The following is a 144179-nucleotide window of genomic DNA, read 5'->3' as shown; positions in this document are numbered from 1 at the left end:
ATATCACATTCCTTTAAGCCTCCCATAGACCCTCCCTGTTTGTAAATATAAACCATTATCATGCCAAATGTCAGCCCTGTTTGCTTCCAACTATGCAACAGATTTGTTGATTTAGAATATGATCAATTATTTATTATCTATTAATGAAGGCTCTCCTTCTCTCTCTCTCTCTCTCTCTTTCTCTCCCCCCCCCTCTCTCTCTCTCCCCCCCTCTCGCTCTCTCCCCATCCTTTTTTATTTTTGCTTATTTTTCTGTCTCAGTGGATGCAGTCTTGCCCATTTTTCATCACTTTATACTAACAAACGTGCAAGTGTATTATGTGTGTATGATTGTATGTGTGTATGCGTGTGATGTGCACATACTCTATTTTTTTTTTCTTTACTCTTTTGTAATATATGATCATGTGGAATGCCTTGTTCTTTATGTCCTGTCGTTTGAAGTGAACAGAACTAAGGAAAAAATGATAATCAAGCAATTGAGGTCAAAATTATATAAACTATATATATATATATATAAATATATATATACATACATATATATAATATAAATAAATAAAGCCATTAGGATTTGAAATATATTGAGAGTGATTTGTTTCTTTAATTTTTGCTTGTATTGTAATTATAATTGAAATTATAGATTTATATAAAAATATATAATATACTTGTTGGCTATTCCCTTTTCTCTGAAATCATGTGGATTGTCGACACATCTTTTAGGCCCAAGGGGCAGGTAGGTGTGGGGGGGAGGGGGTTGATTCTCACCTCTCTCAAAGATAATAGCTTTAATTACCTTTGTTTGGGAGGTGAGAATTAAAGGTGCACTGTTCAGTTTTTAGGGACTCGTCAGTGTGTTATTGACGTTCACCTTTCTAGCTGCCAGAAGTCACACATTCTGAATACTTATGGTGCATTGGTCATTGCCACTTCCAGCAGCCAATCAGGTAAACCCCAACAATCCAACAATAAACACAGCCCCTAACAGCCACTTGTGCTGATACCACTGTTCAAATAACTATCTTAATCAGTTTCTTCATATTATACATATAACCTGTACTAGTTAGAACACAAAATAAAATTGCCTAACACACCTTTAATGTAATCTACCAGATGTTAATATGTGGAAACAAAATGTGCATTGTGTAATCATTATGGCACATTTTGTGTTTTTTGTGATATATTACATTCAAGAAAAAAAATACAATAAAACAATATTTTCACTCAAAATCCAATAAATATGGTTATACACACGTATGAATGCGAGTTGTTGATATTTCTGTTCAATATTCTGTGTTCTCACCTTATTTTCTAACACTGATAAATTAATAACATAATACATAATGCCCTTTTTGGGTGGAAATTGAATAAAGGAATAGTTGGTCTTTGACTTTTGCGCTATAATGCACTTTTTAATTTCTTTAATTTGGTCGCTTTTGTTTTGAAGTGTCGAGTCGATTTGTGAACTCGATTCCTGCACTGCTGATCTACGGATTTGAGAATCGATTCTAGGTGAACTGATTCTTCGTAATCGACTCTCCCTTCTACGTCTCAGCGCCACACCACGTCAATGGAAGTAGGCGGCTAACCGCGCAGAGACGCTACACAGAGGCCTCTCTGAGGGACCGATTTAAGATCGAAAACAATGTAATCCTTCAGTGTTTCCAAGGTGAGATACATTTTATTAATATTTTTTCGGCAGTGGTAACGTCCTTACAAATTTACAGTTAAATCGTCTCAGCTGTAGCATGATTGTGCTATCGTTATTTGAAGCTACAACTAAGCTTTTTCCCGCATTTTTTCGTTCCACCTTAAATGGTGCAATTCGAACGAGCTGCTGACGAATTACAAGCCTCGTGCGCCAGGATGGACGCGCTGGAACGTTTTAAGGTGGAGCCGACATTTCGGTAGAATCCTAGCACTACGTAATGTGGAAGTTAAAATTCAAATAAGCACCAGAGCCCTTTAATAATTTATCTGTAGGGAGTTTTGTGGTCTCCTGATTTATCCGTTCCATCTTAAATTACGTGGTAGTTCACAATCATTTAAGCGAGGTGCTTGTGAGCCCTAATTGAGCTGCTGGAACGTTTAGAGTAAGTAATTCTCTGGAGCGCGCAGCATTTAAGGTGGAACTTAAAATTAAAAGAACCTGAGGTGGACTATCAGGAACTATTAGCATAGCTAAGGAAAACACCCACAGCTAATCCGCAAATATGTAAAACATCTACAAGCGTTAACGTGGAGAGTATAAGACCTTATATTCCATTGGAATATGTAGCTGTGGTAAACTTAACCAGATTAGAGTCTACGACTCAGAATGTAGCTGCCCAGCGGTGCTAACTAGCCAGTCAAGACTTGAGCAGCCAGCGCTAACTCACTATTTAGGGGCTCAGCTTCACCTCAGCTGCTGGTATGTAATGTATTCTCAGTAATTTGGTGATACTTGTGCAACGGCGTGCTCGCTATCTACGTTTTTATATTTGAGGATGAAATGTTGCTGTTGTCCAGTAAATCTTTCAGAATTATTTCAATATAAAAATAACGTTTCAGGGATGTCAAACCCTTAATTAGCTTTATTTAGTATTTTATTATCTATTAAAAGAACATGTCTATTAGCTTGAACATTCCATAAGAAATATAACGTACGGCACAGCGATGATGTAGGGAGCCAACTTTAATCTCTTGCGAACTCTTTACTGGGTTATAAACCTTACAGACTCATATCTAATAAAGAAAGAATGAGTTATATATACTAGGTCCCACTGTAGATATAAACAAAGTACCTATAAAGGCGTGAGATGTGTGTGTGTGTGTGTGTGTGTTTTACGTAGGTGCCTCCTAAAGCTCTTAAATGAGAAGTAGGTCAGTGGGCTGCCTCACTGAGTGCTGATGACATTAGAATGTGGGTGTTTGGCATGACAGCAAGCTGAGATAGCGCTTAATTCCTTCTGATTCCTTTTCATGGGCTCGAGGGGCTGGTTTCCTTAGTAACGTTAGTGGGAGCGTTGCTCAAAATGTTAATCTGCACAGCACTGAATGTTAGTGACTGGAAGGAGAGCAGCTATGTCCCCTCACTTTGACCCAAATCGAAGGTCACAAAGTTGACTTGCTAGACATACCCAAAAAGTTAGAGCTTTAAAGGTATAACATTCTATTTTTTTCTTTTCTAGTTAGTCAGATATGACCTCCCTGTCTTCATCCTTGCACCAGGGGTCAAACTCAACATGCAGAGCCCTGCCTGGAGAGGGGAGTCAGGTTTGTGAATTGATGCTTTTAATTTGTTTTTTTTTTTTCCCCTTTCTCCTCTCAGATAAAAACTAAAAATCTTAAACGTTATATTTCTAATGCAGGTCCAGCCCAAGGCTCCCCTCCTGCAGATTCTTCGTGTAGCGGGAGCACAGGAGGAGGTTTTCACTCTGAAGGAGGTTAGTACACTCAACTGCTGCCAAAGTCTTCACACTAGAATCAAATTAGAGTTGAAGAATTCATTTTTAACAATTGATAAAATAGAGTGGGCTCAATGACATACCTTCAATTTGTTTTAGTTTTTTTTATCTTTTTTCTTGGTGTCCTCCCACCTACTGACACTTTCCTAATAATTATTCATTCATTCATTCATTGTCTGTAACCCTTATTCAGTTCAGGGTCGCGGTGGGTCCAGAGCCTACCCGGAATCATTGGGCGCAAGGCGGGAATACACCCTGGAGGGGGCACCAGTCCTTCACAGGGCAACACACGCTCACACATTCACTCACACCTACAGACACTTTTGAGTCGCCAATCCACCTACCAACATGTGTTTTTGGACTGTGGGAGGAAACCGGAGCACCAGGAGGAAACCCACCCAGACACGGGGAGAACACACCAACTCCTCACAGACAGTCACCCGGAGCGGGAATCGAACCCACAACCTCCAGGTCCCTGGAGCTGTGTGACTGCGACACTACCTGCTGCACCACCGTGCCGCCCTAATATTTATTCTTTCCTTAAAATTAATTGTATTACTGCGCCTTTAAGCCTGATGTATGCAAACAAGCGTCTATTCTGATTGGGTGTCCTGAATTGCACTATTCAGAAGCTGTCCAAACTTAAACAGCTATCACTTTGTCATGAACGGACTGTGCTCGGCTGCTGTGCACTGGTGGATGTTTGAGAATGAGTTGCTTTTACTGTTTTATATGTAATGCAAAGCAGTCTGTTTTACTTCTAAAAAAAAAAAAAAAAAGTGAGAAAGGTCATGTGATACGTGCTCTTAATGATTGGAAGGTTTTAATGTGACTGTACTTAATAGTATTTCATCAGGTGTCCCGTTGGTTTCCACAGGTCATGCACTACCTCGGCCAGTACATCATGGTGAAGGAATTATACGATAAACAAAGACAGCATATAGTCCATTGTCAGGATGACCCTCTTGGAGAGCTGCTGGAGGTGGAGAGCTTTTCTGTTAAAAATCCAAGGTAAGTATTATCCGTTATAAGTTATTTGAAAATAATATTCATTAATATAATTCAAGAGTTTATCAGTAATATGATGTCTTCTGAACTGTCATCTCACCTTAACTACTGTCTGTTTCACAGCCCGGTCTATGAGATGCTGAAGAGGAATTTGTTTATTTTAAATTGCTCAGGTAAGTGGATGGCACCTGCATGAGAATGATTCTATGTGTCTGAGTATTGATTTGCATACACAGTTTGTGATTTTCTTGTACATCCTTCAGTTTGAACTCTGAGTCTGTATTGTGCCCAGCCCTCTGAGTCAAAACATTCTTGTTTTTTGTTCTTTGTGCTGATTTTCTCTCCAATAGGGACTAGCATTCCTGTTTGAGAGGTTTTTTTTTGTGTGTGTGTGTTTGGGGTATATGTTCTGCGCTTCACCATACGTTTTTGTTGTCGGCGATTATGATAAATTATATTTTGGATCATTTAAAAAAATAAAAAACAATGTTTATAAATTTTATACTTTTTTTTTTTTCCTCTCACCCCAAGGCTGGGTGTCATCAGACTTGTCATTTTGGCTGCGGTGTCAATATGTAATAATCGAGTTACTTTCAAAGTTCAGCAGATACATTATGCACTTATATTGTTAACCTGTAGATGGCTGGTGAAAAGTTTGCACCCTAAAATTAGCAAGAAAGTGAATTTCAGACAATTTGAAGTAGGAAGGTGAGTTCTAATGTTTGCGTACTTTCAGTGCTAAATAAAATCACAAATATAGAACTTTGTGTTTGAATGTCACATTCTGTCATCACCTGATCTATATACAGTGGAACCTCTACTTACGAACTTGATCCGTTCCGTGACCCGGTTCGTAAGTGGAAAAGTTCGTTTCTCGAGTCAATTTTCCCCATTTAAAATAATGGAAACACACTACAACACTCACATTAGTAAAAAAAAAATACATGTAGCGTCACTAAAAATAAAAGAGAAATACAGTGGAAACAGTAATAAAAAATGAAATAATAAAGTTGTAAGTGGTTACACATCGCTACCTTGAAGACGTGACGGCTGGCTGGAGGAGTAACACAGGCACTGGCTGTATGACGGGAGGTGGCGGAGGGGGGATAACGGAGAGTAGGCGGTGAATGTGGGGAGACAAAGCGTAGATACGGCTTAACTTAGCACAAATTTCGATGTCTGCTATTTACACTAATGCTAAATTGCTAAAGCTACAATGTGCTAATCTTAAAAGCTCACTCCAGTCTGGGCGCTGGGAGACTCGCCTATTGGGGTCAGTGGCCATTTCCAGCCGACGGCTCGGAGGAGGCTCGGGTTCGTTTCTAGAGTCATGGTTCGTTGGTGGAGGCAAAAAATATTCAAATGCCCGGTTCGTATCTTGGAAAGTTCGTTAGTAGAGGTTCCACTGTATGTTCATTAAAATCTATTAAGTTATTTAAGTATATACATATTTAAATGTTTATAAAAACCAAACTTGTTTCCAGAAATAATTTGTATTTGGGTTCTTTGCTTAAAGTGTAATCTGATTAGACACAGCATCAGTTATTATCCAAGTAGGATCTTCAGTCTTATTGCTCCTTAACCCTTGAGTGCATTGGTGATGTTCTTTTTCAAACTAAATGTTCCATCGTTTCCACATGCAGTGTAAAAAACTAAATCATCAAAAACGAACATAAAGCTACGGTGTGTGTCTCATCTAAGCTGATAACACTTGATTTGACAGGTGAAATACTGTCATTTTACAGTATCCACTCTTCTGCCATTTCAATGTTTTTTACTTTTTACTACCCCACAGATTTGGCTAATGGCATGAAGTTAATCTCAAATCTATGAATGAATGGTGTGTGCTTGGTTAATAAAGGACAGGTTTTTTGTTTTTCCTTTTTGTTTGTTATTATGTCTCATTTGAAATGCAGATGCAGCAAAGAATCTTTCAGTCAGCAAGGATTGTAATGAGTCTCCATGTGAAGATCCTGGTCAGGTAAAGCGACAGCATGGTGCACAGGAGAAATGCTGCTCAACGGCCCCTTTCATGGCAAAGAACGGTCTTAACAAACACTGCAGAAATGATGATTAATAATAATAATACCTTGGTTGTCTATTGAACTCCTAGGCTGACAGAAGTGTCAATAGATTCAGAGACAAACGTTGAGAGGTGTATTTGGAAGGAGATGGGAAGGGACAATTTAACTTGTAGCAGAAATTAATTGAAAGTATTTTAATCTGAAGCTCTACTTACAATGATGTTGACACTTGTATCAGTCTAATTATTATTATTTTTTTAAAATAATTATTAATAAGCTGATCATTTTCCAAATGTTTTCCTGATTAAATAAACACTAAAAATGATCCTCATCATTTGCCCAGTAAAGGCTTTATCCAAATGAAAGATCATTTTGCTGAAAAGCATTTTTAAAAGTTCTAAATCCTTTCAGTTTTAGACTATTTCATGTTCTGCTGTTTTTGGTGTATTTTAGTTTGGTAGCTAGTCAGGCTATGTGAAGTTTGCCATGAGAGGGGGTGGGAGAACAGCTGCCTCCATCAGACGTGTTTGTACAGAGTGGCACCGTCTCTGTACATCCCCATAGCCATTTTGCCTGGTGGTCTTTGGGAGATTAAGAGCCACCAGCGTGAGTTCGGCTAATGGGGAAACAGAGTACCTGTCTCTGTTTGTCACTCAGAGTTTCCTTCTCTGCCCGGTCGCTTGTACTGGCAGGACAGCAGCTCTATTTCCACTAATTGGCCGACTTTACCCCCCCCCCCCCCATCCCACACCCCTCCATCCATTCTCACTCCTTAGCAATATTCCATGCCCAGGGGTATGCTCAGGAATGCTGTGGTGTAGTTAAGAATCTGGTTTGGGTGATGAAAGAAAGTCCAGTGTCAAGAGTCTGGGGTTTTTGTTTTGTTTGTTTTTTTTTTCCCCCATTGATGCTTGTAGTGGCTACACCTTTTGGGAGTGTATGGATAGTGCAGGCTGTTTGAATGTTAGAACACTTAGGGGAAAAACAGCTGACATTTGCATGGTATGCACTTCATTTGAAAGGTGTGGCCACTTTTTGAATTGCATATAGTGCAATTTAATGCAGTGCATTGATTGTAATATTAACAATTTTAACATCTTTTGAGTGCTGCTAGGTAATCAGGTTCATGTGTGTGTGCTTTAAATTACTGCCTCCTGACAGTAGCTGCAGTATTCTACAGCTGTAGGGTATTTTTAATCTTCTGAGGGTTGTTTGGGCATTTTTAAAACCCAGAGCATAAATCCCTTTCTCCCTTTTCCCTTTCCCTTATTGTGTGTGGCTTTCTGCAGCCACAAAAAGAGCCTCTGTAGTGGAGGAGCTGCTGTTGTGCCTGTTACCACAATAATGCTGTAGGTATTGATTCAGCCTCTCCTTCGCTGTGTAGGTGTCTAGCAGGATGTTTAGCTCTGGCCAAGACTTCGGTGCTGCCAGTGCCAGTGCCTGCACCTCTCAGAACTCTTCACAGCGCAGACCACGCGATGTGGATGATGGTATGTACACCCACACACCGGCATATTTGTCCTTGGTTGGTAACCCTAATCATGTCCTCTTGTGGTGTTTTTGGCGGGAGCAGGCGGGTGCGGGACAAACTGCAGTAGGGGTGGGATTATAAACCTCTACCTGCAGGACACCACTGCCTTAAATCAGGGTACACACTGTCCACCTCATGAGGAGCTTACAAGTTAGTTCATGAGCTGACTGGCAGCTTAACTTTAACTTGTGTTAACTTGTGTGCACAGTTAAAATCTAAATAGTTAAAAGCTGAAGCTGAAGCAGGATGGCATCCCCTTTTCTCACTAGTTGCCCCCCTCCTCTACCACTCGATCCAAAGCCTTTTCATCCATAACCACACCAGGAATGAAAGCCAAGTGGGCACTGAGAGTTGGGATTTGAAGTGACTAGGTGGTACTTGAGACAAGTATTCAGCCAATAAAAAAAATTAAAAACATTTTCTGATAACATGGTGCACATTAAATGTATTTGTTTGATTTGTCAATGTTTAAAAATATTCTTATGTAAATTAATCACAAAGTGTGTTGAATGTGTGTACAGACTCTTTAGACGGCCTGCCAAGATCAGCCTGCAAACGGCCAAAGCTAGATGTGAGCCTTGACGAGTGGGACCTGTCCGGCCTACCCTGGTGGTTTCTGGGTAATCTGCGCAGCAACTACACACGCAGGAGCAATGGCTCAACAGACATTCACACGAATCAAGTAAGAGAACATATTCAAGTAAGGTTTGTAGTAGCTATTCTGCAAATAATATTTCTGTTTAATTATTTCTCATTGTGGTACGAACCGTTTGTAATAAGTTAAGACTTGTTAAGACGTATTTGTAGTAGAACTGTGAAAGCACAGTGACTTGTTCCACACAACTAGACTGAGGAAGCAGTTATCTCCTGGGCAGGAGGAAGACACCGCCATCGTTTCGGACACCACCGATGATCTGTGGTTTCTGAACGAGGCAGAGAGCGAACAGGTGAGCGTAGAGATGAAGGAGGAGGCGCTGGAGCAAGGTAGTGACACAGAGTCCCCTCAGGAAGAAGAGGAGCAAGGAAAAGACAGCAAGGAGGACAAGGAGGTGTGAAGCCTGTCATTTCAACTTTTTTTTGGCCACTATTTTAAAATAAAATAAATTTATTCGTCTGTGGAATGACATAGGGGTAGGTGATATTCACAAAATATAATCTGAATTTCATTTTTTGTGCTACAAGGAAAAGAAAGTTAAATTCAGACTGAATTCAAGGAAAACCAGTTCTTAATGATATAAGGATTTCAAATAAAATACAAGTAAAATAAATTGCAACTGAAATCATTGGGTTAAAGCGCACATTTTGTTCATATTTAATGAATGTCACACTGTTTTCAAAGGGTTGGCAAAAACCTGATTACCTTTAGCTGTGGTAAATAAATGAATAAGCAAATACACAAATATTCAATATTTATTCAATTTTTGGGAAACCTTGCTTTTAAAGGTGAAATGCCATGTCGTTTTGCCCCTTAAAGATACAGCAAACAGCAGAATTCCTGTCACATGGTGTGCGTAATGCTTCAAATAACATTTGACCTAGTATTTATGATATGGTCAAGTTAACATACTGTTGATTCATTCAAAAATACTCCACTAGGATGACTTGCATATTTTTAATATTTGCAGTGTTCTCAGATGCAGGAGGAGATAGATGATGACTCTCAGTGTTTAAGTGATGATACAGACAGTGAGATCTCTACACAGGTAAGCATGGAGATATTTGGATGCATTTAATGTTAAAAATACACATACATTGTGCTTTTTATAAATGTTTTCTTTCCATTGTGTTCTTTCTCTCTCTCTCTCTCTCTCTCTCTCAAGCAGCACTCAGCTTACGATAAAACATTTAATGTTGGACTGTATTGATTTTGGACATGAGAGGCAACAGATCCTAACCGCAAAGTCCATAGCACAATTATTCAACAATATGAAAGCATCTACACTCCTAAAATTCCTGTCAGTAACAAAACCTAAGCAACACGTGACAAACTTAAATAGATGGCCACATCAACATATCTAAAATAAAACTTAGTAAAACAATTACGTCTTACTACCTGTGTGAATGTGGCCCTATGGGCAGATATGGTGTTAATTACATATTAACTAATTAACTCTCTCTCTCTCTCTCTCTCTCTCCCTCTCTCTTCTCTCTTTCTCACACACCGAGTGATGTTTACATAAATCTCAAATGACTCTCGGGGCTTCAGGGAATGTGTGCAATTGAATAAAATGATGTTGAATACATGATACAACCCATATATCACTCATAATACACACGTGACCATGTTATTACAACCATGAAGTGTAACTTTGATGGTACGCTAGCCGTTATAACCACAGCCACCGACAGAAGACCACTTATTACCAGAATTGATGTCCAACGCTAAGAAGTGAGCTAATCCGGCTAAAGTTAGCAGATGCTCTCAAAACCCTGATTCTAACATGGTCCTCAAAAAAGTTTGGGTTCCGCCGACACAAAATGTAACGTTTCATCCGCACAGCATCCAGAGAAAAACATTTATTACCAGAATCAATGTCTAACGCAGGAAAAGAGTGAGCTAATCTGGCTAAAGTTAGCAGCAGCTGCAAACCCAGTGACACTCAAAAACTGATTATAACATTTGTCGACATAACTTATCTTTAACTAACATCTGTCTCTCAGTCTCTCTCTCTCTCTGTCTGTCTGTGTCTCAGTCTGTCTCTCTCTCTCTCTCTGTCTCTCAGTCTCTCTCTCAAAAAAAAAATTAAATGATCTAGTAGGTGGAATGTATCTCTTGAATTGGTCTCAGTGAAGGAAGGACAGTACTGATTAAGATTTAATGTCTCAGTGTAATTTGATATTCAAATTTGTTAAGGTTTATTTGCAAAACATTTAAATAAATAGATAATAAACCGACGCTTGCAAGTCACTGGCTCCTCGCTGCCTTCTACAGATTAGATTTAAGACAGGACATGGATATTAGCTGAGGATATCTGACACTGATTGGAAGCTATTTGACACAAAACAAATCCTAATATTTTTATTTTATAAATATTTTTAAATTATTTATTTATTATTAAAAAAATTGAAAATCTGAACCCCTAAAACTTGTTGAGCTGTGCCTACCGTAGCTCATCTTAGTGTATGTTTATGACGTCCTCGTAGCTCTTTAGGTTTTGGCTGAAAATGCATTGCTGTGCCTTCACACTGGAAGTGACATGAACAACAACATTCCCTGAATCATTTATGTTGTATGACAGGGTGATTTATGCTAGACTGAACATCATAGCTGTTTACTCTAATAAGCATTTAAGGTCAATGGAGTATAAACTGGAAGAACAAATGCTGAGAAGTTCTTGAGTATTCTTGTTCTTTTTAACTTGGTGTTCTTATTTAAACACCAATACTTTCTTTTAGTGTAACATTAGTGATGAAATATAAAGAACCCTGACTGAGCGTTTCTTCTGTTGGTGTTTATTTCTTTAAAAATATAGTTTGCATGACTATTGCAGTACTTTCAGACTTGATGCTCTACTGCTCTTGAGTGAAAACATGCACCAGCAACAACCCTCCAAAAACAGAGGGTGCTCTTTTACAGCTTGTTTGCATGCACCTTTAGATTTTGTGTAACCACCCTTTACAAAAGACACCAAACTATTTAGAGATGACTTTATACTACCACCTGGCTGACTGTCACACTATGACTTTGTTGTGCTTTGTAGTAAAATGTGTTTTCTGTCACTAGCACAGGCCCATTTCTGCAACACAGTTGCACACTGATCATTCTTGTGTTAATAAACTAGTCTTCTATTCTCTGTTTAGGACGCATGGCAGTGCAGCGAGTGCCGCAAATTCAATTCTCCTCTGCAGCGCTACTGCATGCGCTGCTGGGCTCTGCGCAGGGATTGGTACAAAGACTGTCCCCGCCTGGTCCATTCCATCTCTGTCCCAGACATCCCCGCCTGCAGCTCCCACTCCCAGGGCCTCGAAGACGAAGACGACGATGACGGCATCGATGTTCCCGACTGCATGAGGACCGTGTCCGACCCAGTCATTCTTCCCTCGCACCAGACCATGCGCAATGTTCCCGCCGCCTCTTCCTCCAAGGGGAAGACCCCTTGTCGGCTGATGGAGAACTCCCAGGAGAGCTCGGAAGGGGAGAGCCAGGACATGTTGGACACCGAAACAAACAGTCACCAAGAGGCCATGCTGGAGCCGTGCAAGCTCTGCCGCGTCCGGCCCCGCAACGGCAACATAATCCACGGCCGCACTGCCCACCTCATCACCTGCTTCCCCTGCGCACGCAAGCTGCACAAGTTCCATGCGCCCTGCCCAGGATGTGGCCAGATCATCCAGAAAGTCATCAAGACTTTCATAGTGTGATGGAAGCATTGAGCTGAGTGTAGTTTGAAGAAAAACAAACACGTGCTCTTGCTAAAGGTGTCTAAAGCTCTTTTACTGTAAATATCAAAGGAGGTATGAAAACCTGAGCCAAAAAAGCATGGGTAATGCAGTGTATTGAAATATGTAAAGATTAATTATACTTAAAGTATACATACAGTTGTATGCAAAGGTTGGTCCCTGTACAGAGAACGCATTGCAGCACGTTTTGAGGCACAGTTTATTTGTTTGCTGAACATGGCGCATTGGGAGAAATTGAAGTATTGTGGCCTGTGCTAATGTTATGGAGTGTTTTATTCATGTATTTTTATTACCTGTTAAAGAGTATGTAAACAAACAAAAGTGTGCACTACAATTATCAGGAAAACAATATTTCAGTTGATCACTTTATTGAAGATATTCTCATTTTTCAAAACATTAGAAAAGGGGGTTTCAAAACCTTTGCATACAACTATAACAACTGTAAACTTTCAGCTTTTGTGTTGTGTGAAATGTAGCCTCTCGCTGATATTGTTGCTCTTATCTTTACAAGCACAGCATGCTTAATGAAGAGATGCACATTTCCAAGCTGCTTCAGTCAAGTGAAGGTGATGGAAAGCCACAAATGACTTGGTACTAGGCATTATTTCGTACTGAATTTGTCTAAAAACACCACAAAACGAACAAAAGAGGTTAACTAATTTATAACATTAGCTTCGGTGGTCGTATTGGAACGGCCTGAACCACTTCAACACTCTGGTTATTTGTTTATGTTGACATTTGATTTTTTTATTTAGTGTTTGGAAACTCTTTTCTTGATTTTATTGGCCGTATTTATCATTAACTTACTCAATACCATACTGAACATAATCATTTTTCTGCTAGTTATTTCACTCCAGGACGTTAAAACCTCGTTAACTGGTTTAAACCAAATGAAAGATTTACTAACTTCCTTATCCCTGTCTATCATTTTAAGCAGGAATCCAGCCTCTTTACAGTCCATCTCTTGGTATCTTTGGTACAGCCGCAAGTGCTGTAAAAATGTGCAAGTCATTTTTACAAAGAGAAACTGCCGATTATTTTTTTATTTATTCACTACAAACAGATAATAATAGAATACAAAAAAGTAAATCTCACAGGGGATATTGGGAACCTGTACTCATTTAGACCAGCTCTTAGATCATGATCATGCTTCTGTTGCCACGTTTTACTTTTACTTTATCAACCTTAGCAATGAGGAGTTATTATTTTTAGTTTCGAAACAACACAAGTTCACTAGCAAAGACGGCTTACATCAGTGGGGTTTAATAATTCACTTGGTGTCGATGTTAGACTGGTATTTGTTTTATTTATTTATTTATTAACATAGTTCAGGGGTGTTCTTTTGTTCGAGGGCTAGAGTGACTAGTTCGGCTCGTCGGTTGAGAGACTGAAACATTCACGGTGGGATACTGATAATTATATGGAGTGCCCTCCATGGTCCTCGTTTGTTTAGTGAATGACTGGTGTCTTCTGAGTTCCAGAAGGTACCCCTTTGTACAGTTTAATCTCCTATAGTCTTTGAATGTCTGTGGTCTTTAAAAAGCCGGTGGATTTATAAACGTCATCGTCTGCAGAATGTGCTGAAATGTGCTGTGAGGCGTGTGCTGCAGACCTTGTGATGTTTCTGCACTTTCAGATGGAACAGGCTAAAAGCTTTTGAGCTGTGGGTGACGTCTCCTCGCTGCTCTAGAGCTTGGTTCCTGAACAGTTTTCTTTCTTTTTTCTTCATCGCCCTCCTCTTAAGTTTCAGTCCTGACTGGGCCTGAGCACCACTGAGGCGTGAACCTAGAGCACAGGATCCATCAGACCCTATTTGGGACAGCCCTGCCTTTTTCCTTTACTCTAGTTTTGTGCCTTTTTCCTTACGATCTGCACAACTCTGTGGACTCTCCAGTGATTGGGAGGATTCTACATGCTTTGAAAATATAGCTTTTTCTAGTACCACTTTACAATAAGACTATCTTTATAAACTGTTCGTAAATACCTCGACGTGTGCGTAATAAGTCTTAACTTTAACTGACAAGTCTTATTTATAAATACAAATGTATAAATTAAAAGGGCAACACTCTGATTAAGAATTGGGTGAAACTGACATTAACACTGACTGTAGTCTGAGTTTTAATGGTACAGACGAAAGTGGGCTGAGTATTTGGTCAACTATGGTTCACTGTTGCACTCTTTTATATATTAACAGCTTATTAATGTTATAAAACTGTTTATGACCACATTTATAACATAACAATTCCTCATAGATTTAAAGATAGTCTTATTCCAAAGTGGTGCTCTTTCCCCCAACAGTTTTTACCACTTGATGCCCGTAATATAATGTTTTTTTGTGTGTTTTGTTTTTTGAAAAAGAAAAAAAATGATGATAATTTGAAGGTGTGTCCAGTGCTGCTGTTTTGTGGAAGAACAAAATGATAACCATTTTTGCGCCTGCAGTTTGTTTATTCAAGATTAACCCAGTGACCCAATACAAACCTTTCTGTTCTTGTGTTATTTATCTCTGATCCTGGTGAGACGTGTGCAGCTAACTGTTTTGTTTCCAACTACAGCACTCTGTTATATTTACCTTCTTCATTTTCAGCTTATGGAAAACTGCCTAATGTGTGTGTTCTGCCTCTTGACAACTTCATTTGTTTGCTCAGGGCCAGTGCCATCGATGTCAGAAGCATAGTAATGTATTGTAGAAGCACTAACTGCAAGCATGTTCCTTGCCACCAGGGGGAGTCCGACGATTATCCTTTTCTACATACTGCATAGAGACTGTTCTACTGCTCTTCACCTCACTGTTGACGTGGAAATGTTTGGAGAACTGTTATTCCAAGTAAAGGATATGTGTAGTGTGTGTGTGTGTGTATTGGGGATGAGAAGCTATATTAGCTGTGGTGTGTATCCATCCCCAGAGTTCTGTTTGAGTTGTGGAATAGCGCGAAGCCTTGTAAAGGTGCGCACTGTATTTTACCTTTATTACGCCTCATGGGATACAACCTGAGAGATGTGCTAAAGTCACTGCCATAATTATTGAAGTTTGTGTTTGTATTTTGTTTGTTTTCCTCAGACATGGACTCTGCTTCAGATCATGTTTCCTGCTTTTGAGGAGCATTTGTTTTTAGTTAAATAAATAATGCAAAATAATATAAAAAAATTCAGCCTTTGTTTTGGTTCACGGTGCAGTCTTTAAAGGGTCCGTTGTTTTGTCACAAAAAGAGCCATAGTTCAATAGAAACATAAACCATAATCGTTTTACAACGTCTTTATTGATCACGTGAACCACATGCTGGAAAACTAAAGAGTGAAAAGATATTAACGAAGTCCAAAACAGTGATTTTGACGATTGAGTTCAGAGTTGGAATGGAGTCAATGAACTAAACTAAACACAAATGATTTTAATTAAATGTTCAGAAAAGGCACCCCCCCCCCCCCAACTAGAGCTGGACAATAATTCATTATCGATATCTATCACAATATAAAATATTTCATGATTTACCGCTCCTCTCACTGACGGTCGTTACAGGCCACTGCCCTCAATTTTAAAGATGATTAAAAATATCCATCTTGATTAAAGCCAAGAGGTTTATGTTTGATGTTGGTTCCTGGCAGATTTTCTGTGGCTTTTAAGTTGTTTATATTGATATCGGAATATTCTCGTATCGACTGAAATTTAGAAATATATCGTGATCACCGTTTCTCATCAAGCTTTTTGAGGACAATTCAGAAGTTTAAGGTAAATGCACTACTCCCAATCAAACCAGCGCTGTGCCATTTTTCCTCTAAATAAAATGTATTCGGTTCTCCCTGTGTCCACATGGGTGTCCTCCAAGTGCTCCAGTTTCCTCCCACGGTCCAAAAACACACGTTGGTACTTGGATTGTCAGGTCGAAGTGTCCGTAAGTGTGTGTGTGTCTCGCTGTGAAGAACTGGCACCCCTCCTGCCGTACACCGAGTGATTCCAGGTAAGCTCTGGACCCACCACCACCCTGAACTGTATAAATGCTTACAGACAATCAATCAATGAATGATACTATTTTTCAGCTGCTGCTTTTGTCTCTCAGTTCCCAAAGTCCTGTAGTAAGACAGAAATATGACCGTTACTAGGGCAACAGCCAATTAGAGAGAAGAAAGGTGGAGTAAATGATTAATGTGTGGAGGACAGTGGAGATGGACGGGCCACTTTCAGAACACACACTGGTACGCTCTCAGAGAAAGGGTAGCATAGATGTGCGTGTTAGTCATTAAAGGTACAAACAGTGGCTTTAAATTCCAGTTGGATGCATGAGTATAAACGCTCGAACAAGTCATGATCAAATTAGCTATCGTTGCATCAAATGAGAATCAAAATCTGTTTCCAAACCTTTTCCATGGCCTACCCTCTTCAAATAAAGGACCTCTGTGCTCATGAGCCCAGGCTGAGGTATTAACCTCCCGGTCCATCTCTCCATGAAACGTAGTTCCACTGCTGGGGTCTTTATACCCCTCTGGTCCGAGCCTGGCTCAGTCCTGCTCTAAAGACTCCACCTTAAAGAAACAGAAGGTAAACTTTTAAACAATGTGTTTGATTTAATTGCTTAATTAATTCATTCTTTTTTTTTCTTATTCATAGGGAGACCTCCACCGGAGACAAGGGTTGAACCTACAACCCCACAGCTCTGAAGTCCACCTCTGATGCTTTGTCTCAGCTCTTATCATCTGCACAGTGTAACTCACCTGTTATCCAGAAGAGGGCAGTAATGGTCTGTGATGTTGCAGGAGACAGGTCCTGCTTCAGATCAGAATGCAGTCTAGAGCCTAGAGGCATGGATCTCTATTATTTATTTGTTCATCAAGATTTTCTTTCCTTGAGTCTTAAAATTTGAGGAAAGGGAAGGAATCAACACCAAACGTGTGTTTATCAAATGAGACGTGCTTCACAGGTTTAAAGGACGTGATAAACACTCGTGTCTAGAGCTTCAAAGTCCCCAACAATCTCAGTACGTCTCAGTGTCTTTCCATTGACTGAAATCACCACAGATTAGAGAGGCAGTCTGTGTGAGGTCATACTGAGGGTGATATTTGACATTGTCGTCTTACCAAACCTCCAGGAATGCAAGGTTATGGTGTGTTGTAATAAATGAGGATGCCAAATTGCTTGAGCGACTGGGTGAGTGTGTGATGCCCTGTGATTGTCCAGAGCTCTGTCCACAGCGTGTTCCAACAGTGCACTCAGGTAAGAGCAAATAAGTGAGTAAATATAATCACTACAGCCCACCTCTGGTGTTAAACGGTAATGTTAGTCTTGTGCGTGTGTTCCCTCAGTTGAACAGTGGCCTCGTTTATTAAACCAACTGTTACACAGAGAGACGGACTGAATTATGCACTTTGTGGCATCCAATTTAATTTAGGCGTAAGTAGTACTTGGTATTACACTTGGTGATGTAATTGTTTCAGAACGTTGGTCATGTTAAAGGAAAGATGGAGCGATACCCAGTGAAATTGGATTCATAGGGCGGTATCTCCCTGTGCCCTCTCAGAAGGGTAATTGCACTTCTTCAATTTGCTTATCTCCCATTTAAGGTCATTGCTTTAATCACATTCCTTTGATCAAGTTAATGGCCTGGCCTTAACATTACACCAGCTAAAACTGACAAGAAATAATCAGTGGGGGTCGCATATTCATCATGCCACGCTCACACACACACACACACGTGCTAACCTGACCTTGGCTTGAAAGCAGTGGGAGTGGCCTGCCTTGGATTTCTACTCTCATGCTCTCATTGAGTAAAGTGTGAATGAGCAACTCTCTGACTTGCGTTCTTTATGAATCCAAAGCTAATATGACAAGCCCGTTCCCTGTATGGCCTAAAGGTTCTGGGCACCTGCTCATGCTTCTGAAATTCTGAAAGCGTTTGTTAGCGCCAGTCAATCTGGTCCTGAAGTCGAATGGTTTCTGGATCACACCAATCCAAGTTCTCTCAGGAGTTGACCACATCCCCGAGACATCACAGGTTCGGATCCAACAGATGCCTCAGTGGCCCAAGGTCAGGAATCTGAAAAATCACGATTGACTTTGCATTCTGGGTGGCTAAGATGGCCCCCTATTGCCCGTTTCCCATAGGGCTAGCTAGCACAGCTGACGTGGTTGATCTGGACCGTTTGCATTCTCCTTTCGATGAGCTAAAATGTTCAGTGATGTTTCATCTGCAGCACTTGAAAAGAAAAAAAAAATCTTTGGGCTGTGCTTATGAAGATCTGATGTATTGTTGTTTCTTTGCCAGGTTGTGATACAGTTGTTTTGAAATGGTGCAGAATACAACTACTATTAGTAATAAAAACAACTAACAATATCATTGCCTCTTAAACATTATTAGAAAATAACTTGCCTCTAAAATATGACAACAATTAATAACTAATAATAACATGATGTTACACTACTACAAAATAATATTAAGTTTAATTGTAACATTCATTCATTGACTGTAAGCCATTATCCAGTTCAGTGTCGCGGTGGGCCCGGAACTTACCTGGAATCACTTGGCCCAAGGCGGGAACACACTCGCACATTCACTTACACTCACACCTATGGACACTTTTTAATAGCCAGTCCACCTACCAATGTGCGTTTTTGGAGGAAACCCACGCAAACACAGGGAGAACACTGTAATAACAAAAACTACTACTACTACTGAAAAAATATAATAATAATAAATAAGGATAAGGAGAGCACACAATTGGGGAAATGCACTGTAGAGGTGCCATAGGGATTGTTGGTGAAGTAGCATGTAAACTTCACATGGAACTGATGGCACTGAGCATGCATTAACGGTGCCAGTGGGGCTAGGTACAGCCTTAATCAACAGGGAGGACAGTGCAGCCACAACAACCTTAGTGTTGAGGTGTAGGATTCGACAGGAGTTCTGGTGGCTGCAGGTAGGAAGAGTGTGTGGGCCCTATGTGAAGCTCTAATGGATTGGCAAAGGATATTTTACACCTTGTGTATGGTTGTAATTAAGTGTGTAGTGATGATAAAATAATTATTTTCATTCTCTGGTCAGGGGGAAACACGTCTTGGGTTTCAGATCCTCCCGAAACACAACTGAGGACTAGTCGCAGCTCTGGACTCTGAATGCTTGTCGTGTTGTTTGTGTGCTGCTCTGCCACAGCAGTTTCATTGGACTGGATTCCGCCTCAGGCCTTCACTGTGTGTGTATTTGAGCTTTATTTCTCCTCTCTGTCTGTGCCCTTTGTTTATTCGTCCCGTTCTTCTTTGCATGCTCAGGCGCCTGGCAGTTTTATTCCACTCCTGTATTTATGCCGGCGCTGGGCTGAAGTGTTTGAGTTTCCTTCTCTGTCTCTGGTGCTGTGTATGATCTTGCAGCTGGAGAAATGACTGGGGTGGCTCCATTAAGGCGCTGACATTTTCGCTGCTATTTGATCAGGTGTGTTCTCTGGGCTAAAGAGTACATTCTACAGGATCCTGTTTATTTATGGACTCGGTGACATTGTACCTGAGCTAAACGACATTGTGCTGTGCTCGGTCACAATGATGACTACACAGCGGAGATAAGGCCTAGACGCTTAGACTGATTTACTGACTCCTGACTCTACTCCGCGCTTCAGATCTTATGACTCACAACTCAGCTCTGTTTAAATCGTAGGGCTTCAGCATTTTTGGGTTCTGGGTTTAATCCTTGTCCCGTGTCTTGGTGTGTTCTCCATGTGTCTGCATAGGTTTCCTCTGGGTGCTCAAGTTGTTCGGTCTGGTTCCCTCCTTTCTCAGAGTTTTTTGACACTGTACAAACTACAGGTGATATTTTCAAACCGTACACAAAGACGTTTTGTTTTTTAAGGAGGGTGTGTGTAAATTGACCATTCTTCTAACTTTATTGAGAATGGTGCGAGCAAAAGTGCCTCAGGTGCAAATTTACAGATTTTTGTTATGACACTTCAAAATGGACTGATTTTAAACCTAATTTACGTCTTTAAAACGTATGCGTTTATGAGATGTTTATATTAGTGATGTCAAAATTAACAGGGGGTTCAGGGAGTATAGTATTTTTTATGCAGAAATACGTTATAAATATCATAACTTTCTCTCTCTCTCTCTCTCATTGTCTCTCTCTCCTCCTCCGCTCTCTTTGTCTCCTCTCTTTCTCTCTTTGTCTGTCTCCTCTCATTCTCTCTCTCTCACACACACACACACACACACACACACGTTTGAGCCAAGAACTGCTATGTAGCATTAATTTTCTGTTAAAACATTTGTGTCCAATGCTAAAGCTTCTCCCTTAAATTTTTTTCTCAGCAGAAATCATCCTAAATTCACTGAGATATTAATAATAACGTGAAAATTATCAGTTTCCTCTCCCCAGATTGTCACGAGTATCACACTAAACATTTATCTCACTCCCAAAAATACAAGTGCTAGCATTAGCAACTAGCAACTTTAATTTTGTGATTATTATTTTGTTAATCGATAGACGCCACTGATATAAATATAACTCCACTGCGGTGGCCTCACACTGATTTCTTTATTTTAATTTTAAATATCCATTATTAAAAGCTTCACTCTTAATTGCAGCCAATTGCACAATGTTTTGTCTTTAATCAGCAGTAGTTTACAGCAGATGTGCAGCAGCTGTGAAAAACTAAAGGTCTAAAGGCCTCCGTGTCCTTTTTGATGAAATCCTGGTAGCAATCTTTAAATAGCACCATGCATTGGGTGATAATGGCACGTGGCTGAGCAGAGCCATTAATCTTACTCTGGGACCCGTGTGTGTTCGGCGTGGAGCAACAGGAGATCATGCGCATGCAGCTGGACTGGAGCACTGGCGGCTTCTCTCAGCTGCGCTGTTTTTGTGGCCAAACAAATTGAAATAATTAAAATGCTCAGTGATGTCTGACTAAGAACCCCGCTGGGCCAATTGGGGCTTCTTTCCGAGACCTTCCCCTCCTCCCCTCGTGTGCTTTTACCGTTGTGGCTGCTGTCATGCTTCAAGCGCCCTCGTTTCCGTCATTAGCATGAGTTCCATCCCCTGTTCCATCTCTCCCACCCCTGGCAACATCCACCTCTGGTAATAAGGAGGGGGGGGCAGCGTTAGCCAAGGCTTGCTGAAGGCGGGGTGTGGTCCAGTTCAGCCGCAGGGCTTTGTGTTCGTGAGCCTCTACTTGGCCGAGCTCAGTGTGCGCTGCCTCTCCTTGGCCTTCTGTGACTTTCTGTTGTTGTGCTGTGTTAAGCAATTTCTGACTTTGTGGGGTTTTTTTTGTTTGTTTCCTTCAACTTCACCAGAGGCTACACTCTTGAAAGCTGAGATATCAAAAATAGATTGTATTTGATATTATAAACCATTCAGCCATAAGATTAAAAGCAGTGTCAGATGAGGGGAATAGTGCAATTAAACGCTGTTACAGCAGCACTTCAGGGGTGAGATATATATTAAGCAGAAAGAGAACAGTCAGTTCTTGAAGTCCATGTGTTAGAAGCAGAAAAACAGGGAAGTGTGAGGGTCTGTGCGACTTTGACAAGGACAGAATTGTGATGCTCATCATGTTTTGGCCAGAGGACTTCCAGAACTGCAGGCCTTGTGGGTTGTTCCCCTCAGAAAAGCTGCCACTGTGGTGGTGTGTAGTCAGGCTGTTAGTCAGGGAACAGTTGCATAGATTTGATCTTCACGACTCATATTTTGGTTTTTTATTTTACACAGTTCTCTAATGAAAATGTAAAAGTATTCAGTGTAAACTACCTCTAGGAAACAGAGCTGGACTTAAAACCACTGTCGTATATTTAAAGGTATGTCTTTAGTGATCAATAACGTAACTAAACAGTACATATTTTCGTGGTTGTTTCCTACAAAAGGTGATCCAGGGACAGCAGGGGAACACGGGCACCCAACACTCATCGATACATGAGGGTGTATCTAGTTTGTTCAGATGATGTAAAACCATGAAAAACAGTTGGAGTTCCAAAGTTTAGTTGACAGTAACAATGTGCGTTGGTTCTAACTGGTGGATCTGGCGTGGTTTGTGGTGCCTGTACTGGTTGGTGTAGTGTAGTTATCGTTACACTTATATAGCGCCTTTCTAGACACCCAAGGACGCTTTACAATCTACACTGCTCAGAACGCTCAATTCACACACACACTGGCGAGAAGCGGCAGCCAAACACGCACAGCGTACTCTCAACCAGAAACGACCGTCCACCTGGAGGACTGCATCGGGCACTAGGGTTTAACCCAGGACAGAGCGCCAATCCATATCTGGGCTCACACATACAGACACACACCAGGACAGTTATTACAGAAGCCAATTCACCTACCCTCCATGTTTTTGGACTGTGGGAGGAAACCGGAGCCCCCGGAGGAAACCCACGCAGACACGGGGAGAACATGGAAACTCCACCCAGATGGGACTTGAACCCAAGATCCCAGCGCTGGGAGGCGAACGTGCTAATCACCAAGCCACCGTGCCGCCCAGATGGTAGTGTGTACCATCACAGTCCTCCACTGCAGACATGAGTTCAGGAACTTAGAGTTAGGGGTAGAGTTAGAGTTGGAGTTAGGGCTACTTGGGCAAGACTCATAAAACTACACTACCCCCTGGATAAAAAGACAAAGCCGAGAACAGTAGGCTCTGTCAATGAGTGCAGAAAAGACGAGAAGCTGTTATCGTCATGTGTTATTATTTATTTATTATTTATAGCTAATTAATAATAACACACAAAAGTCTTGGTCTTGACCTGATTTCTGTTTTAAAGCAGGTGCTGCGGTTGATTGAATACTGACAGGTTTGTTTAAGGTTGGGGAGCGGCGGGGGATGAAAAATGGGATGTTTCCTTGTTTTCTAGCATCGTAACTCCTGCTTGAATCTCAAGGCTAACCTGCGGTAGGTTGAATAGCCGTTTACAGTAAGGATGTGCAGCAATCATGAATTAGCCTTTGCCCTGAAGCACCTAGAATGTTTGGAAAATGCAAGCCATTTCTTTCTTTTATTTCTTTTTATTACTTGCTTAAATGTAATGAAGTGTTCCTGCAATGAATGTATGACCTTCACTAATGGTATTTATTTATTTCTCCCTCTGTATTCTGCGTTGTTGACTGTGACAGCTGTAAGCCTCCTCAGCGTGGAGTGTATCACACATCAGAGGAGAGGTGTACTGCCTTTCTTCGGTTCTTTACTGGATGGGTTCCTGTTCTACTTTCTGCTGTAAGATTCCTCGCAGGAGTTCTGTAGGGTAAAGATCCTGTTCTTTTAAAAGCTCTACTGTGTACTCTCTAGTCGTGTGTTTAAGGACATTATTGTGTTGGAACGGCCAACAGACTTGAGACTGGGAGCAAACATTTGGCTCAGGGTTTTGTTGAACAGGCCGCCATTATGACACCATCTCTGAAAAACGACCCCCTCTTATCCACTAGCTCTACAATCTCTCATGAACTCATGGTTTTCTTCGGTGAACGTCTGTAACCCTGGGGCAGTTGATTTCTGATCCCTTTCCACTCATGAGAACAGTTCCCTTGGTGATTGATAAAATCGTCTGTGGTTGGCTTTGGTCAAAATACCACAAGGATCAAACCACACAACACCGTTCTGTCCTTGTCTAAACAGCCCCGCTCAGAATGACTTAGCCTGGTTTTAGCCTGGTTCTCTTCCGTCTTTTCTCTAGCACTTTTCAAAGCACATTTATTCTCATGCTTCAGATGTTCTTAGGAATCAGCAAGAATTTTGTGATGGAAGTGGAAGGAAAACTGAGAAACGATACAGCGCATGACCCAAAAGCACAGAGCTTTTAATCTATTAATACAGACACCACTCTTGTTGTTTCTCATCATGAATCAGTGTTTAAATACATCAGAATATTAGGAAATAACAGTTTTTCCACCACATGGCACATTAAATATCTGTTATTTGTATCTGTTCCTGGTGGTTTTCAGTGGGGTATTGTTTTTAAACAGTGTGACTATGAGGAAAGACAGAGGATCTATCCAGAGTTCAGGGAAAGGAAAGCAAGGACAGGGAAGTGTGCACAGCTTGATCAAGGGGTCACGGTGTACACGCAGAGCCCCATCCAGCCCTACAACACACACATACACACTCTATTTCACCTTACCTAGAGCAGCCCAGTTCTACTCCATTAACCAATGTCACTTCCCATTTCTGTGCTCTCTTTAGTCCGTTCCATATTCCATTATCTTATACACCCGGCCAACCTTCCTTCTCCTCACAGGGAAATCAATAGCCGCACTAAATAGATTTCACAATCAATTTTTCTATCATCACCCCTACAGCTGCTTCCCAGGTTTAAGAATCCGAAAGGTTTAAAAAGGGAAGGAAAGCGGGGATGTTGAGGTTACCAAAATCTTTATCCATGAAGGCAGATTTAAATGTGTATCCTCGGATCTTATTGGTCGTGCAGGTGTTTGTTATGATCTGAAAGGTATCTATCGATCCAGTCGTAGGAGCCTTTATTTTGGAGGAAACCAGAGGATGGAAAATAAACATGCATTTGTTGATGAGTGGGTTGTACACTAAGGGTTTTTAAAGTAGAATAAAGTACCAACGTGTGAGCCCTCGAGTGGCTGAACTCTCTAAGAATGGAGAGCCACTCAAAGCCTAGTTAATTCAGGCGCCAAAGAGCATTAGCGCTTTGTAATCAGTCACCTTTTACAAATATTGTTTGCTAGTTTTTGGCAGTGAGTGGTGCAGTTGTCTGAGCCTTGGGCCTGTCGTAAGGGGAACTATGAACTCGATCCTTTGGCACACGATACCAAGAGCTGACATAAAAGAACAGTTAGCGTGTTGAACTGTCCAGCAGCGCTGTGTTCACTTCAGTTCGAAAAAGAATTCACATCTTGGAGAAAGCATGCTTCACAACTCCTTTAACCAACTGCTGATTTCTCCTTTTTTCAGTCAAGCTGCATCTGTTTTCCACTCCCCCCAGCTGGCTGTTTTAATGCAGGACCTAATGCTAGAGATTCTTTCATGAACTCAGTGTAGCGTATAATGGTAAATTACGACTGGGGCGGCTCTAAAGAGGAAGGGGCTGTTACTAGGCTCGAGGTCATGAAATTCAGCTTGAGCTGCTGTCTCTCATTGATCAGGAAACTGTGGCTCGTTTATTAAATCATTAATTTGTCAGTGTTTACAGCGTCATGTTATAGTGCCTTGATGTGGCTGGCTGCAAAAAATAAAAAGGGGAAAAATGCTTATAATATTCCAGCTTTGATCTTGAACTGTGAAAATAGATTTCCCCCATTAACTGGAGAGGTTACAGTTCAGTGGTGCACTGAGCTTTATACTCTGGCATTTCCACACTTAATAGGTTAGACGGGGCTTATCTGAGTGCGAGACGGCGTTACAAATGAACTAACTGGAGGACAACACATCACTTTATAGAGTAATGTTTGAGATTTTTCTTTAATCAATGACTTTGATTAAATATTCACATCTTCTCAGGATTTAGCTCCTTTGAAGTAGATGTTCTTCCATTTTTTGTTTTTCATTTCTGCAGATTTCTTCTGTTTCTATTTCCATTAAACGAAAACCTTGAGCATTACCCAGCATTTCCTAAAACAGTTATGATTTAAACATTAAAATAACCTCCTTGTTTCTGCACTCATTTCCATTTTATCAGCTCCACTGACCATAGAGTAGCACTTTGTACTTCAACAGTCAAAGACTGTCATCCATCTGTTGCTCTGCATTCGTGTTAACCCCCTTTCATCTTGTTCTTCAATCATCAGGACCTCTACGGGACAGAGCATGCCGTGTTTATGCACTGTGTCCACTCATTGGCCGCTGTATTAGACACACTGACCTTGGTCAGTTGAAGTGGGTCCACCTTGTAGATGTAGAGTCAGAGACAGTAGCTCATCTGTCGCTGCACAGTGTGTGTCGCTCGTCCTCTAGTCCTTCATCAGTGACACAGGACGCTGTCGGCTGGATGTTTTTGGCCGGTGGACTGTTCTCAGTCCAGACACTGAGGGGTTTAAAATCTCCAGCAGCACTGCTGTGTCTGATCCACTCTACACCAGCACAACACACACTAACACACCACCACCACGTCAGTGTCACTGCAGCGCTGAGAATGATCCACCACCACATCACATCTGCTCTGTGGGGGTCCTGATCATGGAAAAACACTGAAAGGAGGCTAACTGTACTGTGAAATCCACCTTCACTCTTAAAAAAGAGGGTTCTTCTAGGGCTCTTCTTAAATAGTAAGAACCATGTGTTGTATATAGAACTACATCCATTCTATAAAGGTTAAAGGTTATAGAAATGGTTAAGATTGATGAAAAAAGGGTTAAGACGGTGCTGTGTAGCGCTAAAACTGCTTCTACTGTTATGAAGTCTGGCTTGTTACCACAGAAGAACCCTTTATAGTTCTGTATAGAACCATATACACCACATTCTCCATGTGTCTGAGCAACCATTTCACCATGCAGTTAGTTCTATACTGAACTCATGGTTCTAATTAGAACCATTGACTTCACTATAAACCCTCGAAGAACATTTTTTTAAGTGTATATATATCTTCAAACTTGTAGTTTACTATGTCATGTGATCTCAGCCCCTGTCCTTCACACTGTGTGAAAATGTCATGATGAACGGACCAATAGAAATGCTCAAAAATGACTTTTTTTCATTCTCCTGTAAAGTAACTATTTTGTGAGATGTGTGTTTTTAACAGAGACTTGGGTACGGACAGACAGGGTAGAAGCGAGGTCATTTTAATGTTTTGCTTGATCGCTATGTACACTATTTTTAACTGAGGGAGAGTTAAATATATTCACTGAGGCAGAATTTCTTGACGTGACAAAGATATTTCAGAAGCTGGAAATCAGGTTTTCTACTCAGATTCCATTTGGCTCAGAGGTCGCTCAGATGCCTATAGCCTCAGTTTGAACTGCTTTGGAAATGCCTTCCGTACACGACAAAGCACAGGCACAAGCATCGGGTCAGACTGGCTGTTACTGAACTGAAAATAGAGACAAAAGTGATTGGTGGAGTGAGTTAATGTCATTTTCCAACAAAATCCAGCAGAGTCTGAAAGTACTTCTGTTGGAAGCTGCTCTTGTTTGATACTGTACCTTTGATTTTATCTTTTTCATTACACTGCAGTGGACTGTACTTATGTAATTCATTGTCTTTTTACTTGAATATATTTGAATATGAAATGGTAACCAATGTTGTTGACAAATGAGGTCTAAAAGTAAGCAGCTGAAAGTAGCACACTTCAGTCTCTCAAATGAGGACAGATTTATACAGTGGACTGATGTAAATTATAGACAAATTACACAACATAGCTTTCAAAAGATGTTTGTGGTCTGTTCATATGATTCAAAATACATCTTACTCCTTCTCTTTAACAAGGAGCAGTTTTTTTTTTTCATTCCCTCCCTGCAGTAGCTTGGCTTTTTCCATTGAAGTGTGAAAAACTTTCCACGGATAAAAGAATGTAGGACTTCATTTGGATACTTGTCCTATCTAGCACACCTATAATCACTAAGTGGATCCCGCGGGACCGTATCGGAACGATATTTTGCCCCAGTTTGGAATTGGCACATCAGCAATGTGGAATTTAAAGCTCTGCTAGCTTTTGTTATAACCTGACCTTGTTTCCATAATGATACTGAGGTACATCTGTGTGACAACAGCGACACTCAGCCCCTGATGCTCTGGATTTCTGTGTTCATGCTTCAAAACTTGGTCAGAGTTATAACGCTAACCGTCAAAGAATGGTTTTCATGTCATTTGAACTAATGAAAGTCACTGATGGACATAAGTCAGACACTTGAGCTGCGGATATAGGCCTCAGATGCTACTAAAAAGGTCACTTAAACGGGTCACTGAGGAGTTCTGAAGACCTTGGCTTCTGTGGTCGATGGTCAGTCAATCAGTAACATTAGCATCGCTGCCGCCACTCTCCCTGCTCCCTGATCATCCTACTGCAGTGGCAGGAAATATCAGAATAGCTACAGACGCTGAGCACGTAACATGAGACTACATTAAACTAAATATCAAATCATTTCAAATTAAAAAGTTTGTCATTTTGAAAAATATTAACATTTTTATGGAAGGGATTAGTATTTTTTAGTGCTGTCAACAACAGATTAACACACGCAATTAATCTGGAAACTTTATTGACTTTTAAAATTCAAATTAATCATTTTATTGTATTTGGCCACAACTTCCTCCCAGAGTTCACTCATTTTATTTCGGAAGGTTTTTTTTTATGTTGAAATATTACATATTTTTGCTAAAATGTGTCTGCATTAAATCTCACTCTCTGAACCCTCCCTTCTCTTCTTGTTCTTTCTTATTGTTTCTTCCTTCTCTAGGTTTTTTTTCTCCTCCCTCTCTTAATCCACTCATTTATCTCTTATATATTTGTTGAAGCTGGAATATGGAGGTTTTTTTTTTTTCCTGAGACAAGTTTAATTCCAATATATTCAACACCAATAAACCTATTGAGCAAAAATCCCAGTTACATTAGTCCTCATATCTTAGCTTTGGGATGAGATAGGCTGAAAATAATCACACCCCTGTGTAAGTCAGGACCTGCTCAATCAACATCGTGAGTTTGGAAGAAATCTGAGACGGTCAAATATTTAGTCTAAAAAAACACAAATGTGAAAAATGTGACCTCCTCAGATCTTCTTCAAACCCACACTGTGTGTCTTGGAGGTCCTGATATAGACAGTGGTGTGGTAATTATTGCCCTACCACATCCCAAAGCTGAGATAAAGGGACATGTTGTGCTGCATAAAATGTATAACTGTAAATTTCATGATGGGATTCCTACTTCCAGTGAAGCTAGGTAAACACATGAGTAGACGGGTGAGATCAGAATTTTATCTCTTTCCCAAAACTACAAAGGAGTACTATCATTTCATTCATTCATTCATTCATTCATTGTCTGTGACCTTTATCCAGTTCAGGGTCACGGTGGGCCCAGAGTCTACCCGGAATCACTGGGTGCAAGGCAGGGACACACCCTGGAGGGGGCGCCAGTCCTTTACAGGGCGACACCCACATTCACTTACACACTCACACCTACGGACACTTTTGAGTCGCCAATCCATCTACCAACGTGTTTTTGAACCGTAGGAGGAAATGGGAGCACCTGGAGGAAACCCACACAAAACACAGAACACACCAAACTCCTCCCAGATTCCTGGAGCTGTGTGACTGACTGCATAGATTCAATTAGTTAAAGAATTTTGGATTTGTGCAGTGTTCTGTAAAGCTTCTTCAACCAAAATGTGGCAGACATCTCTTTTAATAAGTGATTTCAGCTGCTTTAAAGGAACACTAAAGTTAAGTCATTTTGCTTCTGGGCTCTCCCTATCATTAACAGGATGTAATTTAATTTTACAGCAGTGTCCTGAAATGAAGGGGAGGGGGAGCAAGTCAGTCATTTCCTACCATCTTCCAGAAGTTACATAGTGTAGTTTCTGCAGTGCTGCGCCTACAGTAGCAATAACTCGGTTTCCTTTCAAAACGTTCCAAATGATATGCGAAGTGAAGGAATATCAGTAGAAATAAATGTGAAATGTGATCAGGGGGTGGTGCCAACATGAGGGAGGTGGAGAGGTCTGAGTGGGTTTTTTTACTTTGATCAGAACATTTCTATAGCTGTTAATATCAAAAACACACTTTATACCAAAATGCTTGATTTTATATTTATTTGTCTGGGCTTCTGTGTCTTTTCTGTCATATAGAACTTGTTCTTAATGTTCTGACAGGAATGAAGAATGCTGTGTGTTCTCTGTCTTTTGCAGTGTGCTGTATATGTCTACAATATTCTACACATGCGCGAAAATACGCAGCTTGAATGGTGCTTGTATGAAAACAGAGTGGCCCTTCAGTGTGGAGAGGAGTGTTGGGGGTGCGGTCCATGGCTCTGGTGCTGTGCTGCATGCACAGTAGGTATGAACCAGCTGAAACACTGATTATTTGAAAAACCTATTCCATCACTCCATTTTTTTTTCTTTGCATTTGCACAGAACTTTTCCTCCTCCTCCAAGTGTAAAATGTTTTTGTGATATTTGGGTGGGTTTTTTATGTGCATTTTCATAATGCTAATGCTAACGACAGAGGCCCTGTTCTCCCTATTACAGGTTAGTAAACCTTGTGAAACTGCAATTTTAAGGTAAAACACACTGTTTGAGGCATCTTCAAATAGAAGCATTACCTATAGAACGGGATGCTCCAGAGTTGTTGGCTACAGGAGTTTAAAACTCCACAGGCTTTGGAGCTCTATTCTCTAGATCAGGGGTGTCAAACTAGATCCACGGAGGGCCGTGTGGGTGCCACACCTCATTCCACCTGTTTTTAATCATTGGATCTAATCAGTAGATCTTGACTTTCAGTAGTGTGGGGCTTTTGCGTGGTTGGAAAGAAAACCTGCACCCACGGGGCCCTCCGTGGATCTAGTTTGACACCCCTGCTGTAGATTGTTGGAACACCACCATTGGCTTTCATGAAAATCATCTAACATCATTACCCAGCCTCACTGAAATTCTTATGGATGGATGCCATCAAATCCTCACAGCAATGCTCCAGAGTCGAGCATAAAACCTTTCTGGAAGATTAGAAGTGGTTTCTGCAGACAAAGGGAGAAGAAAGGTTGAATAAGTGAGTGTTCATAGCTTTCGTCCATAGTGGAGATTTGTAGGCGGGGCATGGAGGGGTCAATTGACCTTCAAGGAGTGGGAATAATTCCAGAGTCTGCAGACACTCTCACTCTCTTCTTCTCCTCCCACCCACTCTCCTCCCCCTCTCTTTCCCATTAATCACTCTTCTGAAGTTACTGTTTTTAGGAAATGGATCCTTCGCTTCAATCAGGGGTATACTTGAGGGAACTGGAGGCGAAGAGCACTCTGGGATACTGGAGAGACAGATCATCTGCTGCCGAGAAGAGGAGCACCACCTGCCTCCGGCTCTTTTCTCTGCAAATTCGCTCTTTCTTTTTCTTTTTTTCTTTTTTTTTAGGAAGCTGAGAGCTATTTTGCAAATCTCCAGAAACTGGAGTAACTCCTTCCTGTGCTGAGTCCGTTTCAGCGAGGCAAAATGAATATTTATGCTCATTATAATTGGAAGTTGAATTGCTCCAGGTACATCTGTGTTAGCTCTGTGAAATTATGCCCCTTGTGGACCGAAGGCGTATGGAGCTCATGAAACATAATGGCAGTAGAAATTGTAGCCTAAGACCCTGACTTTGAATGAGCTTAAGTGCTTAAGCTTGATTTAAAGGTTGCACTTGTTCCGAGCTGCGATATAATCCACCCCCACCCTCGCTCCCCACCCCCATATCATACCCCCACTTTGCAATTAACCAAGCCATTTATCAGTCCAAAATGGTTTAATAATACCTCAAAATAGAATTTAACACACAGTCATCTAAATTATTTCTGAAAGGGAGGTGGAACATTGAATAGGAAATTCAGGATTCGATTTACTGTATGTACAGCTTTTGAGGTGATAGAAAAGAAAACAGTAGCCAACAAATGATGTTGAACGGAAAAAATAAAGAGGCCTGCATTTAGTTCAAGCGAGAATTACTGAAACAAAGGGGCACATCAACCACAAACCGACAGAAACTCAAACAAAGCAGGATTACCATAAATGACATACTGTAGAAAAAGGGGACCCCCTTACTTGAGAATTGATAGGAGCAGAGCTCATAATCCCTATAACGTTGCTAACAAAGTCCTTTGTTCCCAAATGTTTTGTTAACCCTTCTCCAGCGTACGTATGGGATTCATTGACACGGGGTCCCCTAGTCGGCTGAGCGCTCAGTGCTGTGCACTGAATAAAGTCACCTGACAAGCTATTACGGAGAAGAGATTGTTTTGCATTCAATCTTCTCCTTTAGCACAAAAAGGAGTTGGCACTATCTTTCCTTCAAGTGCATCCCCATTAGCAGAGTGACAGGTCTGTCCATTCTTTCCATCGCTTTTCAGAGAGAAAGGTAACTGATGTGTTTTTTTTCCCCGTTCCTTTCTTTATTTCCAACAATGAAGCTGATATGATAGAGGATGTCTTCATTCAGCGTTCACGACACGTTGGCCTGTGTAGCTTGGATCCTGAAGCTTGCCTTTTGCTCCCTGTCCACTCTCTCTCTCTTTCTTGTTGAAGAAGATGTTGTTTTACACACACACGGGGTCAGGGCTGAAAGTCCATTGCGAATTGATCTTTTGTCTGAGCCTTGGGCCGATTTTTGGAAAGGGGGACGCAGCAAACAAAGAGATCGACACTTGAGCGTCCTCTCCCAGACTTAAAAGTCATGTCCGTCTTTAAGAAGTGTTCACTCTGACCTGCACACATTTCAGACATGAATATATATCTTGAGAGGGCTTCTTTTACTGTGCTCAATTTAGCCCGTATTAGCAAAGAAATATGCTAAATGGATGGTTATGCAACATATTAAAAATACCCTTCCTCCTTTTACGCAACCTTCCAGTGCCTGTTCTTCGACATTGCCTCCTTTTTCAAATAACATACGTTAAAAAATAGAAAAGTGACATGGAACTCGTCAATTACTCACTCATGCCAGGAGATCGTTCAAGTTTGACTGCAGTTCCCTCCCCCTTTCAGCGCCAATTTGAGAGCCTTGGAATGTCTTTCGCTTAACCACTTTTCCCACCTGTCAAATCAGTCTCTTCAGAAGTATGAAAAATATATGAGCACATCATTTCATGTTGCAACCCTAGGGTCTGTTGTGATTGCAGACTTGTAAAGTTCAGAAGTTGTTTACAAACAGAATTAATAATCGAGAGCTCTCCCACAGCTCACACTGACCTCAGCTTTTCTCTGCATGTTTCTGCATGGGAATACATGAACGAATGCTTTCAATATTGTACATATGTGTTGAATCTGTATCCATAATAAAATAAATAAAAATTAATTCTCTTTTATTACATCACTGTACTTGTAATTGGGAAACACTCTCTTTGTAATGCAGATCTGGCAAGTGAAGTTCTGTTTTATATATCAGGAGACTGTTAGTTTTACTGTCTGAAAGCTGTACTGTGAGTAGCTTTACAAAGCTTTTACAGATACTGTGGCACATCCTTTTTGCGCTCTCGAACTCAACATGCCTCTTTTGTCGGCCCCTGAGCGTTGTGCCCCGGCTGAGCCTCTCTGTTTTTTTTTCCGCTGTCTTCTGGTGAGAGTTTATCTCTGTACTGCTGAAGTGGTTCTTTCAGAGACACTGCTGGAGCCATGAAAGCCTTTGCCTCCTGGATCAAAATAGTGGTATGGGGTTTCTCCAGATCTGGTCTCTGTTCTTTCCAGTTGAGCATTGCTCCACCTTGGCAAGCTCTGGCTGCCAGCAGGAGCAGAAGAGCCGACACAGCCAGCAGAACCGCCGGGGTAAGGTCAGGAGAAGGAGCTACCAAAGGCACCTCTTTAGTCCTGAGATGTACGCAAGAGGTGTCGTTTGGCCCCATGTGCAGACAAACCTTGTAGTGGGTTCCCGAGTGGAGACGAGTTAGGTTGAAGCCTCTAGTGCCAGCCAGTATTCGAGTACTATGCCTATGGTGATCTTCTAAGCTGCCGTTTGCTATCCAAGAGAGTCGGGCAGAAGGGACGTTATGGCCAGCCTGCCAGGTCAGCAAGGCGTAATGTTCCTTGACGTCTCGTACCTCAAGGCTATCTTCACCCGTTTCTGCATTTGTCACGTGAGCACTGATTGCTCCTTCCACATTTAGTGTCAAGCTCCTTGTGTCGGCCCCAACCAAGTTCTGTGCCACGCAAGTGTAGAAACCAGCCTCCTCAGGGGTAACTCCGAAGATCTCCAAAGTGCCCTCTGTCAGAACCTGGTAACGTCCAAAACTGGTGGAAGGGGTCAACCTCAGACCTTTTGGAATGACCCAGTAGATGTTCGGCTCTGGTTCCGCTAGGGCTCGGCAGTGCAGCGCTATGTTGTCCCCATGTTTGACTTGGATGTAGGACGGAAATGTGCTCGGGGCTATTAAAGGCAGGCAGCTGTCCGCCATTTCCCTGAAGGAAACTTCTTTCACTCTTCTGGCTTTTAACTCAGGGGGTTCTGAGCAGAAAGTGGACTGAGGCTCAATGAAACGAACCGGTTTGTCATCCTCTGCCCCCACCCAGCGAATTAGACAGTCACAGCGAATGGGATTGGTGTGCAGACTGATCTCTTGTAGGCTCGGCAGAGATCGCACTGTCTGACGGTGCAGGGCACTCAAGGCGTTACTGTTCAGCATGAGACTCTCCATACTTGGCAGCTTCTGAAAAGCCTGGGGGTGGATGTATGACAGTCGTGGATTGTTTGTAATTTCCAGCTTGGTGAGCTCAGGCAGATTTTCCATTGCTGAGTGCTCAATGGAGACCAGCTCCTCCATGTTGTTCAAGCCAAGCTCCTTCAGGTGAAGCATGTCCCTGAAGTCACCTCTTTGCACCAGCTGAATCGGGTTTTTGTTCAGGTCCAGAAATTTCAGACCTGGCAGTTTCTGCAGTGCCTCTTTGGGGACTTTTGTCAGATGGTTGTCATAGAAGCTGATGCTCTCCAAATTTTGAAGTCCTTCTAGGGCTCGCTCTGAGATCTCCTGTAAGCCCATACCGGCAAGGACAAGGCTGCGCAAAGATCCAAGAGGTTTAAAGTTGAGATCTTGGATTATATCCACTGGATTTCCCCCAATCATGAGAACCTCCAGTTGAGGCAAGGCATGGAACCAGCGCCTGTCGATTATCACAAGATGATTCGAGTTCAGATGAAGCCTCAGAAGATTATCTAAACCCTTGAAAGCCCCAGGAGAGATGCTTCGGAGCCGGTTATGATTGAGATATAGCTCTTGAAGGCTAGGCAGCCCAGAGAAAGCTGCTTCTGGCAGGTGCCTCAGCTGGTTCTCCTCCATGTGTAGGCTGAGAAGCACTGCCAAGTCGGTGATCCTCAGATTTCTGGTGCTGATGAAACTGTTGTGAGAAAGGTCAAGCTCGGTCAGATTGGCGAGACCTTGGAGTTCGCTCTGATCCACAGAACTGATGAGATTGCTCTGCAGCCTGAGTGTCTGTGTCTCTGGAGGGAGGGATGTGGGCAGCTGCGTGAGGAGAAGATCATTGCAGTCAACAGTAGGAGCCTCTCGGTATACAGACTGAGGCGAGTACCAGGGCTTGATCTGGCAGACACACTGGTGAGGACATGGTACCCTCCAGGGCATGGAATGAATAACCAAAGAAGTAGCAACTCCAAGCAGGAGATGAATGTGCAGAAAAACCTTCGTAATCACTCTCATTTTTATCCCTGGTGTAAATTGGTTGTGTTGTCACTGTGATGGGCCTTTTTTGGCCCCTGTTATTTTAAATATCAATCTTTCACTTATCAGTCCATGTGACCGAAGAGCACAGGGTTCACTGGAGTCTTGCAAATAAGTCGCCTGCAGAATGAAGTTTTCTCTGTTTCATCTTTTTTGGTTCGCATAGACTTGTCAAAATACTTGAAAGGAACTTGTCCGTGCTTTGACGTCCTTGGAGTATGGCACAGTAAGATGGTTTGGCTTCTCTATTCAGTCCATTGATCTTACATTGTCGAATGATAGAGGGGATTCAGGAGCACTTCAGAGGCATACCTGGAAGAGACAAAAATAGGACACTTAGACAAGGGCAGTGCTTCGATTAAATCCCTTCTGTCAAGATTCATTACGTCACATGTGGGAGCAGTACTTCATTTGTTAGCCCTGCATCATCAGTTCTGGCTCACACTTAGTGGGCTTGCATTGAAAAATCCCAAGACGTATTTTCACTGAGCTAAACATAATTTGTCATCCTTGTTTAATTCACAGGCAAGCACTATACTGGCTAAAATTAGATGATATCTCTGTGTGTATCGTAACACCTTGCATAATTTGCAGCTTGTATATTTCTCTCCCTAAAAGAGGAGCTCCAAATTAGTTCTGGGACATTACAGCCGGATCTGGCTGCATTTCTCATCACTGGAATATGACTGCTGCAGAAATGTGAGAGAAATGGAGGCTGAAATTTAGTGAGGCTAATGCATGGCTTTAAGATTCCACTCTGCAAATAACTAAGGCCTTGGTATTACTCATCCGCAAGCAGCCTCGCTAGATAGGGGATGGGCGTGGGATGACAGGTTCTGGACTAGATTCATGAAGAAGCAGGAGAAAATGAAGCACAAAATAAGTTGTTTTAAACTTTGACGTCCACGTTGAGTAGATTGTCTTCACAGCAGCTTTGCATTACAACATTCTTTTAATATATACATATGTTTTATCAAACACTGGACACCCATTTTTATACATAGTCCTCAGTTGAGCTGTGACTGTACACAATTTAAAATAAAGGAGCCAACCTTGTTCTTTTAAGCAACAAAATTTACAAAATGCCATATGTATGATACTTGCTTTATGACATGCTAAGTGCTGTAGCTAAGTGGCAAATCCTGCTCTGATTATCGCCTCCATCCCCCTCCTTTCCCTCTTTAACTTCTGCCTGCCTTGTGAATCCATCCTTCTTCCGAATCCCCAATTAGTCCTAATGTTCTCCCTGTCTCCTCTCTCAAGACCGCAGGGAAATACCTGACAGCTCTGAGGCTGTTGGTTCTTCTTCTGCACACACAGTCTAGTCTAAACGCACTTGTTAGGACTTCCATTGACCTCTGTAGTAGTGTAGTGACAGACACCAAAACCTAATTCTAAATCTAAGCAGTCAAGAAACATGTTCAAGTGTGTATTTTTGAATAAACATTTAGTCTTAATGTGTAGCAAGACAAGTACACACACACACACACAATCTGGTTTAATTGTACTCCTAAGGACTTACATTAACTTAGGTAATACTGCAGATGCAAAGGTTAGTAGCGGCATTTAATACTTAGTGAAATTCAACTACTTTAAAGTAAAGCCATGCATGTAGTTTGTTGTTTTCATTAATTCATTCATGTTTTGTAACCATTTCATTCTGTTCAGGGTCTCAGTGGGTCAGGAGACCACCCAAAATCACTGGCCACAATACGATACCTTGGAAAGGCCACCAGTCCATCACAGGGCATCACACACTCACCATGTCACTCAAAAATTTTAACAATTTCACACAGGCAATTCCCCTACTATCAACTGTTTTCGTATTGTGAAAGGATACAGAGCACCTGGAGGAAACCCGCACAGACACAGGGAGAACACAAACTTCTCACAGAAAGTGACCAGTGCCATAAAGCCCTCCTGCCATGAACATCGTTTGGGATGAGTTGGAGTGATGCCACACTCTGGTTTCTATACGTGTGAGCACTCCTCTTAACTAATGCTCGGCTGGAGTTAAGGAACATGACACTAACAACACTAACGTTAATCAAACGGGGTATTTTTAACTGGGGTTACAAGACAATCACACCACACACACACATACGCACACACATCCGTGCATGTGTGTTCTCACAGCTCTGGATTTTTTCCCCATCCACCCATCAGTGTGCGTGCTCTGCCGCAGAGCTCGTTTACAAAGTGTCAGCTTCTCAGTGGCGTCTCTGGCAGAAATGCGGCTCCCATGATGCACCCCATCGCTCCGGCCCGAGACATGTTGCGATCCGCCAAGTCCCTGCTCGCGTCCTAACGAGTCGTGAAGGGGCCGCAAGCTCATTTTTTAATGCGATGCCAATGGAGATGTTTGTGGGTATGCGTGGAATTGCCCACCCCTCCTCACTATCCTCTTCCCTACCCCCTCATACAACCCCTTTTTGCTACTCTGCGGCCTGAATTATGCATTCGCTGCCTTCGCTCGCTAATCTCCACTCCCGCTGCTCTCACTCTCATTTTGGCCGGAGCAAAACGGACAAGAAAATGCTCTCTGACAAATTGAAGTGTATGTGTCGGTGGGGAGCGTGTGAGTCTGGAGGTGGGGGTGTTTGTGGGAGGATGAGGAAGGTTCAGCAAGCAATGGCTCTGTTTGCTCTGAAGGAAACAGCTGTTGCTAGCCATGGCGCTGTGTGGTTGCGTCCTCACAGCGAGTCCTACAGCGGCGCGACCCTTCCTGCTGCTATCTGTCATCGCTGGATAAATGGCTTCTCACCTCTCACCAGCCGTAATGGCATTATAATGACTCTGCAGTGCTGACGCTCCTATCTAGGCCAACCTGTGTCTTTTGCTGCTCTACATAGTTTTGTGTTATTCCGGCAACTGTCTGAAGAAACAGCCTTGAGAGGCCTCAAGGTGACGGTGCGCCCCTCGCTGTGGGTTTACGTCCTTGCAGAGTTCTTCCCCTGATATTCTCTCCCTCTTTTCTTTGTTTTTCTGTCTTGTTTTTAACTTCCTGCTTCTCTCCCCCCCCCCCCCCCCTCTCCCTTGTTCAGTCTGTTTCTGTGTTTATCTCTTTGCCTCTCTCTCTTTCACTTACTCTGTTTCTTTCTCCCTCTCGCCTAACCCTCCAGGGTTCGGTCCTGTCCTCAGGTCTACATGAAACTGTTGGTGTGAATGACAGGGTGAGTGTGAGATGCCCTCGCTCTTTGTGGCTGAGTGCAATCAAATTATAATGGAAATGTCCCAACATCTAACATAAAGCCTGGCTAGAAGAGTAGCTTTGTTTACTGCATCAAACAGGAGAATAAACTTGGGACGGGGAGACGGAGGTGAGATGGAGCCAGTGCAAATTGGCAGTTGTTTTGGGACTCACTGCCCAGGTCTGAGTTGGGTGTTTGGCAGAGAATGGACAAAAGTAGGGAGGAGGCCTCAGTAGGGTGGAGATACGGGCGAGTGAGTATGAGCTGGGTATGGATCAGGCCCGATTTCCCCCAGAAAAGAGCGAGACTGGGAAGATTCTCATTCCAGATTATCACTGACGTCCACTGAGGCTCCAGAGCAGCATAATAGCCCTGAAAGCCTTCTGTTCATAATAAGCTTCTTTTGTCAACAATAGCGCATGTCAAACTCTTACATTCTCCCCGTGCAGACAGCGGCGTATAATGGAGAGACGGATGATTATAGGCCTTGCACTATGTGCCAGCCGGAGCTCAAATGTGACGTGTGAAAGTTTGCAGGGAGCGCTGCGTAATGGCTGGCTGTTGACAACATCATCCTACACATTGTGCTCTGATAAACATAATGCAGGAAACACCGTCGAAGGCGAAGTTTTAACACTCCTGCTTGAATAACATGTTAATGACTGTCAAAGTGAAACTAAGTTAACACACCCTCGCTATGTCAGAGCCTCTGCCATGTTTTTTTCAGAACTTGGGCCCACCCCATTCCCTCAGCTTGTCCATATCGTCACTGTCCAATGAAAAACATGCATCTCCCAAAACAGTAACTTCAAAAGAGAAGAAAAAAAAAAATCTTAACTTTTCATATTTATGGCTACAGCTCCGGGTGACTGTCTGTGAGGAGTGTGGTGTGTTCTCTCTGTGTCTGCGTGGGTTTCCTCCAGGTGACTGTCTGTGAGGAGTGTGGTGTGTTCTCTCTGTGTCTGTGTGGGTTTCCTCCAGGTGACTGTCTGTGAGGAGTGTGGTGTGTTCTCTCTGTGTCTGCGTGGGTTTCCTCCAGGTGACTGTCTGTGAGGAGTGTGGTGTGTTCTCCCTGTGTCTGTGTGGGTTTCCTCCAGGTGACTGTCTGTGAGGAGTGTGGTGTGTTCTCCGTGTCTGTGTGGGTTTCCTCCAGGTGACTGTCTGTGAGGAGTGTGGTGTGTTCTCTCTGTGTCTGTGTGGGTTTCCTCCGGGTGACTGTCTGTGAGGAGTGTGGTGTGTTCTCTCTGTGTCTGTGTGGGTTTCCTCCGGGTGACTGTCTGTGAGGAGTGTGGTGTGTTCTCTCTGTGTCTGTGTGGGTTTCCTCCGGGTGACTGTCTGTGAGGAGTGTGGTGTGTTCTCTCTGTGTCTGTGTGGGTTTCCTCCAGGTGACTGTCTGTGAGGAGTGTGGTGTGTTCTCTCTGTGTCTGTGTGGGTTTCCTCCAGGTGACTGTCTGTGAGGAGTGTGGTGTGTTCTCTCTGTGTCTGCGTGGGTTTCCTCCAGGTGACTGTCTGTGAGGAGTGTGGTGTGTTCTCCCTGTGTCTGTGTGGGTTTCCTCCAGGTGACTGTCTGTGAGGAGTGTGGTGTGTTCTCCGTGTCTGTGTGGGTTTCCTCCAGGTGACTGTCTGTGAGGAGTGTGGTGTGTTCTCTCTGTGTCTGTGTGGGTTTCCTCCGGGTGACTGTCTGTGAGGAGTGTGGTGTGTTCTCTCTGTGTCTGTGTGGGTTTCCTCCGGGTGACTGTCTGTGAGGAGTGTGGTGTGTTCTCTCTGTGTCTGTGTGGGTTTCCTCCGGGTGACTGTCTGTGAGGAGTGTGGTGTGTTCTCTCTGTGTCTGTGTATAAAATAAAAGCACTCTGCCCCCACGACCCCATAATTACTTTGTGTCCCACAGATACCCTAACTCTCATGGCTCAGCAATTATTAAATAGAGATGGTAGTTTAAAAAAATTGTCAAAGTATGAAAATAAAATGTTTTAGGAGGAAGTCGGTTGTTTAAATCTGCAGCAGTGAAGAATGACAACTGCCCAGATGTGTCACATAACCTGCCAGACACCTGTGCTATAAGCAGAGCGATGGGGAGAAAGACACTGCCTTGGATGGCTGAGACAGTGCAGTTTGCAGTGAATGGATTTTTATTCACTTAATGAAAGCTGGTGGAGGTTATTCGGGCTGTGAAATTTATCACAGGAGGTGGTAAAGTCATAAAGTTGTCATTCTTTACACTGCCATTAGCTCCTCTTCATTTTCTTCTTGGGAGCCCACCCACTTAATTATTGATTTCCCTCAACGAGGAAGAAATGTGCATCTCAGCAGCACTTTGTTCCTATTAAACACAGTTTATGTTCATGCTTTGCTTTTGCAGATCAGAGGGATTAGCTCACTTTGCCTCTGTCAGTTCACTAACTGCCCACTGTTTGAGCCATGGGCCCTGATCAGAGCAAGAGAAAGTGAGAGTGAGCCACTTCTAACCAGAGCCCAGAGCTGTTCTCTCTCCCGTTCACACTCAGCGGTTTGTGGACACCTGCTTCTCCAATGGTTCTTCTGTAATGAAACCTTTTTAAGAAAAGCACCTTAAAGTAACAACAGGTAAGACATATGTGAGATATATATATATATATTGCTCCTGGGTTAGTGTAGTTAATTTGTACAACAATGTACTGAAATCAATGGGGATGGGTAAAGGAGTAGTAGTTTCCCTCCCTCCTCCTAAAGTTACATAGTGCTGTTTCTGCAGTGCTGAGCCCAGTGTAGCAAAGACAGAGGGTCTGTTCTCCCTGTTACAGGAAGTGGATGTGAAACATCACAATGATTCTGAAGGTTTAATTTTAAGGTAAAATAGTTTTCCTTTAAAGCATTATTTCTAATAGGTTTAATTTCTAAATAGAAAAAAAGAAATGTTTCTAAAAAGCTTTGCACACATCATTTTGGGAGTGAATCCATCCATTTAAAGAACCAACAAACCTCCAAGTGCCTGAGAATAATACTGTGTTCCTTCAGCACCACACACACATTTAGAAGTCGCTCTCTGGTTATCGTAGGATGTTTGTGTCTCATTTCCTCATTTGTGAGCGCTGAAAGATGACCTCACATTACCTCGTTTTCTCATTTTATTATTAAGTAAGTCATGCTTCCTTCATCACGGAATAAGACCGTAGCTCCTTCTCTGGATTTTCATGAAAGCCTGCTTCAACAAGCCACTTTTCCGCTGGAAAAAAAGTGTACCGTGATTAATGTTTTATTGGGCCACTGAATTGACTGCTATTCATATTTCATGAAGTGTGACTCCAGGTTATTAAATAAAAGGGAATATCTGAATCCAAGTGGAATCCATAAATTGTTTTGGTAGGCGAGTGAGAGGTTGTTAGCAGACCTTCTTCACTGCTGCTGCTTCCTGGGATGATCCTGCGATGCTTTATATCAGAGGCGTTCGTTCTTTGCTCTCTGGAGGCCCCCCACTGCCAGTTTTTTGAGAACTTGTGTCCCCTAAATCACTATGTAAATGACCTCATCATATGTATAATACACATGTAAAATCAACCTTTGTCCAGGACCATTACTATGTTTTATTTCCCTAAAATGTTTTTTTTTTAATTAAAAATGAATAAAATAAACCCCAGCACGTGATAAGGGTTTCTCCCCGCTCTGTGCTCATGTGAATATAACAAATGCTGGGGGGTCTTCTCTATTCATCCTGGCATTCCCTAAGTACCCTCAGCTCTCTGATGCAACTATATATTTTAAAAATAAATTAAAGCAGCATTCCTAAATTAGAGTTAATGCTATATATAGTTTTAAATGTTTAATACCATTTAAATATTTATAAATACATTAATTTCAATCTTGCCAGCGCCCCTCTACTATTCCTTCACACCCTACAGTTTGACTATTTCTGCCTTAAGTGGACAGAGAGATGGTGGAGATGAATCATCCATCCATTATCTGTAACCGCTTATCCAATTTAGGGTCGCGGGGGGTCCAGAGCCTACCTGGAATCATCGGGCGCAAGGCGGGAATACACCCTGGAGGGGACGCCAGTCCTTCACAGGGTAACACAGACACACACACATTCACTAACACACCTACGGACACTTTCGAGTCGCCAATCCACCTGCAACGTGTGTTTTTGGACTGTGGGAGGAAACCGGAGCACCCGGAGGAAACCCACGCGGACACGGGGAGAACACACCAACTCCTCACAGACAGTCACCCGGAGCTGGAATCGAACCCACAACCTCCAGGCCCCTGGAGCTGTGTGACTGCGACACTACCTGCTGCGCCACCGTGCCGCCCGGAGATGAATCATATGTTCGTTTAAATTAGTTGTGATTAAATACTTTAATTTACAGCCTGATGATTTTTTTTTTTACATTCAAAAATCTGTGTATTACAAACGAAGGGTTGCATTATGGATGCGTTAGTGAGGCCAGGTCTAGTGTCATTGAATGGATCTTTATACCTCTTGTGAACACACACTCACTGCTTTACAGCCCAAAATCAGTTTTATTTTTAACCCCTCGAGTGGTCACTTGGCACTGAGCATACTGCTCCTTTGAGAGTTGTCCTCCTCCTCTTTCCTTTGTGCAGATATGTTTGAAAAATGAACCGATCGGATTTACCTGTGTCAGACGGTTGCACAGGAATACACCTGGTTGCATCAACACAATTCCAGCCCAAATAGGAAACTGAAAGGCTTCAGTTGAAACATGTTTTATTCATGAGGATTCATGTCAATTCAAAACAGCGTCTTTTTTTCAGTGCGACGCGAGTTACGCTGCGACTACAGCAATATCACAACCTGGTTTTAGAATCTGCTTAGTCACAGTTAAATGATTTTAAATGAGTAATTAATAAAGACTTAGTAAACAGAATCACGTTATTTGTAAACGAGTATAAAATGTGGTACTGATTACAGCTCTGTAAAGTTGTCATTAACTGCTGAATGTGGAGTCTAAGGTTAATTAAGTGAAGTCCTGAACCTGTTTCCGCAGGCCCCCTAGTGGCCACACCAGTGGATGTAAGGACATCATGTTTTTAATCTGGCGATACAGGAGTCACTGCACGTGCATGTTCACACTGGGCATCAGAGTGGAATTCACTGTTGTTGTGTTTCCTGAGTGAGCACGAGATATTAATCAGAGCAAAGTTTCGAGCAGCTACGTCTTTATGGCATTATTAAAGGAACACAAGCTATAATATTAATGTAAGAATTCTAGCATAAGTGTCATGGGGATGCTCCACTGACCTGTAAAAGGGAGAATAATGTCTCTGTTGTTGCTACTCCAGGCTCAGCACTGAAGAAACTGCACTATGTAACATTTGGAGGAGGATAGGAAACCATCTCCTCTCACTTCCCCCTCCCTCTTGATTTCAGGACTGCTGTGAAATGAATTAAACCCTGCAACTGTAAAAGGATCCCAAGACCAACAAAACAAATCTTACCTAGTGTTCCTTTAAATAATTCTCTAGTTGTATAGAGTGGTCACAACAACCGACAACATCATCACATTCATGTTCAGAGTGACGGTATATTGATGTCAGTTCTGGACCAAATGAAAGGAACACACCGGATGCAGATGCATAGTCTCTGAGACCCGAGGATGAAAGTGAGAGGAAAAAAAGAAACAAATTTGATTTAGGAAATGGAAAATTTCTCCCGTTTTCCTTTTCGCATATTGACTCGGACAAGTGCGACTAATCAGCAGAAAATCTTCAGAGATGGCAGATGAGGTTCGGCTCTGCTTTGTCATAGCAGCTCTACATCAAAGCTATAGCTCGGCTCCATCCATTAGGCCTTTCGCACTGTATCCGGGGAGGCCTCCTGGAGCAGTGTACAGCTCCACGTTTCATGTTGCCCTGCTTTGATAGCTGTAGAATATTCAATTAACGTGAAGCTGTAAGAGCTTCAGGTGCTGTTACCTTGTCCTTATTCCACCACTTTCTTCTTTGTCTCAGGGGTTAGTGAAGTATTGCTACGAAATCCACTTGCATTCGCATACATTCATGTGGGCATGTGTGTGTATGAAAAAGAGGGAACAAAGTAAAGATTCATGGGTAAATACATAACAATAGCATAGTATTTCTGGTACATACTTGCCATGTATATTCATGTAAGTCATCGTCTCACAGTATAGAGCGTAAAAAAGTAGATTCACACAGATGAAGCAGCCCCTAAACCCCTGCTGTGTTTTTTTAAAGGAACAATAGGGTGTATTTTACCTTAACATTTTAGCTTCAAAATCATTGTGATGCTTCACTGAGGTTTAATAAGGAGAATACAGCGTCTGGTTTAGCCGCACTGGGCTCAGCACTGCAGAAACTGCACTATGTAACTTTTGGAGGAGGGTAGGAAACGGATTGTGGGTGTTAAATGACATACGTTTGCTGTGGAGATTATACCATTTGCTTCATAAGAAGCCTGTAATTATCTTATGTACTGTGCAATGCAATGTTATTTATTTATTGTTTTATTAACTAGCTAATCCCCGATCAATACTTTGTAAAGTAAAATAAGCACCTAGTTCTTGTTGCTGTAGCAGCAGGGGTTACCTGCCCATTTACAACAGGAGGAAAAAAGAGACCTCCACAAATAGCAGGGAGCAAAACACAGTATATTCAGCTGTAAGTGGTTGGCCTGGCCAATAAAGTCCATCAGCAGGACTCCCTGTGTAAAGTTAAAGCAAGCGTATCCACTTCCAGCACACTGCAATCACACAGGAGCCTGGAAAACATAACAGAGAAAAAAGAGAGGGAAGAGCCGCCGCTCTGTGGCACCAGGCCGAGCCTCGCCTGTCTGAGGCTACTGCAGAGGTCAGCACAAAATCAATCAGGAGGGCCATGGCTAAGCGAGAGCAGTAGTGAGCAAGACTGGTCTGATAAAGATCCATTCAGTTCTCCTTGGTAGGAGACATACAAGTGTCAAACATACACCAACTTTATTAAACTCTTATTAATATCCATCCATCATTTTCTCCAGTGACTGCTATTTATGTGATGAAAGCATCTTTATACTGACCCCTCTTGGCCTGGAGGTATAAGGCATACGACACTTGTCAAACATGGCTGCCCTCGTGGATGACCCACTGTGTGGAGCATAAACAAATGACAAAAATTACAAAGCTTTTTGAAATCCTCCTCCTATTTGAGTTGTACTTCTTGGGAAAATAAATATAAAAAATAATAAATAATCACATTCATAATATTGTTAATTATTTATCGGTGATAATGACTGAGTGCTCCTTTAACTCCCTGCCACTTTCCTCTTGTGGAGCCCCTCTTCTCAGTATTCTGTTTACATCAGTACTCTGTTTGCTGTTTACGTTCGTTGGGCCGAGTTTCAGATGGAGGTTGAGTGGGGAAGGGAGGAGGGGACGAAGGGAGGGAGCAAACAAGAGAATTGAGACAAGGCTATTATTACTTCAAAGCAGCCTGAGCTGGCACGCTTTAGCAGCCGGAGATGCTTGGTGTGCCTTCAATTTTTAAAAGCTTCTGATTAAAGACGCAGCATGGGACGAGGCTCTCTGCTGGAGAGATCACCTGCGCTGGAAAAAAGAAGGGAACAATCGCAAATCGGAGCCAAGCTCAGCCCTGATTGCCCGATACAAAAATGTTTCATAAGCCTCTCTCTCTCTCTCTTTCTTTTCTCTCTCTCTCCCCTTTTTCTATTTAGGTGATCAAAGTGATGGAGTCAATTTGCAGTGGAATTAAAAATTGGCCCTGCAAGGCACTCTGCAATTAAGCTACATTCATCGGTGGATTAAACCAATCAGCATGAAGCGTGCTTCTATCAGTCGCTGAATATCAGGATTGTATGTAAATCCACACGCAAAAGATATATCTATGCTCTTCCTGTTTATAGAGTTGTTCTCAGTTTTTAACGCACACACATCTGAGTCATTAACTCACACACATAAATACTCACTGTTAGGAAATGTCTCAAAATGGATGCTGTTTCTCACATACTCACTCACAGTTAGAGACTCCTCCACAAGGGGGAGCTGTTGTGCTTTGCCTCAGGGACACTCTAGCTGTGTTCCAAAGCCCAAGCTGCATTCTCATTAGGAACTGTCTGTTAAACATTTGAGTAGGAGTGATACAATGTTGATTTTTTGACTCTATTAAAGGCGATGCTCACAGTTGAAATCAAAAAATAGTTTGTATAGAATTCAGAATGTTTGCTCAAAATTGCTAGCGCTCCAGTCTGTTTGCGTACATGAAACCAGTCTAATGTGTTTTCAAACGCCCTCTAGTGTCTATAAATGAATAAAAAAACATATTCATCCGGTATGCTAGTCTTTCTCGCTCATGGCAGAGGCATCTGGAGTTTCTTATTAAATGGAGAGAACTCCAAATGTTGAAAAGCATGAATCAATATGAGGATATTGCTCTATTCCGGCTCCATAGGTGGGTAATATTGACTTATTTTTGCTGTTTCGGATCACTTAATGTCTCCGAACTCGAAAGACGGCTAACTGCTTTAGCGACAGTGCCACAAAACTAAACAGCTCTAGTTACAAATGAGTTTCTGTGGGAATTCCAAGACATGGAGCCTCTAAATATAAACAAACCAGAGAGAACTGTGTTTCCTCACCACTGTAGTCTATTTTCTCACTCCATAGATGTATCCAGCTTTGCTCCAAACCCTCCCTGTAAAATGCTATTTATATTCAGAGGCCCAAAGCAGCTCCCTTAAAAATAAAAGTTTTGTGGCGATGCTAACACAGTTAAATAGGAACAGAACCTTAAGATCGAGTGATGGATTTTTTTTTTTAATGGAAGTGGTTCCTTTATGGGGGCGGCACGGTGGCACAGGAGGTAGTGTCGCAGTCACACAGCTCCAGGGGCCTGGAGGTTGTGGGTTCGATTCCCGCTCCGGGTGACTGTCTGTGAGGAGTTGGTGTGTTCTCCCCGTGTCCGCGTGGGTTTCCTCCGGGTGCTCCGGTTTCCTCCCACAGTCCAAAAACACACGTTGCAGGTGGATTGGCGACTCGAAAGTGTCCGTAGGTGTGAATGAATGTGTGTGTGTGTGTCTGTGTTGCCCTCTGAAGGACTGGCGTCCCCTCCAGGGTGTATTCCTGCCTTGCGCCCGATGATTCCAGGTAGGCTCTGGACCCCCCGCGACCCTAAATTGGATAAGCGGTTACAGATAATGGATGGATGGATGGTTCCTTTATGGCATCACTCAAAGAACCCTTTGTAGTACATATATTTTTAAGAGTTTAAAGATAACTTTTATGATTTTAATCATTTAAAATAAAATCTTGCTCTAATGCTGGGCTTTGTATATTGTAATTTATAACTTTAAAAATACAATGAAGACATTCTGTATATTCAACAAGTAACAGTGTTGTATGAGTCATAAATATGAGACATGCCCTCATGTAATGGTCTTCATACTATTCTATGTTTACTCTGTGGACACAGGATGCTGTTGTCTGGATACTTTTAGTCGGTGGACTATTATCAGTCCAGAAGTGACGCTGAGGTATTAAAACTCTAACAGCACTGCTGTGTCTGATCCACTCTACACCAGCACAACACCACCGCTTTAGTGTCACTACAGCGCTGAGAATGATTCACCACCACATCACACCTGCTCTGTGGGGGCCCTGAGCGCTGAAGAACAAGGTGAAATGTATGATAAAGTATAAACAGGTGGACAACAGTCTGTGGAGCTGTAAAAAAATGTTGATACAAATTAAGTGTTCCTAATCCAGTGATGGTTCAGTGTAATAAGCCTGTTGTCTGTGTGCAGTATATAGTTCCAATACTTGTACAAAATGGCAGCTACTTACTTATTATCACTATATTATACCAGTCCAGTTTTAGTGTCGGTTTTGGCCGCATCATACATTAATATCATCCCATTAGACTGTAATTTCATGAATGACTGGTTTGCAGATGTGCAAACTACCCCCCAAAAGCAAGACATTGCAATGTCAGTGTATGTAAGTGTGTGTGTGTGAGCGTGTGTTCTGCGCTAGGAGGGATCGGAGGCTCTGTTTTTCATCCATGTTGAAGTGAGGAGTGAAGTGAGGAGGAAGCGGTTCACTGGCTCCACCAAATGGCTGCTTTGGAAAGGAAAGCATTAAGGTGGAAGAGAGAGATCTGTCACACCTTATGCAAAAAAGACTCTTTCAATCTGCTGGAGCTAGATCCACACATGAGATGTGACGGAAGACTGATTGGATTTAGTTGATAACACTTGGCTGTAGGTGATTTTTTCATAACGCTACATGACACTTACGTAAGGCTTTCTTGAGGAGTGACAGGCCAACGTTCCTGTGACACTTTCCACCGTGACTGTGAGACAATTCTTAATAGATGCTTGTTTAGACTTAGTTCATTCATTCATTCATTCATTCATTTCTGCATACTTTCATTCACTGCAACCCTGATTAGGATAAGAGTGATTTAGGTGAATGACTGAAAGAATGAGTGAGTGAAGTTATAACAGATGATTTTTTTAGACTTATACGCTTCCTTCATTGCGTCATTCATGCACCTCCTGTAATCTCTTCATCCTGCTCAGGGTTGCAGTGGGTCTTGAGCCCACCCAGAACCATTGGGTATAAGTGTAGAACACACCCTGGACAGGGTCCAGTCCATCACAGGACATTACACACTCACCTAGTCAATCATTCATTCATTTGTTCGTCCGTTTGTTCTGCAACGCTCAGACCCACCCCAATCCTGATTAATGTGAAGCAGTGGATCCAAATCCTATACAGAGTCCCTGGGTACACACCCTGGAGGCGAAGTCAGTCCATCACAGGGCATTATTCACTCACCCAGTCACTCTCAACTGTAGAAAATTCCACATAGCCATCCATCTATGTGTTCATTCATTCTTTGTAACTGCTTCACATAATCAGCATCGCAATTGGTCCAAAGCCTTGCAAAGTCACTGGACGCAGGTCAGAAACACAACCTGGAGAGGGGATCAGTCCACGACTAACCCCACAAAGCCATTCATTCACTCAGAGATCAGGGTTGCGGGGGTTCCAGGACCTTCCTGGAATAACTGGGCACATGATAAGGACACACTCTGGACAGGGCACAGAGCTTCGGGCAGTTATTGGGATACTTTGAGTGGCTTTTCTAACAGACACTTGTTGACGTGGGTTTATATCAGCTGTAGGTGTCACAGAGCCTCACTCACCGACTCCTACAGCGAACCGTTACCCTCTGTTTGTCAGCCGTAAGCGTTCTCTTTGCTTCCGGTCGTGTGTCGGAGCTCTCGAAGGTGGCCTGCACTGATGGATATGAACTTTAGCTGCTTGTATCATGGTGATTAGCTATTCATTCTGTCCCCATTCACCGCAGCTGCAGCAGCACCCTCCCTCGCCTCACTCCCGAGAGAGCGCTGTATATTACCCTCACCTTCTCAAAGAATATTGACCTTTATAATAATTGGATGGGTCCTGCGGCATGAGCACACAGGGAATTGATGGCAGCTTGTCAGGGAGGGGTGGAAAGAAAAAGAAGAGGGGGCTGGGGATTATATATATGCTCTTCACATTCTATAGCTCTGCAATCACGCAGTCGCTGCCATTAGCTGTTCATCTTCTGTCGTTGTTTAAAAGCAGGCCAAAAATAAGTTGGAATATTTACAGTTTTTCCTCTTCTTCCCCCACCCCCCCTCCACCTTTGTCTCTCTGTCTGTCTCTCTCCCTCTCTCTCTGTCTGTCTCTCTGTCTGTCTCTCTCCCCCTCTCTCTGTCTCTCAGTGATCCTCTGCATAGCCGCCGTCATTTATTCCTTGGAAGGAGCTATTGCAGTGGTTGCTGCAGAGTTGCCATGGAGATCTGCCTTCGTGTTTCACAAGGTCAGTGTGAAAGTTGAGAGAGCTGCACGCTGTTCCTTCACTCTCTCTCTCTCTCTCACACACACACACACACACACACAGGCTGTGAGTTTGCCATATGGCTTAAGTACATCTCTGTTTTCTCTGTCTCCTGCAGTGGAGAAGGCAGAATTATGCAAGCTATTTCCCCTCTACATTGGCGTCCATTTTCATACAGCCTCAACATGAGAGTGAAGCTGAAATCTTAAAAATGTCTGAAATATTTGCATTCCCAGTGTCCATAAAGCAAGGACAAGGGCTATACACCCACTATAAGCACTGTACGGACAATGTAAGACATATAGCCTTATGGACAAGCCATGGCTTTGCTGCCAAATATAAGTTAAAGTGGTATTATAAAATATATTATACTCCTTTTCCACAAGTTAACACATGGCTTGACTCAAAATACCAATAGAAAGCAACACGTCAGCCTTCATCATTCCCCCACGTCTAAGCCCTGCACCTGTTCCTTTAAATAAAAGAGAGCTACACACATTTTACAAACCTTCACACACAAAAAAGTGAGGATATGATGTTAACAAACCTTCAAACGCGAGATATGTATGAGTTGAAAAGTTTGTGCTGATCTCAATGACGACAGCCAAGGCTTCGTCCAATCATGAGTGTCATCGTGTTTATCGAGTATTTTTATGATTTTAGACGCATTATTTGTTACTAATGTCCATAAGCAAAGAGACTTTTTCCTGTTTTTGTTTCCGTGTGATTTTCAAATCAGAAACAATTTCCATTTATCAGTATAAATTACTATTTTTTTGATGAATAGTTAAAGTAGTATGTTTTGTATATTTCTTGTCTTTAAATGATTCTTTTTATTTAATTGTTGTCTAGTTTTATTTATTAAAAACAGTTTGTCAACTAATAGATTTTGTTTAATGAAATTAACACTGGTAATGACCCATGCATCATGTGTAATACAGTTGACCAGTGTATGCTCCGCCCACAAATGGTATGGTTTTTCCATTGTTTTAGAGGCTTTACTCAACACTGATTTGCCACTTAGCATTAACACATTCCCTCACCATGCTAAGATTCATTTGATTACATACAATACTAGACCTTCTGTGTCCCAACTGTGTCCCCACTGTGTCCCCATTACTGGGAATATTCCGAATAAGAACTACATTAAAGGTCAGAGCGTGTGTGAGACAAGACTGGACCTCGCTAAACATTTTGACATTTTAGAAGTCTATTTATTCTATTTAAAATATGGATTTCATGCTTAGTTTCATAGGAAAGCTGGTTGGACACCCAGGGACACTCCTCGGTCAGTGACGGCACACGAAGCGGAGCATGAAGCAAGAGCAGGGATCGTGAAATGAGATGCAGCTCATCAAAGCCAGCCACTCGTCTCTTAACCTCCAAGAACCGGGACACGGGTTTAACCTGTGGATGAATGCAGCGAAGCGCCCGGCCTCGCCTTGTTACCACTCTCCACATCTGCGGATCAAAGAAACATGGATCAAAGCAACAGGTAATTTTGCTTCAATGGAAGCTGTCACTCAGCTTAGTTCTTCAGCGCTTCACCTGAGCTTTATTAAAATCCTTGTACCTGAATCGCAGCCTGTGCTTCAACCCAGACAGGGTTTTATTGCTTTGTTTTGTGATTAGAAATTACAGAGGCCCAGAGGGACATGACCCCAAAAAAAAAAAAAAAAACTATTAGCAAAATCACCAAAGTTTTTTAATCCATTCCCAAGTTATTGTTTTTATTAAATCATTAAAAGTTGAAATCAGGAAAACTCATGTTAAAAGAAAAGCACTTAACTCACTCACTAATCAAATACATACTCAACATTATCATAAAATTGTCCACAAGGTGGCACCACACACTAACGATTTTTAACTGTTCCACCAGGAGGCACTATTTAGCATTTTGCATTAAAGACTGTGTGATTACTTTGTATTTGACTAAGATTAAATCATTTGTTCTTTACAAAAATAATTTACAAATTATTCTCTCATTTTCATTCAAACTTGAGCCTGTTTTTATGAGCCACAAGTTTTTAGCTGTTCCCCTGATTTACAAATCATCATTTAAAGCAAGTGCATGTTTTTTTTTCCCAACATGATTGTAATATAAAGAAAATAACAAAACATTTTGTAAAAAAAAAAAAAAATTGGTTCCTTAAATGAAAAAAAAAAAATCCTACAAACAACTTAGGAATTACCATAAAAAACAATAAAATAAAATGAAATAAGTGCATGATAGACTTGTTAAACTAGATTCACTCACTCATATATAAACTCATTCACATACAATCTCAGGTACTCACACAGTTATATACAATAAATACTCACAGAACTCACTCAGATACAGACTCACTGTTAGGAACTCCACCACAAGGGCTGCAGGTATTTCTCACACACCCACTCACATTTGAGAAATACTTCATGGGGGTTGCTATCGTGCTCTGCACCAGTGACACTTTGTGCCTTTGTGTTATTCCTGGGTTTTGGGGTCCGTAGAGAGTAACTACTGATTATCATTATTTTTTTAGATAAATAGACAAGCCTTCATTTAAAGATAAGCCTCTCATTCATTGGGAAAGAAGCTCCTTTCCTGGCTTTGGGGCAGTGAAAGTTTTCTTTTCCAGGAAGACCCTGGAGTCTTTCCTCGTCCTGTGAGTTCTCGCAGTCAGCGATATTTTTGCTTCTTTTTCCTCTTCTTTCTTGTTACCTTCTGCTTTTTTTTCCATTTCCTTTCTACTGACAAGGCACTGTGCTAGTTTTTGTGTTGTGCTAACTGCAGATCCTCGGTTGTTGCCTGATGTTATGTAGATGCCTCCTGGTTTGTTTTCTATTGTTAAATCACATTGTTTGGCTCTGTCCCGAATTCCGGTTCCTTCGATCCCTTTTGTGTCCCTGGGCAGATAGGGCGCTTCATAACTCACTGGGGGAGGGCGTTATGGAGTGCTTTTTATTTACCCTCCATAACTAAGATGAAAAGACACCGTTTCCCCATTCAGAACCTCTCATGGGTTTCAATTAACCGTCTCGCAACCTTTCGCTCATCTCCCTCTTTCTCTCTCCCTCTTTTCTTCTCCTCGCTTCTCTCCAGCGCTAATGCGAATGAGTGGAGAATGGGCAATATCCATCTCTGGTGGAAGGAAGGCAGCAAATTAAGCGCAAACACATTACGTGGCAGATACAACCCAATGCGCAGCACAATTAGACAGCCTTGCTAAATGCCGCCATTACCAATCCCCACCAATTGCTGACACTTTCATTAGCCCTGAGGAGAAGGGGCCAGAGACTGGGTCCCTCACAGGCCATTTGTTAGAGAGAGAGAGAGAGAGAAAAAAGAGGGAAAAAAGTAAGAAAGAGAGGGAGCGAGTCTGAATTTTAAGTAGCTCCCTATGTAGTGCACTTAAAGTTTCTTCTGAAATCAGAGCTCAGACTGGAGAGTTTGTTCCTCTTTGCTGCTTCCTCTGGTTTACTCCTTTTAAACATTGGAGACTTGCTGTGAGAATCTGATTGTGGCCTGCCAGCGAGGTCAGTGTCTGATTGATGTTAATTCTGTGTCAGAGAGTGTATGTCACTCCAGCTCATGGCAAAAGTTAGATAGGTATGGATTACTTCAGAGCATACAGTTCCAGTTTTCTGCAGCATAAAGTGGATGGCTTCATATTAGGGGCATCATTATACCCAGTACATGCCCCAGTAAAATGTTGCTGTGCCCCACTAAAATCACAGCGGTACCAAATCAACTTTGACCTGGAGAACTACAGGACACAGGAACTGCAGAAGGCATCTAAATCTAAAACGTGACCTTTGGAACGTGTGATTTAGAAACATCCCTGATTTATTCCCCTCTGGATTACATTTGGAACATTATTAGCAGAAGAGGTGTGTACAAAAAGGTAGTTCATATATGTGAAATGCACTAGGTAATGAGTAAATAGCCATTTGAGATGCAGCTTAAAGACTGTCCTTAAGCCCTAGGATGTTACGATGATTGTTGAAAACTTCTGAGTGTGGCCTCTGCTGGTGGAAGGACTCACTGCAAGGAATGGGGAGACTCATCCCTGAGAGTGACCTTCTATCATAGCACCCTCAATAATATTGACAGAGGGTTGCCTGTGGAGCTGGTATTCATCTTCATTAACGCAAGGCTTTAAGCATCAATGTCACAGCACGCTCCCATGTGGACACACTGCTATCTCTGGCCAATCTCCACCATCTTTCTCCCAGCCCTGACCACTCCTCCCCAGCTCAGGAGGAGCTCAATCAGACGATCACCTAAGGGAACTGTGTCTGCAATCTGCGTGGCCTTTCAACTGGTGGAAACTAGGCCAGAGGAAGATGGCGAGGGGAGAGAGTGGGTGTGTGTGTGTGTGTGGGGGGGGGGGGGGGGTGGAAAGCATCAGCCATGAAGATGGAAGAGTCCCCCGTAGCCACTTTTCAACATCGAGGCCAGCGAGTGCCAGGGCAAAGTCAGGAGTCAGCTGCTGCTTATAGCCTGGCGTCACAAAACCATGAAAGCAGAGCCTTTCAAAGCCTTGGGCCCTGCACAGAAATATTGTGGCTGTTTCTGACATTTATTCCACTCTCCTTCGCTAAATGTATGATATAGCTCAGCGCTGGCAGTGCTTACCTTTGGGGATATGAGGAATGTGAAGTAACAAGCCTGATTATGGTAGGGTTCTGATAATTTGGGCATCAAAATGGTTGGTTGGAGGACACAGGGTATCACTGATGTGGCCATTGTAAGTATTTTGTTAAACACGAGTGTGTGAGTGACTAAGAATCTAGCTCCAATTTTTAAATGTTCTAGGGTCTGCAGCTTTATTTCCTACATCTGATCGTTCCTGATTATCATCTGGAATTATGAGGCTATGCACACGGGCTGAATTGGTGCATCTGTCTATGTATTGTGTGTAACTGACCAGGGGACACTTATTATTAAAGGTACGTTGTCACTAGAGGCTTAAACAATTTCTAAAATCAGACTTTAAATCTTCAGCTTTAAGTCCAAATTGCAACACTTTCAAAGGAGACAGTTCATTTGGGTTCTTTATGATTGTCTGTGACTTTGGTCAAAATACCACAAGGATCAAACAACCCAGCAGCATGCTCCCCCTTCTAAACAACCCTTTGCACAGGATGTGTACAACTGATGATGTCTTTTGGCTGGGAACTGAACTCACTGACCCCCCCCTTTTTGGTTGGCATGGCAACAACCAAGTTAATGTGTTGGCAGTGTCCCGGCGACATTCTCACAAACGTCACTGGGATAAATTCATCCTCTGCTTCATCACAGATGATCATCACAGTTTTGAAAGGGACCTACTGGGGGGGTACAAGTATGGGATAAACCGAGCTGTTCTGATTTTGCCAGACATCTTAGAGTGCAGAGACTTTTCCCGTCATGCAAAGATGGGGTTAAACAGAGATGGGGTTAAGCAAAGATGGGGGCAACTGTAGCCTATTGGTTAGAATCCGGGCACTGGGTACTAGAAGGTTGCCTGTTCAATCCCGAGGAACATCCACGGCTGAAGTGCCCTTGAACAAGGCAGAGATGGCTGCCCGTCCGCTCTGGGTGTGTGTTCATAGCCCCTAGTGCACTAGTGTGTGTGTTCACAGCCAAAGATGGGGTAAATGCATAGGATACATTTGGTTGTACGTTGACAAATAACTGAACAAAACAAACCCAGAATGTGCACTGAATAAATGCAGAGAAAGTAAACAAGATAAAATCCAGAGCTCAGTTTAGCCCGAGATCGTCTGCCTCTTGCTCCACACTCCTGGGCTCTCAGACATTTTGAACAGTGTTGTTTAGATGTGAGAGAAAATGTCTCTGTTTTTTTTTATCTTTGTGGAGAATGGTATTTTGAATGAAAAAAGCCACTGACATTTCATTAAGACCCCAGGGAACTGTGCTCACTTGTGGAAAAGGGGTAGCATACGTCCCCTTTAAGGTACTGAAACTGACACGTCTACAGAAAATCAAGTTATGGCTTAGTAATGACTAATTCCAAGTTTTGCTCTCTGTCAGCTCATTTTTAATGGTGCCCTTGTAGGGTCCATTGATCTAACTGTGTTTTGCAGTTTGTTTTCAGTTATTAACTCAAGGCTGTTCCTGTTGGGCTAATGTCACCACCTATTTCTTGTCTCTTTCCTTTTGTATTACGGCTGATGTTGGTGAAGTCAGGGACAATGAGACACATGAGGTGGAAACAAGGAGACAATGGAACTTAGACTGTTTGAATCTAGTTTTATTGTAACACTATGTAATAACATTAACCACAGGTGATGTTTGCACCGTCAGAGATGAATTATAGTATGTTAGCTTATGTAAAAATACGGCGAAACCTGTTTTATTGTGTAATTACATAAGTGATAGTTACTATGAAATTACATGAGGAATGAGTTGAGGGACATTGACTTTCTCCTAGCTCTTCGTCGTCTTCTTCTTGTTAAATATGTACTTACACAACATCTTTAATCCATCAATAACTGTGAATATATTACCCATAACTACATTATTGTCATTATGTGGTATTATTAATTAGTAATTATACAGTTATTACAGACACATAATGAAAAGCAGGACCAGGGAGAAATATACTGTGCCATTCAAAATCTGTAGTTCTTAATTATCCCTCACACTTAGCACTAGCCTACTGCACAGATTGTAGCTTACGTTAATTATGTCACTGGCAAGAAGAGCTAACGGACCTTCAGAATATTTCCCATGGTGGAAAGTATACTCTCGACCCAGTGCTACACAGTGAATATCATGGATGACAACAGGGTTTTAAATGTGTGAATTAGCCTCACAAAGAGTTTCCCGATGCTGAGAAGTGGACCTCATCAAAACAATAGGAACAGGCACTGTATGTTCGGTAGTTTGGGAACATCCACATCTGGGATGAGTCTGAGGGGTTTGAGATGCAGACCTCACCCTACGCCTGACTTTAATAAGGTTATGTGGTTAAGTGCCATCAAATCTTAACAGTAATGTTTAACACAGTGTAACGCCTTCCCATAGAAGCATAAATTATTTTATTGCAAAAGTGGATGATTTCTCGAGACGTTCAGAAAAATGTTTTAGCGCTTGTGCCATGAGGAGGAGGAGGAGGAGGAGTTCAAACTCTTATAAAATATCTGCCCCTAAAATAGCCAGGACCCCAAAGTTTTATTACACACTTCTAAGAATAACTGAGCTGCAACTGTAGTCCCAGTAGTTACAGAGTAAGAAGCCTTCAGATATAATAAGCCTGGGACTTGAAGAGGTTAAGGACAAGGAAAGCTTTAGGCAAAATAACCTCTCCTCCCTAGTGACAGACTTTCTAAATGTGTGTTTTAATCTGGGCTCGGAGGGCAATTGCTCTCATATGTACGGAAGTATCAGGAATGATGTACCATTCTGTACCAAGCTATATGTTAAAGATGGACCCACTCTGCAACAAGAGCTCCTCCAAACATCAGTACCTATTTTACTGAAAACAGCACTACAGATCTTTCTAAAAACAGAGTACATTTTGACTCACCGTAGTTTGTAATTGTTTGATGATCACTTAGCATCCACTGGTGGCGCTGTTTCATTAAATCCACACAAACTATAAATACAGTGCTGTTTGTTAGAGCAATTACACAAGCACACATCTCTGTATTTACAGTGTTTTTGTAGCTCAGAGGTAGATTTACCAGTTAAGTTTAGGGTTAGGTGTTAGCGATAGCATTAAAGAAGCACAAAGTCGGCTGCTTCTAATCTTTTGGAGTTAGGTTTAGGTTTAAGTGTAGTTTGCACACATTGTACAATTGACAATTATATTTAGTACACATTGTACAAACCCTGGGAATTGTGTAATATGTAATCACCCTGGCTTAAAGAACTTAAACTAGTTCTTACAGGGACTACAAAGCAATTTAATGCTCTTAAATAGATGGTTAGGATTAGGGCATACGTATGCATACAGTTTATAGCAACAACAATGGTTCTTCTGTTGTTACAAGCTTTCTTGTAAAAAAAAAACATAAGAACCATCTTTTTAAAGCATTCTTAAAAGGTTTTAAACAAGATCCCTGTAGTTTTGTTCTTATTGGTCGCTCCTCGTTCACACAAATTTGATCCTAGTCTTATATGAGTGGGAATAAACAGACCAAATGGTCACCAAGTGGACCAACTCTCCTGATATAAAGACTTTCCCAGCATCCTTTCTCTATTTTGTCACCAAAAGCTGCAGGGCCGGGGAGGTGGGGGATGAAGATTATCTGCCCTCCATACTGCTAGACCTCTCTTCCTCTTCACTTGGCTTATCCTCTCCCCACTGCTGCTGTCAGACTCAGGAGGAAGAGGAGCGCTCGCCTCAGTTTCTTGAAACGAAAAGAAAGCCCCATGCGCTGGAGGAAAGTGTGCCCTGTCGCCCCCGCTGTGAGTTTAAACACTGTTTTCCGCCAGGGCGCTCTTGACGGATGGATGGAGTCGGGGCGGCTGGCCCGCATGCTGAAAGCCTGGTTCCACCAAACAGCCTCCACACTTACTTGTTTCCAAGGCCTATCTCACGCTAACAGAGAAACGACATCACAAGCTGACTCCATCTACTTACCAAGGCAAGGGCAATTCCTTTCAGGCCTGTACAGGGCTGCAGGATGGGTGTTGGGGTTGTTAAGCACAGTGGAGAACACGGTTTGTTCCATGTGGCAGAGTGCTGTCCGGTTTCAGATTAGTTTACATCTATTATTTTGAAATTAGTGATGGCCCTGCTGTAGTGGTTCAATGCTTGGGTTTCATCTCTTTTAATGATGCGCAAAACAATAACGCTTCATATCGGGAATCTTTCATTTAACGGCATAACAAAATTCTGCATGTTAAGCAAAAACCAGAACAGCGTACACCATTTTCTGATCCCTGCTCCCTATTTAGAGATTAACTCATGGCTCCTTATGCTTTTCCTCCATTCTCCACATTCATAAATATCACTTAAGTCATTACCTTATACGCTGTTCCTTTGTTTACATTCGGCCGGGTCTAGTGTTATGTGCAATATGCATATTCATAAAGAGAGGTAATCACACCCAGTGGGACACCATTAGAGAGCGAGCGCTGTCTTTCCAAGCAGACTTTCAAGGTCACTTTGAGAAAGAAATAAAGGAATGATGCCTGGGTTCTGAGCCTCGCTGTGATTGTATCTAAATTATGAATGAACAAGGGAAAGTTACGGATACAGGGGAAGGTACCTCAGTGATAAAGGGTTCAGACGAGGATACGCCAGCGAACTGAAATGAGCCTGAGTATGTGAGGGAGACCGTGTGCGATTGTGTAGAAACTACAAGAAAGAAGAAGCTAAAGATCAGTTTACCTGAGCACCTCTGTCTAAAGCTAAATTAGTCAAATGAAGTTGTAGTGGCAAGGATGACCAAAGCCTTGTACTTCTCTAAGTCAGGTGACATGTTTTGTTCATTTTCTGTGTTAAAATATGTGAACACTTCACTGGGAACAACTTCGTGGACAATAACAGCTTATTTTCTGTAATTTTACAGTAATTCTTACAGTAAACTACAGTTTCATTTAAATACTGAAAATTGCTCTAGACTGAAAAGCATTATGGGTATTTTCAATGTCATTTACATTGCACCATGTCAGCATTTTCTTATTACGGTATCTTACTTCAAATAAGAGAATGGCCGTTCAGCAAGAGACACTGGTAGCACAAGGAATTTTACTTCTTTTTGTATACTAATGTACCTTTGCTAAAAAAGTCATCACTTGTTCACAAAGAGATAGAGGCTCTAAAATTTTTTTTAATAGTTTCATTATTGCCTTGACGGTGCTGTCTTGTGAAGCTGGAAAACTCTTATTTTGTCATTTCCTGCAGTCTGATTTTCTCTATAAGTCCATTCATGTTTTCTGTTAAAGACTTTGTATGTTTTATTTGAGTCTTGGTTTGTTTGAAGTGCTATTTTAGCATTTATTTATTTATTTATTTATTTTTTTTTTTTTAAGCATTTTTTGCCTAGCTTTGTGGGGGTGGTCTAAATAAAGTATTGAAACTGACATAACAAACTGTAATTTCACAACAGTTCATTGAAAGTAGGGCTTTTAAGTTAATTCGCACAAGGACTTTTATGTTGACGAGCCTGAACAGGGGTGCAGTGGGGCATTGCCTTCATTGATAACGATATATATATAAATTAAAAACATAACCAGTGGAAAAATATCAGACTTTTTGGTCCAGCCCTAAAATCAATTTATCTGTTGTATAATACAAAAAAAACAAAAACACATGTGCTGTTAAAAAACAGTATTCTTATATAAAAAATAAAATAAATTAAAAAAAAGCACAAACTGCTGCCAGTTATTGTAAATTTACAATAGACCATATTTACATTCTACTCTTCTGGGAAGGTCTTAAATTATGTTGGAACATTTATGTGATAATTTAATGGCATTCAGCCACAAATACAGTGGAACCTCTACTAACGAACATTCCAAGATACAAACCGGGCATTTGAATATTTTTGCCTCCACCAACGAACCACGACTCTAGAAATGAACCCGAGCCTGGCCTGGAAATGGCCACTGACCCCAATAGGAGAGTCTCCCAGCGCCCAGACTTGAGTGAGCTTGAGTGAGATTAGCACATTGTAGCTTTAGCAATTTAGCATTAGCGTAAATAGCAGATATCGACATTCATGCTAAGTTAAGCCGTATCTACGCTTCGTCTCCCCACATTCACCGCCTACTCTCCGTTATTCCCCCTCACCCCCCACCTCCCGTCATACAGCCAGTGCCTGTGTTACTCCTCCAGCCAGTCGTCACGTCTTCAAGGTAGCGATGTTTAACCACTTACAACTTTATTATTTCTTTTTTATTACTGTTACCACTGTATTTCTTTTTTATTTTTAGTAACGCTACATGTATTTGTTTTACTAATTTGAGAGTGTTGTAAACATATATCAGTGCAGAAAGGGTGACTTTTGGGGTGTGGGCTGGAACGCATTAATTGCTTTTCCATTATTTTAAATGGGGAAAATTGACTTGAGAAACGAACTTTTCTACTTACAAACTGGGTCACGGAACGGATCAAGTTCGTAGGTAGAGGTTCCACTGTATTAGTGAGGTCAGGTACCTTTAGTGGATTATTGGAGAACATGGCGACATGCACCGCTCTGACTAATGGATGGCACAGCATCACTTCAGAGAATGCAGTTCCTACGACTCCACAACCTAATGCTGGTAAGTTTATACTCCTCTGCTACACACACAGCACTAGGCATGAGATCCTTACGCCCCTGTGCAGCAGCTCCAGACTCTCTTATTTAGTTTGGTGCTTTTTTAAGGTAATAATGCAAGCAAATTAATGCCTGTGTCCACAGCTGTTGCAGTACATAGTTGCTGACGTTATTAATTATACATTGTGTCCTCTGACCAGGGGCAGTGTAGGCTGAGTTTCAGACCCATGCTTATTTGTGTTTGTAGCACTCTGTGTCTCACTAGATGTTCGAGGCAAACACAATCTGACGGCCACAAACGGACATCCCGCCTCTCAGAGGCTAACGAGGCACAGGGGCGTGTTTATTTATTTATGGAAGTTAATGGCTCTCTGAAGACCTGTCCTGAACACTTGCCGTCCGAGCCACAGCTCATGGGAAGCAGGATGAATATTTCAGTCATTGGAGGACAACAGAATGAGAATGAACGTGCCAAAGAAAAGGGCCCTTGGCCCCTCAGTGTCCCAAAGAAAAAAAAATCTTCTCTCATCCTCTCCCTTTGATCTCCACACATTTCCCAGATAATGTATTCCCGTTCATTCATTTTTGATCGACCCTTTTCTCCTTTTCCACCTTTCTTTGCCTTCACTATGGGCGTTTTTCTCCCAATGGGAGGCTTGCAAGTGTGTGATGAAAATTCGGTGACACTTTCTACGAATTCCACGTTTATAAGCCTCTAGAAAACTACATATTTTATGTATTCATTATAACATAATAATAATAATAAATTCATTATAACATTATAACTTAAACTATTTATCAAACACCCTCTCCAGTGTAAAGTGTTTGACCTTGTTAAGCGGACTGTGTTGTGCTGTTTATAGGTTAGAAGGCCTATCATGTGAGAACTAAACTGTTGGCCCAACTAGGTGAAGCTATGGTTGTATTAACTGGTTTATGTGCACATGTCTATTATTATGACTGTCTGGAAAAAAACATCTCATTAATTATATTTTTTAATTATTAATTTATTAATTAGTTTATAATGCTTTACAAATCATCACAAATCTGCATAGATCTGTCAGCAGTTCACATCCAGAATGAGGTCAAATGTATAGAGAGGTGCCTTGTGATGTAAATGAAAGTGTATTACATTGTAAGACCATGTTAATTATGCAATTGATGACAATTAATTATGCGTAAGATAAGTGTATTTGTGACCTCAGAAGTGTTCTTGGAGGTGGTGCTGTGGTTTCAAATACCATTGCTTTTGTCTGAAATATGTCTGACTACAGTTTTGAGCTCAAAAACAGCTTTTAAATTCTTATAAATGGGTTATAACATCATTATAATATGTAATCTGGTCTGTAATCTTATCATATTATAATCATTATTTGCAATGCATTACACGATGATGCAGAAATTTGGTTATAAAATTGAATGCATGTACATACTACTAAGGACTATTAATGTTGCCTTATTATATGTAGTAACTGTGTTATAAAGTCTTAACGACATGGTACTTGTGGAAAATGTTTCTGAACATTCCTGTCAGATGAGAACACTTTGGGAAAAAAAGGCTCTGAAAAGCAGACGGAAGGCCTTGAAGATAAAAGCTGTCTCGCTTCCCCAGATTTATGATTTAATTGTCAATATGTTTGGGCGATGGAGCACACGCCCTGCTTCATCCATCACCTGCCACCGCAGACTCCTGCGTTTGCTGGGAGGGGGAAAAATGGGGATGTTTGCAAAATAACAGAGGAATGTCCTACACTGGTATTTATCCTGAAGGATGAAAAGATTGCCCTGTCTCTGAGAGGACACAAAGCCATCTATCAGGTTACAGAGAAATTAATTTCAGGCAGGCCATTAGCTCCGTGAAGGTAGGACTAATCTGGATTAGAATCAGAAGCCTGACTGGGCGATCCTTAGCGGGCAGTGCTGGAACTATCTACAAACTTTTTGAGAGTGGGTGTGTCTTCCTAGTTATTCTCCAGTTTTACAGCGCAACTCAATACGTGTTCTACACAACATCAGCTCCAAAAAGGAGTACTAAGACTGAAGCTTTTAATAATGGATATTTAAATGTTAAAGAAAAAGAAAGAATCAATGTTAGATCAACATTATATTTAGTGTCTATTTATTCAAAAATATAATCACAACAATAAAGTTAAAATGCTAGTACTTCCTTGATTTTTCCATGATTTTTGAGTCTCAATTTCCTGAGTTAAAGTTTCAGGAAGTGATTTATTAGACACAGAAGCTGTATTAGAGAAAATTAACTATGTCACTAGGCTTTGGAAAATGAGTGATTTATGGGAGGAAGTGGTGGCCAAATTTGGTAAAATATTAAATAGCTTTTTAAAAAAATGAAATACTGCAGTTTCTTATATTTTGGAGCTGACTTTAAGTTTTTTATTATAGTTAGGTTTCGTCAGTGCCGTTTTCACATGTTAGCGGGGCCCATCCTGACTAAATAATGGTAACACTGGGAGGATGAAGGTCCCATGATCTCTGAGTTTTCCTTCTCAGCTGAGTACTTCACAGAGTAGCACCAATTGATTAATTTTTTTATTCAATGCCAGTTTACAAGATACTGTGCTAGATTGATTGCCAATGTGATCACAGAGTAATAGGGCCCTTATCTTCACAGAAGCAGTGAGTATTCCACTGTGAGAGCTCATGCTGGCTTTGCTCTCTTAGCCTTGCCGAACGTCAAAGTGCTTTTTCCATATCCTTCCAGCGTCCTGGCACAGGGTCCTCGTCCGCTCTGGTGTTATTCAAGTGTTCACACTAGCGGAGGGGGAATGGAGATCAAATAAACAGGATTATATTAACCTGATGCTGCTTTGCTGATGAGGGCCAACTCTGGAATCAGACGATCGATAGCTTTTGCAAGTTAAGATGCCAGGAAAATTCCTTTTCCACCAAGAGCAATGTCTTTAAGGTCACTGCTTCATTTTTCTGACCTGCTTATATAAGCAACCTTGATGTTGCCCATTGTCTGGCGATTTACAAAAGGCTCAGCAGCTTTGCCAAGCATAAATTGCTAGCTATTGCTTTGATCCAGGCTACCCAGCATGCAATCTTTAAAAAGAAAGATGGTTCTTAAGGGTTCTTGATTAAAGACCGTGGTTTAATTTACAACCTTGTGTTCTAAATGTGCTGAATTGGGAGTTGGCACGGTGAAATGTTTCTTCAGACTGATGGAGAAGGTGTTGCTTGCATGTGTAGCAACAAAAAGGATTCTTCTATTGTAAATAAAGAGACTAATTATTAAAGAACCTATTTTGTTGCTATTAACACATTCCCCATTAAGCTGAAGACAGTTTCACCATCAACACATGGGTCTTAATAGGACCACTGTTGATAATCAGGGGTGAAGTTCAATGCAAGAGCAGGGGTTCAATCCTCACCATGGGTCACTTTGGGCCTGTGAGGAGTCCTTGTGTTCTTTCTGTGTCTACATGGGTTTCCTCAGCATGCTCTTCTTTCTCTCTTAGAGCCAATTTATGCTTCTGCTGCAAACCTACACTGTACACGGCAACACATAGGTCTTGCATAGACGCGAACCCTACACTGTAGTCTGATGTGCACCTCCCCAGAAATGTTACTGTGTGTCACGTACACGCAGATAGCGCTGACTGTGATTGGTCCGCAGTTATACAAAAACACAGATCTAGTTGAAATGTGGAAGTCCAGAAAGTACTACAGACACCAGCAAATTCATGGCCAGAGATTATCAGACATTGGTTTGGACGTCATGGAACGGATGAAACATATGGATGCCTCCAAAAAAGAAAAAAAATACAGGTGGTAAAAATGAACCAGGTGGTAAAAAGTGCCAATGCTATATTTGTGTATTTTCTGGTACCCATGCTTCGGTCCAAACAGCACTCTACATAGTGCACATCTAATATTATAAAACTAAATACATCTGCACCACTTAATTTCACACTACATTTGGTTGAGGAAGATATCTGTGATTCAGCCCTAGTGTTACATAAATGTATAAGCCTATTTTGTACAATGCCTATTGTACAAAAACGAATGTTGGTAGGTGGATTGGTGAATGTGTGTGTGACGCCATGTGATGAACTGGCACCCTGGCCTGAAATTGAAACCCAATGCTGCTGGTCAACTCAACATGCTTAGAGGAGAACACCAACTACTCACTAAAAATCAGCTGGTGGCATGTGTACAGCACCTATGCCAAGTGGCTCCACTCTAATTCGGTCTGTGCTGTTATGAAAAGCGCTTGTGCTCATGAAAGCCCCTCCAGCTCCTTTTCCCTTCCCTTCTGCCCCCCTCTCACCTCCTTCAATGTGTTCCCTCAACCTTATTTCACTCGCTTTGTTTCCTTATTTATTTTCATTTCCGTAATAAAATCAGATTGTGCTTCCACAAGCCGGGGCTATTGATCGGCGCAGTGCTGATGAATGACCTGGTTTCTCCAATGTGCTGATGGATACACTAAAGCCTTTCCCTGAGCTCAATCTCCGCCCAGCCGAAGCCACGATCCCGTTGGTGGGGTTTAACTTTGATTAACTAAAACTTCCTGCAGGCCACTGAGAGCTAGTCGCCTCGCCATTGAGCTATGACCTGCGGCCCGCCATTTACCCCAGTATATGCGTTTAAATCTCTCGTGGTGGGTGCATGTGGAGTCTGTGTGTGTGTTTGTTTTTGTATAGTTTCAAGGACCTTTACAAGGCTTTGGGGGGCAAATACAGACATGGGTTTTACACTGGAATATAAGTGAGAGATGGTATTCAGCTACAATGAAGTCAGGTACTGATTTTCTGGATGAAGTTCTGGAATAATAAACCGCCACACAGGGAGGCATTAGTCTGAGTGCTACCACAGATGCAACGCCCCATGCCCAGATGCCTGATCTCGAGGGACGTCCATCAATCTGGGGAGAAATCCATCAACTCGCCAGAAGTAGAACATTGAAGTGACTTGGCTTAGGAAATCAGCCTGTGGTGTGGTCTGGAACCAGGTGAGTCTCTTGTGATTGCACCTCCAGGTTTCATGAAACAAATGTGTAGCCCCACCTCGCTTAAGGGCAAGGCCAGCCTTGCCCTTATGGAGTCAGAGCTTCTCCATATCTGAGGACTTCCTTTACCTTCCGAGTTCCAGCATTCCTCATGGTGATGGGGGCTGGTTTAGTGCGAGCAGACCAGTGCTCCCCCATCCCGGGCATTTTGAATGATGTTCCACCAATTCTGAGAGACGTTTCAAATCTCTAGCTGACACTGGGCTCTGGGTATTGTAACCTTAGGCTTATGCGTAGGTGTGTCGTAAAGCTGTTTGTATACATGACCTGCACATACTGACGTTGCATTAAAAACAAGCCTGATTGTGTGTGGGCTTTGTCACACATCATGACATGCTTCTACTTATCACCGTTTGTGTGCTCCGGCATGCTTTGTTGATCTCCTGCCATTCTGGGCAGCCTCACTGAGGCACTGCACAGGCCAAAGTCATTTTCCTTGCCTCTGCTCATGAGCCAATGGCTGTGATCCTCCTGGCATAGCTGATTCGTAATGTGTTAACACAGTGAGAGTCTGGGATACAGATGAGCACTCATAAAGAGGACATTGGACTGGATTTGGTTGGTCAGACAAATAGAAGGAGTGTGTATTCATGTGGCTCCAGAGTCATCAGGAGCTCGGCAACAGCAGAGTATTGCAACTCCTGCCATAGCCCTAGTTCTGAAGGCTTGGATTTTCTATACATCAACGTGCAATCTTTCACTCTCATTAATTCTGGCAGCTCCAAATGCATAATCCATTATTTCCTGTGAAAACTGGATGAATATTTAATTGATTTTCTTGATAAACATTCTTGTTCTTTTTGTCTTACAAGCCTCACCTGCTGCTTTGAATACACAGTGCCACACAGGCAAACATGTTACACACGCGACCAATCTGAAGCATGAATGAAGCATTTCCTTTTGAAAGATGGTGTTATAATCGGTTAAGAGACATAACTCCTGACCCATGAAGAAAAGGAGAGGTATGGCCTTTTGATGTGTCCGTTTGGCTGATGTCTGGGCTTATTGTCCTGTAATGGTGGATTACAGGGGACTGAGTCAGGGTGCACCGAGACTGATTCGCCACCCCTAGGCACCCCAAGGAGTGTAAATGAATATAAATAATAACTTATATTCTAAAAAGCAGATAAAATCTACTCAGAGTACAACTAAAAATATACACAGGCTTAATAACATCGATGGTTGTTAAGCTTGTTGAGATTGTTATGAACTGAAAGAGATTTTCACAGGCAATAATTCAGTTATTGAGATGTAGGCCAAGGCAGAAATTCTCAACTTGGCTTTAATTGGTTTTGTTTGTTCATTAAGCAAACATTTTACCTGGTACCTAGATCCGGATACTTTTTTAATACCTCCTTGCTAATACCTTTCCAGTTGCAGAAATTGCAGAGCACTAACTGGCAGTGATCGGTGCAATGAGGCATGTCAATCAACGAAATGCAGACATCCATCACATGCTGTTTGTTATATCTCTAAAAAAGAAAAAATGTGAAAAAAAAAGTGAACCCTACTGTAGTTTAATCTGACTTAACCGGCAGCTCGTAAAATTATACCTTGGTCTTTTGAAGGTGTACAAACAGTCCTTAGATTGGTGGCCGACAAAAGTGAGAGCTGGACAGTGCAACAAGGAACAGTAGAAATTCTTGTGATCTGTATGAACTGAAGTGTGGAGCCATGTTGAGTCCAAAGATACAAAAACAACCTGTAAATATACTATAAGTAAACAATGCTTAATGTCATTGCCAACATTGTGGTGATTTCCAAATACTGTTCCCAATAGTGATGGTGTTTTGAGACATTTCAGAGAGAGTACTTGTAGTGTAAAACAAAAAAGGTTATGCTTATGGTTAGAGTTGGCGTGGTTGGTGTTGTAGAGTGGTAACACCATTGGCTCCCATGTGAGAGACCTGGGTTCCAGTCTGAGCTACACCAATAAGAGACCTTTGGCAAGACTCCTAACACTGTGTTGGCTTACCTGTAATACCAGTGACCTTGTAAGTGACTTTGGATAGGAGCGTCTGCCATAAATGTAAGTGGGTTAGGTACAAGAGCAGAGTTACAGCTGATTTATCACACTTTGTAGGTGTCACACATTCATATATACACCCGCAAAAGGTGGACTACATTTCATAAACGTTATACAGTTCATGGTCTGTTAGCCAAATATGTATATATCTGGGACCTGGTTGAGAATGATTTGTGTGAGATGCAGAAATATAGAGAAACTTTCCTGCTCAGAATTCTTTGCTATGTTCGTAGTCTCTGCTATTTTGTGTGTGTTTGTAAGGGTTAGGAAGGTCATTACTTTTCCCAAGTACCAAGAAAAAGGAGACGAAGGACAACCCTGCCAAGGCTGACCCAGGCTGAAGTAGGTGCAACCTATTCAACTTGCACTATGCCCTGACCGTCCATAACCACAGCCTTTTCCTGACCTTTTCCCTCCCTCTACATATCCTCTGTAATGAGAAGAACCCTAATTCTCTATTAACACACAGTGGGATGATAAGCCACAGCACTATGGCACTAATCCCAACATGCAATATGGTCCTCCACCAACTCTGGGCATTCAGGCAGCGCAGACAGCCACTGCCACCAATAAACTTTTAATTAGCTTTAGCTGAGGCAGCCCTCAGTCCTAACTACCAACATAATCTCCAAAATCCCCCGTGGCATTGGGGAGAAACTGCTTTCTGAAGATTGCACGGGCTTCTTCTTCCATCTCCTCGTTCATTTGTCTCTTTCTAAGCTGAATATGTGGCTTGTTTTCCAATCTTCTTCACTGTGAGCTTCCCAATTCTTTTTAATTTACACGCTTTCATTTAATTAGAATGACACTATACACCCCCAGTTCCTTCCCCTCTCCTGCTGGCTATTCTCATAGAGCCATTAACATTAATAGCTATTCATTCCAGTGGGATTTGCTCAGTCGCATAAACACACCCTAAAGTACAGTACTCTGCAGAATTAAGAGACGACTACTAATCAGTGTCATTTCCAGTGACATTCAAAAATGGCATGGACCACCACAGATTAGGTGCTATCACGATTCAGTTGGTGGATCAATCTCAGCGCTGAAGTGACACAGAGTTCTGCGCTGGTGTGTGTGGATCAGACACAGCAGTGTTGCTTGAGTTTTTAAAAACTATTTCCTGCCATTATCCATTCTATTGGACACACCTACCTCTTTGTTCCACCTTGTAGATGTAAAGTCAGTAGCCGCACAGTGTGTGTGTTGGTCGCCCTCTAGCTCTTCATCAGTGGACAGTGAACCCTGCCTGCTAGATATACTTGGTTGGTGGACTATACACTGCCCAGCAGTGACACTGAGGGGTTTAAAAACATAAGCAGAATTGTGTCAGATCCAGTCTTACCTGAACAATGCACACTAACACACTAGCATCACTGCAGCACTGAGAATGATCCACCACTCGAATGATACCTAATCTGTGGAGTGCATGGGTTCTGACTATTGACAAACAAGCTGAAAGTGGGGTTTACAAAGTATGCAGAGCAAAGGTTGCTTCATCAAAAAGCCAAAGGCATAATCACAAAGCCAAAGGGAGGGGTTTCTCCAGGATATCACTAGAGAGGCTATAAAGAGTTATATTCGTCCTGCCCCAGAGTATAAGGGAGTGGACATCAATTCTGGACTGTGTATTTCTTGCATATCACTTTATGTAAAGAGCATGAATCTCTGGTCTTATGCGCGGAAGTGTCCTTTGAGTTTTACCTTCGCTCTGTGTAATTTCCAGAGACGGGGAGTGTCTTTGGGTCACTTTAGATCATAGATTAATCAGCCCTAGGCCTGCACTCTTCATTTTTGTCGGTGTAGCCTGCTGACCACAGCCATTTTTTTCCCCTTCCAGTTGTAAAACACCTTTGGCCACTCACACCACCATGTGCTGCTTGAGCAAATCTCTCCAACTCCTTCCTTCCCTCCATATCTTGGTCTCCGTGGCTCCTCAGAGACCTGTCAGGAGTGAGCATACTCCCATCACCGCAGGTAATTGAAACAAACCCGTCCATCACACCACTGGAGTAACACATAACAGCTTTGGGACCCCTCTTTAGAAGGAGACAGACAGGTGGCCAGGCAAGAGGTCTCTCTCTGGGCTCTCAGGAGTGATGAAGTCTTCCCAGCAAACAATGTCTTTAAGACGTCTAGTAAGATGTATCATAATCCCTTGCCATAACCAATGGCAACCTCCAGTTTCCCTACCAATATCCTGCTTCATATTTATGGCTTGCTGATGTTTCCCTTTGATTCTCCATTCGACACTATGGACTGGACTTGACATCATCAGTAAATTCTAGCTTTTAACTGAGGACATTTATCAAAGCAGACAGACGTGCGGCAAAACAGGTCGATGGATCACGGCTTGCATCAGTGACCTTTCTACTTGACGCCCCCTAAAGAAAGTCACAGAGATGAAAAGCAAAAAGCAGCCCACGGATAAAAAGGACACAGCTCCGAACAACAGCACGTTCAAATGATTCTTTTAAGCATGGGATACTTCAAAGAGTTTTCTGTTTGAATGTCATAAATGTCATATCAAAGTCAAAATGTTGTGATTTGATTTGATAGTTTTTTATATATATTATTATTTACTTATTAATATTATTATTATTTTTTCATTGCCAGTGATGGACTGGTTTCCAGAGTGGGTTACTGTCTGGTGCTCAGTGACTGCAGGTGAGTTTCGGACCCACTACTACCTTGAACAGAATGACAAAGATATAAATATTCATTCATTCACATTTTGTAAAGGCACACTAGGAAAGTGATTTGATATTTTTGCTCCTGGGCTCCCCCCACAGTTGCAGAATGTAATACACTTTTACAGCACTGTCCTGAAATCAAGGGGAAGGCTAGTGGTTTTCTACCATCTTCCAAAAATTACATAGTGCAGTTTCTGCAGTGCTGAGCCCAGAATAGCAACAGCAGAGGCTCTGTTCTCCCATTTACATGTCATTGGAGCAGAAATTGATATGCCAACAAGATCTCCAAAAAGTATTACATATATTTCTAGAAGCAGCCCATAATATATACACATCATCACCATCTCATCATGTAAAACTGGTGGGTGTGTGTCTGTCTACAGTTTGTATGAAAGTGACCAATGGACACTCATAAGTAAAGGTTATGCAAATCATTTACACAAGAGACACGAAGAATTTCTAAAACCGCACCTCAGCTTCTCAGCTGATCTATTTTCACAGTGCTGAGGTCAAACAGGACCTCATTACAGAGAGGGCTGAGACGGTTCTGTACATTCTGATGTGAAACACATGGAGATCAAATGCAGTTACAGATGAATGGGTGAAGATCAACAAGAATTGAGAGAGTTAGGGCTGGTTTATCACACTAGGCAGTCATCTGAGATTCATGTGTTCATCCACAAAAGGACAAAGGCTTTGTTCACATTACCACACTGAAATGTAAACCGTTTTATAATTCGATATACAATGCAGAGTGCAGAAACTGTCATTTCATGACCTACACTATGCACTACATAGGGTGGAGGGTGTCGTTTGAAATTAATTCAATGTCTTGGTGCTGCTGTAAAACCAGATTGTTTCACCTCCTTGTTCTAATCATCTACAATCAGCGTACTGTTTGCTGTTGCCCCCGGCAAAATGCAATACGCACATGAGCTAATGGGCCTGGTTTGTTAATCAGTTTCAGTGTCATGAACTGTCTGAAAAAATAAAAATAAATTAATTAATTGTAGGCGACATGCGCAAACATATCAAATTGCACATACAGCACATGCCAAAATCTGATCTGAGCAAACAATCTGAATTGATTAATTAGGCTTGTAATGTGAAGGTAGCTAAAATATTTTTCATACACATTGCATGTTTGCCAGAATATTTGTCAGTCACCTGACTGAGGATGTATTCAGATCGTAGCAGTGGTGCTTTCTTCAAGAACTGAAACCGAGAGCTTGTTACATTGATTTCTGATTGCAATTCAAAATTTGACACCCCCTCATTTCCATTAACGGCACTCAGGACAAAGCTTTTGTCTAACTGTCACTTAGTCGAAATAGTGCAAATGCGTCTGTCTTAATTTGATCAGCTTTAGCCTTTAGCTGAGCCCGTCCCCGAGAAAGACCAGCAAATGGGTCATCGATTAGAAGGTTGGACCGGTAACAGCCTCAATCCCCTGATGGGTTTGGAGTCACAAACTGAGCGTTCTCAGCCTTTAGCCCTGGCTACGAGTGAATGGGGCGAACAGACCCTAACTTCATTAGAACCTTAGTGTTAGTCGTAGTAGCAGCTTTGTGCTGTAATGATCATTAAAGCCAGCATATGAAAGCAGAGGCAAAGTGGAGGGTCAGTTCCCTCACGGATTGCTGAAGGAAATCGATATTCCAGCAGAGTGGAATTGCACAGTATGTTGTGTCCTCACTTTGTTAAAGTGTGTTTGTGTGGGAATAGCACAATGAAACTAGTCAGTGATGGAAAACATTGCAGAGGGAGGTGGAGGGGTGTTTGGTCGAAAGAGACAAAGACTGCAGTTTGTCTGAGTAAATTTGTCTGTTTAGGGTTCCCATGGTTCTATTTAGACAAACAAACACTCAACCAGTAGTTTGCATGCTTAAAAAAGAGCACTTGTTTAGTGCAATATATAGATCCAGAAATGTCTAAAAACCAGACCTTCCTTGCTACTCACTCCTGGGCTCTCGTGCTGAATGGAATTGTAGCTCATTCTCATTTAAAGGAACAGGTGCTGTGTTTTGGCCCTTGTGGTATTTTGATCAGATCATATCAGACGTTTCAGTAAGACCCCAGAGTTGTGTTCATTTGTGGAAAAAGAGTATAATAATATGCCCCCCCTAAAGGATTAATTTCTTCATTAAAGCATTCTTCAGATTGAATTGTTCTATGTCAAACCTTTTGGAAAATAGTTCTATGGCCCAAAAATATTACTAGCTTTACACTTTAAAAATAGCACATTAATGTAACACACGGTTTAATCTGAAGAACCTTTGTGATGCAAATTATCCTTAAAACATGAACATGTCATGGTTCTATATGAATCTACACGTCTTACTCTAGAACCTGTGACGATTCACGTTTTTCAGGACTGTACAGTCCACCTAAAAGACACTGCTTTTTTGTTAACAAGAGCATTTCAGTTTGTACTGTCTCGTAATATTAGATTTGACCTGCCGGCTTCATTTCTTATGCCACGTACGCTTGTAATTCAGACATATCCGAGTGTGAGTAGCATTTTAAGGATTTCTTGCTTAAGTGAAGAGCCATGTAGGGAAGTGTCTGGCATCTGTAAACAAACTCCAATTCCAATACATTCCTTGCTTTGTGTTATTTTCTTCATTCAAAGGAAAATAAAGTTTTTGCTGCATCTGAACATTGTCAGGTGTACACCTTAAAAGGTCAATCACCAAACGAAGCAGGCCTATCACTGCAAGTGAAACACAATCCAACACTAGGTACGATTTGGGTGTTCTTTCTCCTGGGCTCTACTTACAGTTGCAGAATGTAACTCATTATTACGGCACTATCCTGTGTGTGGATAGTGTGGAGGCTGGTGGTTTCCTACCCTTCTCCAAAAGTTACACAGTACAGTTCCTGTAGTGCTGAGCATAGAGCAAATATGACAGAAGCTCTGTTCTCTCTGTTACAGGTCAGTGAAGCATCACAAGGATTTTAAGCTCCATTAATGTGTTTACATGATAAAGTGCAACTTAAAAATGAGCATAAAGCCACTTGGTTGTCGATCTTATGGTTCTTTACCCATATAAACATACTAGTGAAAATGGTTCTTTATGCAACCAAAAGCGGTTCTTCTATATCATTACTCAAAGAACCATTTGTAGCATCTTTATTTTTAAGAGTGTTGAAGGACCCTACATTCCCTACTTTTGGAGGAGGATAGGAAATCACCTCAGACAGAGTTCATCACTGGGCACCACACAGTCCCCCAGTCTCTCTCGCCCTCCCTCTCTCACACACACATTTCCACCTTAAGTGATCAGGAATACAGCAATATCCTCATCTAGGTTCATGCTTTTCGATGTTCGGAGTTCTCTCCATTGTCAAAATAAAATCCTGATGCCTCTGCCATGAGCAGAGAGAGAAAGAGTGAGAAAGTCAGTTTGGTTTTTATTCATTTACAGACACTGGGGCTTTGTAAAAATTTTGATTGGTTCTGAGCCCGCAGACAGACTGGAGAGCTAGGAAAATTTGAGGAAAAAGTGTTTTTTGATTACAATCCTGAATGTCGCCTTTAATGCTATTAGTGCCTGGCCACAGTGTCGGTCCTTGACACGACTAAGCGGTGTGCTAAGCTCTTTTATCTCCCCTCTAGGAGACTGAAATCTGACTCTGTGGCTCTGAGCCAGCCCTACATCCTTCCTTCCACAGCGCATCTCAGTGCATTTAACACAGGCAGATGAGGGACAGTGGGAAGATGAATGTACAGAGAAGTTTCATGCCTCAGCACTACTGTGTATCTGACAACTGGAGATTTAGGCCAGGCCCCCTCCAGCTTGAAATAAGGCTGCTATAACCCTCCCCCAACTTCTCTCTCTCTCTCTCTCTCTCTCTCTCTCTCTCTCTCTCTCTCTCAGTATCACTCCCATGCATCTGCTTGTCACACCGCTTTAGTCAGGACATTTCTTTTTTTCACAGAAGGAGGAAATGAGCTGAGGCTAGCATAATTAGAGCAAGCCTCCATCAATCTTGTCGCCCGGACGATTCAATAGGCCGCGGGAATGCTTATGAGAACCCACAACACCCGCGCCAACTCAGGCGGCCATATTGTGGTGGTGGTGTTTTTCTTTCTTTTTTTTTTTTTTTTGCGGAAATACTGATGACGCTGCCTAAAGACGCCCACTGGCAGCTGCATTGTGCCCAGCAACCGCCTAGCAATAAATCATCGCATCAAAATCTATTCATTTCCCAGGCCTGTGCTCGGAACTCCATTATGCGAGCTTGAATGTGTCACACGGCCGCCAGAATCCCAAACTATCTGGAGCTGTATTTTCTTTCATTCTGTGTTTTCTTTTTTCATTTTTTTTTTGTTAAACGGCTTTTCCAGTAGTTGGTAATTGCATTTCATCAATGAAATGATTTATAGCCTCCATTAGCCACTGAATAAACATGGCTTCTTTGTGTGCTAGACTAAAGCAATAGAACGGTAAACTAAACTCAGCTGAAAAGAATATTTACCCCCGGAAATATGAGTATGTAAATAGGCAGTGTGGGAGAACACACACACACAGATTACACTACACTACATATACACAGATCAACACACATATGATTATATTCCTGTCTTCATAGGGCATTTGAGTTGGCTGCTGTAAGACAGTAGCTAGTAGCTAAAGTTAATTTCAGGAACCAAATGATTGCGACTCATTTACTTGGAAAGCAAATTTAGAAGAACGATATTAACTCCGGCAGTGGCAAACACTTTCATGTTTTCCATCATCTGGGGCTTTATCCACATGCATTATTTATTTATTTATTCATTTTAATGCATGGCATTTTTGATAACTGCCAGTTTCCCAAAGCAGATTTCCAAAAACCAGGTCCTAGACCAAGGTACGAGTCACTGTCCAAGATGACAGACGCTGGAACAACTCCCCCAGAACCTGAGGAAGAAACCTTGAGAGGAACCAAGACTCAGTAGTGAACACATCCTCCTCTAGATGACACCAGAATAAAAGATTATTAAATTGTGTATATATATATAGCATACAGTTTTGGACACAGCACTGGATGAGTTATGCCCATTAGCATGCTAGTACTTTACGTTCTGTGCCGCCATTACTTTTTAATAATATGTTTGTCTCAGTGAAAAAAGCAATAGCAATAAACACATACGTTTAAGAAAATCAGCTCATTGTGCCTTTTCAGAAGTGGTCTAATTGAAAATACCATAACATAATTTCTGATTCAGATTCTGAGATCTCAGGGGGAGATTAATTAATATTGGATAATAATTCTGGATCAAACACCACTCTAATCTCATCCCAAAGGTCTAATGGAGCTTCCTCAGTTCAGATAATACTGTTCCAGTGCTCCAGAGCCCAATGCTGGGGGTCTAGCAGACACTTGGCACTGGGTATAGGGATTTTAGGTTCATGTACAGCTGCTTCATAGTGGCCCATGTTGTTAGGTCATGTTTTTTCTATAGAATGTAATTTACGTTTATGAAAGTAGCTGAATTGATGAATTAATAATTGCTTAAATGTCCCCAAATGTGTCCACGTGAAGGTTTTTGCTGACCTTCAGGCATACAGTAACTGAGCTTCAGAGTTAGTGTCCACAGATTTGGACTTGTTTACTGCAACTTTGAGGGTGCTGATAAAATGACAAGTATGGCCAATGTTTTGGGAATATATGCCTTGCCTCTCCTTGTGTTTTTAATTACAGGGCAGCGTGAACGGCAGAGTTAGCAAAAAATGCTACTTACTGCAGCTATGAGATCACTCTTAAGCGAAGGCTTCTTGGCTGGAACAGCCGGCCGGTCAGCCTAACAGGGCCAAAATGCAATTAGCATCCAGTGGAAAAAGCCGATGCAGGGCTTCAGGAGGTCTCATCCTTCAAGGTGAAGGAGAGGTGAGAGCAGAGGAGGAGGGGAGAGGATGGCTCACAGCCATCACTAGCACCCTGCAGACCTCACTGAAGTGTGCTTACAGCTTATAAACGCATATCCCTTGCTTTAGGATGGGACCGATAAATCGGACAGCCGATGATATTGAGTGGTGTCAAGGTTCTGTTGGTTAATTGACAAACAAATATATAAAAAATATATATATTATATCTTGGTCTTGCTTCATTTGGAAACTTATGCTTCTCCAGAAGTTCCATAGTGCAGTTCCTGCAGTGCTGAGCACAGAGCAGCAATGTATATCTTTACGGTCAAAATATAACAAAGTGTTCTTTGAAGGCAGTTGGGTTTACTGATTGGAAAAAGTGCCCAAATATTTAGACATCTAAAATTCTGTAACCGCTCAGGACCTTGTGTGTTTGTCTACGCTCTTTGCTGTGTGACCGACGTCACGCTTCCCTACGCCTTCTCTGTGACAGCAGCATTCACACTGACCTTAAGGCTTGATATTTACACAGGTGGGTCACCTGTCAGGACTGGGCCCCTGTGAGAAATGCCATTGATCTGTGGTGGTCCACTGGTGGAAGTGTAGTGGCGCTTTAAGTTTTCAAGGTCACAGAGGGCACGCAATCACGGCACAGTGCATTAAAGCTGGATTGGTATATGTGCCTCACAGATAGATGGATGAGGGAAAAAAAAAGGATTGGCCTGGGGTTGAGGAGGGATTGAACGGATGAGGGACAGGGCTGTAAATCAACAGTCCTGACAAAACAAAAGGGAGGGAAAAAGCAGAGGGAGAGAGTGAGAGTGTGCGGACGGCAGTAAAACACACTGCTCAGCTACAGTCATCTATCTATGTGAGGACGAGGCTATTAGCGAGGACGACAGAGCTATGGACCTGCTTGAACCCACTCTCTCTCTCTCCCTCTTTTACCTTTTCTATCTGCCTCACTTTTAGGAGTATGTACAATATAAAACTTACCAGCACTTCTTTCCAAAGACAGTGGAACCAGATGTTCTATATATATTTATACACACCATTTCCAACTCCTCAAATAGACTAGCAGGGTGTAAAACCTCCCAGGATTAGATGTGTGGATGAGTGGAACTGAATTCTTTGAAGTAATGGCTCACCAGCCGCTGTTTTAAGGAGTTGTGAATGGTGTCTGTGATGTAGAACTAATCATCCAACATCAGAAGCTTGCTTGTGGCTGAATGCCATCAAATCCTCACAGCAATATTCCATTCTTAAGTCTAACGTAGAAGGGTAGAGCCTACTACTACAGCCAAGGGCAACAAACTGCTTATTAATCTTATCAGAAACACACTGAAGTCTCTGGCTTTAAAGAAATATGAATTTCTTAATGATACATTTTATTACAGTGATTTTAGAAATGCTTTGACTCTATTAAACACAATTTAACTGCTGTAATTTGTCTAAAGTTGCTATTACAAAAAGCAGAACTGGGTTTCATCACCTACTTGCATGCCATTTCACTGTCAGATTATTGCAGTGATGTCACTTCACTGGCTGTCACAGCAGGAAATTAGAATTCAGCGACGAGGCTGGAAGTTCGACAAAATGGAGAAATATGACATTTCTCCCTGATGCTTAAAGTGTGCCATGATTTGCAGGCTTCTTCCAGACATGAGTCTGCTTAGATTTAAAAATCTCACAGGTGCATTATGGCTTCATGCTGCAGATTTACCAACAAACCATATTCACTCTGATAAAGAGGTTACTAGGTGGTTTTTAGCCAGACGTTAGACAGATGTTTGTCTCTAAAGGATAATCAACAGCCAGAGGCCTGCCCAGTCATCTATCTACGTGAGGACGAGGCTATTAGCGAGGACGACAGAGCTATGGACCTGCTTGAACCCGCTCTCTTTCTCACTCTTTTACCTTTTCTGTGTGTTGGTTGTGTTTACAGACACACACCCAACCAAACAACCACAACACCAGCCAATACAAACACCCAACCAAAACAACCACAACACCAGCCAATACAAACACACACCCAACCAAAACAACCACAACACCAGCCAATACAAACACACACCCAACCAAAACAACCACAACACCAGCCAATACAAACACCCAACCAAAACAACCACAACACCAGCCAATACAAACACACACCCAACCAAAACAACCACAACACCAGCCAATACAAACACACACCCAACCAAATCAACCACAACAAACACCCAACCAAAACAACCACAACACCAGCCAATATAAACACAACACCCAACCAAAACAATACACCCAACCAAATCAACCACAACAAACACCCAACCAAATCAACCACAACAAACACCCAACCAAAACAACCACAACACCAGCCAATTACAAACACACACCCAACCAAACAAACACAACACAAGCCAATACAAACACACACCCAACCAAAACAACCACAACACCATCCAATATAAACACAACACCCAACCAAAACAATACACCCAACCAAATCAACCACAACAAACACCCAACCAAACAAACACAACACAAGCCAATACAAACACACACCCAACCAAAACAACCACAACGCCAGCCAATATAAACACAACACCCAACCAAAACAACCACAACGCCAGCCAATATAAACACAACACCCAACCAAAACAACCACAACACCGGCCAATACAAACACACACCCAACCAAAACAACCACAACACCAGCCAATACAAACACACACCCAACCAAAACACCAGCCAATATAAACACCCAACCAAAACAACCACAACACCAGCCAATACAAACACACACCCAACCAAATCAACCACAACAAACACCCAACCAAAACAACCACAACACCAGCCAATACAAACACACACCCAACCAAAACAACCACAACACCAGCCATAACAACCACAAACCCAGCCAATAAAAACACACACCCAACCAAACAACCACAACACACACCCAACCAAAACAACCACAAACTAATTGTCAGGACATGAACAGATCCACTGCTAGTGGATTATTCTCTGCACTGCAGTGACACTGATGTTATGATGGTGTGTTGTGCTGGTACGAGTGGATCAGACATAGCAGTGCTTCTGGAGTTGTTAAACCCCTCAGTGTCTCTGCTGGACAGAGCATAGTCCACTAACAGTTTGACACTTCATTTTTGAAGAGTTGATTCCCTGAAATCTGCATTTCCTGAAATCCAATTTTGGATTTTGATTCCAAAATAGACATGAGCTCAAGTTGCACAAATGACTGGACAACTATCTGACAGATGGTAGAAAACTATAACAGACTGAAACAATTAGGATGTGAGTCATGAGAAGCAAATGAACTTGGAGGCCCTCCAGTATGGGCAAGTACCAATGAGACAGTGATGTCACCAAAGCACTGACAGCATGTTTTAGCTGTGACTCAGAACTGAGCTGAGGAGGCATAACGTGCCTGTATCCTCCACATCTGCCGGCTTACGTAAAAAAACAACTGGGGTTCAGGAGCACTTCTGGGACCTTGTGTAGTGATTCCAATGGGTGAGTGCAGGAAGGGTTGTAAATGCATTTCATAGCACTTCATTCTGACAGTATCCTATTAGAGACCGACTGCAAATGCAGTTGGATTATCCCCCCCCCCCCCCCCTTCACAAACAAGTGTGAAACATCAGAGACTGGCTTTTGTGAATAGTTTGAGGCTAGGAGCATGCAATGTAGATAAGTCTCCAAGGGCCACTGGACAAGAAGCTCGCAGCCAACAATTATTAAACATATTTGGATTAACAAAGATGACTTTTTCCTTCCTGAATAAAGTGTATTAATACATCTCACAGGGAGCAGTGCAACAACTGAATCAAAAATATCAATCTCTCTCCACCAATTTGAAGAAACACCCCTTGGAAATATGAAATGTTATGAGCAGCTCTGTGTGTCATAAATTAAAAGCTCTAAGAGTAAAACTGCCACCGTGATAGATCCTTTTCTCCAAAAATGGACATATCTTGAAACATCTTATAACTGGACTGTATGTCCAAAAGATATATAATAGCCACTTCTGGGAATATGTTTTAGACCAGACAGTGGAACATTTCAGTGAGGATCTGATTGCATTTAACCACAAGATTCAATAGTGAAGTCAGGTATTAATGTTGGATGATTAGCCGTGGTTCACAAATGCCACTGCACCTCATGCCAAACTTTCCACTTCTTCACAACTCAATGCTGGAGGGGGAGGTCTCTAACCCTCTAAACCAAACTTGACATTGAGCATGGTGACCTTAGTCTAATGTGTGGCTACTCTAGAGCACCCCCTCCTTTTGGGAAGAGATTTTTTTGGGTGGAGATTTTACAAACTTTGTGAAAACTTGTGCCACCAGTGGATACATTGTAAAGTAGCTTGAGCCAAAAATGGCCCCTCTCTGTGTCATTGCTCCAAATGACATTTTTTGCCTCTATTTTTAAGTCCATAGGAAGCTCATTATTAGGGCTGTAATACTGGGTATAGAGGACTTGACAGTTCTTAGGAACAGAACAACTGGTAGTTAAGCTGTACAAAGAGAGGGAGCTGTAGGTTGCAATTAAGGAATCTAAGCTAAAGCAACAGGATCTGGCATGGATAGCAGAGGCCATGCTAAGCTTAATTTGCAATGGTGCCGCATTGCTGCCCTAGAGAAACATCTGCTTAGTGTAAGAGTCACCTTTGTTTTAGTCTGTAAATAGTACAAGCAGTGCAGTATTATATTTAGTTCAGTGCAAAGGAAGACTTTGTCCTTTTCCATTTTCTCCACTGATTCTCAGTGCAACTATTATACTAGTACACAATACCTAGTGGCCTGATGGTTCAAAACATATATGTTAAAAATGGCTGCCCCAGGTAGGGGACCCTCTCTGTGGAGAAGAAAAATAAATGGCTCATTCCAGTTGGACTGCATGGCAGCCTGATGCTTCTTGTGAGTGGCACTTTAATTATTATTTTAATGCAGTTTTCTATATTGACTTCGATAAATTATTCTCTGTTTTTATTTTCTCCATATTTCAAATTAGTACCCCTACATTCACAGTTTGTGTGTTGGCAGGCTCTAGATCCTCAAATTAATATGACCTATAGACGTTTTATAATTTGTCCCCTTTACAGCAGTGGACTGAATGCTCCTATAAAGTCTGGGTGTGAAAAACCTTCAGGTTGTGAACACAATGTACTGAGACTTTGCCCAATGGGTTTTAAAATCTGTTTAATACAGAACAGACGTCTTGGCTGTTTACGCGTTATGGCCCTTTTTCTTCAGCATGAGACAGCATTCTCAAGCATTCTCTTTCTCATTGCTGATGCTCCATCTGCTCTCAAATGCAGGGAAAAATAAGTAAATAATAAAAAACAAGCCGTCTGAATTGCACAGACAGATCTCTGATGAAATGTGGCCGGACTGATAAATATTAGCAGAGCCGCACTTTAATCAAATGTTTACATCTGATATGTGAATCGGTTAAAGCCGGGTCAGCGAGAGAGAGAGAGAAAGAAAGAGACTTGACAGGGAATAATCTGGGAATAATGAGAGGCAGTCTTCCTTTGGTTGATATTTCAAAAGGAAGTTGGATCCAGGTGCAATGTCAAGCACCCAATGCTTTGTACATTACATTAAAATTAGGGTCACATTGTAATTGCAATTTTTGGAGAATTCAGTATGTATTTTGTATGAGAATATAGAATATGGCTGTAGTATTCAACATATTAAGTGTTTTAGAAGCATTTCAAGGAACTGGCAAAGAAGACTTTCTCAGTCACTCACTCACTCATGTTTAGCAAAATGCTCCACAATGGGCCACATCCTGTGCTTCTCAAACATGACCCATTGTAGCTTTCGTTTTAAATGACATTTAAAAGTTTTTCTTGTTTGACCCTTCAGACTATCCATAGCAGCACTAGCCTGATATGTAGCTACACATGCTTTGTACACTGACATGACAGAATCTGTCACTCTATCCTTCTCATTCAAATACATATTTAAAAATTCACCATCTTTGGGAGACAACATTTGGCAGTGCTCAGCGAATATCACACTTAGAAACAAAGAAAAGCAACAAGGGCTTGGAGAGCTCTTTCAGTTAAAGAGTCTTTCAGTTGAATCTCCTCAATGACTTTAATAAAATGACCACAACAGCACATTCCTCATTGGTGGAATTTGGTAGCTGCTAAATATTCAGCCACAGTTTGATTTGGACATAATGCAGAATGTTAATATTTTGTGTAATAAATATAATATTGTAAAACCTTTTTCTAATAAGACTATATAGTAAATGGCTATGCAAAAGGCTAAATGTTTTCTCTTCAGTGACAACAAACTGCTCATATTTCTATCTTTGCTTTATGTTTTTTTGCTCCATTGATGTACAACGCAGTTCATCCCCTTGTTACAGTAAAGTCTCTTGTACAAACTCCTGAGCCCTTAGCTTTGTTTGGCAACGTGCTTCGCTGGGAGATTAATGAAGGAATCAGTCAAAGCAGGAGCCAGTGTGTTTATCAACTTGCCAAGATGTGGGGGACACCCAACAGAGGCTAATTAAATGTGATTATTAGCCGTTAGCACACATTGGCCATTATTAGCTTCAACCCTCAGTGCACTTAATGGTTCAGATGTGATCATATCTGCAGCAGCTGCTACAGATCTTTGAATACTGCAACAACACATTACATTAAAATGGATTTCATATCTGGACTATACTAGACATACTGTGGCCAGATTCTATTTACACTTTACTAATTTGCATCCTCTGCATGAGCAGATGAAATCCAATCGTACTTTCCCACATTTAAATAACACCAACACACACAATGTTGTTTTGCTTACTGAAACCTACTGTAAACAAGGTTTCTCACAGGGTGTTGGCAGTGTATTGTACTCTTTTAAATATGGACAGAAACTGCATACAATGGACAAAGAAGCATCTGCTTCAGCGCAGATGGTTTGGTTGGCAGCTGCTGAAATTTCTCCAGTGGTCTGTGCTACTACTGCCCAGAGAATGTTTTGGACACAAGACAGAAGTGAGGACTGGACGGTGAGAACTGTGGCTGCTTTTATAGATGCAGAATTACCATCAATAATCCATCTCTGATTTGACCACATCTGAAAGTGGTTAAAGTGATCCAATTACAGTGCGTCTTGGGTGTGTTTACACCTAGTACTTCATGTGGTTAAGCAAAATCCGAACATGGTTCAGTCACCGAAAACACACATTTGTCCATGGTGTAAACTTCTGAAATGAAGCTATGTGTGAAGATTTTACACTAGGTGTTGGTCATGGCTATGAGGATTTGATTGCATTCACCTACAACAACATTAGTAATGTTGAATGATTGCTATTGGCTACGAATCACATCACTCCACCTAACCACAGAGGTATTGACTGGAGCTCCATCATTCCAGAGAACGCCATTGCACTGATAACCCCTAAAACTAAACCAAACACTTAGAATCTGCATTTAAACAAGTGCAGAACAAGGACTATGTAAACCAAAACTTTACAAAAGTTGACATAAACCATGAACCGATGTGAGAGTAGGGACTGTATATACACAGGACCACAGACAAGGAACACCTGGGAAAGATAAATACAGGGCAGGACCACACAGGAGGCACAGGTGGGAATACTAATGACAAGGTAGGGCTAAGGCCTCTGTCAGACAAGGGAGAAGACAAGAACAAAAGAGAAGCATGTGCTATGCCTTTAGACTTTAAAGAGACTCAGGAAGGACACAAGGACATACCAGGAACAACACAGGGAGTTGTCTGCACTCCATATAAGATTCAGCCCAAAAACCAGAAAGCCTTTATTTAGCCCATGTTTTAGACCCCCAAAAAAACTGACTGGGTGGTGCTATTTTACAGTATGTGAGTTGGTAGACTCCAGATAATTACAATAATGTACACAAGCACTTAAAAAGTAATCTTTTCATAATATGTGCCTCTTTAAAATAGTTATATCTTTTTCAGATATGTACATTACTGTGGAAACGTTTTAGACACCAGAGATTATGAGATTTAAAAAGCCATGTATCTGAGCAGGAAGTGTTTATTTGCTAAAAAACAAACAAACAATCAACAAATAACGCCCCCTCATTAGAATAAACCCAATCACATTACTCCAGTGTGATCCTCTGTGTGTGAATGTGTTGTTTAACTTTGTCCAAATCTTAGCGGTTAATAAATAATTATTTTAAATAATGTGTGCTGTGGATTTAACAAATTCATGCAAATCAAGGAGAATCTGAACAACTCACCGTCACCTACTACTTTATAGAAAATAATCTTATATTTCTTTTTTGTTTTTATTATTATTATTTTGTATTTACTGTGATTATATACGACTTTATACAAGCACCACACTCACTGAGAAGGCATTAGTTTAAGTATATATTATCTTAGGTGTCTAAGACTTCTGCACTGTACTATATATATATATATATATATATTTTTTTTTTTTTTTTTTTTTTTTTTTTTTTAATTAGCGTATCTGTGTTGCTGCATGTTTGCATAAACTTCAGTCCGTCTTCCTGGTCTTATAAAACCTCAGTTATCAGGCCTATCTAGACTTATTGCAGCAGCTAGTGAACATTTAGCTTCCTAAGTGAAAGTGAGTCAAATATATCAAAACAAAGATACAAATGGAGCTCATTGCTGAATTGGCCCTCTGGAGCCGCAGTGCTGGCTGTGTTCTGGGTTTGCCACAGTGGGCCCAGAGCCCTGTCTATTGTAAATGAATTAAATGGGCGTTCTGCCCATCGCTGGAGACGTGTCCGCTGGACTTAACTGATCCTGCTGGGACTATTACTTAAAGCGGTGGAGATAACAAATGGCTTGAAGTGTTGTTTCTCCTTTCATTGAAATGAGGATGGCTTTCTCTCAGCCCTCTCCCTCTCTCTTAGCCTCTGAGTCCATGATGTCATCCTAGCACAAATTAACATCAGATCCCTCAGGACGCACGCAGCTGCTAATTTGCCAGTCGCTATGCCACAGATAAAAATATCCCAGGCATTCAGAGGTGCTTTATGAGTGCAGGACAACTGTGTGCTGAAGAAGCTCATGGACATTTCATGCATCATGCCTGTGGTATCTGGACAAACAAGGGTTCATTGAGATTTATTAAATTGCATTTTTAATAATCTTATCAGTGATGTTGTTAATATATTAGACCAGAAATGATGGAACCCAAAAGATCAGTTGGCCAAGATAAGACTAAACAGACTTGTTTATATGAGACACGGAGATGGCGTAACTGTTTACAATAATTTTTAACATTAAATATTGGGTATTTTCCAAATTGAGGTATTTTCATTTCACTATTCACTGTTACTCATTACTTAGAGAGCTGCTTTTGTACTAATAGTCTAGTAAAGTCGTCTTTTTGACTCTCTTACAATGAGTTATTATTATACCCAAGCAACCGTACGCTTATTTAAACAATATGTATATTTTTAGCTTTAGAATCACTGTGAAGATTCACTGACATATAATATAGGTAACAGAGCCTCGGTTGTTGCTACTCCGGGCTCAGCACTGCAGAAAATGTACTTTGTAACTTTCAGAGAAGGGTAGAAAGTCACCCATAACCCTCCTTCTGTCCGGTGATTTCAATACTCAAATCTTACTTAGCGCTCTTTTAAGGGTCTCAATTCTCATTAAATAGCCTGGTTTCAATGTGAATTTTCATATCACCATCATCATCTTTGCCACTTAAAATATTCTCAGGATTAACAAATAAATAAATAAACAAATACACACATATACATATAATGTAGTTCACCATTTGTGAATATACGTATGAATTTCTGATGCATGAAAAATCACCCTTAACATGTCCCCCTATCCCTAAACCCAGATCCAAGATCCAAAAGTTTAAACAGGGTTTTCTTTGTGTAACTCTCCCCCGCAGCAGTTTACAGAGCTGTATCTATGATTCTTCTTCAGGTACACAGCAGACACTTTGCATAGGTTCAGAGAAGCAGCGCCACCAATGGACTGGAGCTCACTTAGTGATCATACATTTATGATTCACAATGGATCATAACATACAAATGTTATGATATCTAGGGTGCTCATTTCAGTAATTATGTTCCAATTTCTGAAGCTTGTTTCTTATTAATACTCATTTTGAATGGAATATGCTAATTATGCTAAAATTCTGTCCTCATCTGTCAAACTTGATATTGTAACAGAGATCATTTGCTGAATTCAACATCAAATATTCAAATTTATTTTTTCCAATATTTCAAAATTAGCAAAGACATAGGAATGGTGCATTAAATTTAGCAAACATTATTATATACTGTCTTATTTTCACTTAGACAATCCACAAAATGCGGTTTTCCCTGGTTTGTCCAGATTTTTATTCAACTGTATAGTGCAGATTTAACGGTTGAACATTGTTGACCAGTCTTGGAGTGTAAGAGCCACATGGACACAATGCCTGACCATATGCCTTGCTGTGATATCTTAATGAAGGAGTTCTTAACAATAATGACAGCCTGCTGGGCAGAGCCTGGGCCACCCACAGCTGTGGTAACCGCTGCTGACCTGCTCTTCACCGTCATGCTGCGATCTCCAGCCCACTCATCTTAGCCTTCCTAATGCATGTAGCAACAGTTTTGTATTTTTTATATGTGGGAAATAGAAGACATGGTTCTAAATAGGACCACTGTCTGTAATCAGAACCCTCATAAAACCATCATTCTTAAGACTGTGTGTTAATTGGACTGTTGTAAGAAAGAAGTTGTAGCTGATAATTTTATCACTTGCACAATTCAAGACTAACCCCTCGGTTTGAGCTTGATGAATCTTGGCATTGGTGTCCTGGAATATGCCCCTGCCTTCAGGGAAGAAGAAATCCATTAATGGGATAACCTGAATATTGTGTTATTTCAGGTAATCTGACTTCATATCTGTGCCACAAACCGTTGCTGATCTTAGACTTGACCTCCGGAAGCTTGTACACTCAGCATTATGAGCTTCCCTTCTATCTTGATGCACCCGTCGCCCTGGAATAGGGTCAGTTTGAACTCCTTGGGTTGCATGACCTCTTCCCATTGCTCCAGAAGCCAATCTTTATGCTTTCGAGTAAATGGAAGCTATTGTTTCTAAGTAGCCTTAAATCTATTGGTATATCTATGCCCACAGGGCTGTCGATTCCCAAAACTGGAAGGTTTCATCACACAGCACAGCATACATAGTGAACATAGCTGTGAGCTCATTAGGTGTTAATGTGATCTCTGAACATGGTCGTTATCTGCGGTCACTATGGACACTATCCTCCACCACCCAGCACTTACTTCTCCTCCAGTACATGCTTGATCTTAGCTCAGCGAAGGGGGGTTGAGTCTGCAAGACTCAGAAGGCACCCAGAACTCCAGCCTAAGTCACTGAGAGTTCTCCCTCTTCATCTCAGCTCACTGCAAGTGTGGTCTGAACTTCGCAAAACACTGGACGGTTCCTAACTCAGTTCCAGTCATTTCAGCAAACACCTTAGTTTTTTTGCCAACATTTTGACTCTTCTAAAACATTTTCCACAAGCATGGGACACATGCTCTGACATGGTTTTTAAAGAAAAGAGAAAATACTTTCTGCATTGGTTATTGTTATAATACACTGCTGAAACATATTAATCAATTCAGTAATTAACCAATCAAAGGGTCTTAAGCGTATGCTTATTTTAATCCAGACAGAGAGGTTCTGTTTGGCTAGGCATTGCATGTAGGTACCGTCAATCATGCTCTCTCTTTGCTTTGGCCTTCAGCGACTGGACTGAAGGTCAATTAATCATGTGTCAGATTAGCCAGCATACTTCAGAAATCAGCTTGGATTTGCAACAGCTGCAATGGCTACAGCATTGGATACACACATATATCTCTCACAACTAGCCAATATTAGCCATAATCGGCCTGGTCCTTTTACAATTAGACCATGGCTGCATCTGTTGGTAATGTGAACATTACCAGGCTGACGTTACTCAAATTAGATTTTTTTTTCTTCAGGCCTGTATAAACATGTCAGGTTCACCTTTTTTACAAAAATGAGATTTAATTACTTTATGTGGTTCTAGATCAGATGTGTGTCGGAATTGTGGCCATGCGTCTTGAATAATAATGGTCAGATTTGATTTCATGCACTTTTTTACTTGTAACAATGGACCTAGAGCTGTCAATTCTATATGTTGTGGCCAAACAACATTGGAGGAGATGTTCAAAATTTGTTACACATAGCATCAAATTCCTTACATAGTACACTTCACAGATTATAAAACTAAAACACTCAGACAGGGCACTAACTTGACTGAAAGATGTGAAGCTTAGCTTAGAATATAAAGAGTTTTGTTATTTGACAAAGAATGCACTACATGAGAGTAAAATCGGTAATGTCCTGATGTACACTGTGCACTACTTAGGGTGGAGGGAAACATTTAAGATCACGTCTTAATCTCTTAGTGCAAATCAGTTGATGAGATGCTTGCTGTCGTCCTGAGCAAAATGCAATGCACATATAAGGTACACACATCCATTTCTCCATGTTATCCATGTTAAATACAATGAATCACTTCAAAAATATGGTATTATTTTGTTTTTAATCAGTGACAGATACAATATGCATGTATTTGTCAATGTGGGCCATTTTAGAGACAGATTCTTTCACATTACAGACAGATACAGGTCTTTAATATTTATGAATGTGTCAAATCCAATATGAGCACAAAATCAGAATTGATTAATTGTAGTGTGAATGTAGCCTTTATGTAGTTAGCCTTACTTGCCATGTCTGATTAATTACATACATTCATTGCCTGTAACTGCTTATCCAGTTCAGGGTCACGGTGGGTCCGGAGCCTACATGGAATCACTGGGTGTGAGTTGTTAAAGCACACCCTCGAGGGGGCGCCAGTCCCCTGCATGGCTGATTAAGTATGCCATTTTTAAAAAAGACCCCTATTTGTGCAAAAAAATAAACATGCATGGTTTTCCGACAGTGAGGACAAAACCTGCCCTTTAAAAAAGATATTCCTTTCCCAGGCGCGCGCACACACACACACACACACACACACACACACACAAGGTCTGGATCTGTGTCTCTATTAAGCCTTCTAACGGCACACACAGAATGTGCTTCTGTGTCTCTATTAGCCTCCCCTAACCACAGACACCCATGGAGTCACGCAGTCTATTCACTTCGTAAATGTGACTCGCGCTGGCTCACTTGATCAGTCATTGTAACAAGCCGGCCTCCAGTGGGTCAGCATGCCTGACTTCTACTATCGTCTCTAATCCCGTCTTTTGGAAGGGTGTGGGGGAAGAGGGGGAAGGGAAAAAAAAAAAAAAAAAAGAGAAGCAAGAAAAATCCATACCCATCCAAAAAGCCTGTCCTCCATGACTCCTACCACAAAAGAGCCACGGGGATCGATGGCATTTGTGTAATTGGCTGGCCGAGCGAGTCTACTGTAATTTCTGTGCCTTTCTCTTTTTACCGCCCCCACAACACCCCACACTTTTCTGACTTCGACTGATCGCGGTGTCAACTGTGGGGACGCAGTAGGAGCATCTGCCTGAGCTGTGGGAATGCAGCTTGAGAACTTGCCGTACTAATGCCCTGCTTTAACAGAAGAGGGTAATTTTTGGAGAGGTGGTTAGCTGGAATGAACAGTTATTTTTGTCAGCACGCAGCAACTGTGTAGGATTCCGATCGATTTGAGTGAGATGTCGATGCCCGGTTGTAATGGTACGTCTTTGCCAGGGAGTCCCTTAACAGCGCCATCAATTTGGTCAGGATGAGAAGTGATTATGGGCCTCGCTTTATGATCCGCTGGATGCTTGTTTTTGTAGCTTACTTGGTTTCTCGTCATGCATTTGTTTTTTTATTTATTTATCTATTTTTTAAAGTCTTTTAAAAACATGATTGTGCTTTTATTGCCATTGCATGGCAGTAAAATAAACATGTGCCTACGCGTTTAACCCATTCGTGGCAGTGAACACGCACACAAACATGCACTAGTGCACTTTATGTGCAGTGAGAACACACACACACACACACACACACACACACACACACACACACACACACACATCCAGAACAGCAGGGAACCATCCCAGTGTCGACCAATGACCTTTCGGTCCCAATCCCATTTGTCCATCCTTATACCATGGCTGCCTCCACTTATCTTTGTGAATCGTAGCTGGCCATTCCCCTACACTTACCCAGATGGTTTGGAAATGGTGGCCAAGAGAAGATAATGTCCAGGGCTAAGCATTTGCGCCTCTGCCCTGCTCTCATTTGCCAGAGCAACACACAAATTGACATTTCTTGGTCTTTAGTCCTTGCCAGCTCTACCCAGCAGCTACATCTTCCACAATAACGTGTTGCCCCCAAGCTGGAAGGGCGAAGGCCACATTAGCAGAACTCAAATTTAGGTAATTAGTTGCACAAACTCAGATGTCAGAAGCACGCATATACGTTCACTTTCATATACGTTTTTAGTAGAACATACGTTCTACTACTTCAGACAATGCTTGATACCACTCAGAATTTGGCATTAGTCTTATTTAGTACAATTCAGTACACTTAAGGAATCAGTTTTAAGTATTTTAGCTAAATATCTAAATGTAGCCTAAGCTTGTTGTGTAAGAGTTCTTTTAAAATAAACAAATTCATTCATTCATTGTCTGTAATATGTTTTCCAGTTCAAGGAAAGGGAGATGGCATGATTTCCTACCCTCCTCCAAAGCTTACATAGTATAATTTCTTTAGTGCTGAATTGGGAACAAGGCAGGAACACAGGGTGCCATTACAGGTCATCACACACACAGTCAATTCATGTTTTATTTTGTTTTTTTTTGGGTTGTGAGAGCAAACCAGATCAGTTGGAGGAAACCCAAGCAGACACAAGGAGAACACATGTGAACTCCTCACAGATAGTGACCTGAAGAACTTTGAAGCCAAGACCCCAAGGTCCTGTAGAGCCCCACGTAGCCCACGTATCTTAACTCCTGGCCTGATAATAACACATTCCTTATCCTTTATCAACACGTGGAGGCGTGAGTTTACAGGCTGCTGCCGAGTTCTTCCGAGTTCTGCCTTCACGCAAGTGTCACATCTTCCTCCGATGCTGATGACTTACAGGGCTGACGCAGAAAGCCTTCATTTTGCTAATACACTCCGGTTGCTGCGCTAAAAGACTCCCCACAACAAATGATCTGATAAGCCATTAAGCCCTTCAATTGCTTTTTATCACAGTTTTGATTGCTGTCATTTGGCAAGCATGTAATTGGCCTGTCGGCCAAACCTGAAGCCTCGTTTGACTCCATTTAGGCTCGTCAGCTGTTGCGCTAAGCAGCTTGCTTGCAGCCGAAAGCCTGAGATGCACAAGTGCTGCCTGCCTGCGAGTGCGTGTAATTCCCTGTACCACCTGCCTGCGTTAACCAGTGGAGATTTATGCGGCGTGCTTGGAGAGGGTTCTCTGCATGGAAAGAGGAGGACGAGGAGGAGGAGAGGGTCTGGTCTTCCATATGAACATATCATTCAATTAAATGCAAATTTTCGTCTCCAGTACTCAAAGGGAGGGAGGGGAACCAATGGGCTCACTCTATCTTCCTTGCTGTATTTCTTTCTCTCCACCGAAATGTCAGAGCTGTCACTCATGTTCGTCTCCATCTTCAGATCAGCTATTATGCAAACGGACATTTGACTACTTTCCAGGGCTCCGAGAACACAAAAGGCCAAAGGGCCTCTACTCCATAAATGTTAAATCGCACGGGAAGAGCACTGAGCCATGCCAGAAAGGGACGCTGTACATTTAAAGGAGGATGGCTGTATCCAAACCCCGCCCCCTCTTCCTCTGTACATAATGTTTTGCTTGGATATAGGAAGACAGCCTAGTCTTTTGTACGCCTTTAAAGAACAATTTCAAGCTGCCCTGGTAAACATCTGACTCATCGTACTAGCCAAATGTTTAACTCGGCTGATGTGATTCTTAAAGAGGCAATAAATTGCTTTTTAGCACTACGTATTGATACTTCAGTGCTATTTTTTGCTTCATTAAGTTTTATGCCTTTGCTGTTGAGTGCATCCAAGGCTCCTGTGTCACTTGGAAGAGTGCTGCTTTTGTGCTGTTTAGACCAAGTAAAGTGCAAGTAACGGCTGGTTTATGCTCCTGCACTGATTCGAAGCAGAGCCTATGCTGTGAAACCTGTGAAAGTGCCCTACTTCGTTGTGAGCGTTAACGCTTGTGCATTGGTTTGTCTGCATCACTGCAGTTACACTGCCAAACCACTAGGGCTGAATCACCAATATCTTCCTCCACCCTATGTAGTGCGTAGTGGTGTAATAGTATTAGTTTACTTGTTTTCTAATCTGTTGAGTGTATTATTTATGGACTTGGGGGGCTAACTGGAACAGAATATAATTTATCTGCAGAGCAAGGACATACACAGATACTTTTTATAACTATTTTTTTAATTGTTCTAACCTTTTATTCATTTTTCAGTTGACTTCCAAACTAATTTCTGAGGAAATCACTTGCCATGAATTTTCTGCTGTCTTTTAGTGAGGAGAATAGTGTATATTTCCAGACTTCCATTGTGGACCAATCACAGTTGTGTTCTGTGTCAACGTGACCATAGTTCCATTTCTAGGGAGATGTGCTACAGGCTACAGTGTTGGGTCCTGTGTGCAGAACCTAAACAAAAGAAATGCTTTAAAGCTTGTCATACCATTGAAACATGATTGTGTCCTACCCTGCTCCAAGTTACAAAGTGCAGTTCCTGCAATGCTGAACCTGGAGTTCCAAAAACTGAGACTTAATTTTATTTCTATCACAGATCAGTGAAGCATCACAATGATTTTTAAGGTAATAAAACCAAGTGTTACTTAAATGCAACCCAGAACCAGTCAAAGCATCACAACCTGACCTCGCCAATGCTCTTCAAACTAAATGCTATAAAATCCTTGCAGAAATGTTACCTCTGTGTTACTTACAGGAGGAGCTGATTTGTAGTCATGAATCTAGTTGTTGTCTCTCTGCCTAAGCGCTGCATTAGCATTTTCCTCTCTGCATATTTTAAACTAAGCATGCTAATGGGATATTTAGGCGGGTCTCGCTCTTGCTCCCTTTATCAGGGACATGAGCTACACACAAGAGTTTACAACACAGGCAGGACCAACCCTGAGATAACAGAGAGGGCAGAGAATAGCACCTTCTAGTAAACATTTCTTATGAATCCTATGTTCACAAGATCTTAGAAAATGACTCCCAACCGTGGTGGGTCCAGAACCTTCCCGGAAGCAATTAGACCAAAGCATCACACACTCGTCCTGTCACTCACGCACTCGCACCTATGTTTTTGGACTGTGGGAGGAAGCCAACTGAGACACAGGGAGAGCACACCAAAGTCCTCACAGACAGTGACCCAAGGTGGGGACTGAACCCACAACTCTACACTAATAGCAGTGCCACCATAAGCCTTTTATACATTACAAACTTGTTATAATGTTATTATCTAATTTATTACAGTGTAATTATGATTCATTATTAATGCAGAATACAGAGCTATTACCAAATGCATGTACTCTGTCTCTCTCACACACACACTTTTGCCGCCCATTCCCTCATGTGCCCAATGTTTGCCGCAATTTGTTCCACCCTCTTGCTCTTTTAAGAGTGAGCACTTTGCCTAAAATGGAGGAGCGGCATAGCTCAGAGGCAAGCCTTCCCACTCCCCCTTCGGCAAGCGCAAAGACACAGATATCTCTCTTGAACCACCCCATCCCCAAGTACACATACAAACACAGACACACACACAAACACACACTCCTCTAGGAGCACTGCCATTCATATGCATGATGCCTTCCAGTCTTGTGGGTGAGCGAGTCCATGTGCTAGTAAAGCAGACCTTATGTATAATCACATAGGCAATGTTGCCAGAGCCCCACATATATCCCCTCCCCTACTTTGCCTATAGGACCCTGTCCATCCTTATGTCCTACGCTTGTGATTTATTAACCCGGACGTCTACACACATACACACAAGTGTGGCATTCAGTGAGTGACACTGATCCAAATAGATCTGGATGCTGTTCTGTAGTAGAGACAGCACATGGAGTCATATGGGGACAGGCTCCTTTTCGTGTATAGATTTATAGTTGTATGGATATTAAACTTGATATAGCCTTGAAAAGCCTTCAAGGCTGAGTTCAGCTGTATTTACTTGCTGTAGGGCCACCATTGTGGCCTCAAAACCAAGTGAATGATGTGAGTATTATTTGTAATGATTATATATCAGTGAACTAGTTTTTATCTGTACCTCTGACACAGAGGGGTGTAAAAACTCCAGTAGCCTTGCTGTGTCTGATCCATTCATTCATTCCTGCACAACACACAGTAATATACAACCACCACTATGTCACCACTATGTCCAGAAAGAACTCAGAGCCTCAAAATGTTATCACATAGTGGATCTGAAAGGGTCATTTGTGGTGTGCTGTATTGTTCTCGGTGGTGCGCTGTGTAAAAGACTGGAGAACCAGAATTTGGTTGTGTATGTTTTTGTTTTGAAACGTGAAATAAAATCAGGAAAAGGCTGTGTTCAGCACGACATGACACTCAAACGTTTTCTTAAAGTTTCCAAAAAACATTTCCACATGTGGATTGGTGACTCGAAAGTGTCCGTAGGTGTGAGTGTGTGAGTGAATGTGTGTGTCTGTGTTGCCCTGTGAAGGACTGGCGTCCCCTCCAGGGTGTATTCCCGCCTTGCGCCCGATGATTCCAGGTAGGCTCTGGACCCCCCGCGACCCTAAATTGGATAAGCGGTACAGATAATGGATGGATGGATGGATTTCCACATGTTTATATTATTATACATGTAATATGTTTATATTACTCTGATGTGAACCTGCTGTAATCACATTCTCTGGAGCCAATCACCAGCAGCAGTTGTTTATATTTTTTCCACTACACACTCGTCTTAAAGGGACAATACATAATATTATTAGATCATCACAAAGTTGTTGTGATGCTTCACTGGCCTGTAATAGGGAGAAAAGGGCCTCTGTCGTTGCTAGGATGGGCTCAGTACTGCAGAAACTTCACTATGTACCTTTTGGAGGAAGGTATGTCACAGAATCTTTTGGGGGACAAACCTGGACTTTAAAACCTTTGAAGATACATATGAGTACCTTTAGTGACCATTAAATGTACCTCTACCATCACTTTTTTACTGAGAGCGTAGGCTAAGCCCCAGGAGCAAAAAAAAGCCAAATCTTAGTGTTCCTTTAACAATTCTTCCAAATTAAGGCAGTAACAGTGATGCTATTGGCCAGAGTCTAGTGGGAGATAAATGCAGAGACACTGTAATATTATGATCTGTTGAGTGTTTCAACTTTAAAATCCACATCCCACAACTCCCAGGTTGAAAACCCCTGTTCTTATCTATTAGAGGAAATTCTTGAGATCCAAATTTACCCCAAAGAACCTTTATTTAGAGCTGTTTTTTAAGAGCAGGGTCAGTCTGCAGTCCTGTGGTGTCGAGTGTGCCTCAGGTATGACTGCAACATACTGCAACACGTCTGTCGTACATCGCAGAGTTGCTGCTTCTCTTTTAAAGCCAGAAGCTGCATCCATTATGTATGAGGTGGCACACATAGCAAGATGGAGGACAGAAAAAGAGCAATGTTTTAAAATTCTTACCTCTCCCTCTCACTCTCTCTTATTTATTTTTATTTTTTGCTTCTTCTCAACTGTTTTTGGAAAGCAGCGTGGGAGGCATAGAATGCAATGGGATCCCTAGAACAGAAACAAATCCTAGGATTGTTCAAAATATTGCATCAGTGTTGATCTTCAGATGTTTTCCTCATGTATTAAAAGAAAAAAAACACTCTCCAAGTTAACCCTTTCCTGAGTGATGGGGATTGGCAGTTGGTGGAGAACTGTGGGAATATTAACATAACACTGCCTACTACGCAGAAAAGCAATAAGGGTCCTCGGGCAAGACTCCTAACCTTTGCCTCCATTTGTAATGTGACTACAGTTATAAGTCACTCTGGATAATAGTGTTCATCAAATGCCATAAAAGGTAACTCTAAAGGATACGAAGCCATATCGCAAATTGCAGGCACAGGGTTCAAATAATTAAAGGCTCAATATGTAAAGCTGTTCAACTGACAGTGATTTTACAGCGGCCGTCTTCTCAGGGGTTAGGTTTAAAGGAGGCTTCAGTTGTGTCTGCAGTGATTGACATGTTGCAGTGAATGAGTGGTGAGTTTAGCTGCAGTCACTGCCGACCTGCTCGAGTGCAGCACGGCTTTTACAAGCTCAGCTATGAAAAACGCTTTCACGCGGGTGGCTGTAAAGAGGGCAGTTAGGCACACAGGAGTCAACCCCACCGTCTCTAACCCACATATCAACAACCAGAAGCTCCTGGACTGTACATCTGCTATGCACACACACACCCACACCAGTGTGATTTACAACCACACTCACACCACTATAGACCCCTGACCCTTACTGAATCTGTAATATGAGCCTCTGCTCACATTACCCCGAATGCTACAGAAGAGAAAATGACCAGTCGAGTACCCTTCTTACTGGAGGTTTTTGAAGATCAATGCCAGGTTTTGACAGAAGAGTTGTGAAGCCTACTTTCTCTGGGTTCTCAGGATTATCTGTAACAATGGCTGTAGAAACATGGACAGTGTGCCTCCATTCAATTTCATTCCATAGAAATGCACCCAAAATGTCCGCATGAGTCTGTGCAGTAGAGACCAGAGGCCGAGACAGACCTGTCCCCTCTCAGAGCTCAGAGAGCCATGTTTTTACAGCCTGAAAGCAATGAATATCTCATTATTTTCCTTCTCTCAAACCACATCTGCTCTTTTATTTTATTTTATTAGAACTCTCCTTTCCACCTTAAACAGCAAAGCAGTTACTGACATTTAATAACTAACTCTTCATTTCAACTTCAGTGGGGCAGAATCTACATTCTGACACCTACTAAACTTTCTGAAATACTTTAAACGGAGCTGAAATTACTGTGGCTGCTGTAGAATATTCCATTCCACCTTAAGGAGTGCAGCATTTAAGGCAAATGGATCATTCTACCAGGAACACATTATAACATCTGCTCCAGTTGAGGAAGGCTTTGAATGCTATCTTCCCATAATATAATAATAAATAAAAAGTTTAAGGTGGAATAGAGGGTTCTACTAAGACTACACTAATTTCAGCTCAATTTAAGGTGGAATGGAAATATTTGCAGGTGCCAGTAAGCATCTGTTGCACCATTTAAGGTGGAGAGAAAAGTTCTGCTGATATCGAACTGTCACTGTCATTATCTGCCTAATGTACGTTGAAATGGAAAGTTGGTAAAAGCCAGTAACTGCTGCAGCTCTTAAGGTGGAAAGGAGAGTTATAATAATAAGTCTTGAAGCTGGGACGTACATAATGTCACAGGGTTCCTTATCGGTGGTGTTTGTGGGATGAACTGAAGTGGTCTGTGTGAATCCAACATCAGGAGCTGACTTCACCAATGATGTTAGGGCTGACTGCAAGTAAATCCTCACAGCGATGTTTTAAGATCTAGTATAAAGTCTTCCCAGAACAGAAGGGGGCAAACTCCATCACCACTGCAGTCAGCAGTGGGGGAACGTAAGGGAGCTCCAAGTGGAGGACCAAGTATTTTTGTTGTGTATTTGCTTTTTATCAAAGACAGCGGCCCATGAATCAGGAGAAAGTTGGGGAAAGGGAAGTGTCTGCTTCTAATAAATGCTCTTGCGCCTCACACTTTTTTCCCCACATCTTCTTCTTCTTCGGGAAACGAGCGTATTGAAGAATATAATTTAATTTCTCGTTTAAATGGCTCAATGAATCAGATAAGGAGAGCGCGCTCGCAGGCAAAGTGTGGCGCATTAAATTAGATGGAAGCCGAGGATGGTGGGAGTGAGAGAAAGCTGGTGTGTATGTGTGTGTGTTTGAATCGATGCTTTCCCCATCAGCACCTCCTCTCTGCCTGCCAGGCTGCGGATGTATGACGATTGTCTCTCCTCTGTTCCTGACTCTCCCGAGAAGCAGTGCTCACTTTTAATTAAAAACTTTATGCAGACACCTGAGCGCCACCCTTTTTTACAGCATCACACCCAAGTGCCTAGACCTCCCCTTATCCCCTCCTTTGTCCAGTTTCACCTGGCTTTTTGGCCAAAGTTCCAAAAAAGAACCCAAAATAAATTTTTAAGAGCTTGACTTTTTTTTTATATTTAATAATAAATTACATTACAACACACATACATGTATATGACATATACCATCTCCCTGTGCTGGCATGGCTTTCCTCGAGGTGCCCACTGGCAGTGTGTAGCACCCACCTGGTGATGCAACCGCAGCCAATCTGTGAAGTACATAGTCACCACACATCAGTTGTGAGCTGAAACTCACCTGGAATTAGGCACAAGTCCAGTGCGGATTTTTGGACTGTAGGTGAAATCCAGAACATCTGGAGGTAACCCACGCTGACACAGGGAGGACACACCTCACAGACAGAGATCTGAGGTGAGAACTGAACCCAGGACACACAAACCCAATGTCAAATGCTGCAAAGATTTTGCAGCATTTGACATTTACATAAAATTTAGTAAATAAATGTGTGTACATTGAGTCATATATTTACTCATATTTATTATTTAGGATTTAAATTAAAATGTTCAAACATGCGAAAACAAAGAAATATAAAATGTAATCTATGCAAGTATTAAAACACCATTTTGAATATGTAATTTTTAAAAATATTTTAAATAAGAGAATTGTGAAATAAATATAGAATAATTTGTAAGAAATCAATATATAATTTTATCTTCTATATAGGAGTATCTATATATAACCTATATTTCTATGATAAATCTACAAACATGGGATGACTTTTGCACACATTTGTACCCACTTTGCAATTCTCTAAGATGCAAGCGGAGACCATCACACTGCCCTCATTTCCCCAACCATGTAAACAACAGCTAAGAAAAACAAATCTGCAAATATTTACATTTCTATAGCTCCCGTGTGCCACAGTCTGTATCTGCATTAGTTCATTCACACACAAGCAGGTGTGTATTCATTTGTTTGGCTAGTGTTGGATGTTAGCTTGATGGTCTTTGGAGACTATGGCGTGTATGTCAGGAGCATATGCATGGAGACGATTTATTTACAATGCTAAGTTGTGCTGAGGGTGACCTGTTCATGTTCCCAAGTGATTCTTTGGATTTATAACAGAATAGTGGAGGGTGTGGGTGTAGAAATGTGTGGAAGTAGAAATGAAAGGTGAACACATATTCATGTTTGTTGAGATGTTGGCCAGTGGACTGACTGTGTAAAAGGCTCTGGACCCTGAATAGCATTAAGCAGTTAAAGAAGACAAATAAATGAATGAACAAATTCTGCTTCTGCTTCAGCTGTAATTGCAGTGTCATCTGTCATTAAGCACTTATTTATTCAACCAAAATTCATTTACCTGCCCATATCGGTACCTTTTGACAATAAATAATCTACAAATATTCTTCTTCATTAAAGCTGTTCATCTTTTTTTAAAAAAGGGAAAAAGGCCTGCATTAAAAGATCCCATTAACTAATGAGAAAAGTAAACAAAACGGCCATTCATTTCAATTCAGTTCCATTTTTTCTTATAAAGCTGGTGCTGTCACGCACATAGCTTCACAGACATCTGGGTCCTAGCCCCAACTGAGCACTGCTGAGGCAACTATGGGAAGAAAAAAAACATCCGTCAGAGACTAAGGAAGGAACTTTGAGAGGAACCAAGCCCCAAAAGAAGAAACCATCCTTCTTGGCAACATCGGAGAACAACAATCAAAGAGCAGTGTATAAACTGAGAGCAGTATAAAACATAAGAATTGTGTGTAGTGTAAAATTAAAGAGAAGTAAATAAACAAAATACAAATGTGTAAAATAAAAGAGCAGTATATAAACAAAGAGCAGTATGGATGCAGAGTTGTAATACATAAGCAGTAGTTTCTAATGTTATGTTGTGAGTGCACTAAGGGCAGTGTTAATAAAGGAGTGTGGCAGTTAGCTTGTGGGCATGCATGTGGTACATTCTGGGACATTCACAAGGCTCCATGGGAGAGGAGCAGGAACCTCCAGTTTATGAGGCTTGTTCTGGAGGGTGTGTGGGGTGTGTAACCATCCTGTCTAAGAGATCTATGCAATATAACAGAGATATTGTAGGTATGAGAAGTGCACTGACACGGCAAGACCCTTGTATCAAGACTTTACCATTGATGCTACACACAAGCTAATGGGGTTTAATCCCACCCATGTCATCATCATGATGAATTGACCAATAGAAATGCTCCAAAAATGACTTTGAATTAAATATTTTTACATTGAAAGTTAAAAAGGATCTTTCCTTCACCTAAAAATTTATTATTTTGGAGCACAATGATGTATAAATGCTGAAGTATCTTGGCAAGTACCAGTCTGAAATTCCCCAAAGTCCCCAGTTCTGAACCTCATTTTGACCGAGACCTAACAAACGGTTCATTAGAGGGCTTAAACACATGTCTCTATAAGTGACTAAGGGAGTGGGTGGCAGGCGAGTGGCACTAAAGCCTCCACCAGGCACAGATGGCCCATGGCAGGGTGGATCACATCACAGAGAGCTGGGAAGAGCCCGGACCGAGGTGTCCCTTCCCTGGCCTCCACTGGCCTCCGCCGGCCACTGGGGCCTGTCACCAGTCATTGATGTCAGGTGACGCCGCAGGGAATAGACTACTCATTAGGTTTGCCTCAATTTCTCTCAACCTTCCCGGACAGGGAGAACAACATTCAATTTGTGTCACTCATTAGGTCCTTTATTTCCAGTGACACTCAGCGGAGGGCTGCGACCATCACGTCGCCACTGATAATGAAAATTACCATCTTTGTCGGCTCCTTATTTCACAGAGAAGAGTACCACAAAGCAGGGGGGCGTGCGAGCATATGCGTGAGTGAGGAGAGAGAGAAAATATTGCATGATTCTGCATTTTGGCTGTCTAGAGAGGTGTTTAGCATAATGTCCATTGGGTTGTTTCGCTGGTGTTAAAATATAGTCAATAGCAGTAGATAAATTTAACAGCATTCTATACCTGGGGGGGAGATGATGGATTCATGTTATCTAGTTGTGTTTTTGCATGTGTGTGCGTTTGTGTGTGTCTGAGCTGAGATAAACATTCTGTCTCGTGTCTTAAATAGGTCCTTGACCATGCAGAGAACTGTCCTCTGGCAAAATACTGTCCCTAATTACTACTCCCTAGCTGCCGGATGGAGTCCATAGGACTTGCACATTGCATAACAACATTAATGCCTCCATGGTAACACCAGGCACTACAGGCACCGAGTGTGGAGGCTGTAAATATTGCAGCCCTTGTGCTCTTATTCTGCATCCTAATTTATTTCCTGTCATAACACACCATTCTACTATGGAGTCAATATGCGACGCTCCTTTACCAAGACCCCTCCGCCAATGTGCACCATTTGCATAATGTGTGCTACTAATACTGTATTACTAGGCTCTGAGGGTGTTTATTCCAGTGTGATTCTTATTATATCCTATTCTTACTTTTCCTTATCAGAAAGCTGGAGTTTATAGAGGCAAAAAAGTAATACATCCCCTTTATTGACATCGCAAGACGCCGACCAACCTTGAAACGTGACTAAAGCGATAAGAGAAAGCTGTGCGATTTAAGGCTGTGGCTGTGACCATTGCTACTCAGCAGGACCTGGCTTGAGGGAATAATTGCTTCTGTCCACGCGGACGTGGATGGTCATAATAAACACTCGCATGCTTTTCTTTGCTGCTATACCACATTGCGATGTAACTGAGGAGGTCTTGAGTCCAACTGTGTGCACAAAGCAAGAAAATCAGACACAGGATCAGACACAGCAGCATTGCTCATGTTTTTAAAGCACTCTGCATCACTGCTAGATAGAGAATTGTCCACTGACCCAAAATCTCCGGCAACAGCGTTAAGGTGGACGGCCAACACAAACAGTGCAGCGACAGATGAGCTACTCTCTCTGACTTTACATCTACAAGGTGGACCAACAAGGTGTCTACCAGAGTGGACACAGGGTTTAAGAATACAGTTGTAACTTGGTTTATGTCTGGAATGCTGGGCACATTCAAGTGGCATTAAATATCCTGTATGGTCAACAGCTGGGGGGATACCTGTTTGTTCTGAAATCAAGGGATTTGATTGCCGCAGGGATTTGATTGGATTTAACTTCTGGGTGCTACTGCAGACTTTACCTACAAGACTCTGGAGTCTGAAACGTAGAAACATTAATGAGGGGAACACCCAGACAGGAATATCTCCAAACAGGAACAACAGGGAAGCCTTACCTTTAAGTGAGGGAATGCTTTGGACCCTGAGGAACCTGAACACACAAACTCAAAAGACAACCATCAAATCGCCAGGGGTGGTATGCAGGTTTGTCCAGTTAGTAGAGCATTGAGCCATGATGCTGGGTTAAACCAGATCATATACCACCTCTGGAAATGGAAGATTATCTCTCAGAATTGCACATTCAGGATCCATAGAGTACAAGGTGCCATTCGCTTAAGGGCAAGGCTGCCCCCTTCCACTATGCTGGAGATTCTCCTCACCAGAGGAGTCTCGTTTGAGTTTCTGAACATTCCTCAGAGTCTGGAGGCCTGGATCTGTGGCAGTGCAAGCAGAGTAGTGGTCCCCCACTGACAGGTTCTGATGTTACCCAAGTGGTTCAGCTAGAATGGATCAAAAAACACCTCTCTACATCATCTCAGAGAGGGTGGATGTTGCTCAATCACTCCAGAGAACCAAAACCTAATACATTGGGATTTAGACCACTCTAGTCAAAGCTTGGCACTGAGCATGAAGATCTGAAGCTTCTATAAGCAGCAGTATTCATTCAATAGGACAGGTGTGTCAGTTAGGTGTACAGTGATTGCTAACCTTAGATAAATTGGTTATGGTGATCTGGAAGTTTAGATATGAGCTCAAATATAGCCTTAGAGCCAGTCAGCAATGACCCAAACTCCGGATTCACTAATTAGGAAGATTGTCTACAAACCATTGCATATTGTTTTGAAGTAAAAATACACTGCAAAGCTATCTTCCTTCACCTCATGGTGTTCACAATATAGCATTAGCTTTATAACAAATAAAGTGCACTACGTAGGGAGTAGGGCTCTATTAGGAACAGAGCGTAGTATACATGCGGTGCCAGGAAAGAAACAAATGCAGGTTCCTGCTCCTCACAATATTTTCCCATAAGTTGTTCCAACTTTTATTTCCTTGTGACATCAGACCAATGTCTGAGGAAATCTCTGGCCAGGAATTTGCTGTTGCTTGCAGCCTCTGAAGTGAGCTTTCCTTCTGTCAGCTTTTCAGGTTTTCCAACATCTCCCGCTTAAAAGTTACCACAGGAATAACTGGGAATAACACAGGAATTCATAGCGACGCCACTGTTTAATCCTTCGATGTCGGCTCTTCCTATCATTGCACAGCAGAATTTGCCAAGCTTTGGATTGTTCGCCCACTAACAGGGAACTTGAGCTCCAATAGATAGTTTTGCTCCAATAGTCAACCAGTCCAGTATGAGAGGAACTGCAGGTTCGGATACTTGGTACTTGCACTTGGCTGAGGAGCCAATACAGAAAAGCTGTAGGTGCATCAGGATACAGCATAGTGTGTAGAGTATAGTTCATGGCTACATGGGACCCTAAGCATTGCTTACAGTATAGATTCCATGCAGAAGTATAACTTGGCCTTAAGAGTGTTGCATTGTGAATATGGTATGTGTAGAGCCAAGGTGGTTTTACTCGATAAAAGTTATTCTGGAAATGCAGTGAAATTATGTGTGCGCACATTTGTGTGTGTGTGACAGAAAAAGAGACAGAGAAAGAAGTGTGTGTGTGTGAGAGAGAGAGTGTATTCCTGCTTCCTGAGTATGCAGAATGAAATATGTTGTCCGTCTCAGCCTTGACTGCCTATGCAAAAGCTCTGCTGCAGAATCACCTCCACCTCTGTTTGTGAGCCACTTCCCTGTAATTGAATTTACTAGGGTAGCTTATGAATTATTCAGCTTCGTACATTGTGACATTACACGAACGCTTTGAGCCACAGGCAACGGCAGCAGTCAGCCTCTCGCACTTTCCTCACACTGGGCCTTCCAGCCCATCTGCGCCTTGACACTGCCCACATCCTGGTAGCAGGAATTTTAATAAAGTTTTAAGTCTTAGATTAGTACACTGCACAATATATGTCCAAAAGCTTGTAGAGGAACCTTTGGGAATACAGCTGCTTGAAGATGCACATACACACAGAAATGCTGGTCTCCTAAATGAGTATATCTTAGTAAACCAAGCATTTCAGACATTTGCACAATTTGATTCAATTAGTAGTTTATTTTACATTCACTAAGCAAGCTGCCGTCCACTGGTGGCACTATTTCACTAAACACACCCAAACATTATTATTTACATAAAGAAGAGCTACAAAAATGCCAACATATTCTGTTGGTGATTACACAAGCACATAATGCTGCCGTTTCTAAACTTCTTAAGTTTACCGTTAACAGTTAACTGTTTAATTTTTGTTAGGTTTATGTTTGATGTGAGATTTAAAGCATGATATTTCATAGAACATCCACATATTGCCGAACGTTTTCACTCGTCTGCCTTTGCATGCATAAGCACTTAAGTGACATCCCATTCTTAATCCATGGGATTTCTAATGATGTCAGCCCACCCTTTGCAGCTGTAACAGCTTCAACTATTCTGGAAAGGCTTTCCACAAGGTTAAGGAGTGTATGGGAATTTTTGACCATACTTCCAGAAGCGTATTTTGTGACACTGATTTTGATCGAGAATGAATGCCTTTTCCCTGTTTTTATGAACCTTGCTTTGTGCACTGGTGCACAGTCCTGCTGGAACAGGAAGGGGACATACCCAAAATGTTCTCACAAAGTTGGAAGCATGAAATTTTCCAAAATATATTTTGGTGTGTTGAAGCATTAAGGTGTTCAGGGGCTGAGCCTGAAAAACAACCCCACACCAGAATCCCTAATCCCTCCTCCCCTTTTGCCAGATAGAGAAGCCTATTTCATCACTTCAGAGAATACATCTACACTGTTTGTCCAGTGGCGGCATGCCTTACACAAATGAATTGCATTTGGTGTTGAAAGTCTTGGATGCAGCTGCTCAACCTTGGAAACCCATTCCCTGAAGCTCTCTACGAACTTTTCTTGAGCTGGCAATTGACTCCGCAGAAAGTTGGCGACTTCTGTGCACTTTGCGCCTCAGTATCCACTCCGTCATTTTATGTGGCCTATACCTTTGTGACTGAGTTGCTGTTGTTCTCATTTGCACTTTGTTATAAAACCTCAGACATTTCACGGTGGAATATTTACATATCGCACATTCTATAGCTGTACCATGCTGAAATTCTCTGAGCTCCTGACAGCAGTAATAGCGCAAATAGCACACATTTACAAGTGCCAATTAGTCTTTTAGTCAGATATGTATGAATTCACACTGAGACCAGCCTGTAAGTTCACCATGGTCAATGTTAAGTGCTGGCTTGGGGGGTATAAATCCCCCAGGTTTAGGTTGTGGAGCAGTGAAGCTGCATATTCTCTTGCCAGATGAGTAGGAGATGTGCTTGTGATCTTAATCATTCAGTATACCTTAAGCTTGAGGAGCTAGATGCAATCAATCAAATTCTTATAGCAGTACTGCAATATGAAACAAATAGCAAAGCGGAGAGCATTTCCTATGAACACCTCTGACTTCAGGAGGAACACAATGTATAGTGTTACTTCTCACAGACCATTCATGAAAATTTACTTCTCGAAATAACAACCCCACACCCACATCTCTCCCCAACCCATTTTCTTCATTTCTTAATGAATTTCCCAAGATGTCCAATCACTGTCTCTGCATGGTCTTCTGGTCCTCTGGGTCTGATTGTGCGATTGCACCAATGGATGAGATTAGTAATAATTGGAAGGGGACAAAAAAGTGGAGATGACCTCGACTAATCTTCCTGTGAAAGTAATTAGAGGGGACGGGCCGATTCGCTTTTGAAGCCCGCCTCAGTGCGGGATTGTGGGATACGAGGAGGAGAGGATACGAGTCCGGCTGCCAAGCCCTGAGTTATCTCTGGGCCTTTATTCAGAGAGGCTAGATTGCTTTTGGCTGTCTGTTATAGTTTTATCAACTCCTATATGCAGTGCCAGTTACTGTCAAGACTGTACCGATGAGAAGATACTCGTAGTAATTAAGATCAATAAGATCCATTAAGATTTGCTTTAACATGCAGTAGGCTACGCTCTTCAGAACGGCCCAGAATCTGCCTCCAACACATTCGCATGATTTTCTGCTGCCAGACAAGTTGGAAAAGGGAGATGGACTCCTTCTCAGGACCATTTATTAAAAAAAAGAGCAGCTGCTTATCGCCAACAGTCCAGCGATGACTTAGAAAAGAAACAGTGCTCTCTCACAAAATGTTCTGTGCCTAACACTGGTATCAATACTGTATCCTTGAGAAAGACTACCTGAAGTGTGTTTGTGGACACTACTTATAATCAGAGAACCTAGGATTCTCTGAAGCAGCCGCACATGTCCCTGAGTTAAGGCAGGATGCTTAAGGTGAAGCAGCAGCTAAAGGGGTACAAATCCACCCCCAAGCACTGGCCTGAAATAAATTCTCTGCTGTGCAACATCCAACCACTGATATCAGTAGCTTTCCTGGTCCAGAACAAATAATCTGAGTGCCATCAAATCAGTGTTAACAAAATTATGACCAAAATAATATTCTTTTTATCAATAATAAAATAATAATATATTGATCTATTCTTCAAAATGAATATTAGTTCCAAACTAATTAAAAATAATCATTTTCTGACCAGAACTATGACATGTTTTGTACCGTTCATCAACAAAAACAAGCAAAAAATGTGAAAAACTGATAAATGACCTATTCTTTCTGATTCGTAAACAGACAACTGCAAAGAAATATAAACAGGAAAATGCTCAGTTTAACTGTTGTGAGGGCCATGAGAGCTGCTGGGTTGAATAGTGATGAGAAGTCAACCCCTAAAGAATTGATCCTTCAAGCCTGTGGGAGTCACTCCTATGAAATGTTGGCCAATGATTCATAGAGTTGAAACTCTTGAAACTCTCTCTCAGTTTGCAATCAGCTCTGCATTTTGAACTTAAATCCCTCATGTTAAATACATACAAAATTCATTGAAAGAAAAAAAAAAGGCATATTCCTTTTATTATTTTGGAGGTTAATGTTTTTTTAAATGCACAATTATTTTTAGGCTATTGTTTATGAAATTTAGTAAAGAATAATGCTTTAAAAGCTTTAAAAATACTGGCAAATATTTTAAATGGACTACAACTTGACTAAAATATTTTTGGTTTCCATTGACTAAAAATAGACTAACATTAATCAAATTACTAAAATAAGACTTAAGCAAATATACATTTTAGTCAAAACTCTAAAGTCAAATCTTCATCAAATCCTCACATCCTTCTGGTGTTCCAAAATCAGAAGTTGTTATTGATTACTGGTCCACATCCATTTTGCCATGTACTGTATTTGACCAATGCTGGCTCTAATACATGTAATGGTATATCTCTGTAAAAAAAGGGTGTTTTTTCCTGCCCAGTTATGTGAAGTTCAATAACCTCAAGATGTGTTAAAATAAAGACTAAGCGCTGAATCATTTCTTACTGTGAGCTATAAAATCCTTGAGGAAGCATTGCCTGCAGGTTAACAATCTCTACTTCCGCCATGGGAAAACAATGGCTACATCAGTGCTAAGGGATTTTTCTGCTTATCATCACTGGACAGACTTAAAATCTATTTTTTAAAGCCCCCCCAACACCTCTCCACCCCCCACCACTTCCCCACGCTGTGCTTTCAACTCGACCCAGAAACCACGCACAAGCCTTCTTTTTTCGTCCCAGGCGAGAAGGATGCATTAACTTTATAGGTATCAATTCCAGAGAGCTGTAAAAAAAAGGTCACACAGGGGTCTAGCTAAACTGTCCCGGCGATATTGCTCGCTGATGAGGAGCCGGCGTGACAGGAAAGATCAGCATTCTGAAGTCACAAATGAAACACGGTTATCCGTGTGGCTCAGGAATCTATGAGAGGTTCACCTTTGCTGTTTGCATTCATCATACGCTGCAAAATGGCAGACTGATCTGCTTATTCATTCCCAGATATGCCCTTGAGGAGGGCCCCCCACCCCCATCCCTCTCTTCACCCTCTCTCTATCTGTTCATCTCTCTCTTGCTCTGTTTATTTCAGGCAGTATAGTGCTCACTGCACAGCATATGTGTTGACCGCAGTACATACTTTTAGAGGTATGCAATAAAAATGTTATTTTATATTTATTAGGATATACAAGGTGCTGAGCGTGAGCTGGATATTGTCAGCCCTCTCAACTCAAATTCATATCCCAGTCACTAGTGACTCAACCTGTATTTAGATTATTTGGATCCCATGACCAGTGACTTGACTCAGATTCACATCCCAGTGGCTCATGAAACAACCTGAATTTGGATCTCAGTGATAAGTGATTGAATTTGGATTCAGATGTCAACAGATTCAAATTCACTTCCCAGTAATTTGTGACTTGACTTAGATTCATGTCGCAGTGATAAGTGACTCAATGTGAGTTCAAATTCCATGAACAATCAATCAAATTCTTTATAATGTGACTCAACACAGATTCACTTCCCAGTGATTCATAACTTGACTCAGTTTCACACCCCATGACTCATGAGTCAACTTAGATTCAGATCCCAGTGTGTAGTGACTTAACTCATATTCACATCCCAGTGATTAAACTTGGATTTAGATCGCAGGGACAAATGATCTGACAACGAGTCATGGTCTAGTGACTCATGACTCAATCTGGATTTGGATCCCAGTGACTAATGATTCAATTTGGATTCATATCGCAATGACTCATTACACAAATTTGATTTGGTTCCCAATAACTAGTGATTCAAATTGAAGTTGACTCAGATTCATATCCAAGTGACTAATAACTCAACCTGGATTTGGATCCCAGTGATTAGTGATTCAACTCAAATTTAAATTGTAGGGACAAATGACTCAATTTACATTTGTTTCTTAGTGATTCATGACTCAATTTGGAATCAGACCCCAATTGGGATTCAGATCCCAGTGACTTGGATTGGGATCATAGTGAATAGTCATCACTTAGCGTGATACTACACAATGTGGGCATCTGTTAGTAAATAGAGTCAGGCAGTTTGCATTCTCCTCCAAGTTTGTTGAGCTGTCCAATGTCATTGAACTCGGGGTCTAAAATAAGCAGTGTCTGGCTTCACATGTTTCAAAGGAAGCAGGGCCTAGCTTTCACTCTGTTGGTAACATCATGAGACAGCTGGAGAATTGACAATGGGGGGATAAATTGGGTAAAAATCCACTTGGTTGGATGACAATGACTGATGTAGGGTATTTGATATGGCCCTATCGCCCACCCCTGCACAGCATAGCTCTCTGGATTATCTAGCGCAACCCACGCACTGACATTTGTGTGAGATTGAGCTATATGTCGTTTCGAATGTGTCTCCACTGCAGATTTACTCCACAGGGCAAGGCATATATCAGAAGATAAAGCTATATGCTGCATAGCAGACCAAGTCCCTTGTCTTGCCCTGGTTTCCCCCTTGCACTCAGTTCCTATTTTAATGTATGTGTAGAGTTGAGACTTCTATATGTAGAAGACAGTGTGTCTGGGAGCATGTTTTTTTTGATGGATTTTGTTGTGACATCTCCATTTTTTTCTCTGATTCTCTTTCTCTCTGTCTGCTAGACATATCTGTGACACATGTGCTTCCAAACCAGGACAAGAGGTGACACCTAACAGCCCCTACAAGCCCAATAAACACACATATACTACACACACAGCTCATTTGCAGGAGTGCTGTTTCCTAGCAGCCAGGAGTTATCCCTTGCCTCTGGGTGTTCAAGCCTAGTCTGACTCAGAAAGAGTGAGAGAGCGAGAGAAAGAGAGAGAGAGAGAGAGGCAGGTAAAGAGGGATGAAGAAAGAGATAGAGAGAGAGTGGGATGGAGAGGTAAATGGAGGGTCAGTGTTTGCCGCAATGCTCATCGCTGGGCAATCTCACATGGCTCATCAAAATATAAAGCCTCATTGCCCACTCTAGCTATGTGCTAAATCTAGGATCTTAAATATATTCGTCCTTTCATTCTACTTCTGTAACAGCTTTATCCTGTTCATGGCCACAGTGGGCCTGGATTCTACGTGATATCACTGGGTACAAAGTAGGGACACACTCAGTTTCACAGATCCAGGGCAGAGATCACCTGTTTTGGTTTGGACCATGAGCCAATGCACCTTTCATACATGCCATTTTGGTTTGGACCAAACTGAAAATTCAGAAATCTGGATCAAAGAAGGCATGTGTGAAAGGATCTTAAAGCTGTTTGGCCCTGTTATTTTGTTATTGCTTAGTCTTTCTTGACCTGGCTCGCTGACTGCATGCTTAGCTGTTCATTTTACTTTTCTTTTAAAAGGCAACAATCACGACTGTAATATATATATATTTTTAATCAACTTCAGATGTTTCCTCACCATTTGCTAGCTCTCCAATCTGTTTATGCACTGGAAACTGGTCCAATTTGTTTACAAAATCCCAGTGTCAGTAAACAGGTAAAATAAGAAGTGGCTCAGTCAGACATGCTACATCTCTCTGCTCACAGCAGGGATACGACAAAAGAGAGATCTCCAAACATTGAAAATCAGGAAAGGAGATGAGGATATTAATTTATTCCTGCTCCAGAGGTGGGTAATACTGACTTATTTTGGTTTTTCAGATTTATTTATTTATTTAGGTAGGAACCCACTCTAAATTTTAACTTCATGAAAGTAAACACAGAATGCAAGTGTTACAAATCTATAAATCGTGAAATTTACAAAAATGTGGTAATTCCATGAATAAAAACTTACAAACAACGGCCATTTTATTTCCCAAACATACCGTTCCTCCTTAAAAGATGTGGAGCTTCTAAATATAAACAAACCACAGAGAACTGGAGTTCCCTACAATCATAGACAGTCCCTTTAAGGCCACAGTGTAATTGGGATTGCTCTGAATTCCCCTGGGACCAATCCCAGGCACTAAAAGGGGATTACAACAATTAAATGCCTAGGATGACACTAAAATGGTGATCAGGTGTTCAACTAGGCTTTGAAAGCCCATGCATCTCTATATGGCCTGAGCTTGGCATGTGGTGGTCTTCGTCCATGACGAACGAGCATGCTGTTTGCATACTGTAAGTAAGGGAGGCTGTATTTTTTCTGCTCCTCTACATCTCTCGATCGATGGGCGCCATTGACCCGGCTGCTGTAGTCAAAGTGGCACCCGTGTGAGACAACAAGCTAGCGAACTAGCCTGTCGCAACGTCCCTAATCATTGAAACATCTGTCTTTATTGACTCTGCTCATCTGTAGGAAGCGTCACTCGCTCTCCCTCCCTCTCTCTCTGTGTCTCTTTTTCTCAGGCATCTGCTCTGTCTCTCCCCCTCATCCCCCCCCATCGTTAACGGTGCTAACGCAGGGAGGATTTTAACAGATGTTTTTGCGAGAGAACTCCGACACTTACCTGCGGAATGAAGACATCGCTAAGGATCCCAGCTGCTCTTTTTTTTTTCTTGGTTATAGAAGACACAAAAACAAGATGCCTCAAGGACAGTCTGAAACTATGGGGTTGGGGGGGGGGGGGGGTGTATTCTAGTCATCTAAGGCCAAAAGCCCAACAATCTCATATTGTGCTGTTTGTTTACTTACTTATGTTGCACACAGCTCTGCATAATTGTGTGCAGCTATGAAGTCAGGCCACCCCCCGTTACTTTATTTTTAGAATAAAAAGCCTGCCCTCCACTGGATCTCGCATAATGTGAAGTGGCTGTTGACTGTCTGAGGTAAAAATCACCTCTAGCATAAATCACTAGGGCCCAGCTGAAGGCCGCTTGACCAACCCATGTTCCGCCAGTGCGCTCTTTCCATAGCAACTGTTGCCAAGCTGGATGAACTTCATTTCAAATGAAATTCTACTTTGTATGCGTCACAACAGTTTACCCATACTGTAAACAACTGCTGTGATTAACAATAACTTGCTATTTCTATTTACGACAGCATGCATTTTTTTAAAAATGCAGCCTGCTTTCATGATTTGCAATGAATTCTGTTGTGACTGTTGCGCTGAATCACTTACAATAAGCTCCTTTAGGCATATGATGGAAATTTGTTTTAAAATCCACAGCTGTTTTATATTATAATGTTAAACAACAATGTCCAGCTTGATCAAGTATTATTACTAAACTTTTAAAGCATTGTTGTGTAACATATAATTGTAGTTCAATATTCAAACATCTAAGTATTAATATGCTAGTTTCGTGATGGCTTGTTAAATCAATACTTTTGGATACATTATCATATCAGAACAAATGGAAACACATATTGGCAGCAATCAGAACTCATAATGAATGTTTGGTACATTATACGACCAAAGGTTTCTGGTCACCTGTTCACCCAATTTTTTTTCCCCTATGAGATTACTGGAGTACACAAGTAGTTGATTAATCTTTGCTGCAGTAATCTACTCCTCTGAAAAGGCTTTAAACAGGGCAGACAATGCAGTGCCACTGCATTTCTTTATACTTCAGTAGTCGATGGTATGTATTGGGCACATCTGCAGCTGCTCCAGAGCATCCCACTGTGTTTATCCAGAGTAGAGATATTATTATTATTATTATTATTATTATTATTATTATTATTATTTAAACTCTATACAATTTGGCCCATCTTGGAAAGAATGACTCTGTTGTGTTGGACACATGTTCTTGGGTTTCTCCTCGCCACAGGTGCTGTTTCTCCAACCGGATCAGTCGGGTCAAATGTTATATCTTGGAGCAACATTAAAGATGAAGCTGAACCATCTCCTGTTGTTCGGCTCGTGCCGCAGCTCGGTCAGTGAAGGGCTTTCTGGCAGGATAAGAGATGGAGCTCAGTGTGGTGTAGATTTTGTGCTTAGCATATTTATCCACGCAGGAGGCTTCTCCTAATTAGCCAAGCTCGTGTTGAATAGATGGAGAACTCAACGGCACCTCCACCTTGAGCTTAAATGAATTGGTCCCCTGCACGGCACTGGCACCAGAGCTGATTTAGAGCAGGAAGCAGCAGGAGCTCGAGCTGAGCTATCAAGACGTTAGAGGTTTCACAAGCAAAAGGGGGGCTTAATTTGCACTAATGAGTTCTTGGAGCTGCCTATAGACATCAGATGTAAACAGCAGAGGAGGATAAATAAACCACTACACTAAGAGATAGTGTTTCTAAAGGGAATTGTGGGACGTTCATCACAGGACATCATCTGAATCCCCTGAACCCTTGGATTATTAATCAGATATTCATTTTAAAACTCCTTATGCAGTCATTGCATCAGCCACGAGATTAAAAACATGGTCAGGTGACAGGTTCATCCCCCTCTGTGACCACTCAATCTGATCAAGATTTGTGGTGGAGAGGGCATCACCTACTCTCACATTCACTTACGTATCCTCACCTTAAAAGATGGCTGCCACAGTTATACAGTTGTGAAAAGACGTTTGCCTTCCCAGCCTCTAGTTTCATTGATTTGTCTTCTCTAATAACTTCATCCTGACCAGGGTCACAGGGAATCCAGAGTCCAGCCTGAATCATTTGACACAAGGCAGGAACACACCCAAGACATGGCATGGGAATGAAACCATTTGCTCACACATTCGCATTAGTGCAGTTTTATTTTTTGCAATCAATTTGATTTAGCTTTTTTGATTTAAATTTTTTAATCTCAGTTTATTCATTTATTTATTGTAAGTTTTAGTCTGGGAACAACAAACTGTTTAATCTAGATTTAGGCCATTAAATAATTAAAAAAACTAAAGACAGACTAATTGTAGTCACACATTAATTTATTTTTTCTATACTAGCATTGTATATTTATTGTGTATAATATTTTGTAATATTTATTACTAACGTTCATAAAACACAGCTTGGAAATTGTTAACCTAAAAAAATAATAAATAAAAATTTTAAAGAAATAAATTATGGAAGAAAAATGGCCTACAGGAGTTAACTCTGAATCATTGGCCAACAAACCCTCAAATTGATTCTTTGAGAGTCGACTCCTCTTTAGCGTTTCACAAGAGCATTTTCCTGTTTATGTTTCCTTGCAATTTTCTATTTCCAAATCAGAAACAACTGGGCACTTATCTGTCTTTCCCATTTGCATGTAGTGAATATTCATTGACGAAAAGTATCATTTTTTATCATAGTCTTCAAATGATAATTTACTCTTCATCTAGTATTTGTTGTGAAAACTCGTCCTTTTTTAAATTAGCATGGCAACAGTGGACACTTTCACATAGCCACAGCCAACCTACCTACCAACGAGTCTATACACTCCTCACAGACAGGGTTTAGGAGGGGTTTAAACCCAGGCCCCAGGGCTGTGTCATGCCACACATAAGCATGATTAGCATGTGTAAAATAAATATTATTTCTTGCACTGAAATGTGCACTACTTCTGTTTTTCTCTCAGTCAAGCCGTCATTTGCAATCCCATTCGCCTTATCTCTAAACAACTCACCGAGGGGCATCTCTCCTCCAAATGATGAGCAATTCTAATGACAATGATGTTTACAGTAATGGAGTCTGGGCGAGAGTCAAGCTTCGTCATGCAAGAAATAAACGCATATTTGCCTTCCATAATCATAGTCATACACAGGACTGAAGGCTAATCAACATTACGATGAACAAACGACGCAATTATCTTTCCAGTCTACTTAGCAGGCCAAGCCATGTGCTTAATTTCTTGCTACGACTTATTAGCAATTAATGCATTTATTGCTGGGTGGATTTTTATGAGCCGAATAGTTGCTCTCAAATTGAAATGTGAACTTTGAGGTCATCCCTCTGCCTGCAGAATAGTTGAAAAAAATCAAGATTGATAATGGTGACTACAAACACGTGACACATACACAGCTGTTTGCCAAGCTTATAATGAAAGAGGGTTGGGAATTAATCAGGAATGTAATTTACAAAACTTGCATTCAAACAAATCAGCCACAGCATTAAGATGTTTTTCTTGTTTCTACACTCGTCATCCATTTTATCAGCTCCACTGACCACACATTCACTGGTTGTGCCACAGTCTTTGTTCTACAGTGGTCAGGACCCCTGACTTTACATCTACAAGGTGGACCAACGAGGGAGGAGTGTCTCACAGAGTGGACAGAGAGTGGACACAGGGTTTAAAAACTCCAGCAGCACTGCTGTGTCTGATCCACTCTACACCAGCACAACACACACTAACACACCACCACCACGTCAGTGTCACTGCAGCGCTGAGAATGATCCACCACCACATCACACCTGCGCTGTGGGGGTCCAGTAGCGGTTATGAAAATGAAAGAACAGGGTGAAAGAGGGCAAACAAAGACAACGTATGCAGAGCAACAGATGGACAGTATAAAGGAGGTGATTTCAATGTTTTGGCTTATAGGTGTAATATGTATATGGAACATAGGAGCGATATTATATATATCATCATCGCCCCATGTGTTTTTTGTTTTTTTTTTTGCTTCAGATACAGCATGTCCTGCCTCAATTGTGATGCACATGCGGCAGTAACACGCCGAACGCCTGCCAACACACTCACGTGTGTGAGCCCAAGCATCCAACATGACACCCACACACACTCACTCTCACACGCACACACACACACACACACAAACATCCCACCTCCCGCACAGGCAAGAGAAAAGGGAGAAAAACCTTCAGCTTAGCCCCCCTCTGAGGGGCTTGCGGAGGAGGACAATTGCAAACAGGCTGCTGGTGAAAACTCGGAGAGAGAGAGAGAGAGAGAGAGAGAGAGAGAGAGAGAGAGAGAGAGAGAGAGAGAGAGAGAGAGATGGCTTGGCAAAAGCTAAATCAACTGCGCCAGCAGAGTCGGCAAGAGATGTGGGCACAACCAGTGAGATAGCAACAGGGGAAAAGAGGGAGGGAGTGGGCGAGAGACAGAGAGAGAGTGAAGTGTGTGTGTGTGTGTGTGTGTGTGTTTTTTTTTGGGGGGGGTGGATGCTGATCACTTCAATGAAATGACAGATGCATCCTCCTGCATACATAGGCAGACACACACACACACACACACACACACAAACAGATACACAAAGCTTTCAGTGGCAGCCCACAGCAGCCTTTGCGAGCGGCCGCGGAATTTCAATGCGACACCCAGCACGCTGCCAAGCTGACGGATAAAATCAGGAGCTATTCCTGCGCGTGCAGCATGCCCACCACAGCAGAGTGTGAAAAAAGGATGACAAGCAAGCATTTCCATCCCCCTGGCCCCTGACACGACTGGAGTCTTGATGACTAGTTGAACGTAAAGAGTAATACACCCTCGCTTCAGTGTCTGAGAATTAGATGTGGTTCTAAAGCTGTTATCCATCTTCATATCCCATCTAACTCTGTCCCCCTGCTTTTCCCAGCTCCTACTGCATTGCAGCTCAACATGTCCATTATATACCTTTCATTTCTCTTGCTCAAGTTCCACAAAAGCAAAATGTGAACTTCCTTACCGTCACACGATGGAGAACATCTGTGTGCCTCTGTGAGCTGGTCTTCTTCCCGTCCTCTCTCCTTCTCCTTCTTCTTCCCTTGCTGCCTTCCCTTCCTCCGCTCTCTCTCTCTTGCCTTCTCTGATCGTGTTCAGTCAAGCTGTCTCCTTTAGTGGTGATGCCGTGCTTACCACATCTCCCCGGGTTCTGCTTTACAGACCTGTCTTTAGCCCCCGACCTAAAGCACTGGATCTTTATTACTGACACTGTGTAGGCGCGCTACAGAGAATGGATATGTGCTGCTCTCTCGCCTCTCCTCGCTCTCCCTCACTCCCTTTCTCTTGCTTTACCCTTCCCTCTCTCTCCCTCACGCTCTCTCTCTCTCTCGCTTTACCCTTTCCCTCTCTCTCTCGCTCACTCTCTGTGCGACTGTTACTGTCAGCAGCATCAACAAAGTGCAGGCAAATACATTCTCTCTCTCCCTCTCTCTCTCTCCCTCTACCTAACACTCTCATAAGTCTTCCACTCTTGTTCTCTCCATTTCACCTCCTCCTCTCTTCTCCGCAGCTTCAACCCCCCCTTGTTCACCCCCCCTTTCTCTCTCTCTGTGTTAGAGAGCGACGTAAAACCTGCTATTTCACTGTCACTTGCTCCTTTGCCACCAAAAGAGGGCTGCAATTGTCCCCGGTTTCCACAGCGATGCAGCAAAAATGAGTTCAAATACTCACCCCCCCCAATCACCCCCCACCCCCAAACGAAGCTTCTTAGAAGGAGCCTCATGTGACTTCCATGGAAAAAAAGCTTCCGACTGAGCTGAGCCTCGAGCAGAGCACACTCTCTCTGTAATTATGATCGACTGCATTATCTTTGGGTTCAATATTCAGACAATACAAGCAGGAAAAGCCACATTTGTTCTACAGCATCTACAACAATGTGGTCTATACACCTACTCTATACACGTGCACCTTGCTCTCTATCAGCACTGCCCACAGGAGTCCACGTAGCATGTAGAATAAGGCCACACATTTCTAGATTCCATTTTTAGTGCATTTTTAAAAGGTGCACTCCCAGACCTTAAATAAAACTAAAAAAAAAACCCACACAAGTGAAATGTGAGCTATAAAGCTCCCCGGCATTGCACTGCATTCTTTGCCACGCGTTTGTACAAATGGCATATAGACAAATAGAGTCACTGTCCAATGAAATACATTCATTCATTAATTAATTCATTCATTCATTATATGTAACCGCTTATCCAGTTCAGGGTCGCGGTGGGTCCAGAGCCTACCTGGAATCATTGTGTGCAAGGCGGGAATACACCCTGGAGGGGGTACCAGTCCTTCACAGGGCAACACACACACACACACACACACACACACACACACACGGACACTTTTGAGTCACCAATCCACCTACCAACGTGTGTTTTTGGACTGTGGGAGTAAACCTGAGCACCCGGAGGAAACCCACGCAGAGACAAGGAGAACACACCACACTCCTCACAGACAGTCACCCGGAGGAAACCCACGCAGACCCAGGGAGAACACACCACACTCCTCACAGACAGTCACCCGGAGGAAACCCACACAGACACAGAGAGAACACACCACACTCCTCACAGACAGTCACCCGGAGGAAACCCAAGCAGACACAGGGAGAACACACCACACTCCTCACAGACATTCACCCGGAGGAAACCCAGGCAGACACAGAGAGAACACACCACACTCCTCACAGACAGTCACCCGGAGGAAACCCACACAGACACAGGGAGAACACACCACACTCCTCACAGTCAGTCACCTGGAGCGGGAACCGAACCCACAACCGCCAGGCCCCTGGAGTTGTGAGACTGCGACACCTACCTGCTGCACCACCCCCAATGAAATACATGTATCTCACAAAATAGCAACTTTACAGGAGAATGAAGAACCCTCTTCTACAGGAGAATGAAGAACCCTCTTCTACAGGAGAATGAAGAACCCGTTCTATTGGTCATTTTATCAATAATTTTTCACACAGCTGCTGTGTTCAAAGGACGTTGTAAACTAAATATCCACAAAAAATGGAAAGACGTGTTTTTAATTGAACAGTGACGATATACAAAAGACTTTAGCTCTGTTGTCAACCTTGATTTGTTGGCAGCCCTCACATATGGTCAGTATAGTCTGACCACAGGACTGTGGATTAGCCAATTGAACACTGGAGAGTGCAGCATTAGTGCTGTTAGCACAGCAGTGGCACCAACCTGACTAACTGACTCTCCAGGGGGCTCTCTAGGGAGAGCCTGTCGAATGATGTTGGATTGGGGAGATCCTCAAACCCTTTCATCATTCTGAGGTTGAGCCATTTGAGAGAGACTTGTCATATTTCCCCCCCATTTACTGAGCCAGGGCTGTGTACAAACACAGGAGCTTTTTCAGCATGAAAACCGATGGAGAGGAAATATTAATTTATATGTTTATTTATTTAATTATTATTATATTTATTTTAATCACAAACTTGTAACTAAGTTTCATACATTCTCCTGGACCTCGAAATCTTAGCAAATGCAAAGACAATAGCACATTTGTTGTGCTCGTCATCCTCTAGTTCTTCATTAGTGGTCACAGAAGAATGCCCACAGGACTCTGCCCTGTGGTGTTACTGTGGGGGTCCTTACCACGGAAGAACAGGATAAAATCAGGCTAACCAGATATCCCCAGCAAGAAATAGACAACAAAGTGCACCAATATATTCAGTGGAGTTGATGAAATAGACAGAGAATGTACCTAAAAAGATACTAAAACATACGCACAGTAGTGTGCATCAAACCTTATAATCCCATGAGTGTATCATAGTTAACACATTTTTATCCCTGTATTTAAAGTGCCATTAAATCATATCACAGCGCTACTATGTTGTTGACATTTCAGTAAAGTGGTGTAGTGGGCTCTTAAGAAAGGAACCCATCAAAAAGGCGCTAAAAGGAAGAAGCCTGAAACATTGTTATGACAGCGTCCATGTTATACAGCTGGACTAGAAACATTGATTGGCTTTGACCAGGGCTGTGGTCAGTTTCCCCGTAGCTATGGAGAGAGCAGAGCAGTACGTTCCTTACGTCGTGTGAAGACTCTTCACTCCGGGCTGAATCTCAGAGCGGCTGGATCACACTTGGCTGGGCTCTGCTGTCTGGGGCCAATTTGGCCCCCTTTCTCTCAGCGAGGGAGCGCTTGGTCGATAACACATGCTTCACCATCACTGCTGATCTCTGATCTCTGTCTGAACGAAAAAAAGATGATTTGCTGCTCAGCTGGAGAGAGAAGGGGGTGGAGGCAAAATGAGAGAACGAGAGGGGTCATAAAAGAAATTTAGAGAAGGAACAATGAAAAACAAGCAAAACAAAAAAGGGGAAAAAAGGGAGAGAGTGGGGAAGAGTATATATAGGACGGAAAGGGAAAAGATGTAGAAAAAAGTAAAGGGAGGAGGGAAAAAAAGATGAGAAGGAAGGAAGCAGTTAAAGAGGAAGAGAGAATGAACAGAAGAAAAAAGTGGAAGTGGGAGATAAAAGAGGTGAGAGCGTGGAAGAAAGGAGGAGAAAAACTGGAGAGGAAGCAAGACAAAAGTGGGAATAAAAAGAGGACAAGAAAAAGAGGGGACGAAATTTGGAATGAGGGATGAAATGACATGAAAAAAGGAAGAGGGAAATTAAAAAGAGGGAGAGGAAAGATGGAAGAGAAAGAATGAGGGGGAAAAAGAAAGAAAAAGTAAACAGTGTATGAATAACAGGGAGAGAGAGAGAGAGAGAGAGAGAGAGAGATGAAAGATGGTGTGGCTTTGGAAAGAGGGAGGGGAGTGTAGAAATTGAACAGCGTCAGCCACACGCTTGAGGAACTGGTGCTTAACCCTGGCCTCTCCTCCACCTCCATATTTCTCCGTCCTGTTTGGACGAAGGCCGCAGCACAGGCTTTATTTCTCATGAAGTGTGGCACAGCGGAGTGGAATGGTTTGAGATAGTGTTGAGCAGCCGTTCGTGACTCTGTGGTGGGGAAAATGATTTTCAGGCTGAAGAGGGAATAGCCGAGGCGGTTCTCCGTGTTAGAAACTCACTCCCATCACGTCCTCTCCAGCACCTCCATCTCAGAGAAATAATACATGACCTGGGAGTGCTTTCACAAACCTTTCCCCAAGAAAATCTCACTAGAGGCTTTGTTTTTGTGGACGTAGAGTCATCATACACACTATAGTGTCAAAATAAACAACATGCAATCTGTATTTATTTTACATTATCTGTATATTCACTATATATATTAAACAAATGCTAATTATATGTATAGTGTATATATTGAATGTATACAGTCATCAACACTTTATACTGAGTATATAGTCCTCTTACACATTACATAGTTAACATACATGTAGTGCAGTGACTACTTAGCCAACCTACACACTACAGAGTCAACATACACACTGCATAGTAGGGGTGGACGATATGGCCCTAAAACTATATCACAATATTTCAGGGTATTTTGGCGATAACGATATTCTTTGCAATATGTAAAAAAAAAAACAAAAAAAAAACAAAACAAAAAAAAAAACAAAACACAAAAATACTTGTATTAATTCCAAAAACAAACCACTGCAACAAAATCAATGTTATATTTATATGAAATATATTAAATTAAACATATAGTAATACTATTAAAGGCTTCTTTCATATTGCTATGGTTTATTTTACGTCTGATATTTTATAAACCAAACCACCTCCACAATCCACTCCACTTTTTCTGGAGCAAATTCCTCCGCCTCAGACCTACAAACTACATTGTTGACATATCCATGGTTTAGTGACTGCAAATAGCCAACCTACAAACTGTAGTCAACATACATGGTGTATAGTACTTCACATCTGACCTATACATTAAATAGTCTATGTATATTAACTATATTGCCAATCTACAGGCTACATAGTCACCATATAGTAACTACATACCTAAACTAAACACCGTATAGTCAACATACACACTGTGAAGTGAAATTATATATAGCCAACCTATGAACTATAGAGTCAGCATACAGTGTGAAATAACTACATTCGCAAATACATAGCCAGTGACACAATACACACTGTTTACTGACTATATATCCAGTCTACACTCTACATACACAACATACATACTCTATATTAACTATTTAGCCAAGCTGCACACTACATTGTCAATGTATACACTTTACAGTGATTATTTAGTCAAGTTACACACTACATAGTAAACAAACACTTAATATTGTCTTCAAAACTAAATGCAGACAACCTTAAGAGTTTTCTGACCACATTTAATTTGAAACTCAACTGTGTATATGTTGACAACCGCAGCGTAACATTTTATTTAAAAGTTGCCTATGTTCAATTTGGACCATCCAAATGAATCAGCCATTTTTATGACCACAGTATTCTAAAACCCCATCCCATCTATTAGCAGCTGAGACAACCCACAAGTCCTTTCTGTATTTTCCTTAGAAAGAAACAGCCAATCACAGTAAACATTTCAAAGGCCTGTCACTGTTGCCTGAATAAGACCCTGCCAGGCAGTTAGGCTGATTATAATTATGAACTGCTGTTTGAAAGCCTGGAAATTATTCAGTAGAAACAGTTCAAAAACAGCTGTCTTAGAATGAAATCTTTGTTAGGAAACAGAGGCGCTTACAGTGCTGTGTCTGAAAGAAAATCACTTGTTTAGTTTAAGTGATGTTAGATTCTCTCTCTCTCTCTCTCTCTCTCTCTCTCTCTCTCTCTCTCTCTCTCTCAAAAAAGGAAGTTTGGTGCAATTAGTGACACTACTAAATTCTATTGCTGACAAAGATGTTTAATTTTGCAGTTCCAGTTATTATCTCAGTAGACGAACATTGTAAGATGGATGGACACTGTGGAGCAGCCATACACTATCCTAATATTGCCATGTCCAATGTCAAGTGTTGGTAAGTACTTTGTAAACCCTGGTCTGTTGAGTAATGGAATTTCATTGTATTGAAGTGAAGAAGCTCTAACCAACATATTTGAGATGAAGATTTTGTGATTTTTTATAATCAGATCTTCACAGCTATGTTCCTAAGTTTAATGTAAAGCATTTAACGAAAAGTTCAGACAGTTACTGCTGTAAATTGCATTCTACTTATTAAAACCTCCCAGACATCAGACAAAACATTGGATGAGCAGGTGTTTAAAAAGTTTTGGCCATATGTTGTAAATTTAACAGTTGTGTACTGCGTTTACAGTAAGCGCTGTGCTCTACATATTGAACAGATTGTATTCATTAGGCTCTTTCACATTAATTAGCTTATTAGCACCTGAAGACAAACATGCAATGGAGGAATAAACAACAAAACACAAAATGACAGAAATAAAAAAAAAACCTTTCTCCGTTAGCTGAGCTACAAATCATTTCCAAAAGAAAGTTGAGGTGCTGTGCAAAATGTTAATTAAAAACAAAATGCAAAAATGTTCAAATAATTTAAACCAAAATTAAATGATAGTCCAGGCCTGGACTAATATTTATTTTTTAACTAAGAAGCAATGCTGTGGTATTCCATGCAGAATATCAAATCAAATCAAATTTATTTATATAGCGCTTTTCACAACTGATGTTGTCACAAAGCAGCTTCACAGAATTCCAGTAAGACCAAGATTTGACATGAAATGTAAAAACAAATGTAAAACCCTCAAGTGAGCAAACCAGGGGCGACAGTGGCAAGGAAAAACTCCCCCAGCTGAGGAAGAAACCTTGGGAGGAACCAAGGCTCACAAGGGGTGACCCATCCTCCTCTGGTCAATCTACTGGTGATGATAGTTAGTAGTCCATGAGAATTTCAGTGTAGGGACAGCTTCAAGGCACTTGGTGGTTGCTGGAGCGTGGGTAGCTGGTCTGAAGCATGGAGGAGGATCTCAACAGTCATCCATCAGTGTCCAGACAGACAGGTGGGCAGTTGTTTACTCGGAAAGATGTAAAGGGATGGAATTAGTTTTGAACGGTTTTGTGTTTGTAAAGTAGAAAATATGAAAATTTCCAGAGTGTGGCTAATGACTCCGGCAGATCTGACTATGACAGCATTAACTAAAAGGAGAGAACCAGGAGGGCACACAGACACGGGAGCATCCTGAAACACTGCCATCCCTCCGCTCCACCGTCAACAAACCTGAGTGATCGCGTGAAGGGGCGGGACGACAGCACCAGCGTCTCAGTTTACTATAATTCCCTGTGTCCATGGACCCCCCGGATCTGCCGCCTTTATCTATGGGGGAGCATTAACTACCAAAAGATAAACTAAACAAATGAGATTTTAGCCTAGATTTGAAGATTGTGACTGTGTCTGAGTCCCGAACATTTTCTGGAAGATCATTCCAGAGTTTGGGGGCTTTATAAGTAAAGGCTCTTCCCCCAGCTGAGGCCTTCTGAATTCTGGGAACAATTAAAAATCCAGTATTCTGTGATCTGAGTGAACGTGGAGGCTCATAATAGGAAATTGTATCTTGAAGATATTCAGGAGCGAGCCCATGTAGAGCTTTATATGTTAATAACAAAATTTTGTAGTCGATGCAGAATTTTACAGGTAGCCAATGAAGTGAGAATAGAACAGTGCTGAGATGTTCAAATTTTCTAGTTTTAGTGAGGACCCTGGCTGCAGCATTTTGAACTTGTTGAAGATTTCTTAAATTGCTGCTGGTGCGTCCTGACAGTAGTGCGTTACAGTAGTCAAGCCTTGAAGTAATAAAGGCATGTACTAATGTTTCTGCATCCTGAAGGGATAAGGCATTTCTAATCTTAGCAATATTGTGAAGATATAAAAAAGCTGTCCTAGTGATACTACCTATGTGTTGATCAAATGATAAATCCGGGTCAATTATGACACCAAGATTTTTTGCTGCTGAACCAGGTTTAACTGGAAAGTTAGCGAGATTTAAAATTAAATCTGATAATTTATTTCTTGCCACTTTTGGACCCAAAAGCAGGACCTCTGTTTTGTTGCTGTTTAGAAGGAGGAAGTTACGCAACATCCAGCCTTTCACGTCTTTTACACAGTCCTCTATTTTCTTTAATCTGTGTTTGTCATTGGGCTTGGCTGAAATATACAATTGTGTTTCATCTGCGTAACAGTGAAAGTTAATGTCATGGTTTCTTATAACTGTGCCTAGTGGTAACATGTATAATGTAAATAATAATGGTCCTAAAATAGAGCCTTCTGGAATTCCAAATCTTACTTTAGAATAATTAGAATTTAGATTGTTTACTTTTACGAATTGATAACGTTCCGTTAAGTAAGATTTGAACCATAATAGGGCTGTCCCTGTGATTCCAACCATGTTTTCTAACCTTTCTATGAGAATATTGTGGTCTTTTGTATCGAAGGCTGCGCTTAGGTCATGAAGCACCAACAGGGATACGTGGCCTTGATCAGAGGCAAGAAGAAGATCATTCGTTATCTTGACTAGAGCTGTCTCTGTACTATGATGTGGCCTGAATCCAGATTGGAATTTTTCATATATATGATTCTTATGTAGATATGAACTAAGTTGTTTGGCCACAGCTCTTTCTAAGATCTTGGACAGAAATGGCAAATTAGAAATAGGCCTGTAATTACACAGTGTACTAGCATCAAGATTTGGTTTCTTGATCATAGGTTTAATAACTGCTAGTTTAAAAGCTTTTGGTACATGGCCCAGACTAAGGGATGAGTTTACTATAGTTAAAAGAGGATCAATAATAGCTGGTAGTACTTCTTTGAGCAACTTTGTGGGAATTGCATCAAGTGTGCAAGTTGTACAGTTTGCGGAGGTGATAATCTTCTCTAGTTCTAATTGTGGGAGTGGGTAAAAGGTTTCAAGTCTTTCTTTTACAGTTACATTATGTTTTATATCATTCACATCGGGTGGCAGCCAGGATGGATTTAATCATGTGGCTTGAGTTTGTTGTCTAATATATGTTGTCTTCATATTCTGTCTAATATGGACTTGCTTTTTTTCTTAATAAAAAAAAAAAAAAGCTTTCCCTTTTTGTCTGGATGTCAGCATATTGCTCCAAAATCTGTATACTGTATATCATTCATCATTAACAGTACCTTCACAGAGGTGAAAGTGACCCATGTCATGTGCACTAATGCACCCCAGTACCATCAAGACACTGACTTTTAAACTGTGTGCTCGAAGGAATGTCTTGTATAGGCACTTTTTTCCAAAGAAGGGGGTGATATTGACGGATCCCGTTTATATATTGTTTCCTCTTTGCATTTCAACTCACATTTGTGGATGCAGCAAAAAACTATGTTCCTAGATAATAGTTCGGGATGTGTTTCTGCATTGATCTTATTATAGAAACATATCTGTATTTAATTTAATGCCAAATGAACACCCAATGTTCACAGCCAGTCAATATGCCTTGCTTTTTACACATATTCTGCCCATATCATGCACCTGGATCCTTTAAGTTTCTCTGATATTCCATCCTTGTGCTTTTGTTTTGTTGTGCCCTGGTCCACATTATTTTATTTATTACATTTGTTAAGTCCCTTGTCTTCACCCCACTGTTCCTAGTCTTACCCCACAGCTGTTTTTTCTTTTGTCCTCTTGGCTATGTTTGAAATGGAGGTTAGTTTTGACATGAAAAGTACCTGCTTTGGCACTGGAGACACATTTCAGGCCACTGTATATATCACAACATTGCCAGGATACCAGTACGCTAATGTTCGCTGGCAAGAAAAACAACAGCTTTTGGAGATACTAGCCCAAACATTTGAGACAGAAAAATGAATCCACTTACATTTGTACAGAATATGACATGGGTCCATTTCTGCCACATTCGTCTGACAAGTTCTGACTCACAGGACCACCAGCGATGTTTTGGGACCTGGCAAGAGGGACATTTGCTCCCCATAAATGTTTAAGTCTGCTTATTATGGTCTGTCTTCAGTGATGGCCTCATGAATACGTATTTAAAAGACAATTGTAATCAAAAAACACTTATTTAAAATTCAGAAAATCTCTCTCCAGTCTGTTTGTGTGCTGGAAACTTAATTTGTTTATGAAGCTCCAGTGTCAGTAAATGAGTTTAAGGAAAAAAAAAAAAAAAAAAAAAAAAAAAAACAGTCTCTATCCTAGGCTTCCTCTCTCTGTCTGTTTATGGCAGAAACAGCATCTGGAGGATCATCCCCAAACATTGAAAAGCATGAACTAAGAGGAGGATATTGCTCTATTCCTGCTCCACAGGGGGGTAACATTAACTTGTTTTTGCTTTTTCAGGTCATTTAAGATGGACATGTCTTCAAATACGGGAGAGGACTAACTGCATTACCGAAAGTGCTACAGAACTAAACAACTTGATTTACAAATGAGTTTCTGTGGTAATTCAAACAGTGAATGAAATCATAGTTAAGTTAAACTTCAGCCATGTAGAAACAACTGTTGAGTTTTCCTCAAATATACCTTTCCACCTTAAAAGATACAGAGCTTCTGAAAGTAAACAAACCTGCAAAGGCCCACAAACAGCTAGGTTGCTCTCACAGCTTCTCCCCTCTGAGTCTGGACTGAAGCTCACCACCTGAAGATTGGATCAGTACTGCTGCTGTCTCTTCCTTAGCTCCACCTATTGCTAATTAGTCACACCTGCAGTGAATCAAGGACATCTGTTTATTAACACTCTCCTAAATAAACCCCATTCATCTAGTGCCTTGTGTATCTAGACTTCCCTGTCTTGTATTTGCCTGTTGGTGTTTTGAACCCTGCTTGTCCTGATGATGACAATATGCTAACTCATTTTAAAACTACAATGCATCATGGCTATTCACTTCCCTCACAACAGTGGTCTATTGAATGTGCTGAAGTGCTATAAAAGTGTTATGTGAATGGGAGGGCAGATTCTGTCAAGCATCATATAGCTATCTGACCTTCAGTCTAGCACTACGACAGATGGTTTGAGGGATCATTAAACTGGGTTTAAAAAATAAGAGGGAGAGTATTGTGATAAGAACAGCCCTATTTTCCTAATTTTCTGACTTATTGTTGTTTAATGACCTAAACATTTATTCATTTTCTTAATCCAGACCTAATGCCTAACAAGGTCATTTGGTCCTGCTACAAATATGACCTCTGGACCTCTCTCTCTGAGTTGTATCAATGCGGTCCCAATCCAAGGGTAAGATAGACTTTAAATTATATCTTTCTAACTTACAATGCTGTTAGTGGTGATTATCCAACATGGGGTTTAATTGTACAGGGGACATAGCCTGAAACATCTGGGCAGAACCGTCTACATAATCTATGTACATCATTTATTCATCATTTATACATATTATTTTACCCAATGTGAAACTATCCAAGTGTATTGTATCTGGTGGGATGTGGGATTGTGATCCATCCAATAACTAACCATCCGAGGTTAAACGCCATGTTCACAATTGCAATAAAAAAACGCTTTTTATACAATTCAGATGATGTTTCCTTGCCATTTGCTAGCTCTCCAGTCCGTTAGCGTTCTAGAACGTGTTCTAATGTTCTCTCTCTCTTTCTGCTCATGGCAGAGTTCTTTAGATAATGGAGAGTACTCTACGTGTTGAAAAGCACAAAACAAAATGAGGTTTGCCCTATTCCTGCTCCATAGGTGTGTAATGTTGACATATATTTGCTGTTTCTGATCATTTTACGTGGTCCAAACTCAGGAGACGGCTAACTGCATTAGCGACAGTGCTACAAAACTAAACAACCCGAGTTACAAATGAGCCTCTGTGGTAATTCAAACAGTGAATAAACACAACTTAGACTTCAGCCACCTGCAATCAACAGTCGTTATTTTCCCTCAAGCATATGGTTCCACATTAAAAGATGAGGAGGAGCATTTCTCCACATTCGTAGATGTTCTTTTTAATACCTGACCTTATAACTGTGATATTTAACGACTGAATGCAATGTAATCCTCACGACAATGATCTAATATTCATTTAAAATCCTCACAGGAGACTAACCAGCAGTTAGCCCTGGAGAAATATCGCATGAGCCGACATCTGTAAACGTCAAGCCACAGTTTTTCTACTATACAGCCTTGGCGACATCACTATTATCACAGTAATGACTGTGTAGACCTAGGGTCAATGAATGAAAGATTGTGGTGTATAACCTTTTCTACATGCTGTACATTTCTGAGGTGGTGAGACGTTTAATCTGTACATGCTATGGGTACACACGCCTCATCTATCATGCTCTTTGTACTGCAGATAAAACATTAGAACGATATGAGATTATGTGTTGTAGCACATGCACTGATGTAGAGGGGTGTTCCCATGATGGATTTTCATCACAGCATTGTAGATGTGTTATTGTGTGCAGTCACTCATGTGTTTCTTCTCTCTGTGTGTGTGTGTGTGGCACAGGGTCCTGGCATTGACACAAATGCAGTCACAGTTCTGTTTCAGTCAGCTGCGCCTCTCTCGGGGAGTGAGCAGCCGATTTGTGTTTGTCACACTCCAGAGCCGCTGTAATGAGGCTATCTCACTCGCCCTCTCTCTCTCTCTCTCTCTCTCTCTCTCTCTCTCTCTCTCTCTCTCTCTCTCTCTCCTCTTCCCCCTTTTGCTTTATCACTCAGTCACACCTTTACATTTTCTGTCCATTCCTCTGTCTGACCTGTCTCTCTCTCCCTCTCTCTTTTTCATTCTTTTTCTGTCTCTCAATCTGTCTCTTAGTCAGACTCTCTCTCTCCCCATTCCTCCTTTCTCTCTGTCTGACCTGTCCTTTCTCTCTTTTTTTTCCTTCCGTCTTTTCGCTCGGTCTCTCACTGTCTGCCTTTTACTCTATCACACAGTCAGATGTCAGACCCTTTCATTCTTTCTCTCTCACTCTCTATCTCTCTCCCATGCCCTCTCTCTCTCTCACTCTATCACTCAGTAAGATGTCAGATGCTTTACTTCTCTCTCTCTCTCTCTCTCTCTCTCTCTCTCTCTCTCTCTCTTCATTCCCCCTCTCAGTTCTTCTTCTATTCTGTTACCTCTTCATAATTGTATGCACTTTTCTGACATAATTTCTCTCTTTATGCCTTCTCCTGTTGTCTCTTGTTTAATTTTCTCTTTTCCTTCTCTCTCTCTGTCTCACACACACACACACACACACAGTCTTGGCTCCATGGTTTAATGGGATGTGACAGAGATTTCTTGGATCTTAACCCATAACTACAATCACCTTAACTCTAACCTGAACCCTTTAACCCTGAACCCCAACCGAACTGTATACAATCATTAGGACATGACTTTTGTCCCCATAAGTACAACAAGAAAACACCTTCCTCCTATCTTTTTTTTTTTGTTGTTGTTGTTGTTCTCCACTACTGCCCTACACAATGTCCCTCTGAATGGACAGCCTGTGTGCAGACACGTGACTGAAAATGTTCTTTGGTGTAGAAGCCGGGAGTCTGAGAGCTCCACATGATGGATGGAGCATTTTTTCCCCTCCTCATTTCATACTGAAGGCTGGGCCCAGAGAGGAGGAACTGGATGAAGGTATCAGTCTTGTGAGCGAAATGAGAAAGGAGCGAGACTGAGGAGCAGATGCACAAAATACAGGAGCCAGAAAGTGATGACTTTGGAGCGACGCCATCGAGGAACCGCATCCTGTTCCTTCCCTGGAGAACCCTTTGATGAACGACTCAGTTCTGGAAATGAGAAGAACATTTTTTACAGGCAAATCACCTCATGGAACTGTCCTGTAAACTCACTCACTTGCTCATTAACTTATTCATACATACAATCACTTACGTATTCTCACACTCATTCCTCACACACACAGAAACACGTCTTCAGTCATGTGCTCACTCCCACACTCACCTCCTGAGCTGCTCACCCATTCACACACTCCCTCTGGATTTCTCTGAAATTCTGTGTGTTTGTGTCAACTTGTCCATCAATCTGAGTGTGTGAGTGACTGGGTGAGTGTGTAAAACGGTTCATGGGTGTGAATGAATGAGTGATATCATGAGTGTGTGAAATTGTCCTCACCTGGACGTGATTGGGTGTCCATCTTTGTGTCTGTGTGTGAGAGTGAGTGACTGGGTGAGTGTGTGATGCCCTGTGATGGACAGGTGCCTTGGTGCCCAATGATTCTGGGGTTTACTAAATTGTGACCCTGATGAAGATGAAGTGCACAGCTGTAAGGAGCTGATTGCATCCACCCAGGGGCACCTCCAGCTCATCTCGGAGGTCCTGAAAAGTGCTCCATCACTCTAGAGAACACATTCAGCGTTGGGCTGGAGACTTCAAACCACTCTAGCCATGGTCTGTTGGCTGTAATGGTCACTGACAGTGATCATAGGGTGACAAGTGTGAACGAGCGGCTGTCTATTTAAAAAGACAGCTGCATGAGATGGGGATGCTGCTGTCTGTAAACACCATCCTCTAGGAGATTGCTTCATTTTCTTCCTGTCAGGATCCATACAGCTGATTGGAGGCATAACCTCTGTTCCTTATAAATTATATCCCAACCTGCTCTCATTCTGTACTTTATAGAAATGCCTGTATGAGGATACCTTCCTGCCTTGTGGATTCCTTGAGGAAATACTCCTATGAAATGTTATAAGCAATGTGTGATGTCACTATTTAGTTAATTAAGGGGTAAGGATGGGAAGTGACACACACTGTCAATGTCACCAAAAGCTACAAAGCTACATCTTGATTTTTGAGATACTATCTCATTAATACAAATACATAGTCAATATATTGAGATAAGATCTTATTAGTTTGAAATACTAAGTCAATATGTTTAGATATAATCTCATTCTTTTGGGATATTATCTCATTAGTTTGAAAAACCTAGTCAGTATACTGAGATTTTATCTCATTATGTCGAGACAGTATCTCATGTTTAATCTCATTTAAATATTTGCGAATGTCAATTTTTTTTGTGCAAAAAACCCAAACTAATCTGGCTCTGATTGATAGCGTTAGATGCTCAAGCTTTTGGAAAGTTAGTATCTCATTAGTTTGAGATACTTAGTCAATATATTGACTTAGTATCCCACAATAATAAGATACTAATTTTCCAGAAGACTGCAATAAGATACTAACTTTCCAGTCAGAGCCAGATTAGTTAAAGAAATTGATATTTCAAATATTTAAATGTCACCCTGTCCACAGAAAATAATAGTAAGGGCATATAATGCAACTTCTCGTGAGCAGGTTAATCTTAAAGACTTTTCTAGACACTATCACATTAAATTAAATACTTCAGAAGGTTACTAATTACACACATTTCTCACATTGTTCCCCATGTGTGTGGATGCAATTTCGGTAAATGGTGTAAAACCATTGAGGAGATTTATAGTTTCTTTTTTTTATTTTTGTTTTTTCAAGAAAGTACATATAAACAAAATGAATGCAACTAATACATTTTTTTATTTGTTAATCGGTTATTCTTTTCTCACCACTTTATTATGAAACCTCCTAGTCTATTAGTGTTAAACTAGCTTTTTAGATGCTTTATAGAGTTTTCCCACTACGACTGATTGGTGAACAGAGGGTTACAGTCGTGCCCCCTAATTTCTGTGGGTGCCCCGGTACAACACTCAGTCTACAAACATTACAGGCCACATGAGCTAACGTTGGATTAATATTCACCCAGTGAATGTCTACACGTGTGCAAATACAACTTTTCGCTCCGGGAACCTGGAGGTTGTGGGTTCGATTCCTGCTCCGGGTGACTGTCTGTGAGGAGTTGGTGTGTTCTCCCCGTGTCCGCGTGGGTTTCCTCCGGGTGTTCCGGTTTCCTCCCACAGTCCAAAAACACACGTTGCAGGTGGATTGGTGACTCGAAAGTGTCCGTAGGTGTGAGTGAATGTGTGTGTGTCTGTGTTGCCCTGTGAAGGACTGGCGTCCCCTCCAGGGTGTATTCCCGCCTTGCGCCCGATGATTCCAGGTAGGCTCTGGACCCCCCGCGACCCTAAAATTGGATAAGCGGTTACAGATAATGGATGGATGGATGGTAGCCTAATGTAAATTTTTCACATAAACATCAGAAATTCACACAAAAGTGTTGTTAAAAAAAGCCAATTCCATTAGCTATATTCTGATATTTTAATTCAGTTCTTTAAGTATCATGAGCATTAAAGTCTTATCCTAATCATGTGGTGGTTTCAAAATAATGAGTTCAGCTGTGAGTCTAAAACAATTGCTAAAAGCACATATTGAAAAATCTTTAGACCCATAGGTGGCTACAAAGTGGTAAACGATGTGGGCTCTGGCACTATTCCCAATGAAGAGCAGTCACAAATATCTGCATACACCCCCACCCCACACACACACACACAAAATAAACCTGCTTTGTCTTTGTTATGAGTTGGTTTCTTGGACAAGGATTAGGCCTAATCCTGGACTATGATTCCTTTTCAAAGCCAGGTCGCTGGATTAATCCCAGAGGAGGAGAGCAATCTTTTCTTCAGGACCTGCGCATTCAGCATTTCTTGTGGAATCCAAGTAAATGACTCCATACTGGAAAGGTTTACATGACTTTGGTACATTGCTGTGAGAATTTCATTGCATTTGGTGATGAGAGAGCATTAATAACGTGAGGATGTTCTGTTGCACGACTCGCCCTGAACATTTTGTCCTCAGAGATTGGCACTGGAGTGTCAGACAAACACCTTCAAATCCCCAATTTACTGACTCATGATTCGTGTGTTCAGCATTGTGGACTGATTCACTTGTGTGAGTGCTGTTGTCCAGCCATCTTCTCTTTGTGAAGTCAGGATGTGACATTTAGTGAAAAAGCAGCGTATGAACAGTGTTCACTCTTTGATCTCCAGCATGTGTCTCTGATGCAGCCTCATGGCTGCCATTTCCTCAACAACAGCTACAATGGTTTTCACACTCTCTCTCTCTCTCTCTCTCTCTCTCTCTCTCTCTCTCTCTCTCTCTCTCTCTCTCTCTCCCTCCCTCCCTGAGCGGGGCTTTGAACACTGCAGTCCTCCCAATGTTAATTTCCAGTGGCATTTGTGAGTTTCTGGAGCAGGTGAGATAGAGGAGAGTAAACAAACATGAAGGATATTAAGCGGCAGACAAACATTATAAAGACTATATATAGCTGCTGTTGGAACTAGATTTATTTTTATTTACATAATCTGAAAATGATCTTTACACTGTGTGAATTGAATAATTTATGAGTGGTCCAAAAGAAATATTCATTCATTGTCTCTAACCCTTATGCAGTTCAGACAGACACAGGGAGAACACACCACACTCCTCACAGACGGTCACCCGGAGGAAACCCACGCAGACACAGAGAGAACACACCACACTCCTCACAGACAGTCACCCGGAAGAAACCCACGCAGACACAGGGAGAACACACCACACTCCTCACAGACAGTCACTTGGAGGAAACCCACGCAGACACAGAGTGAACACACCACACTCCTCACAGACAGTCACCCTGAGGAAACCCACGCAGACACAGGGAGAACACACCACACTCCTCACAGACAGTCACCCGGAGGAAACCCATGCAGACACAGGGAGAACACACCACACTCATCACAGAAACTGCGATAGAAATCAGAAAGAGTGATAGAAGTCAGTCTCCAAACACAAGCAGCTACAAAAAAAAAAACACCAGAAATAGAAGCTCGATTTGTCGCTAGTCGTTTTTAAGAAAGAAAATGCCGCTAAGAGGTTTAAGAAATTCTCCGGTTCAACTCAGAACAGAATGAAAATTTAATGCTCCCACGGATGTTTACACCAAAGGATCGCTGATTCGCTCATTTCACTGTCAATCAAAAAGGCATTCAGCCTCAGACAGATCATCCAATCATCATGCAGAAGCTGAGCGTCCGGGCCAGCTGAAGCCAGCCCATTGCCCCATAGACCCCCAGAGACGCTGAGCGTCCGATGGGCGGGAAAAAGCCCAGCATTTATCCAATGACTCGTCTCGTTTCGCTGCACTTCGCTGCTTTGCTATTGAACTCTGTGGACACTGTTTAAATCACTGTGAAGCTGCGGGAATGATTGAGAGGAAAGCCGCGTCTTTACCAGTGATAAGAAGCTGATTCTGAACAAAAGTTGAGTGCGTCGTAGTGCATATTTATTCAATGACATGTACACACAACAGTATATATTTGATCACTTATTTTTTGACATTTTAGGGGAAACTGAGCTTCCCTTGCAGTCTTAGAACAATTGCCTCTGATATATATATATATATATATATATATATATATATATATATATATATATATATATATATATATATCCCTTGTATTTCATTTAAGAATATAAGAATATTTGCCTAATTTTACTTGAAACCATACAAGAAAATTATTAATGTATCAAGCATTAAGAAATATAATTATAGTATAGCATTATTACTAATAGCTGTCAGTCCTAGACGTTTTGTAAGTTACCTCTTTAATTAGATTTATTGCATTTAATTTGAAATTAAATTTGACTCATTTAATGAACTATATTTATTTGTGGGCTGTATGTTTATTGCCTTCTTTTGTCTGATTCCCCTGAGACATGCTCCTTCCTCACGCTACAGCAAACACCTCCTCCAAATGCCATGCTCCACTTCAGGTCAAGAGGTGTCAAAAGCATTACAGCCATGTGGCGCTAGAACACAGCATGAGGTAAGCTCTGTGTGGTCATGCAGTACCTTTACTATTACAGTGACCTCAACCTGATGGAATGCAACTGCTGGACAGCTGTCTGCAGGCTTCTCAGAAGGCATTGAACTAGGTGTTCATTGCTGTGAGGATTTTATTGCATTCAGCCATAAGAGAGCATTAATAATTAGGTGCTGAAGTTGCGTGGAGGGAGCCGCAGCCATGGCCGCTTGGTGTTAAAGTTTATCGGCAGTGGTTACATTACTGAGAGAAGCTGCTGGTGCAAATTTTATGAACCTGCGCTGCGCTAACGCGAGTGACTGTAGGCTTGGATCCAGAGCTGCTACAGTCCATTGAGATGCAGCGTTGTTGTTGTTGCATTGCTGATTTAAGGGCTTTTTGTTCAGCTGCCATTTTATACATATGCATGTTTTCTTTTAGCATTGTTGTGGCTTAGGAAATAGCTGGAGTGTGTTCCTGATGTTCGCTCTGGTATTCTGGGTGGCCCTGGGTTTTACCTGCTGTGGTAAAGCAAAACAAAATACTTGGTCATCATTCAAATGATTTCAGTTTTAAGGTGAATGATGGCTTGAGTGGTTTGTTTTGCCGTTTTATCGTAAATCCACAGGGATAATTAACCATTTTTCCCATGTTAGTTTCGTTAGTATTGTGATTATTTTTAATTACGGTGTGATAAAAAAGCATATCACTTGAGAGGATTTGCAGTATCCAACTGGGGAATAAAATGTCAAAACAGTCAATAGCTAATAGCTATAGGTGTTCATGGCATTGAGGAACATCTCCCTCTTAGTGGTAGTTGGGGAAGAAGGTAGGCGATTTGTGAAATTAATTGTAACCGCACTGATGGTTTGATCAGATGTGGCATGTTTTTCTGTAACATGATGCACTGGTTGCAATAAGAGTTTGAGTCTGGGTTTGAAATAACTGTAGTTCAATTTTGCCTCACTTTTGTTACATTTCAAATCTAATTAAATGTATTTGTATAGCGCTTTTTACAACTGATGTTGTCACAAAGCAGCTTCACAGAGTTCAGGTAAGACTGAATAAGACAGGTATGATGTAAAAATCCCCAGGTGAGCGAGGCCAAGGGCGACAATGGCAAGGAAAAACTCCCTCAGCTGAGGAAGAAACCTTGGGAGGAATCAAGGCTCACAAGGGGTGACCTACCCTCCTCTGGTCAATCTACTGGTGAAAATAGTTAGGAGTCCGTGAGAACTTCAGTGTAGGGGCAGCTTCAAGGCACTTTACTTCACAGTTCTTTTGTGTACAAAGATTGCATGTTTTATCCAATTATTTACTCTTCCAGCTTGTTTAATAACACTCTGGATCTGTGGGGAACGTTGGTGTTTAACTGTACCAGCCAATCTCCTATTGAGATAGTCCTGAGGTAGGGTGGGTTGATCATTCATTAGGTCCCCTTGATGGTGAAGAGTGGTTGGGGGTAACGTGTGTCTTATTTTATGCTTGTTTCAGGGAATACATATTTGATTCTTCATTCTACACATTACGAAAAAAGGTGTAAACATAATAAATAATCACTTTCATTAGTGGCTACATTTCTGATGTTTAAAAATGGTTGGTTGTAACTTTAAGGTGCTTTGGCTTACTAACAGTTATTAAAACTAGCCAAGAGAAATGTAGTTTACTAACTGGGACTGAGTGAATTGCCTGCCCACAGCCTTGTCCTCAGCCCTGGATCTGAGTCCCTTGACCTTTTGCTGTTTGAGGGAGGGCCTGTCATATGGATTAATGGCATGGTGGCACACGCCGCAGTTGTGGCTCTCTAACGTCAGTCCGACCCACTGAGCCTCATTAATTACGTTAACCCCATCTGAACTGTGTGCCTCCTTGCCTTCTGCAGATGTGTGAGTGTGTGTGTGTTTATACACACTCATTGCCAGAAGTCATAGAGCCATCAGCTTATGCAAATCAACAGTAGTCCAGGTTTGGACTTGGCTAGTACTTGGATCTGAGACGATCTAGGAACGTTTGCAGGATCTGGAAGTGGTGGTGTGGGTGGGGTGAACAGGGGGTGCTCTCCCTGTGGTCTGACTGGACCTCTATGTCTGGGCACAGTGATGGGGACACTGTACTGAATAAATGGCACTTTCCTTCAAATAAGGTCAGTCAAGGTCCCTGGGCAGTTATTTGCCCTCCATTCCCAGAAGCTGCTACAGTCCATATCTTCACACCACATCTGTGACCCCTATCGTCTCCATGCAGCAGCTCCTGGGTATTTGATGGGACTGATTCAGCACAGATCTTTTCTAAAGACCTCCACAATATGTTCATAATATGTTTGACTAGAGGAGGGGTCCACATTGAGTCATGACTCCTTCCAAGGTTTCTTCCTTCAATTTTGAGGGAACTTTTCCTTAACACTGTCGTCTTTGGCTTGCTCACATATGGTTATGAATTAAAGAAGATTTTTCTCTCATTTTCTGTAAAGTTGCTTTGTGACACCATCAGATTGTAAAAAGCAATATATAAATAAATTTGACTTGAATTCTGACCTTCTAATCACAGCAGCTTTAAAATACTGGCTCAGTTATTCTCTCTAGCCTCTTCTCTACCAATAACCTGATGTGTGGTGAGTGTACAGGAGCAAATTGGCTGTAGTTGCATTGTCCATTTGAAGACTGCACACTGGTGGTTGTTAAAGCAATTCCCTAGTGTCCCAAAAACTAAGGTGATTTGGGCGTCTGGGAAAGAGCTTTATAAGTGTAACATTCATTCACACTGTGAGGAACTATTTCCTTGGAGAGGATGGTCCAATGTAAAGCATTGGACCCATTTTAATGTGGGTACTGTTAAAGTTAGAAGTGGTTAGGGTCAGCGGCATAGCCATGGGACCAACAATCTTGACCAAGGCCCACAGAGTCAGCCAAAGCTGCCCACTCCAGCCTGTTCATCAAAAAAATCATGCCCATCACTTTTGCCAAAATCCATTCAGTAGTAGACTGCTGGCTATGCCCTTGGTTAGGTTAGGGTACGTATAAACAAAATGAATACAAGCCTATGTAAACTCCCTGTGTGTGTATTACTACAACTGATAGGTACTCATTTGTTTCCCATTGCCACTATTTGCAAGAACTGCTCAGTGTCAAGTCTATCACAACTGAGAGGATAAAAATAGGAGCATAAGGTAATGAAGAAATCATCATGAAAACTCAGAAACTCAGAGGGTAATAAACTTGTTACATCTCATGCTGCCAGAAGAAAACCTCTGATTGTATTTCTTATTTTTATTAAAGGACATGAAAATACCAGCTCCTGCTTACAATGTCAAACCTTACAGATAAATGGAATCAATAGAATTTCTGAAAAATACTGTGGTAAATGTGTCTTGCAGGGTACCACTGGTCTTATTGTGCTTCCACAGATTCAACCCTCAGGATTCTGAGGAATTTTGAAACACTAACCCAACAGGGAGCAACTTCTAGCAAGGGTGGATTCCTACCTGGAGAAACAGGGCAGACTTGCCCTTAAGCGACAGAACACCTCACACCTTGCAGAACACAAATGAGACAACCATAAACTCGCCTAAGATAGTCTCTCAGTTCATGGCTGTCCCTCAAGATTGTGTGTTCTGAAGGCTGTGAAGTGTCCTCTTGCTTAAAGGAAAGACTGCTCTATGCATTCAACAGTTCCACAAGTTGTGAGACATTCCCTTGACTAAGGGTAAGGCTACCCTGTTCCTCCAGACTAGAGCCTGACCAGGAGTTCCTCATTTTTGAGTTCTTAGAGTCCAGGGGGTGGATCAGTGCTCCCCTGTGACAAAATAAACATTGAAATTTAAGAAATGCAAATCAATTTCTGTTAAAGTGTACACGATTCTCTTTTATTTTTGGGCTGCTCCAAAAGCCTCTTCAAAGCTTTCCCACTTTTATTTTAGAAGAAGAATCAGAAGAATCCATGAACAGAAGAACAGAATCATGGAAGCAGTGCTAGGCTGATAGACACTGAATGTTTTAAGACATTCCACTGCAGTTCTATGGGTTATTCAGTACTTAAGTACTTCTGGGAAGTTACTTTCATTGGATCTTCACCCAAGTAATGGTACTTTTACATGAGTAGGTCTATACATTCCTCCACCCACCTCTGTGAAAACCTCATGAAATCAAGATGCAGAAACTATCCTTCTGTGTTTTAAAATATAATGCAAGGAGAGTTTAACACTTTAAACAGGTTTGGGAAAGCTTCAAATTTAAAATGAATCCAGTGGATCAGGTCACTGTTTCATTACCGAAGCACAAACATCCCACCACACTTTGTGCAATGTGAGTGTGCTTTTGTTTCATGTCCTTTCAGCCTCAGACATTCACTACGATCTGTGAGTTTATAAAAATTATGTGCAGAGATTTGAGCACTCCTCGTTAAATGACATGTTTTGTTCCCAATGTCTCGCAAGCTATCACATTTGCATATAACATACCTACATGTAAATATACTCTACGTGTTATAATATGGTATTTGTCCTTATGTGTTAGTCACGTGCTATGTAAATTTTTGTTATTTAGTAGAGCGCCATGGTGGCATGACAGGTAGGGGCTGGTACACAGTTCTATACAGTGAATAGCTCTATTCCACCAATGACAGATGTGTCCAAACTTTTGACTGGCACTGTAAATTTACAGCACATTTTATAGATAGTAAATAGTAGATTGATTACTATTATAATAGTATATTTACAAGTGAACTACTAGTAGATAAATATAACTATACTTACTATATAAGGTATACTGTGCAAATGTACTTAAGTAATACTTAGTATACTAAACGTTCATTATATTATTTTGGTAATGGAATAGAGATAACTGGGTTAAAAAACCTTTAAAATATGGCCTAAAATATTAGAGAACATTATGAGAAGGCTTCACTGAATCTCTCGACCAGAATGTGCAACTCGACCTGTATGTGTCTGACATCTCAGATTGCATTATGGTGTGCTTAGCTAGCTCATTATTTCTCTGAGAATAATCTAACAAAGGACAGATATCTTAATGTCACACAATAGAAGGCCTGTGTCACAGTGACATTACCACAAGCTGCGATTGTCTGGAACATATCAAGACAATCTCAGTACAAATCCTTGTCACAATGCCCCGTCGCAGCTAATGCCCCTCCCATTGGACAGAATCTTCCCCTACTGACCCTCTCACAAGACTAATGACAGTTATTTCAAAACCTCAGAGACCACCCCCACCCCTTTTATCCTTTTTCTATCCTCTACACCTCTTGCTGGGTAATTGGCTGAGATTTCAGCTGATGGTGTGTTTGTTCGAGCTGTACTCGTTTCTAACTCACTTTCACCTCACTCTCTCTTTCTTCCCTCCCTCGAGAACGTTACTTGTTCCCTGTTCCCAACATGACCGGAGGTGGCTATACGAACTCCTGTTGGGATTCTGAGTTTGTTTGTTTCTTTCCTCTTAACAAGAAGGCACAAAGGCACTTTGTAAATATAAAGTCCTAAACCATCTAACTTGACTTGAATGTCAGAGTCATTGTTGTTTTGCTCTCAATGTCTCTCTGACATTGTATATAGAAGAGGTTTAAATGCTCATTGAATTGATGGCTAATGGAAGAAGTGTACAACAAGGAACAGAATTTCTATTGATCTCTTTGAACTGATGTACACGAAAGCCATGCTCAGTCCTTAACAAACAACATGTGAATACACAGTGTTTAAACAACACTTAATAGTTACCATTGCTGCTGTTGTGGTTTCCAAATCCCCAGGTTCCTGTTAGAGACGGTGATTTGTGGCATCACCGACCGGCCGGTATGACACTATGCCTGGCCTGTCAGGTGCATTAGCTGTTAAAACGATAGTGTCATACCAGCTGGTCATTTTAAAATACTGGCCTGGAACCTGGATCCAACATCTGGATTTGAAGACCTTGGATGTAGTGTATAACCTTGAAAGCATGAAAGGGAAACAAACCATTTACTAACACCTACCGTTTCAGAAGAAACTCTGGATGAGCAAGTGTCTACAAGGGGTTGGGTGGTCATATAGTGTACTTTGAAAGATGCACATTATGTTTGATGGTAGAGTGGGAGGCACAATATGCCTGCAACTGAAGACTTCAAAATTAAATGCGCGCACACACACACAAACACAAACACTCATACACAAACAGACCCAACTGTTTGAAAGTGCCATATTTTGGCACTCATCACAGTCCCACCCTAAAAATAGGCCCCAAATCAGAATTTCAAATGACTCCCTGACTGTTTGAAGATGAATTATGTCCACAGGATACATCTTATTTCCTGTGTGTGTTTGTGTGTGCATGTCTTACATTTACATCCAGCAAGTGACAAATGATTTCTGTGTTTTAGCAGCTCTGATTTGTAGTTTCTCTTTCAGTTTCAGAAGTGTAAGGCACACCTCAGTAATCCAAACACTCCAAACACCGAGGGCAAAAACACACTCAGGGAAAGCATTGTAAAAACTTAAGTGGGCCAAATAAAGTTTATTTTGGGTGGGGAGCACACTTTCCATTTCATGCTTTGAATACCAAGTGACAAGTAGCATATGATGCATTTAGTCCCCAGGTAATTGCTGTCATTCAGCGAACACTTAGCTCCTGCACATTGCACTGATGACTTTCCCATGACTCGGAGACTTGTTTACTTATTTATTTATCTACCAATATCTGCCAATAAGGCTAGCGTGGACCAAAGGTGGCGAATATGCCGAGAGGATGGCGGCGTGCCCGAGATCTGTGAGGACGATCTAACAGTAAAAGGCCAGAGGTGGTCTTTGTTTCCGAGGAGGTCCCAGAGGTGGGGGACTCAGAGAAATGCCATGTTCTCAGGAAATGTCGTCGCGGATGGAGGAGATGAGATCAGGACAGCGCTCCAAAAATAAAAGGAAAGAGTTGAGGCAGAAGTGGGAGATGGAGTTGAGAGATAGTGTCAGTGCTTGCAAATGGATTAGCAGGACTAGCCTGGCCAAGTTTCCCCTTCCTGCTAACATAATGCTGAATGTTGTCTGGACACAGAGTTGACCCATGTCCAGTCAGTCTGAAAATTCTTTACCTGTTGGAACATTGCTGTGAGAATTTGATGGCGCTCAGCTTTTATCAAAATTGCTGAGGTCAGGTACCGATGTTCTTATTAATTTATATTTAAGTAATTTATATCAAAGCATTGCTGAGCTGTGGATAATTTCCTGAAAAAGTCAAATGACAAGTGCAAAGCAAACACTTACTGACCATACTTGTCACATCCTGGCCCAGTCCTGTTTGTTTTCCCTGCCATGTGCTCTATCAGCACATGGCCCTGTCTGTTATTGTCCATGTCTCCGCCCTTGTCCCACCTCCTCGTCCTTAATCCTTGTTATCTGTATTTAAGTTCTCTTGT

At 41.6% G+C, this 144179-nt stretch overlaps 2 protein-coding genes across 6 annotated transcripts; one reads left to right on the top strand and one right to left on the bottom strand.

Annotated features, from left to right (window-relative positions):
• The first annotated feature begins 1559 nt into the window (after positions 1–1559).
• On the top strand, positions 1560–15555 carry mdm4 (MDM4 regulator of p53). 5 transcript variants are annotated; one of them, XM_066670232.1, is made up of 11 exons: positions 1560–1663; positions 3165–3249; positions 3345–3419; positions 4318–4451; positions 4572–4621; positions 6365–6429; positions 7857–7962; positions 8525–8685; positions 8879–9052; positions 9638–9706; positions 11805–15555. In XM_066670232.1, the coding sequence occupies exons 2-11, from the start codon at positions 3175–3177 to the stop codon at positions 12363–12365; spliced, it is 1470 nt and encodes a 489-aa protein (XP_066526329.1). In that variant the 5' UTR covers positions 1560–1663; positions 3165–3174; the 3' UTR covers positions 12366–15555. The 5 variants fall into 5 exon arrangements, with proteins under 5 accessions (XP_066526329.1, XP_066526328.1, XP_066526327.1 ...); XM_066670231.1 differs by having other exon boundaries at positions 9629–9706; XM_066670230.1 differs by having other exon boundaries at positions 8864–9052.
• Positions 15556–31738: 16183 nt separating this feature from the next.
• lrrn2 (leucine rich repeat neuronal 2) lies at positions 31739–118487 on the bottom strand. Its single transcript, XM_066671750.1, has 2 exons — positions 118213–118487; positions 31739–35971 (listed from the first exon to the last, which is right to left on the bottom strand). Exon 2 carries the CDS (start codon positions 35636–35638, stop codon positions 33473–33475), a length of 2166 nt encoding a protein of 721 aa, XP_066527847.1. The 5' UTR covers positions 35639–35971; positions 118213–118487; the 3' UTR covers positions 31739–33472.
• Positions 118488–144179: the final 25692 nt, after the last annotated feature.

Source organism: Hoplias malabaricus, chromosome 5, assembly GCF_029633855.1.
Source record: "Hoplias malabaricus isolate fHopMal1 chromosome 5, fHopMal1.hap1, whole genome shotgun sequence".
NCBI lineage: Eukaryota > Metazoa > Chordata > Actinopteri > Characiformes > Erythrinidae > Hoplias > Hoplias malabaricus.
The sequence above is the reverse complement of the archived record's forward strand: the minus strand, read 5'-3'. Positions and strand labels throughout refer to the sequence as shown.

What these genes read in the sequence shown, in the direction of transcription:
- mdm4 (XM_066670228.1), top strand. Translation starts at nt 3,175, where the DNA reads ATGACCTCCCTGTCTTCATCCTTGCACCAGGGGTCAAACTCAACATGC. An exon ending in TTTTCTGTTAAAAATCCAAG is followed by an intron (nt 4,452 to 4,571) that starts GTAAGTATTATC and finishes TCTGTTTCACAG; the next exon opens with CCCGGTCTATGAGATGCTGA. An exon ending in CATGTGAAGATCCTGGTCAG is followed by an intron (nt 6,430 to 7,856) that starts GTAAAGCGACAG and finishes TTCGCTGTGTAG; the next exon opens with GTGTCTAGCAGGATGTTTAG.
- lrrn2 (XM_066671750.1), bottom strand. Translation starts at nt 35,638, where the DNA reads ATGAGAGTGATTACGAAGGTTTTTCTGCACATTCATCTCCTGCTTGGA.